Source organism: Accipiter gentilis, chromosome 19 (genome assembly GCF_929443795.1).
Source record: "Accipiter gentilis chromosome 19, bAccGen1.1, whole genome shotgun sequence".
Taxonomy (NCBI): domain Eukaryota; kingdom Metazoa; phylum Chordata; class Aves; order Accipitriformes; family Accipitridae; genus Astur; species Astur gentilis.
Genome location: NC_064898.1, coordinates 25,286,396 through 25,430,092, shown reverse-complemented (window position 1 = coordinate 25,430,092; position 143,697 = coordinate 25,286,396). Strand labels below are relative to the sequence as shown.

Sequence of the window (143,697 nt, the reverse complement as noted above, 5' to 3'; positions counted from 1 at the left end):
TCTGCAGCCTTCACATGTCCCATTCTGTCTGTAACAAAACCTGATTTATTTTCTAGCCCAGGCCTGCAAAAGCTCCAGGAAACAATTGAATTAGCTGCGATGCTGGCTATGATACACATTTGAACTTGTATGGAAAAGTCTAAACTTTAATTTGATTTATGCCTGTAACAACATTTGTGTTTATACTAATAAATGCAACACATATATGGTAATCCCATAAAGCGCAGTTATCCGCTCTGAGCTGAAAATGGCCCAACTAAACCCAGATAAGACCATGCGCACAGAGGCTGACAGCAGCATCTCCCCTTACTTGTCTATGTCTAAAGCACTAACAAAAGTGCCCAATGGAAATGGGGATCTCTGGTACCAGTCCTTTCAGAGTGCAAATGCCCTTTGGGGCTGGATCTCCTTCCAAGTCGCCCCGAGATCCGTGTGTCCACCAGTGCTCGCGTCTCCGTTACCTCGGATTAACAAAATTTCTGTCTTATTTTTATGGTGGGAGTATTGGCTTCTTTTCTGTGTAATTTATCGTTTCAGCCCAGGGCACAGTCTTCTATTGATGCAATCTTGTTAGCAGATGAAATATAGACTTGAATGACAACACAACTCACTTCCAGTCCGAGCGGTGTATCCCGAGCAATGGACTCACTAGTGCTCCAGCTCCTCCAGGGCATCAGGACTGGGGCAAATCCGGGTGGAAGAGAAGCTGCAAGAAATCATATGGGGGCAAAGAGTACCCCAGCAGGGAGAAATCTGGGAGAGGGGAGGACTCTACACAAGTCCCAGGGGCCCAACTTAAACGCCTCTACGCAAACACACGTAGCATGGGGAATAAACACGAGGTGTTAAAGACGTGCGCATGCCTGCAGGGCTGTGATCTTATTGGGATCATGGAGATGTGGTGGGATGGCTTCTGTGACTGGAGCGTTGGGATGGAAGGATACAGGCTCTTTAGGGAGGACAGGCAGAGGAGACAAGGGGGTGTCGTCCTCTATGTCAATGACCAGCTGGAGTGCATGGAGATCTGCTGGGGATGGATGGGGAGCTGACTGAGGGCTTATGGGTCAGAATTAACCAGGTGACATTATAGTGGGGGTCTGCTACAGGCCACCCAACGAGGAAGACCAAGGAGACAGATAGGAGCAGCCTCACATTCACAAGCCATGGTCCTCATGGGGGACTTCAACCACCCTGATATCTGTTGGAGGGACAACACAGCAGGGCACAAGGAATCCAGGAGGTTCCTGCAATGTGTTGATGATAACCTCCTTCTGCAAGTGATAGAGGAGCCAGTGAGAAGAGGTGCTATGCTGGACCTTGTTCTCACCAACAAGGAGAGGCTGGTGGGGGACTGTGAAGCCCAAGGGCAGCCTTGGCTGCAGTGGCCATGAAATGGTGGAGTTCAAGATCCTTGAGGTAGTGAGGAGGGCGCACAGCAAGCTCGCTACCCTGGACTTCAGGAGAGCAGACTTTGGCCTCTTCAGGGATCTGCTTGGTAGAGTATGATGGGATGAAGCCCTGGAGGGAAGAGGAGCCCAAGAAAGCTGGTTAATGTTCAGGGATCACCTCCTCCAAGCTCAGGAGCGATGCATCCCAACAAAGAGGAAGACAGGCAAAAACACCAGAAGACCTGCGTGGATGAACAAGGAGCTCCTGGACAAACTCAAACACAAAAAGGAAGCCTACGGAGGGTGGAAGTAAGAACAGGTAGCCTGGGAGGAATACAGAGACATTGTCTGAGCAGGCAGGGATAAGGTTAGGAAAGCTAAAGCCCTGATAGAATTAAACCTGGCCGGGGACATCAGAGGCAGCAATAAAAGCTTCTGTAGGTACATCAGTGATAAAAGGAAGACTAAGGAAAATGTAGGCCCTTTCTGGGAAGAAATGGATTACCTGGGACATGGAGAAGGCTGAGGTACTCAGTGACATTTTTGCCTGAGTCTTCACTGACAAGTGCTCCAGCCACACCACCCAAGTCACAGAAGGAAAAGGCAGGGACTGGGAAAATGAAGAACTGCCCACCATAGGAGAAGATCAGGAGAAGGCATCTGCATCTCTTTATACTTCCCCTCTGCTCCGCTCTTGTGAGACCCCCACCTGCAGTACTGTGTTCGGCTCTGAGGCCACCAGAATAAGAAAGACATGGACCTGTCGGAGCAAGTCCAGAGGAGGCCATGAAGATGATCAGAGGGCTGGAGAACCTCTGCTGTGAGGAAAGGCTGAGGAGTTGGGGTTGTTCAGCCTGGAGAAGAGAAGGCTCTGGGAAGCCCTTATAGCAGCCTGCCAGTAAACGGGGCTTATAAGGAAGACGGGGACAGACTTTTCACAAGGGCCAGTAGCAATAGGACAAGAGGTAATGGTTTTAAACTAAAAGAGGGGAGATTAGATTAGATGTAAGGAAGAAGTTCTTCCTGTGAGGGTGGTGAGACACTGGCCCAGTTTGCCCAGAGAGGCTGTGGCTGCCCCATCCCTGGCAGTGTTCAAGGCCAGGTTGGACGGGGCTTGGAGCAACCTGGTCTAGTAGAAGGTGTCCCTGTCCATGGCAGGGGGGTTGGAACTAGATGATCTTTAAGGTCCCTTCCAACCCAAACCATCCTGTGATTCTATGACCTCAGCCACATCTCTATGGGGTTTCCCTACCTCCTTCTAAAGAAAAATTCAGTTCACCAGAAATCCTGTCACAGGTCCGAAAGGTGGTTCCAGAAATGGAAATCTATTTTGTTGGTCCTTTTTTCCTTTTATCAGTGGTTCAGAGCTGGCAGTCAGGAAATCTGGTTTTTCTTCCCAAATCTGTTATGGGCTCCCAATATGGCTGGGAAGGCATCTCTGCAGAATGACCTGGGGATACCAGGTCTGTTAGGTGGCTGATGAGCTGGAATTTGGCTGGCTGCTGCATGAAGGCCCTGGTTCTTCTAGATGAAGTCCCTAAATATTTTTAATTTCTACATGGCCCATATTTTTCAAAATGTTCAGATACAGAGTTGCAGCGAATCGAGCCCCCACGTTGGGGTTACTGAGCTATGCACACTCCTCAAAATGCCAGAGATGCCTCATGGGCTTTTCAGAAGTGTCTAGGCACCTAAATCCCACTGGCTTAAGAAGTTGAAGCCTACTCTGTTCAGGAGCTTTTGAAAATCCCAGCAGCGTCACTCTGAATCCCTAAGGTTGCATTGCTTTCTCCAGGACAATGCCTGGTTTCTGCTACATTTTCTGATGGCTTGGGCTTATTTGTCATTACAGGAAGGTTACCCTGGTAGTTAGACTTTTCTTTCTGGGCTAAGGAGGAGATTGCTTTACACGACGCCTTTCATCTTCCCTAATATGCTCCATATTATCCTCTTGATTTCTTCCATCTGGGCAAATCTTTTGTTGACCTCACCTGAAATCTAAAACCTTTCAAAATAAGCCCTTCCACTTCTCTCCTCTGATCCAGTAACGGTGGATGTGACTGGGAGGTCAGAAGTCTGAGATTAGTCGTGACCTCACTCTTGGGCTTCGCATTGGCAGTAGGTTAGAGGCTTTGAACTTGGCATCCTGACAAATTGTTATTACTACATACCAAAAATCAGCTCACCCTCGTGTCTGTGGGAGGGTATGGGAGGAAAGACAGGGGAGATGGATTCCTTCAAAGAGCAAAGCTATTCCACACAGCACGACACCGAGACAGAAAGGTTTAACCCAAGAACCCCAAGGTAAAATCTTGACAGACACTAACTCCTAAAATACAGCCCAGAAATGCTCTTAATTGAATCCTAACTGGCTCAGATGATGTGGACAGTGAATACTACTTGAGCTTTTATTTTTAGAGGGTGAGCTGCCAACGTCTCATGAAAACTGAGTAGGGACCAGATTTCTGCACTGAATGACTCTCCCATTTTACAAATCCAAGAATAAATAAAGTCAGGCTGATGTGAATATTTAGTCTATAACCCCAAAAGACGTGACAAGATCTTCAGGGTCATCTGACTCTGCTATCAGAGGCACCCGCTTTGACCAAGGATGTTCTCAAAGGTATCAACCTCCATCTGAAGAGATAAATTTTCATTAACTTTAATGTGAACCTTCATTATTCTCTATTTTTAGCCTGGAGAAATGAAGCTATTGCAATCTTCTCTCCGTCAGACTCTGAGTATGTGCGCATACTCATGTCTGTCCATTCCCACTGTAACAGCATCCGACTCCGTTGGCCAAGCTCAACCACACTTGAAGGAGATTAGAAGCCAAAGAGGTTTTGCTTGGTATCCCCCTGAGAGCAAGGCTTTCTAGCCAGTCAAGCAGAGAGAGGCAGACCCATAACCACACCGAAGCCAGACAAATTCAACTTGGAAATAGAGTCTGCGTTTTTAACAGCACGGCTGTTAAATGAGAAAAGCTTCAATCGGATTTTGTGTCTTCTTAGGCAGCAGAGTCAGTCAGCCTCAAGACACAAATCCAGAGGAAACCTGGCTCCTTTCGATCCAGAACTACCTATTTCTTAGATTTTAAAGTCACAGTGGGCCATAAGATCATCTATTCTGAGCTCCATATAATATGGACCATAAAATTGCATACTCCAATAAGGAACCCAATAACTTGTGCTTGGCTGAAACCTCTGTTCCAGCAGGCATCTGCTCACAATTTGAAAATATCTGAAGAGGAAGAATCTACTACTTTCATTGGTATTTTGTCTCAACACTTAATCATTCCCACTGTTAAAGCACTGGGCCTCATTTTGAAATGAAATATGTCTGCTTTTAGGTTCCGGCCTTGGACCTCTGATAGACTACAAGGCTCTGTTGCCTCTGGGTGTTTTCTCCTGAGGACGAACTTCTACCCTTCTTGAGCCTTGGTAAGTGAAGCAGGTGGAGATCTAGCATGAGACTTGTTTTTCCTAGGCTTTTGAAACTATTTGTGACTTTTCACTTTTTGGGGGGGGCTTTCAAAATAGGTTGACATAGCAATAGCTTGGACAAACTAGATTTTTATTGGTGCAGTCAATGCACATGAGAGACATAAGCAGGGAGAAGGGTGAGGGGTGAAGAGGCAAGAATTCAAACAACCCAAGAGTCTCATTTCTCAGTCTGGTGTGGGCCTTTGATGGTGTTAAATTGTTCATGTTTCTTGATAACATCATCTCCTCTCCTAAAATTATTAAGGCAGAAACTAGCTTCTCAGAGGGAACCAGAGGAAGAAGCAGTGACATATTCAGGGCTCATGAGAGGCTTCCACTAAGGATGGGGAAGGGCTGGAGAAGGCGCAGAAATGATAATGTGATATCCTCATGGCTTGCTGAGCATGTCCAGAAATAGTGGCTCATACAGTTTTCTTTCTGGGGTTCTTCTGACACAGCCCAGCTAGGTCTCATCTCTTGCTCTAAAGAATGTCCAAATTTAAATGCAGTAGACAGGAGAGCACAGAGGCTATTCTTAGTCAATATCTGATGGAGTTCATGGAGGGTGAAAAGGAGAATTTGAATATTTGTGCAGATAGACTTCAGCTCTTAAGGCCCTCACTGCCTGGCCCAGTGGTAACACAGCCCATAAATCTCTCCTCGCATAGTTTTCATTTTTAAGTTCTGCTTTAAAACAGAAAACCTGCATCTGGTGGAAAAATAAGCCAAGTATAACAATGGCTCATGGGGTGTGGTGGTAAAGCAATTAAATATCTCACTGTGGATGAAGAACCACGTCTTGGAGCCTTCCTCTAGGTTCAGGACACTGACCACCTGCAACAGCTTCATCCATCACGGGTCACCGGCAGATGGGTCATGGGATGCACAAATTAGTAATGGTGCCTTCAGCTCAGGGCCAACCTCTGGCTGTCAGCAATGACCCCATCTACAGCCCAGCTCCATAGGAATGCAGCAGCTAAAGCCACAGAGACCGTCCACATACAGTTCTCCATCGCCATCACCAGCAGAAAGCAAACTGGGCCTTAAAAGGGAAAATGATGAGTCAGAAAAGGGAAATTAGTTAACGTAGGTTTGGGGAAGTCTAGGCTGCAAGGATGCAGCATGTCCTTCACTTCACACAATGTTTTTATTTCCTTGATTTTATTTTTTTTTGCAGAAGAGTTGGAGGGGAGCAAACGAGGTTGCTGACCTGTCAAATGCATGTCTATCTTCACAAGCACGCTGTTGAGCGGGCAACGTACCTTTGCATGGGCAAAGAAAACAGGGACCTACCCAGCACTTTGTGGCAGCCTGATGTTATTGCCTCACTGATATATGCCAGAGGAGATGGGAGCACTTGTGTTGTCCTGCAGATGCTTTTTTTTTTTTTTTTTTCCTGATCCTTCTCCACTGCATTGCACTGAAGACTTCTTCTTTGTGGGTCTGCTGAGAAGAGATACCCCTACATCTCCCAGACTTAAAGGATGGGACATCCAAAATGAAGAGAAAATTGGATTTTATAGGACCTTGGCCTACGAACTCTTCCCAGTGCAACGGCACTGATCTGTGTGAAACGTGTGAAACAGCACTAACAAGGAGAGGAAGAGGGTTTAACCTTTGTTCCAGAAGACATAAATCACCATCCAGAGGGTGAAAAATGAGTAGCAACTCTACGGCTGTAAAATCCACACACTATGCTAGGCTAAGAAAACAGCAACATTGGAAGCAGTAAATTTCCAGAGCCCAAAAGGAGCTCAGTGGCTTTCCAAAGGCATTAAATTGTCCCCAAAGCCTCTTTGGCAACTTTGGTAAGCTGCCTGACTTTCACCCCTCAGGGAAAGAAAGGGGCAGGTTTTCCCCATCATGTCCTTATTCCTGCCAGCTCAGAGGAAGGCAGAGGCTTCAGCCCAGCTCCTCTCCGTGTAGACAAAGTGAGGGTCCATGAGGGCACGTATTAGCTCCCATCCTGCACATGTCCAGCCCACCATCATCTGCGCAAAGAAATTTTTCTCCTGATCTCTTAGGCACAGGGCCACGCTGTCATCTTAGGTGTCCCTAGCCCTGCTACCTTTAATGGGGTCCATGATTTAATGCCATCAGCGGAAGCCACCATAAAGACTTTACCAACTTCGATGGAGGTTTTTAACAAGGGACAATGTGGTTCACACTGCAATTCCCAGTCCGTTGCTTGAAGCTTGTGGGAAAACACCGGATCAGCCTGTCCTGCAGCAGTGGAGGGCTCTGGTAGGTCTCCAGGTTTGGTTTTCCAAGGATGGTTTTGCTGGAGTTGCACTTCCATGTCATAGATGCTCAAGAGCGAAGACAGGACAAGAAAGGATAGAAAGTGCCTTAAACATTTCAGGAACGGTTTCACCGGGGTGACAACAAGGTCTTCACTTCATGAACCCTTGGGGGCTGGTGATGACAGTGCCGGAGAGGGAAAAGGGAGGAAGGAAGGGCTGCCGGCGGGATAGGGAAGGCTAACAGGGAGAGATATAAAAATAGAGCATCACACACAGGGGCACAGGTCTGGTTTCATGTTTTTTTCTGTCTCTGGCAGGCCACTCTTTAGCTGGTGGGTACTATACTTTATTAGGGTTGTTCCCTGAGACGTGAATGAGATAATGCAATGAATTATAAATCATTCCCTTCTGAGTCATCCTGAGTTCACAAAAGACACAAAGGCCTTCAGCTACTCCCAGGTCTATGTGCTGTAGAGACATCCAAACTGGGTGCAAAAGGAGCAGACATTCACATGCTACTACAGCACAAAAGTATTTAACCATTTAAGGTCTATGCCAAAATATAACGGCATAAACAGGGACCATCCCATTTTAACCAGCTGCGCTTAGCGAGCCAGTCCCCTGACAGCAGGTGACAGCAGAGCGTGGCTCTCTCCCCTGCAAGCTGTTTCGTGAGCCTGCCCACTGTGACACGAAAGCTTATCTCACTTTTGAGCTCTGGCATGGACATCTTGTCAACCACCACCTCCAACCCAGCTCATGCTCGTCTTCTTCCAGCAAGACGTGCTGGCACCTCCCCGCACATTTCACGGTATGTTTTTATTAGTCCGGGCACGTGCATACATTCTTCTTTTTTCTTTTTTTTTTTCTTAACTCCATGTCCTACATGTTTTTGAACCTGAAAGGGAAGGACTTCTTGATTTTACAGGTTTGGATTTGTTCCTTTGGATTTAGGGCCGTATCTCCTAACAAAAACAAAATGCTGGAGTCCAATCTGTCAAATTAAAGCAAAGATTTACCAAAGGAAAATATGCTTACAAAGTAAATATAAATTAATTTAATTGGTTCCTATTATCACTTCTATTGGAGCCTGCAAGTATAATCTGGTGCTGAAGTAATTAATTGGGTGTGAAGTAGCTACTGTGCCAAAACTCACTTGTAGGGAATGAAACTCACAGACTTCTTGGCCTGACTGTTACCTGCAGCGTCTTGGCTTTGTTATTTTGCAGAGCGGAGCAAATCACAGCGCCGAGCTGTGCAATCAAACGCTCAGATAAATGCCTCACTCTGTGTTTTCATGATGGGGTGGTTACGACTACAGGCATTTTCCCACCAGGGTCAGGTTGAGATTGGTTTCAGAGGGGAAGTCATCGGACAGGTTTAGCGCTGCTGGGATTGCAGGCACTTATTTTTGTGGTTTTCTGTGGCTTAATATAGTCTCGGCTTTAATGGCCCTGGTTTTTTCCCCTCCTTGCTCTGGCCTTGCAATAAAGGAGCTTTGTCTGGTGGTTTGCAGAACGGATGGGGAGCAGAGGATGCTGCGATCGCGCAGGTCCGTTCTCAGCAGTGGCAGCAATGAGAGACTCACCGCTCATGGTCTTTCACTCCATTTTGCCAGGACAGACGCTCGTGCAAGCTGGGAATTAGCTCAGGCGGCCCTTCTAGATAAAAAATAACCCAGGCTCAAGTGATGCAGAGATTTTGAGATCCTGACGTGTCCTGACATGATGCTCAGCCGCCGCAACTGGAGCAAACAGCAGGGATGGTTCTCCATGATGCTTCTTCCCAACTCCTGCACTTTTGGGGCCCCGGGTGCTTCTCTCCAGCCTCCCACGGCACTTTCCCACTACCGTTTTCTGCCATTTCGGTGAAGTCCCTCTTCCTCGGCAGCAGCATCCACAAGTGGAGCTGGGCACCACTCTCCCATTTATCACTCACCTCAGCCTGCAGCAACTCTAAACAAGAGGAGTCCCTCTTATTTTGTAATTATGTGATGTTCGGAACCCCAACTCTTCCCTGTACTGGGTAAAGATGGAGCTGAGCTTGGGAATTTACCCCACACTTACGCATTTGCTTTTTGTCCGCTGCATCCAAAGCAAGCAGGATTGTAGCTGCTAAACGCCCCCAGGAAAGCTGGTGTGAGGCTGGGGTGGTGCTTGGCGAGAGGTGCTGGATGGCTGTCACAGGGTCCAGGCTGTTCTTAAGGCACAGGAGCAAAAATTAACTCCAAACACATCTTCTTCAGACCCTTCCCCATGCACCTCCTGCCTACGGGGTCTCGCAGGCAGCTTGCCACCATGTGGCTTTTAGGGGCTGCTTGAAGACACACACAAAGATTTTAGAGTGACAAAAAAACATGAAAAAATATAAGGACTTTGGGGTGATTGCTGCCCACCCAAAGTCCTGACCAAGACTAGAAATGGGCTTCAGTGGGGACAAAACTTTACATGCTGGGACAGCAGCTCTGCTCCCTGGAGTCTTCAGTGAAAAGAGCCAAGACAAAAAAAGTGCTGCTATTATTACAGCTGACAAAAAATGGACCAAAAAAAAATTAAAAAAAAAGAAAAAAAAAGGCGCTTTCTGAGCAACAACTCAGCCTTAGCAGGAACGGTCTGATCACTATTTTCCAATCTGTTCCCTCAAGGGAAAGCAGAGACTGGCCCTTATCTTGTAGCCTTTTAAAGTAGCATCACTGTACTGGTTTTTATTAAAAGATTTGATTTGTTTAAAATTGTGCAGGTTTTGGTTTGTGGAATTTATTTATTTCCACCCCTTTCTCTCTCTCTGTATAAATATATATATATATATGTATTTAACCAAAGACTTATTCTTCAATACGGATTTCAACAAGGGCCAACAGCTTCTTTAAGGCATCTGAAGATTTTTGCTTTAATTCCCAGCCTTGCCAAGGCCTCCTTTGTGCATCCTCGAGTCCCTCCCTCAGTTTTCTTGTATCTATAGAATTGGCAAATACGATCCTGCATCACTGGTGGGACAGAGAATTAAAGCAATTCTTGCTCGCCAGCCACACAGATCCTCCTGGATGTTGGATGCCCAGGACCAAGGGGGTCCAAATCACAGGGTCCTGTTTTATTTTGGGAAGAAAGTCCTGGGGCACGGATGAGAGAGCAGGAACCAAGCTCTCTCAGGGCGGCGTGGGTGCACCCCAATACAAATGCACCCCGGACACAAGGGTCTGGTCCCCAGCCAAACCCCCCCCAGACCTCAGGGGCTCATGGGGGGCATTCGCCAAGGGTAGCGCTTCCCTGCAAAGCCCCAGTGGACATCAGGGGAGGAAAAAAAGCCCGGACCGCCCCGGGTAGCCTCACCGTGAACTGCCGGGGCTGGGAATGATCGCGGCTCACGGGCCAGCCCGGGCTGGGGAACCTCATAAATCATGTGGAAGTGCAGAGTTATGAGTTTCCTCAGACAAACACCGCTAATTGCAGTGTGCTCTGATTGCTGGTGCGAGGCCACGAAACTCGCTGGCGAGCCTGGGGAGGGGGGTGCTGGATGTGGTGGTGCAATTTTCATGAGGGGGGGGAAGATGGACTAACACCCCCCTGTGAGGTGCAGGGCTGGAGTACAGCTCAGATGAACATCATTCCCTGCCAGCTCCGTCCCGGAGTTAGCAACCTCAGTGTGCAACGCCTTAGCCCTGCAAATTGTCTGAATGTGCCCAATTTTGTTCTTTTTTTGAGGCCAGCACTTCCCAGTGAAGTAAAAAGCAGCTCATACTGGGAGGAAAGGCAGGCATCAATGGGAGCTCCATCTGTGAAGGGTGATTACTCGGTGGTGCAAACGCTCCAGGGCTGGGTCTTTGTAGTAAAGCAATCCTTGTGATCACTCCACGCCCGAGCCGAGTGACTCAGAGTAAAAATAATTAAATATGTTAATAATTATCAGGGGCCCCTTTGATTAAAACAAATAAAGCTTGCGGTGTTTAAGCAAGGAGGAATGCATAGGTTTGCAGGGCACGGCTCGCAACCGGGAGCTGATAGCGAAAGCCGATGCGATGCCTGGGTCAGGCATCAGAGGAGCGTGGGGGAAAGCTTGAGTGCAACCCAACTGGAGATGTCAAGGGTGGCCAGGTCGCTGCTTGTAGCAGTTGCCCCCATCCTTGATCCCAGCGTGCTGCCCCAAGGCTGGAGATGAAATGGGAGACTGGAGGCATCACATCTCCACATCTCAGCCCACCCAAGTGGGAGACCGTGAGGGTTTTGGGTAGCTGGTCCAGGAACCAGCAACGCACGAAGTGCCGGTGGAACGTGGGAGGCAATTTTGGAGGGTGAAGGAATCGTTAAATATAATTAATTACACCCTGAAGGGTGTTCATTCAGGAGCCCTGGGCACCTGATGGCTGGAGGAGGGCACTCCCAAAGGGAGATTTGGATCTCATGGGGGTTTGGTTGGACTTCTGAGGTGCCCAGAGGAAGGCCAGTCTCACGGCTTGGCCACTTCAGTGCAGTGCTTCTTAGGGTGAAGCTGTGCCACGAACGGGCTTTTCTGTGCCAAGCCTTGCCAAAACGCCGGTCTGGCTTGAGGCAGGATATGGTGGACACTGTACTGAGCTTGGAAGGCAAATGCAAAAGCATTCCAGAAGAGGTGGGTATGCCCAGACAAGCGGCCCCTCTGCTCCTTGCTTTTCATGGGGTGCTTGTCCCCTCTCTCCTTGGAGCCAAAGGCAGCATCTGTGCCCGTTGGGCTTTCTGACCAGCAGTGGTCTCCTTCGGATGCCAGAGATCTGCACTTTTAGCCAAGGGAGGAGATAGTGCCGGTGTGGCGCTTGCACAGGAGAGCACGGAGCTCCTGTCCTGGAATGTGGCCGGGGGCAGGCGGGCGCTCACAGCCGAGTCTGGAGAAGCCTTTCCACGGCTGTTTTGATCTCTCAAGTGTACAGGTGATAAGAATCAGGGCCTGACGCGCTGGGAGGACATATATAGACATAGCAAAACGCGCCTGTGGAGCAGGAGGGTGAGTTTGCACCGTATCACGCTCAGGATCAGTGACGCTCTAGGGAACAAATACCAAAACCTACTGACAGGGTGTGTTTCCCATACGGTGCTTATGCAGCACCACACTGCACCCGTGTGTGTAACACCGTGTGCATGTTATGGCCATGCTGAGTGCCAGGAGCTGAAGAAGATCCACCTACTTTAGTTTCACCATAGCTTTTGGGGGCAAACTCAAGGCTGAGTGAAGCTGCAGCCATTGCATGAGCAAACAGAGCATCCCAGGGAGGAAACGCTCTTTGTATCCCAAAGCATTCTTATTCCCAGGATAGAGCCCACGTGAAACATAGGACTCAGGTTGTCCTCTCTGCGTAGAGTTGAGTGTCCCAGTTCACGAGCAGAAGCAGATTTTCCACTGAAACCTCTGGGGCAATCTGTGAGCACACAGCAAGACGACCCAACCGGTGGGAAGGGGAAGCAGGAAAAAAAACCCAGATCCAGTTCAAACCGGTGGGGAACCTGAGGGAGATTCAACACAGCCCCCTCTCCCTGGAAATCAGCCAGGGCACTGGAGCTACCACCCCTTCACAAGCCCAAAAGGGACCCAAAGACAGACAGCAATGAGACTACCTCCGAACAGGACACAGCTCTCCGACTTTTTCTTCCCACTCCTGGCGATGGGGCATGTGGAGGGAGGGTAGCCACTGCCAACACCTTCTGCCATGTGGTCCGTGTCTGTTACTTTGCATCCCGCTGCCCCGGTAATAAAACAAGCGATGTCCTTGTAGTGCTTTCCAGGGGGGAAACATAAAATGCATTTGCCGTTAGTTTATTTTTTTAAAGCCCTATTTAAGAAAAGGAGAGGAAAGGGATCCTTGCAAGGGCCACACTTGCTAACAGGAGAGTGCAATACGCTTGATTGCTCTTTCTTGTCCCGCAGTACCTCACCGACTCCCTGGGAAGGCAAAAAAAAAAAAAGGGGGTTAGGTGATGTAGCTATACAGTATATAAAGCAGCAGCTCCTTAACACATGGTTGTAGTTATGCAGTTGGGGAGCGGACACGTATTTTGGGAAGATACCTGGCCAGTGTGCAGCCAGCTGTGATCTGATATCCAGGGTAACTGCGCCACCTCATGGTCCCCAGAGCCAGAGGGTTCAGAAGTGGCAATCGGATCCATGGTGTGACTCACGTTCACCGAAAAAGCATCTTCACAGCCTCCTCTGAGAAAAGCTGCAGCAGCTTTACTCACTGTAGTGAAGTCACCTCCTTTAGTAAGGCCAGGTGGGAATTTGCTCCATGGATTACTGCCTTACTTTGACAATAGTCCCAACAGTCTCCAGACGAACTACTATTCCTTCTAAAACAATGACGAAATAAGATCTGGAGACATTTTTCAATACAGATGTCCCCTGCCTGCTCTGGGACTCTTCCTTGGAGCACACGCGTTGCTTCTTCATCCAGTCCTGCTTTAAGAGACCCGGTCCCTGTGGTTCCTGCTGCTTCCCTGCAGATGTGAGCTTGCAGCCCAATGGATCCCATCCCGGAGAAGGGCTGTCCCAGATTATCATGTCCTGCTTCCCTTTCCTTTGATCCACTTGAATAATCTCTCCCGTTTGGCACCCCTGGCAGCCCTTCTTTTAGCCTCCTGTTCTCACCCTTCTCACACTTGCAGCTGATTGTTGGCTGTGTCTCTTACAAGCTGTCACTTGGGCATTCACGCCTGGATTTTCCTGGTTTTTCCCTCCATAAGAGGTGGGGGGGGAGTTTTCATCGACTTAAGACCAGCAGAAGATAGTCACCTAGTGTTCTCCCACAGTGAAAACGGAGAGCAGGGTATCATCGGGGTTAAGCAAGCCCACCCCAATTTGGCTATCTAACACAGTCCTACAACCGCCCTCTGGAAACGTCTCACTTTTCACCAGTCAGCTATGCTTATTTGAAGCCCTTAGATGGCTACAGTTGACCTGAACCCCTATGTACATGTGTTCTACCTGCCTCTTACTGCCCTCAGTGATGAGCACCTCCACCTTTTTCCACTCGCCTTCATCCTTCTGCTGCTTCTGCAACCAAATGCATTGCCGAGTCCTTGAGCTTAACTTCATCCTAACTGCACACGGAGAGACGGTCTGAAAAATCTCACTGGCTTCTTCCCCTCCTAATTTGTGGTGCACGGTCAACCTTGTCCAGCACTCCTGCTGTCTCCTCCTTATCCACATTCAGCCATGCAGATTGCATTTCCATGGATGAATTCCCTTTGCCTCATTGATCCAGCACCAGTCCTTGTCTGCAGTGAGATAATGATGAAGATCACCATTAATTTAGGACAATGTCACACAGACTGTGTGTCCACATATCACTGACCTTTGGCATGGGGAGTTCCTGGCACTGTAAAACACATGTAAAGTGCAAGCAGGATAAGAAATACTTTAGAGATCTGATGTATCCTAAATCTAAATACAGCTATTATTTTTTAAACTCTCCTCTCCAGCATCTGTTCAGAAAATAAGGCTTTTGGGAGAAGATGCAATTTGCAGCAATGGGCTTAGAGCCACTCTAATTATCGTTCTGCCTCGTCTTCCCCATCCCCTCTAACCATCGCCTCTCTTTCTCCTGGCACTTACCAGCTTTCAGCGAGCACTGCTGTTTGGTGGGAGCTGAATGCTGGGCTCTGATGTGGTGGTACAGTTGCCTGGGGGTGAAGGCTGCTCTTACAGAAAGAGGATTCGGCTTAGGGAAATGTTTTTTTTCCTGCTTTGTTTGGAAATGCTGACCCAGGAATCATCAGGTAAGAAGTTCTTCATATCAGGCCAGTTTATTAAAAGATGTGGATTACTTGCAGTTTGGAAATCTCATCTCCTGTTTGACCCAAAATGTGATATGGGATCAGAACAAAACATTTACGAAGTATAGATGTAGCTGTCCCTCTGTACAAACAGTTTACAAGGGGAAGGAAGGACGAGTTGGGAAAACAACTGAAATAATACAGCCAAGGGAACTTACTTCAAGCCATTTGAGAAGCTGCTTGTAAACTTTACTCAAAATCTTTTCTGCGTCCTTGCATTCAGCATCCACCCTGGATGTGATCTCCGACTTTGAATTCAGTGGTTCTTACTGGAACAAAGAATTAGGGAAAGTTTTAAAGCAGAGGAGTGACTGATTGCTCAATTGCTGCCAAACTCCTTCGCTTCAAGCAAAGCAGTGAGATGCAAGGTGTCCTTGGAAAGCTGGAGACATCAGCCCCAAGTAAAAGTGATCCAATAAAACCTGTTTTGCTCCTTCCCCACCTCTTCCCTGCCAGCTTTAGGATTAAGCCTCCAAAAGCAGTTCATACGCGGGAAAGGACAAAACCGAGCAAACCCATAAAAAGCTGAAACATTGTGATGTATGCAGCTCATCTTACCAGAACATCTTCTAGAGCAGGCACTTTAGGATCTCCGTTTATGCCAGCAGAATGAGCATTGCCACGGCCTGTTCCCTGGCCCGATGGCCAGATGAGATGGAAGGGTCTGTACCTTTATCGTTAATCTCTCTTGTTTCCCAGTACAGGTTGGTCACATCCATCCCCGTCACTGGGAAGACTATCTGGCCTGTGCAAATACAGGACTGTTTGGGACCGGCCAAAACTCTTCCAGTTAACCATGCATAAAATTTAGCTGTATGGCCAGCGGAGACCTGTGCTGGTTATTAGCGTGGATGTAGTCAGAGAGTTATATTTGCTTGCAAGAGCAACGGTGCCACAGCCTCACCAGTGAACACTGGCCAAGCGAGGTCCAACCTCACCCCATGAGCGAGGATCAAGGGTTCAGGAGGTCGCCTGGAAGCAAAGAGAGACCAAGATTGAACCCAAACCCTAATTGGCTATATTATTTATGAGGAGGAGAAGGAAGCTGTTAAAAAAAAAAACCAAACGAAAAACTCAGTCCTACCTCTTTTTTCCTTTACATTGTGTTTATGGCCTTATCTGTGCAACCGGTTCTGTCCATAAACCAGGCGTTCAGCTAGCCTGAACAAACCTTGTTCAACATCTGCCTGGAGTCAGTGGGAGAGACAGCAGCTACTGGATGGCTGAGCTGATAGGGACTAGAAAAAGAGAGCGTCACATCCCCATTTGGGTTCCAGCTCTTCCCTCTGCCCTAATTTAATGAAGGAATTAGCCAATTTGGTTTCTTCATACCTGTGGCTGTAACATCCCATCTCCGTGTATGATCAAAGTAGTCCAGGCACCACAGGTTTTGGAGCACGTTGTAAGAAACACTGAATGAAAGTCAATGAGCCGGATGATGAATTAGATCAAACTCGATAATCAAGCTAGACTCACCCAGAATTCAAATGGGGGGAAAAGGCCCCATGTAACTCCTCTTAAGTGCTAAGGTCATTATAGATTCTCTATGACAAATCACAGACAATGCCATTAATTTCCATGGATGCAACCACAAGTTTAAAGCAGGGGGTTTTGTATGATATTTGACTATTTGATTCCTGGAAATAGTCTCCATGCCGGAGCACAATTTGCACATATAACCGTACTAGTTTTCTTCTTCAGTGTGCCACAGGAGCTCATGGAGTTCAGCGGCACCTCTGTCCCCCAGGACTTGTCAAGCATTTAAATGTCACAACCTCTTTTGGTCAGTATTGCTATTCCCTGCTTTAAGATGGTCAAACTGAAAAATGAAGACGTTAAGTGTGTCACCTTACCCCCAGAGGGGGAAAGCATCCCTTCGCAGTTCAGAACAGCACTCAGTCCCATGCCCAGGTTTTCTGCTGACCTGAATCATAACAAAGCAAGCAGAGTAAATGAAGGAAGGAGAAAAGGGATTTGGATGCAAACACACATCAGTTTTAGGCACAGCTTTTCCAGGAGCAGGTAAAGAGAGGAGAGAGCCACATCTCCTCCAGTTCTCAGGTCTGTAATTTGGAGATGCCATATCAGACTCGAGGACCAGCCCGAGCTCTGGATCCCACCTTCTCTTCCTGCAGTTACTGGTTTTAAACTCAGACTGAGTGTGCTGCCATGTGAGTTCAGAAGATATTTTGACCATATTTGCCAGTCCCAGAATTTGTATCGTAGCGTTGTTTGTCAAAGCCCCACCTATCCCACGCAGCACTTCCTTTCTGATAATTGCTACTGAGATACAGAGCCAAATAATGGAAGGGGAGAAAACTCTCTAATTCTCACCATTATCTTGAGGGTAGCCTGTTAAAACATGAACTCCGTGATATTTTCTTCCAAGCTCCTCCCCTGAGATACGCCTCTGAACATCCCTGGAATTTCCTTGCGCTCGGACACTGCCCTGAACTGTCGTGGGAACACGGTGAAATTGGGAAGGTGTTATTTGGTGTTGAAAGCTTCTCGGTTTTGTCAGGAATGAATGGAAACACAGAGTGGAGAGCTGCAAAAAGGGGAAGTGCTGAAGACTTTTTGAAGTCTTGCTGAGTTTGTTTATTCATTGTAATGGTGAAGAGATTATAACCCTGAGACTTCATGTGCGCTCACAAACCTATCCAGGGCATGCTCATGTCCATCCAAGAGGGGAGAAGGTCTCCTAGGGCAGGAACTAGTCCCTGCAGTGACATCAATGGCAAAACACCATTTTGGACCGGGTTTCAAATCTCAGGCAAATGGCAGTGGCCTCCACTGCAGCCCTGGGATTGCTCAAGTCAAAGTGCAAACCACCACCGTGAATGCCAGGCTTGCTCTTGCTCGGGTTATCAGAAATCTCAGGCACAGCATTGCTGTAGCACCAAGGGCAATATGAGCATCCCGCTGGGACCACAGCTTCTACCTCAGGCACACATTGCTTCACCTCTGAGCTGGGTACCTTTTACATCTTAAGAGCTATAGTATCAAAGTTGCTGCGGTTTCCAGCACCTCCCATTTCGTGACTGTTCCACAACTCTCAATATAAGTTGCCAGTCACTGGGGGCAATCCTGCAGCCATGGCCAAAGGATGCACTAAGCCTGTCCACCTTGCTGTGAGCCAGCAGAAGACAACCAGCTCTCTTCCAGAAGACACACAGTCACTGCTGTAATAGTTTTATCCAGTCCTGGCTCCTGGACTGCACAGTTTAGGCACCATCTGACATGGTTTCCAACCTCGAGCCCCCTCAAATCTTGGAGTACAGGAGCTTGGAGTCAACATCTGCACCTGATGATACAGGTTGTCCCTATGACTTCCCTCCCACCTTTCTCACGTCTGTCATTAGCACCTATCGAAAAGGCGCCTTGCTCAGACACCCTGAGCTCTACACAACATCCCACAGCCCTTTCTGCTGGCCACAGGGTGCTTTCGAGGCAACGCTGCCTGCTCTTATTCCGCAGCACTCGTAGGTGTGTATGAGATCCAAGGAGAAGAACCCCCCTGGAAAGAAACAGCGAGACCATCAGGGAGATGGGAAGGGGATGGGAATCAAAATGTCAGAGTAGGCAACAAGTGCTCTGAAATAGGGGTAATGATGGATGACAGCAAGGGTCTTATTCCCATTCTGACACTTGAAAAAAGGGAGATAGCTGAGAAAGCTCTCAGACTCTTATCTCTGTGTTAAACAGACGATATTATTAATCAGAAACAACCCCCCAGGAAAGAAAGTCACAAGCAGGTTTTGTCCCAGCTTGATTTCCACCTTGGTGTCTCCTGTCGACCAGGGCGAGCGGCTCACCCAGCGCACTGTGAAGTCAGCAGAGACATCTAGTGGCAAAAATAACATAAAAATACGCAGGGGAATATACCGGAGTGCTTTGCTTCGTCTTTTGGACAGCTCGATTATCACCGGCTTCCTACTGCACATAAAAAGGACTGGTTGAAAGCTCGAGGCTGTATTTTTAACTGATCTGTTGAAAAATGTATTGGAATGATGCTTTCCTAAATCTCCCAAACCCCAGCTTTACGGAGATAAAACACCTCTATAACTACTGTGCTTCCTGCCTGTCCTCAGCTTCTCAGGACATTGTTCACCCTCTCTCTTGCTTTTTGAGGAGCTGGCGATATTGGTCTCGTGTCTGGTTCTGGTTATGTTTTTTGGTCATGTGTGAAGGTTTCTGTATGCCATTGCTGCTGGGCTGATTGATGTGATCCTGTTATACAGCTCAGAACAATTTTTTTTCCATCTGTTCTTTACAAATATGTTTTTTGTTAAGAGCTTTTCGGATTTTGGCTTTGATGGCACTGGGTTTTGTTTAAAGACTCGCATTACCTATTATGTTGAACATCTTTGTGCAGCTGTTCCATTTAGTCCAAGTCTGTTCTTCACTGGACACAAATCAGCCACTATTCAGCTTTGGCAGCTGTTTCAAAAAAAACAAACAAAACAACCTTTAAGAAAGTAACAAAGCAATGGCAAAATTCAATTTCTTAGTCGAGCAGGTAATGCTGCCGATTTACTTGCAGAGAAAATCTGGCTTATCTTCATTAAAGCCTGTAGTCCTTACTCTGGATTTATTCTACAGTCACAGACAATGGATTAAAATATTATGGTGAAAGTGAAAGATGTGAACACAGAACTGCCAGTCTAGGTAGAAATATTTACTTTTATGATGACTTTGCAGGATTCACGTACATCTCACGAAAGACATTTGGCCAATGACAGGAGATCATTGCTGCGAGAGCAAGGCAGTTGCTCAAGCAAGAGAAGACTGTGGCCCAGATTTTAATAGGTATTTAGCAATGTTCAGTATTGCAATGCCTAAAGGTCTTACAGGAACATTGGAGTGTGAGGTCGTGACCGTAAGCAATCAAGAGCTAAAGCAAGCGACGTAGCAGCCCAATTGCTTAGCAAATCTCTGTTCATCACCTGGGCTGTGGTACCCAGCTATGCATACGGTCCTACCCTGACCCACGTGCAGCATTAAATATTTTAGCTTATTGAAAGATAGAAAGCTGCAGGCTCTTATATGAGTAAGTCAGTTTGGAAAACCAAATTTAGGCTCTGAAGTCAATTAGGCATTGCAAAGTGAAATGCTGAAATACCTAATCACCCGCTGGTTGGGCCAAAGAGACAGTTAGGGATCTCTGAAGCAGTTGGGATCAGAAATTTGATGTGATTGCATACCAGCTGCGAAACATTAAAAGGTTTAGAGGATTTAGTGGAAAAAGAAGGCAATACGAGCCTTTTTTTGAGTTACCCTTTCAACTTTGTACTGATTTTTTGGTAGTGATTTTTTTTTTTTATTATTTTTTTTTTGGTAGTCATGGGTTTTTTGGCAGTGATTCCTGACTCATTTTGAGTTGCAAAGAAAAGCACCACTTTTACCGGTAGTGCCCACATCAAATCCATTAAGGAAACAACGAGGACCATTTTTAAATCGTTTGCAACCTTTCAGCTGTGCTTGAATACCTTGGTCCCCTCACCATCATTCCTCCCCCTCTCCTTTTGACTTGTCACATCCAGTACAGAAAGCCTCCTCCACCTCCGAGCACAACTGAAGAAGAGGAGACACACAAAAAGTCTGCCAAGCATTGGCTGCGCCAGCAAGAGAGGACCATTTCTCACGGGGACAAGGGAGTATCACCCAAAATGAACCCGGGGAGGATGTTCACCTCTGGAAGGGGCTGCCGTTGTCCCCTCTACAGCCTTCTTCCATCCTGAACGTTGCTGCCTTCCCTGTCAAGTCCTCGTCTCCCAGCTTGTGAACTCCACCAGCCCTTCTCTGTAGGCAGGCAGTAACCCAAGAACAAGAGGACAGCCAGTGCCTCTGCAGTTCAGAGCCCCTTTAACATTAGTGGCTACATCTCTTCTAGTAAATAAGAAACTTCAGGGACTGTTGTCTGGCCTGGAAGACAATTTGCACAGCCCAGCCCGCATCCATACACCCAAATACTCACCAAAACACAGTGGCCTCAACCATCCTGCCTGCGGAGAGCAACCCAAGGGCCATGCTCTCCCTGGAAATTGTCGGAGAGCGTGGCCAAGACCGTGCTGGGGAACGGGCTCAACTACACAGCCGGACTATTTCAGGACAGTAGATGGGTCCATGCCTCGGTCCTGGTTAGTTCCAGTACCCTTTAAAGGAAAGATTAGCTGTATAAGGATAAAAACACTATGCAGAGCTGTAATCAGTAATATTAAGCTTAAGGGAGGCTATAAATACCTATGGCTTAGTGTGTGGCTGAACCTCAAGCTACTAGGGAGAAGGAAGGGGCTGGGAGAAAGATTTTGCTTCAGGCATCTCAGCTTATAATACATCCTAAAGAGATTTTTTGCAGTTTTCCCTGTGGTTCTGGGTCTGGCCAGTGTCTGCAGCAAGATACTGAGCTGCGGTTTTAGAGAGAATGGCAATTTTGGTGATGCTGCGAACAAAGGACACGCATCATTTCCCAGAAGAAAAAAAAAAAAACAAAAGCAAAAGGAGGAGTTGTCCAGTGTGTCTTGTCTTTTGGGAATGGGGAAGATATAAACTAAAAGTAACTATTTAGCTCGCAGGACTGGAAAGATCTCCTTTTCTCTGTACTATTGCTGTAATGTAGAAAGCAGTGAATGTGAATTGTCACTTGATACTTCATTTCAGTGCAAGCCTGAAGAGCTCAAATCCACAACAGACCAAGCTCTAAATACTTCCTTAGGACAGACTTGGCTCCTGTTCCCAGAAACCTCTTCCTTCTCTTCTCTCATTATTGGGCTGGCTCTCTCAGTGTCAACCCATAAGGTAGGTGGAAACGCTTGGCCAGAGTGGAAGACTCATGGGTTTTACAAGGCTCCTTGGCATCTATTCCAGCTCCCAAATTATTGCTTTTCGTTGTTTAAATAATACAAAAAGTCAGTTCAAAAAGCCAGGCTACCTGCATGGGAGATTGAAGATAATCTCCGAAACTTCAAAATCAGGCCATTTGGCTAAGTATTTAGTCATGAGCACCAAAACATATAATCACTTACTGACAGGTGAGTGAGCAAGAATTTGATTCTAATTTCTAATCCAGTAAGCACAATTATTATAATCTTTAAGCCCCTTTGATGGTCTCTCAGTGCCACAATTTCTCAGAATGCCTGGAGCACTGAGAAATCTGAAATTATATGAAAGAAGACATTTGGATGATACCTGATTTCAAAGGCACTGGCCATGCACATACTGCTAGAAAGCCTTTTGGGCAGGGGCTGCAAATTAACCAGCTTAAACCCGAGGCATCCGTGATCACCAGTCTCATTAGAAAATCTGGACGCTCTTGCCAGGGACAGATGCTCTCCGTCTTGGCTTGCCTTGCACATCCCTACTGCTCCTGAGCACATTTAGGTTAATGCAAAGAAGGTGAATATATTTAAATGCAGGTGGCTCTCTGTGGTAGGCAGACGACTCCGCAGGGCCACGCTGAAGGCTGCCAAGCAGGAATTTAGCGTTGTCTCTGTTTGCACAGAAGGACCTCAGCGACTTGGAAAGCATAGTAGAAGGAAATGTTTTCTCCATGACATACTATGGGCTGCCTACAATCAGCATCCTTCCTCGGCAGCTGGGCTTGATAAATGCTGTCAGCAGCCTGGGAGTCCTTTTGGGCTCCCAGCGTCAAGAACGAATCTGAAGCGATCAGACAGGGACAAACACCCCTGCGCCAGAATCGCTCTGGTCACGCTAGAGCGAGTCCTTATGCGATTGGGCTGGAAGATTGAAACCTTCAGAATAAATTCAATTTGAGCTGTTTATTGGGAATAATCAAGTTTACTCATCTAGACTTTAGTGTGTTATCCAATTCTATTATATGTATTGCATTTAAAAACAAAAAGAATGCTAATATACCTGGCTTTTCAATAGAAAAAATTAAATTAATTACCCTGTTTGTTTGCTAGAATATACTATGTTGCCAGACAGAATGGTGTTAGCAGTTCTGCATGCTCCTACATATGCTATTTTTTGACTTGGTATTTTTAGTCCGGCTTCTGAAAGAAAAAGAATTTTTAAAACCCTGTAATGGTGCTGGGGTATTTGTGTGAGTTTATCAAGCCTTCCACTAGTACTTTTGAACCAACTGGCTGATTTCATACAAATACGGAGAAGGAAGACAGGTCCTGCAGAGCTACAAGACACAGACGCCCTTAAGTTCCCCTCACTACGGGAAATAGCTGGATGTGGGCTCAGCCTTTATCAGACAGCAGAGAATCCACACAGGCGAGCTTCCCTTGGAAACACAACTCAAGATGAAACGAAGCTGCTTTGGCTCTGCTCATCCCCAAACAACTACAATTCTTCTCTTCAACAGAGCGAGGCGATGCCATGCCTCGTGCTTGTATTTCTCCGAGAGACAGAAAAAAGGTCACATCACACATTTCCTCTGCAATCCTTCCCATAATACATTTTTAAAAAAAAAAAAAAAATATCTCCTCCACCACTATGTTTCCAGGTTGACATTTCCACTGTGCTGGTACATTTGGAACAAATTTACCTTTCAATATTACCGCATTCAGGCAACATAAAGTGGTAGCTTAGAGGTGCTGCAGGACACACAAGACTCTTTCCAGTATTCCCATCATTTACAAAGACCCATGTAAGGGGGGATCTGAGCCTTCCTTTTGAACCAAAGCTTTAAAGCAGTTTGTTTTGGCCTCCTTTAGAGCTGCAGGCCAAGTGAACTACAGCCATTTGTTCTGAAACCGTAAATCTCACAAGCTATAAAGTGGTTTCCTAATCCTTTTATTTTACAGGGCACACATTTTCTCAGCGAGCCATGCCCCTTCTTAGCTGTGATTTGGAGAAATCTGCACAAGGAAACCATTCCAGCCTTCGGAGCCGGATTTCTCCAGCTGTCGCATTTTCCTTATTTTCTGGGCTGTCTTCTCGCACAAATTAGGTGCTCCAACCTGTCACAACCACCCTGTAGAAGGAAAATAAAAGGATCAGCAGCACCACCACAATAAACTTGAACTTAGAGCCAAATAAAACCTGTTGTGGAAATTCACTTGACTAATCTTTCTCCTTAAAAAAAGACTGGCAAATGAAGGGTTTTGTGCAAAAAAAAAAAAAAAAAAGAACAAAAAAAAAAGAGGGACATACACCTGAGTAAACAGATTTTGATGTCTGTGGGCCATCTTTCCACTGGGCAGGATCAAAGCAACTCTGCTGGAGGGCATTATGGAAAAAGTCGCACATAAATTGGGATCCCGGCAGTTTAGGAGACAAAAAAAACCCCCAAAAACCAGGGAAGAGCTGGGTCTGCTCTCCCACGCTGAGATGGTGCAAGGCAGGCGATGGCGTCCTGCCCGGCTGAGGGAAACCACTTCCAGAAGACATCTCCTTCAGCGGCAGCTTAGCAGCGGTCACCCGTGTTTCGCCCAAGCCTGAGCGTGGTGGTCTCTGCCATATCCATCGCAGGATGCCATACCTTCACGAGGCGGCTGGGTACGCCGCTGAAAACGGGGGTTTCAATTATTTGTGAGACCTGGAGGACCTCCTACGAGGGACAGAGATCCAAGGAGGATGGGAGATGTCTCCACGGCCGTGCAAGGGAGGTAGTACCCTCCTGGCGAACCTCTCCTCCAGCGCCAGGCAGGGGTGGAGGACGTGGGAATAGATGTGAAGATCGTGGCCCATCTCCGCTCGCACAAGGAGAGGGAGCCAAGCTCTGCGAGTCCCATCAGCGGTCCCCATCCCCATTCCCATTTCCAACCCCAATCCTGCGTCATGAGAGTGACAGAGGGACACTTTGCAAAGCCGGTAATTTTTCATCCATAATGGGATAGGGGCACAGTTTATCCCTAAAAGTAAAAGCAAATAAACCCCAGAAAGAGCCAAAGCTGTCAAAAACCAGCTCTGCTCTCTTTCGCCTCCAGGTACCACACTTGTGCAGCGCCGGGCGTACTTCAGAGGTTGCTGCAAATTCGGTGTCCTTTTCAAACACTTGCAGGGACAGCTGTTCTTGAGCATTAAAATGTCCTTCATTACACAGCGAGGGTTTCATTTTAGTAATTCCCTACATCGCAGTGTGAGCTGGCATGCTCAGGAACAGTTAGCCAAACGCTTGAGCTGAATCACGTATTAAGAAGTGGCAACAAAATAATATCACACAATGAGCATATGAACATCGTTTTTATGTATTAAACACAAGTACAGTGAAGTGCTGAGAGCACAGAAAAAAACACAATTTCCCACTTAGTTCTGCTGAGCTTGTACTGAATGATAAACATGGCATAACTTTCCAGAACAACTTTTCAAGATTTAAGTGCAGCATCTGGAAAGTCTGTTCTGAAACACGCTGGTCTCAAGGTCTCCAGGAAATTTGCACATACACAATCATTTTGCATTTACCTCGGATCTCACCTGCGTGGAACTGAGGTTTATTTGCCCGCTTTGCTTTCCTAGTGAGAAATTGTTACTGCCATCTTTTTTCCTAGTGCACGGTTTTCCTTCTCGTTCTTTGCTTTTTTTTTTTTTTTTAATGCAGGAAGGAAACATAAGAATGTCAGGTCTAAGGTGACTGCTCTGTAACACAACACGTATTTTTATTCCACACAGAAAAGGAATGCTAAGTTGTTCAAATACCCCAAATGTTCCTCCCTTCACCCTGCTGCAGTAACACTTGTTACTTACCTATAAAAGTAAGCAAAAAACCCCAACCCTAGACAAAAGATTTGCTCACGGCCCAGCTGTGCACTCACTCTAATTAGATGAGCAACCTAATAAATTGAAAAGCAAAACAAAACAAAAGGAAGATTTAATTTGTCTTTATCTATTATGAAAATGAGTTGGATTGGGGTGGTACAGACATACGAGTTTATTCATCTGAGTTTTGTAATGCATTTATCCAAGTTTTTCAACTGAAACTTTCTGTAAACTGGAGAAATGATCTAGGAATTGCGCTGTTTTCCTGCATGGTTCATTCAGGATGAATGAAACTGGTTTTAAGATGAAATATTTTATTTTGATGATATCTGAACACACAAGTTTGTCTTAATTTGTCTTCAATTTAATGGCGAGAAGATCAAAAATTTATAAAATTACGTTTAACACCAGATGATGACTGTTTATCTAAAAGATACATTTTTTATTATTATTCAGGATGATTGTTGAATCAAAAATACCAATTATTTTATAGCTCTGTTCCCAAATTCTTTCCCGGCCCTGGGGAAGTGGTTACTCTGTAAAGGCTGTGATATATTCAAATATCCCTTAAAAAAAATTCTAAACCTGCATACTCATAACTCTTTATGCCTTTAGCACATTGAAACATCTACTGTGCAGCAGCTCTGGGACAAGCCAGGAATGCAAGACACATTTTTATCTGACCTAGCACAACTCGTACACGTAATAAGATATTACCAAATTGTCTGTAAATGAAAATCCTAGCGGAGCTCTGCTCAGCTCAGGGAAAGTATCACAATACTTCAGGAAATACTGATTTGCTGGAAATGAAGAAATGACGATATTAATTTTTTGTAATTAGATAAACACAGGAGGTAGGTTTCTGAGTCAGCTGTGGATATTTAATATTTCAAATGGATGTTACCCACCTACGCTCCGTCCCCACACCCGCACTCCCGTCTCCAACCTGTTCCCACCTTCTTTTCCGCAGAGATGCTCAGTCCCAGGGCGCGAGTGTCGGCGCGAGGAGGGACCCGTGAAGTGGAACTGTTCACAAACCGCTGTCACTGCCGGAGGAGACGGTGCCCTTATGGGAGAAGAGGATGCCGAAATAACCAAAACCACATGGAATGAGTTTCTAAGATTCTTCCCCTGCCGGTGACCCTTCCTTGTCCGCTGCCGACAGAGCATGAATCCAAACTGATACTGATGTTAGGAGGGGCTGTCTTCTTAGCTTTTATGAATACCATGGCCTGTACGTTCATTTACCCCAAATTAACTCACCCCTGCTACCCTTTCTCTTCAAGTCTGGTTTCTGCCGTCTCTCATCATGTCATTTCTCTAAGTCTTCTGGGCTAGAGACATTGTTTTATAGCACATATATAATACATGGCTTGCTATGTATTTAATTTAAACAAAGGGTAATGACCGTACCGACTACAGGCTGGCCAACCCAAGAAAAAGTAAATGGAATAAGCAGCTGGTCCAAGTGGATCCTGACTGTACTGGTTCCTACAGTCGGTGGGTAAATCATCCCTTGGGGGTTATGCTACCTGGGATCAAAGATTACTGATTAATACACAATACCGTAGTAAGAGCTGTGTCCTGCGCTCACACCTGAGGGGAGAATTAGGGGACACTCCAGCCTAGAAACTTTTTTCATCCATTTGAGCTCTTTTAAGATCACCTTTTCCCCAAAGACTAGAAGGGTAATTCCCTTGGCTGGACTTCCTACATAGCCAAGGTTACAGAAGGAAAGCACGAACCTGTATTTAATGTTGGAAGAATACTGGTATTCGAAGAAAAGTGAAGAGGAACTCGCTGCTTTTCTATAACTGTAATCCATAAAAGCAGCATTTTAGGATGGGGGGTGAAACAGGAGGCTAGGTGAGAAAATGAGCGAGTTGGTTTGTCTAAACAGTAAACCTAACCCGACACATCTTGTAAATATGTCCTGGTGAGAACAGAAAAGAGACTCAAAGGAGCAGGAGCAATGACTAATACGCACAAGGGAACTGAGGAGAGAATGCAACTTGGTAGACAAAAAAAGTGAAGGACTGTTGGGCTGAATTTGGGAAGGGGAAAGTAAATGGAGTAAAGTAGAAAAAAATTACAGCACGTGTAATATTTCATAGAAGAAATGGAATACAGTGGGGTTTTTCTATTCTCCAAACCACAATTAAAGTGAGGGGATGTATCAAAACCGGCAAATTTTAAAATTGTTTAGGAAGGTTTTGTTGTCACAGGATCTACTGAAAGCCACCTGGGGAATGCAATACAATACCAATGTAGCCAAACATACAGCCCCAGTGCTCTACTTAGATGCTGAATTTTGTTCCTAGACTGACATTTTCAAAACCTGTGCATTTTACTGCCTTTAACTGCGTATGCCCAGCTTTACACCACTTTAAAGCTCCTTTCCACAGAGAGGAGTAACGCTAAACACTTTCTAAAAATCACAGCCTTTCAATGCATCTCCAATTGATAAATACAAATTATAGGCATCCAAGAACACTGACCTTTGAAAAGCATGACTTTAGAGGACAGCTAGTTAGGCACAGAACTGTAAGGCCATAGAGGGGCACAAAACCAGCACCCAGCCCTGGAAAGAGACCTCTCCTCCTTGCAGCTCTTTGCCTATCAGTGCTGGGAGAAAAGAAGAGCGGTGAGACCTGAAGGACCATGTAGCAGCAAGGTGTGCAGTAGTTTATGCATACCTTGGAGAAGCAAAGAGCGCAAAAATGGCTGTGTCAGCATTTTCAGCTTCCCCCCCCTTGAAGAGTTTCCCAGGAGCAATGGTGCATTCTCAGATGGGAAACTGCATCCAGGCTCTAGCCATACTGTCCTGCTTGAAAGGTGCAAAGAATCAGGATTAGAGTTGCGAATCTGTTCCATTATCCCTGTTGTTACAATAAGAATGTGAAACAGTCTGGAAAATGCAGGAATACCTGATGTCAAATTGTATGTATTACAAGTAGTTTCCAAATCCAGCTTTTATAATAACACAGAAAGGTGCCTTTACATATGCCAAAACCCACACCCGAAGCCACACGTTTCTCAATAAACACATCTTCTGCAACGATGGTACACTTACGGGATTAAAGTTTATACGAAGAGCAAAACAGAGAGAGGTCTGCTCATCTGCCAAGCAGTAATTTCTTCAAGCTTTCTGCCGCCTCTGCAGACACTGAACAGGGTACCCTGCCTTACGCACGACATCGATTTGGAAGGTGTAGTTTTGCACCGTGAACCTGCAAAGTCTTAAAGTCAACGCTCAGTTGCATATTTCCACTAAAGCTTTTCAGAGCGGAGTGGAAACTATCTAATAATCAGCATGTGTTTAGGCTCACGTCTTTTCCTAATTTAACAGGTGAGGGCTTGGATCTTGGGGTACGGGGTTCAGGAGGAGCTGTGTACAGCGTGGGGAACAAGCCGTGTGCCTTTCACTGGAGGCGTGCTGCTTCCTAACCAAAGCATTGCTCAGCAAAGCTGACACCTGCAAGACAAACAAGGAACTTCATCTGGCTTTGTGTACTTTATATACATATATACACATGCACAAAATGAACCAAAAAGTGCCTTAGAAGTGCTTATTCATTAGGCAAAGAGAAGTCCTCCAGGGTGCAAAGACTCTTTTCTCAGTGAGGTTCCTGGCACTCACAGCTTTCCATTACTTTTTTATTATTAAAAAAGGAATTAAAACCATATTTTTCTCATTTCAGTAAGTACCTTTATGATGTCCAAACAACTCCAACAATGATATCATCTGTATCTTTCCTCCAGGGAGGAATTCAGGCCAGACCATGATATTCCTGCTTATTCTTGGAGCACAGAGCCTCACACCAAGGTGAAAACAGCAAACCTCACTCCTTGCGGGGGGGAACGTATGTCACAGCACCATCCACTTTATACTGTGCCTCCTACAGATCCCTTCCTCTTCTCGAGAGCTGTTCAACACTATAAATTAAGAGTTAAGGCCTGAATCCTGCTATGCCTGATCTCTGCAGGCAGATACCCAAGGCTGTTCTTCAGCGGGACACGCTCACCAGTACGGATCTGCCCATATGGATCCCATTTCTCCACAAATACTCTTTTCGGGATATGTCCAACATGTGGCATAATGGGGCTGCAGTCCTTGAAGCGGCCTCTGATTTAATGAAACAGATGATTCACCTTCAACTTAAGTCCCCCAGCTTAGGAAGGAGGTCAAGCGTGTCTTTAGCTGGCTGCCTGCGCGATGCTGGACCCGCAGGGAAGGACACGGGTCCAACCTCCCCAGCGCTGTCAACCTCCTTTGCAGCCACCTCTCCTCCACGCTTTGTGCGAGGTAACCCTTCTGTCAGCAGCACAAAAGACCAGGACCCCATCTGAGCTTAGCTCTGGGCTTATACAGTACGCAGGCTTGGAGCATCACCAACAAACTGGTACCCTTGACCAGCTCTCCCATGTATCTCCCCACGCTTCTCCCGCTTCCCTCACAACCCAAACCCATGACCCCTCCTTCCCCGTAGCTCAAAACCATCTTTCTTTCACCAAGTTAGCAGGTGCTAACTGTACAGAAGTGCCCTGCTGCTTTGCTAGGAAATAGCCATAGAGTTTGAAGGTCTTCTGCTCTGGGAATAAGAGGACAAAAAAGCAAGGTGCTGGTGGCAAGTTCTTCCCCTCAAACACCATGTCCTGCTGATGGCAGATGCTGAAGTCTCCTGGCTGCCGGAATCTACCTGCTAGAAAATCCCACCAAGGCTTGTGGGCCATGCTAGAGGTGGTGTCTTGCTGAGCAGACCTTCTAGAGGTTCTCCCGGGAGCAAGGAAAGACAGTCCTTTCCCCAGATCCTCAGACATTTGCTGGCTGAAGAGGCGACAGAAGCTGAATTTTCAGACTCTAGCAGTTGTGTGTAGTCCCAGCTCTGACTGTAGACCATCGCAGATGATCAGAGACTCAGTAGTCACCTCTCAGTGCAAGATGCCATGAGACACCTGAAACTACTGGCAGATGTCCTGGACTGCCTCCATCCCTGGCTTGCACAGGGATTTTGTTTTAAATGTAAATCCGTGCTGCTCAGTATCTTTTAGGTGGGGTTGTAACAGGCCCCTCTCCTCAAGCTGCTGCAAGGGAAGCCCGTGATCCAGTCTGGACTCCGCAGGGTATGCCTGCGGGCTCACAGCACGGCTTCCCTGCAAGAAGGATCCCTTGCTGCCCACACAAATATTTTGTGAGCGTTTCTGCCGATGGAGCGCGTGGTCACGGGTTTGTGGGAGGGCTGTAGACAGCACGGGTGGCTTTAGGGGATGGTAAAAGCCACCCTTTAGGCTGTAGCCCCAGTTCTACAACTAGGAAACTGATTTATTCCTAAAGAGCATTGATGTCAATTAACATGCACCGGGTGGGGGGGGGCATTGGGAGCCTTATGCAAAACACTTATGCAGTAGCCACTGCAACCCAAGAGCATCACCTACTGCAGGATCACAGGGGCAGTCACACAGTTACTCACCAACATATTTAATTAACTGTGGGACGCTATATTTACTACTACCTGCCTTGCCTTCAAGGACACTGCCAGGGATATCTGTTGCCAGCTAAAACAGAAGACACACAGGCACTTTTAAGAAAAAAAGCAAGCTTGCTACATGAAAATCAATAAATAGAAACATTGGACAGCTATGGCAATAATAAAATGAACAATTACTACATTAGGGAACACGCACATTCAATTCTATTTGATTAACAGTGTTATTTTGCAAAGTAAACTTACAATGAACATACACATATTTTGAAGCTGCTGTAGATCCAAACCTTCCAACTCTGTTTTTTTGGTGTTTTTTTTTGCTGATGCATCACTACTTATACCCAGGCAAACTGTTGAGGAGACTGCTATTCTTTCTAAGAACTGTTTTCCTTAGGGAAAGTAGGGAGCATTAGAGGTCTGGAAATTACTGAATGTTAAGCCTACTTTGGGATAACACCTATTGTTATTCTACGTTAGCAACTGTTTCTTGAAACAGATCCAGTAAAGAGATTTATTTTCATCTTCTTAGGGTAATTGGGATGTTTCTGGCAACAGATCTGCAGTGTTTCACAGAAACAGAGCACGGGGGGAACAGGATAGCTGCACCCTGAATCATTAAGTGGTTCTGGTCCTCGGCTTCTTTACAGCCGAACCTTGGCAGCCAAATAAGCAGTTACAGGATTTCTGCAGCCAGTGATAGAAATAAGACTACAGGAGATAGAAAGCTACATGCTACTTTTTGAAAAAGAAATAGCGGTTTCTAGCAGGAACTCTGTGCATGGGAAAGGGAAATAGAGTTTGTGTATTCACACAAGCATTTCTTTCACAAAACACAATCAGCTGAGCAGCTAAGGAAAATCCACTTTCACTAAAATTATTTATATCTCAGCCGTGACAATTAAAATAAATTAAATAGACCTATTGCTTCATTACATAGAATGCACCAGAAAGCCAGGTCAAAGCAAGGTAAATACCTCAGATACACCTTGGAAATCTTGCCCTGAATTGGCAAGATATTTGAGACGATAATTCCTTCCGTTTTATGGAGTTAAAGAAGGAAAAAAAAAAAAGAATCAAAATTTATCTTCAGTGATTATTTGTCCCAGTTTCAGACACTTCTCTGTCAGTCTCTGACCTGCTCTAGCAAGTGTTCTCTTTAAAGTTACATTACTGGGTTCCACTTCAGTCGTACCCTTTCTCCGCACCCCCAGAAAAAAGACGGGAGCCACTCTAGTTTCAGTGAATGGTTTTCCTCCACACAAAGCTCTTAAGTTAAAGTTAAAGCCTTGCAATCTGCTATTCCTTTGCTCCTCTGCATCCTGCCAAGCCATCGCTATTCAGACTACCTGCCACAGGTTCTTAAGTGATGCACTGACGTGCCTAGAAAATGAGACATTCCTCTCCAAGAGGACAATTCAAATAGGCTAAATAAGGAGCTTTTGATTGATTACAGACAATCTTACGCACCTCTGTGAAAGGCAGTGCAATGATCGAGCACACCAAGCAATCAAGGCTCTTGGAGCCAGCTAATTAGCAACGCTAGTCACAACTGTATGTCTCAGCTGAGCTCCAGAAGACACTTCAGTAGCTACAGGAATGTTTTACTGCATTTCCCTTCTTCAATTTGTCTCAGTACATTGGTCAAAAAGATCTCATTTACACAGTCAGAAAGTAGTCTGCAGCTATTTTGGCCAATTATATGGCGCTGGGTGTCAATTTTCCTTCTCCAATTACGCCTGTAAGCCTGGGCTCATCCAACCCGACTATTGATATGGGGCTCACAATCTCAGAGGTCATGACCACCCCACATTGCTGTCTTTAGCAGGGGAACTCACAGGCATTCCCAGGATGGGAAAGATCCATTTATTTATTTATTTAAAATTGTAATTGAGATCTTTCTTTAAAAAAAAGGCAATTTTCTGTATGATTTCTAATTTTAAAATGCCCCCCCTGCCCCCCCTTTTTTTTTTAAATAGCATTACTATAGATTTAGGCTATTTTCATGTATTCAGAGGAATAGAGCAAGCTATTAACCAAAACACTTTTTACTGATTGAGGCAACAATTGCATTAACATGAAAGCACGCCAGAAAGCATACACAAATAGCAATGGAAAGAAAAGACAATACTTTTTACGAGTAATTTTTACTACTCCAGTGCAAATAAAAGCTCCTGAAAGCATTTCTTAAGATGTATATCACCACTTTAATATCTAAGCTTACTTAGTAAAGGTGGATTTTTTTTCAAATTTATTCTTATTGTTTGACTGCATTAAAACATTAAGAACTGTATTTGTCACAGTCTCTACAATCATTCAATTTTCTGTTGCTGGGGGCCTTTCCCACTGCAACTGGAAAGTACATAAAAGGAACACTGTAAATAAGTTATAAAATTGGCATGCATCAGGATAGCTGCAAAACTTAACTTTTGCACCATTTCAAATTTAATCGCTTTCTACCTGTTTCAGTTAGAGAGAACTTCCACAATTAAAAGCACTGTATTTAGTGCTATCTCAAAATACTTCAAAAAACCTTCAGCAGAACATACAGATCAGAAGCACTATTACACAAAGTTTCCTGTGTCTTAAGACAATACCACTCACTAGAATTCCAAAAACAATGGAGAAAAAATTGCCAAAACTAAAAGGTACCTTACAAAAGAATACACATTCTCAGAGGCACAGCTTTACTAAGAAATTCAATACTACGTAAAAAGCAATTCACATTTTATTTTAAATTGCAATAAACTGTACAAAAATGTTTTATTCTTGCCAAAAATAACAGCAATATTTTCAATCTTACTTCTAGACAAACAACAAACTCTTATTTTAATCTCTCCTGGGTGAGTTTACGAATAAAGAGACAATAAGATGCATGGGTTTGTGTCAGAGTCAGGATAGAATGAACAGATTTAAACATTTGTGGAATAAATTTTAAGTTTTTAGTGTCTTTTCAGAATTTACTCCTGCCATGCCTGTTAAAAGCCTAAAGAAAAAAAACAGGTTTGTGTCTCACACAAAGGAATGTAAACAATCATCAAGAGATTAAAGAGGTTGACTCTTCCAATGAAACCGTAAACGTACCTCTATATCACTAACATTCACTTTACACCAAGAACAGTCCACAGCACGAGGATTGTGCAATAGCTGAATCCACTCTCCAAAATGCCAATTAAATATACACCAAAGACTTTTTTTTAAGTTTTCAAAAAGAATAAAATCTTAAGTAACAGAACTGAAATGGTTTATACTCTTTTTAACATTGAGGTTTTCTTCTTATCCTAATTGAGTGAATATGTAACAGCCCCATCAGATCTACAATCACAATGTACTTTTTCCAAGATGCAATAAAATAAACGAGCACCTAGTGAAGTCAATCAAAGGTAGAAAGCACCTCTGCCAAGAGCATGGGCTTATTTTCAGGCTTGGTTTTGTTCGCATAACACATTTAATGCAGACTAACAAAACATAATTTGGGTCACTGACACAGCTTCTTCAGTCTGAGACCTAAAATGGAAATACAATTGCAGTGATTTTTTTAGATTTCACAGGTTTTTTCCTCGGTGTTGAAACTTAGCTAAGAAAAAGCTGTTTCAACAGATTGGTTAGAGCTTAAAAAATTAAGCATCTTCTGCTACTTCAGAGTTGTTTGAGGGAATAAAGTCTTCTTGAAATTCCACTTTATCTGGGTAGAGTTTAATGTAGGTGTCCACCATTAAATCTAAGTCATGTTTTATATCAAAGTTTATGTTCAGCAAAGCTAGGTTGCTTGACCTTTGCTCTGTCAAGGTGTTTTTCAGGTAAGCCTTTAAGCGCTTTCGTCCTATTTCATATTTTTCATTCTCCACCTTCATCACTGGAAGTATGCACAAGACTTTAAGCAATGCGTAAACGTTAGGGAAAAACTTTATGTCAGGCAAGTGAAGTGCTTCATAAATAGTAGCTGGAAGTTCAATATCTTTTCCTCTGTGCTTCCACTTGATTCTCCAACAATGAAGCTCAGCAGAAAGTGTGTCTGGATTAGGCAAGTCCTTTTTGTACATGTCAGCGTGATGCTCCTCGGACGTATTGAATTTGAGCTGCCCCATGACTGAGGGCACTAATGATAAGCACTTCAGAGCTTTTAAATGTTGTTCTGAGAACATATCTTTTAATTCTTGAATAATATGCTCCACTGTGGGGACACTAAGGATTTCTTTGTAGTAATTTTCTGACGTTACCTCAGAGTCCAAGTTCCCCTGTTGTGCCCTGCGAAATTTACCTGGGAGTTTAATTTGTACATCCAGTTTTGCAGCCAAATTTGTTGCTTCCTCAAACCAAAATTCATGGTAAACTTCAATATTCTCCATCACTTCATTCAGAGAATGCAACACTGCTGTTAAGCTGCTAGCTGCAAAAAATACATCTGATGTTTGTCCTTGGAGATTTTTTCCGAATGCTCTTGTAAAAGACAGAACGTTTTTCAGAATTACAATAGTGACAATGAAGTCAAAATCTGTTAGTGCACTTGAAAGTACAAATGCTCGACCTGCAATAAAGTTGTTCCACCTAATAGACGAGTCGCTGCTTACCGCATCCAAGCACAGTACCAACGCTTGCATGAGGTCCACTAAAACCTCAAAAATATCATGTCTGCCTGTCCACTGAGAACGGCAGATCTCCTTCAGCTCATTACCCTTCTCCTCATTGTTCTGAAAAAGAACAGAAATTGTGTTGTCCAGTTCTACTAGTAATTGTGGAGACTGATTAAAAAGACAGCAAACTTCTTCAATTGTTCCCATTGCGTTGGAAACACCAACAACAGGAACAGATTTTGCCAGCCAAACATTTAAGGCACAAGAGGAACACAGTGTATACACAGCTTGTGGATACTTTTCCAAAAGTCTTGTAGCCACAATCTTCATTTTAGAAGCAAACCCACTGGAGACGATGTAGGCTTGACCTCGACAGTACTCCATGTTTAGACCCCACTTTTCAGTAATAGTTGTGTGGAACTTAACAGCTAAAATTTCAGGATCAGCCTCATATGGTAAAAACCCTATGAATTCTTCTCTCAGATTATGAGAATCATCAACAAATCTCACTAACACTGGCAAATGTTCCTCTCCTGCTATGTCTACTACTTCATCAGTGACGACAGAAAAGAAGTGTGCGTCTCTTACTTCCCTCAGTGTCTCTTCTCTAACACAGTTTTCACAGATCTCAAGCATTTGCTTCTGCTGAGTTTTTGAACAATACTCAAGATTGACTGCAGTCATCTCAAATCGTTTCCTCAGAACTTCATCTCCAGCATTTATTCTATATTCCAGTAGAGCTTGAAAGTTATCTGAAGTAAAAATACCTTCTGGAAGCTCATCAACATTATGGCCATCCAAAGGAATATTTTGTTTACCCATTAGGATCAAAATTTCAAACAAAGATTTAAGGTAATCTTTGTTTTCTCTTTCTTCCAGTGTTAAGGGGACAGCTTCTTCCTCTTGTTCTTCCCCTCCTTCCTCAGAGACAGTATTTTGTTCATTGCTTTCGTTCAATTCTTGAGTTGCCTGTTCCCGTTCAAAAGCTTCATCAACTACAAAATGTAAAATACTGTAAGTGTCAAGATAACATGAATAAAACATAACATTTGCTTTCCCTTACTATCCCCATTACTTTTAAGTTACTGGAGTCTAGAGAAGAATGAGTATTTGGAAAGAGTTTAGACTGGCTGTTTGAATCAAGCAGGAACTCATACTCCTGATACATATAAACTTAGTTACATGTCCTGCATTACCTTGCAGCCTTAGTAAACAAAGTTTTTATGAACTCAATTATTTTGCCCACTTACTCTTTTGCTGCTTCAGTGTTCTTATTTCATCTTCACTCTTTAAAAAAAAAACACAAAAAAAAAACAACCACCAACTTATATTGATGATAATGTCTAGCACAAGACCTTGAAACATTAAAACACAACAAGATCAGATACAAATATTGTAGATGAGACCATTTTTAAGTGTGTCAGTATTCACCAAAAAGTGTTAGAAGGTCCAAGAGAAGGAGATTTCTTCAGGTTGTTTATTGCTGCCACAACACATATCTCCTAACTACATGAGAATAGTTTGCTACTACTGCTGATGTTCCCATACTTATATTAGGAATTTGTTCAACATGTATTTTATAATTCTTAGTAAGTAAATTCCATTAAAGAATTCTGTTTCAATATGAACATGCACTGTCAGTAGACAGAACTGTCTTTAATTTCAGTCAATAAACAGACTCAATCAAACTCATGAAGAAATACTTAGAAATTGTGTGTAATTTTCCAACACATAAGCAGAGTTTAGGAGCTGAATTCCTCTTAATTGTCAGTATACTTATAACCACAGAGACCTAAAGACACTTTTTCTGTAAATGACCCAAAAGAGGTATCGACAAGACACAATTCTACAAAAAACTTCTTGATCTTGGTTTTATACATGGATCATCTTTACAGAACAATAAATAAAACAAGCATGGCTGAATTGGTGCAGACTTCAAAAATTAAACAGGTGAACTGAAGATCACAGTCCATATGTAGCACGAATTTCAGGGTACCACACATAAGTTTCATTAAGTTAGCACTGTAATAACAAGCAAAAGAAAGTTATGTGCTTTCTTTGGAAGGCAGAATCAGCTCTGGATCAACACATTTCATTTCCCAGATTACTTCATTAAACCTTCCTTAGTAGATAAAATTTATATCAGCATAATATTTGGGCATTTGACTTATAATCAACAAAAAGATACTGGAATAGGCAGTACAGAAAATGCAAACACTCAAGTACTAAATATTATTATTTGACACTTTCATACAAAAGTTTAACATGAACTTACTTGCCTTTATTGGTTTAATATTAATTAAAAAAAACTTACATGAAAAACTTACCAGCTCTTTTATCCTTTTCCTATGTCTGCTGTGGGGATTGTTCAAGTGACTTGTAAGGTCAAATATAGTTGGCACAGCATTATCCCGTAAAACCGTTCTGTAAGGGCTCTGTAAGAAGACGGATACCTAGATTGGGGATTTCTTTGGAAAATTCTCACTATGGGTGCACAAAACCACCCCAGAATTTCAGACCCCAAGCCCCCCCCTTTTTTTTTTTTATTTTTAAAGTATTTTCACTTTCTGACGTTTCAAAACAAACAGAAAGCTATGCTATGCAATTCACATTTCAGGGATATCAAGAGAACACTGAAAAAGAAAAGAGAGATACTAAAGAAAACCCAAACCCAAACCACAAATACTTTTTCCTCCCCATTATCTTCATATCAAAGACCCCAAATGCAGCAATTTTAATTTACTGCAATATTATGATTTTTAAAAATAAACATTCTGGATAAAAAGACATTTACGAATCAGAAAGGAAACATTTTGTCACTATTGTGCTTTCATTTTTATAACTTATTTCACAATTCTAGAAACAATCACATAAACATTTTCATTGTGAAAATGTTCAACTGCTTCTTTATGGAGACTTATAAATTTCATAAAACACTACCCTGAGAGATCATATTGAAGGAAAAATTATCTGTCAAATGAGCAGGAGGAAGAAAAGACTTCTAGATGGTCATGTAAATGCTTCTAGCAGTTAAATAAAAATTTTTTAAATAAAATTTTGTATTTGGATATACCATAAGCTTACATTGTCTAAACTAATTTCCAGTTAAGTACAAAATTTTATCTGATGAGATTTATACCTGTCCTTAGACTGAAATACATTTTAAACAAACCAAGTTTCATAAACCTTCATTTCAGATTCAGAATTACTCCCAATATTCATCTGTTTGTTTCTGGGATGCTGGCTAATCAGAGACCCTGTCACGTGTAATACCACCAGGAGCTCAGAGTCTGACCTGCGTATTTTAATTATCCTCCGTAACTAAAGGACTGATTTTGCCTATGTATCACAGCCTAGAAATTAAAACTTGATACAGAGTCCCAAGTCCACCAACTCCTACTGTTACATAAGCTGTTAAAATCAACATTATCTTGTTAACAAGAAAAATTGAAAGCTATTATTTCATTAACAGGCAACAGTGCCATGATTTTAGCTGGATAAAATATAACGGGAATCAAAAGCTTGACAGACGTAAAGACTGTTTAAATCTCTTGGCCACAACAGAATGTAATATAACCAAATCACACTATGTACACACTTCAGTAACAGCACATTAATGATTTTAAATAATTAGAGCTATGTAAACTTACATACTTACACCCAATAAATTTAAATAATGTTGTAACTTCTAGTGACAATAAACAAAATAAGCATTGCTTTGCATGAGGAACGAACTGCAGTGAAGACCAGTGCTCCACAAACATATTAAACCAGCAGGAGCAGCTCTGCTTTTCTCTTCCCCAACTGCTCATTTCCACCTCATCCTTTGTGCCAACATCTGCGAGTCTGTGTGGTGCCCTGGATCGTGACAATGATCTCAATTAAGAGCAAGAGATTAATTTTCCCAGGGACCAGTTACCCAGGCAATCAAAAGATTAAAATGCAGCATTTCGATGAAAAATGTTACTCACATTTTGCAAGATGCAGTAAACAAATGCTTGGTTTTACTTACACTTCTACATATCATAGAAGTCTCAAAATGTTTAGCGCACAATCTGTAATGCTTGTTGAGTTGATCTGGAGTTTTATCTTCTAAATCTGCCCTTCGACAGTTCTCTACCCATCTTTGACATCTGCATGTAAGCAAAAGAATTAGCTAGTTTTAAGATGAAACAAAATCCCCTACAATTTCAAACAGTACTCAAAATTGGAGTGCAGTGAGCCCTGCACTTTATGCAAGGCTAAGGAAAGTTCTGTACAGCTTCCGTTGTAACATACCACCAAATTTTTTGAAAAATTTGTTTTTCTCCTTTTGTTCACCACTTACCACTGCCCCAGGAAATTCAGGAATCTTTTCCCTTAATTTATATACTCTTGCCTTTGTCTCACACACACAACAGATTGTAATGCAGGTGCTCACGAAACCTGACCATTTAATTCTTAAGAATTTAATCTTAAAAGTTAAAAAAGAAACAGATGTGCTTGTAGACTAAAGTCATAAAGTTTTTGAAGGCAGCTATGAAAACAGCTGTCTTCTCCACCTCCCTCCAAAACACAGCATTTTTTGTATTTATTGTGGTCACTGGGGAGTTTAAAGTACATTTCTGAAAAGTGAAATAAAAATAATAATGCAATCATTCTACAGACACTGCTCACATGCCTGAAGTAAGTTTTTGTTAGATGCGTATTTTTACATTTACTTCTGCTTTGGATTAGTTCTCTGAGATATAACACAAAGCTAAAGAAACATAACCACTTGCAGTAATTGATGCAAATGCATTAGTCAGCTTCTATTTCCCCCAATGGGGTCTATGCAATCACTTCCTTGCTATGGATTTTTGAGTAACAGCATGCATAGACCAATTCTGCACAGCTACTCCAGTAAAACTCATCTGCTATTTTATTTGTGCAGTAAAAATATAAATATAAATTAACAAGACTCCAGCAGCTATTGATATCTCTGTATTTAAAAGCTTAAACAAAAAAGCCATTTCCTTCCTGCAAAAATAATCCTTGGCAGCAGCGTCATTTTAATGCACTTGCTTACAACTTATGGGATCACAGAGCCACCAGTTCACAATGGCACATAAGTAAACAGAAAGTTGAAAACATACAATACAAATTACTAAAAACCTTCACATGAACATGACCAATGATTTCTCCATTATTCTAACTGTACAGAGTGGTTACACTCTGTTATTAACCACCCAGTATTCCTCTCCCATTCCTCCTAGGGTAAATCCTTCCCCAGACAAACTCAAGAATACCAGAGACAACTACATTATAAAGAATTACAGTAATATCACAGTAATTCTACAGCAAAAAGGAGAAGGAACTTTCACTACAGTCTCAGTGGCTTATTTTACCTTACAATCCATTACTTTGCTACATACTTTTCAACATGTTACATACTTTTCAACGTGGACTCATATTTTAAAGTGTTGTGTTGTTTGTTTTCTTTAACTGGTATGTGCTGGCAATGTCCACACGCAGAGAAGTTACACGAAGAGTCTAGTACTTCAGTAGGGCAAAGTGGGGGAGATCTCCCCACAACCCAATCATTGCTGAAATTCATGAAAGTGAAAAAATTACTTGGTCCACTGAAACCCAAAAGGTTTTAAATAGTCTTTTTTCATTCCTAAATTAAAAAGAAGATGGGTTCTGACTCAAGAAACAGCTAGAAGTTACGAGAAAGCAGTTTTGCTATGATTTTTGACTGCAAACGTGGAATTATTGCTCACAGGAGCAAGGAGGAAGAAAAATAATTGGTGATTATTCAACAATTTAAGAATGAAGGCTGTCTCGTCAGATGTTTTGGTGGGCAGCCCAAATGAGGAAATCCACAGCTCTGAGTGGATTCACCATCTCCTCTACTTTAACTGAATGCAATAAAGGGCAGCTGTGAAGATGAAAGGGTAGAATCTTGGATTCTGATCTCTGCTGGCTGAACTGTTTGTGCATCTCAACTTTTCATTCATGCAAAGTATCAAAATAACAGTGGCTGCAAGTGCCATAAAACCGGAATAATTTCTAACATTGCTCTCATAGATCTACACATAGTATTCTTAATAATGACTTGAAATAAGAAGAAGAACAAAAATAAAATATCATTTCTTTGCTCAGTCTTTTGGCACCACAGAACTTGCACTCTTGCTTGGACAGTGCAACCACCCAATAAGGGAGCGTTCTCCATTTAACCAAACAGTATAAACACAGCCTTTTTCCATGGGGGGCCTTTAGCATGCAGATTATATTGAATCTGGCTCTCATACTTTCTGAGTGGGTGCCAATTACTAGGTAACTCAATAAAGGGGATCACATCGGGCTGTCACAAAGGCTGATGAGCCTCCCTATAGTTAGTGGGGAGGGTTTCAGTCCAGAGGGGTATCCAGAGGAAGAGCCGGACCCTAGTGGTCTTACCTGCCTCTCAGTGACTCAGGGAACCTGAGGAAGACTGCCAGGAAGCAAAGTCAGAGCTCCTCACATAAGTCCTCTGAATCACCTCCTGGCAACCACACAGGGACAAATCGGTGGCAGCGGTGGTGCATCTAGAACTGGCACACAGTTGTCAAGGACAGAGAAAAATGAGCCTGAATCCCTTCACCTCCAATGTTGCTGCCAACCAGAGAACAAGTTCTGTCGGTATTAGTAATAGCTAGGGACCAGATCAGACTAATGAGTAATGGCAAAAGATAACATGAGCTCTTCAGAGGGGTCTTACTCAGGAAATGAGTCTCACAAATATTAAACTAACCACCCAATATTCCTCTCCCTTCCCACCTTCTCCTACAGTTACATAAAAGCAGCAGCCTTTTGTGCTGAAGTCAACGCTGTCTGAGCATGCGATCCAAAAGCCGCCCTTGGCACACAGACACCCGGTTTGTGGATCCTGATGAGGCACGGGCACCAAGCTCCTCGCCCCATCGGAGCAGCGGATCGGTAACTGGAGCTCTGGACATCTAGGAAACTCTACTGACAAAGGCTGGAGTGATGACGTTCTCTCAGGCAGCTACAGGAGTAGAGGGAGATAGTGGACGTTATGCAACTGGAGTCAAACACGCAAACTCCACCTGAGTCTGAATTCGGCCCTTCAGTCTGGCTACAAGTTTGGTTTCAAATCGAATGCTCTCTGAGGAACAAGGAGTGGAAGAACAGAGAAAAAGGAGGTCAGACCCCTGAAGTCACCCAGCACAGCTCTGCATGGTATTATCCAAGCAGCAATTAAAAAGATTTTAGAATAAAATTATATATAAAATTTTCACCAGTTTTTAGTATTCAACAAAGGCACACTGTATACTGTTGTACAAGTGCTTTAGTTGCAAAATATTCGGCACAAATTAAAAGCCATTTCAATGCAATGTGTTACACCACTGCTTAGGTATCACCCATTAGCTTTTAAGGTTTTCTTCAGTCACAAAGTTTACATTTTCAGAGATTTGCTGACATCTCATGGAAGCTGAAGTGGCGTTTTATTGAGGTGTGGATAGAGTGTAAACCATTTACATTATCTCAGTATTGGTCAACTGCAGTAAAACAGCATCTCTTTGCTTAAGAAATATTTTGTTCTAAGTACTCACACTTCACCTTAACTTAAACCACCATGACGAACAGTCAGAAACACAAATGAGGGTTAAACAGACAGATCTTACTGTAGGGATCACTGCCTAGACTGTATAAAACTATAAAATATGCATCCTTACTGGGGTAACAAACTATTTACATTAATATTTGATATGAAAAGACTACATACCATCCATTAAATGCAGCTGGTTCTTTTCCAAAGCCTAATCTGTACACCCCTTCTCGTTTTCTCAGGTAGCAACGATAAATGAAGGCAGTCTTAAATAACTGGTTAGCTCTCACAGAGTTGCTAACACTCAAAAGATCAGATTTGGGATATCTAACTGGAAATGCTTAGTACTCATCTGGGAAAACATAAAGGCAATTATTCAGTTATTGTGGAAAAACTGAAAGCAGTAAGGTAGTAGAGACAATTTATCGGGCTCTACGTATTTCTTATCAATGATTTTTTTTAAAATCAAAATTTATTTTTAAAGATGTATTCTAAAGCCTTTATACTCAACTTTCTCACTGTAAGCTGCCAAGTGCAACCACAACATTTTTGGCATAAAGTATTTTGCTCACCAGACCAGTCTGACCTATAACAGTAAGAGGTTTCTATGACAGCAAGCAGTGCAAGCAACACATTGTCATTTACAACTGCAGATGACTTCTGTAGTTCAAACAGGAGAATAAACCACTAACAACCTCCAGTGTACAAAGCCAGAAGGTTGCACAGATTATCAGTCATTAAATGCTGTTGCTAAAATAGAATATATGATCAACTTTGGACATTTTAACACAGGTTTAAATGAGAAAGGTGTAAGACATTAGTGGAGGAAAAGACTTGCAGAGAACTTAGAGCGAAGGGAGCGTCATCTTTGTCACAGCATATTTTTAAGAGTATGACAGATGCTACAAACAGTTTAGGTATAGCTTATCCTTCCTTTGGACAGTGGAAAGGTCTGGATGATCTTTCAGGGTCAATTTTAACTCTATTTTGTATTATTTTGTTACAGGAACATTAATCATATTAGCTTGAACTACTTCAAGGGGATTATGAAGTAGTCATGCACTCAGAAAGCATGCTTTCTCACACACTGTAGAAACGTAAGCCAGTACATGCTTCCGAAAACCATGTCTGCGATCCACTTCAATGCTTGCAAAAGAAACATCCATAAATCTATACTGTTCCAACTCATCGTAGCTGACATGCATTGTTCTTTCAAAAGGGTTTTCATTTCTAAACTTTCACAAATGGTAGTTAAAAGTAGTAGTATTCCAATTCTGAAATACAGTTTAAAAAAAAAAATCTTTAAAATTGTGCATCATTTAATTAACTGCACATATCTTTGAGTTCCTACCATGGAAAACATTCGTTCAAAATGTATTTCAGTAGAAAAATTATAAACTGAAGGGGGTATTTTCTTCATACAATAAACTGTCACATATTGACGAATTTTGCACAACTTGACATGACTCAGATTTTACAGCACGGACTCCTTAAAAATTAAGACTGAAGTTCAGACCACACCAAATCTCTTCAATTCCACACACACTACAGTTATTCCTTTGACTATGTAAGAACCTCTGGCTGTCACAGGACGGAGGGTGGAAAGAAACACTAGGAACGAATCATACAAATGAAAGGTTAAGAGTAGGAAATCCACTATTTTGATTTTAGTTTTCATCAAAAGCATAAACATATGTAATACAGATTGTACTACAAAATCTGGCATGTATCGGCATCAGAAAGAGGCCTGGTTATCCTGGCTTTAACGCAAGGTATTGCATTCGCCCAGGAGAGCTTGACGACATATCTGAAGACACAGCTTTAAGCAGCAGCTACTACCTATATGAGATTTTTATATCTTCATTTGACATCCTTACAGGGGACTGTTTTCTTAGAAAAAACTAGGTACCCACAATTCCCATGAGTTTTGCAATTTTCCAAAAATCAGGTCAAGCAGCTTCAAGGAAGGAAGCAAGCCACTATCATGTATAAATCATCAAGAATTTCAGCCTTAATTACCTACTGTTAGGAAAGAGATAACTGGCATTGCTCTAGTGCCCATGCACCTTCCAAAACTGTGAGGAGCAAGTAAAACGATTTTAAGAGCAGTCTAGATTTAAAGGTGAGCTTCTTTCCACATGGGGGTTTCTACCTCTAAGTGCGTGATTTATTTTTCATGGTATTGCTCTACCAGTGCACCACCCCTGCTTTTTGCCTGTTGGGAACTTGAATATCCCATCACTTCTGCTGTTGCTCATGATGCTTCGACATAAACCATCATCCTTGGAATCCTGTGACAGCTGCCTGCCACGCCAGTGTCCTATTTGTCACGCACACACTTTTGTCATCCAGCACCACATCACCTCAGTACACGCAGGAGGACTGACAGACGTCCACCACCCGAGCCAGTGCTGGCCCTGTTGTGGGCTCCCCACGATGCGTGGGCTCCCTTGCCTCATCCCATTGCTCCTGCACCCTTCCAGCAGCCCCACACCTCTAACAGCCACCCAACCCATCGCTCCCCAAACCCCTAACAGATGTACATCCCCTCACGCCCTCCCACTCCCCTCACAGCCAGGCAGCCCCTCAGACACCCCCACTCCCCTCACAGCCAGGCAGCCCCTCACTCCATCAGCCCCCCCAGTCCCCTCACAGCCAGCCATTCCTTCACTCCATCAGCCCCCCACTCCCCTCACAGCCAGGCATTCAGTCCCTCAGCCCCCCACTCCCCTCACAGCCAGGCATTCCTTCAGCACCCCCCACTCCCCTCACATCCAGGCATTCAGACCCTCAGCCCCCCACTCCCCTCACAGTCAGCCATTCCCTCAGCCCCCTCACAGCCAGCCACTCCCTCAGCACCCCCCACTCCCCTCACAGCCAGCCATTCCTTCAGCACCCCCCACTCCCGTCACAGCCAGCCATTCCCTCAGCCCCCTCACAGCCAGGCACTCCCTCAGCACCCCTCACTCCCCTCACAGCCAGGCATTCAGCCCCTCAGCCCCCCACTCCCCTCACAGGCAGCCATTCCCTCAGCCCCCTCACAGCCAGGCACTCCCCCAGCACCCCCCACTCCCCTCACAGCCAGCCATTCAGTCCCTCAGCCCCCCACTCCCCTCACAACCAGGCATTCCCTCAGCCCCCCCTCCCCTCACAGGCAACCATTCCCTCAGCCCCCCCCTCCCCTCACAGGCAACCATTCCCTCAGCCCCCCCCTCCCCTCACAGGCAACCATTCCCTCAGCCCCCTCACAGCCAGCCATCCCCTCAGCACCCCCCCACTCCCCTCACAGCCAGGCATTCAGCCCCTCAGCCCCCCACTCCCCTCACCCCCAGCCATTCAGCCATTCCCTCACACCCTCAGACACCCTCACTTCCCCCCCCCCCCGGGGAGGAAGGGGCGGCCGCGCCGACGCATGCGCAGCCGCTCGCCCTCCTCCCCGCCGCAGGCCGGAGGGTCCCGCGGAGCCCCGCCCCCCTCCCGGCGCCACAGCGCGCGCGCGGCCTCCGCCAGGAGAGCCGGCAGCTCCGGGCGGCCGCCGGTCCCTCACAGCCCCCCCCCCCCCGCCTCCTCCTCTTCTTCCTCCTCCTTCCGACCCGGCCTTCCGCCGACCCGCCCCGTCCCGTAACGGCGGCGGGTCCCCGCCTAGGTGAGGAGGCGCGGAGAGGGAAGAAGGGGGAAGGGGAGGGAGGCGCCTCCCCGCCGCGCCGGTGTCTCCTCAGGCGGAGGGCTGCGGGGCCTGAGGGGAGGGGAGAGGCGAGCGCGGTCCCGTCCCCCCCGTCCCACACCACCCCCACCACCCCCCCCCAACCCGCCGTTCATGCCTTCCTGAGGCGGCGCCGGCGGTTCCCGGTTGGGGGTCTCACCTGACCGGGTCCCGGGGGAAGCGGAAGAAAGCCAGGTCGGACTGCGTGCTCTTGCGGGTGCAGTTGGGAGCCGCACAGAAGTTCGGCATGGTCTCCCCCTCCCCCCGGATTGGCGCCGCTGCCCCTTTAAATCCGCGGGCCGGAGGGAGGGAGGGGGGGGGGGCGGGTGTGTGTGTGTATGTGGGGTGGAGGAGGAGGAGGACGGGGGGAGGAAGGGAGGGGGGTAAGGGGGAGGGGGGGGGGGGGAAGCGGCTCTACACTGCTGTGAGCGGCCGGGAGGATTCACCGCCACCCTCCGCCGGGACAAGAGCCGCCTCCGTCCCACAATGCACCGCGACCGGCCACTCGGCGGGAGAGTGCCCATGCGCCGCGGCGGCGGGACCCGGATGAGCGGCCCCGCCCAGCCCAGGGCGCGCCTGCGCAGAGGGGAGAGGCCGACGGCGGCGCCGCGCATGCGTAGTGGCGCCGGGGCTGCGCGGGGCCGGCCTGTCTTCCGGCGTGTCGCGGCGGGTGGAAGAGGACCTGTATGTGCGGGGTATATGCAGTATGTTGAGCTTAAAAACGAACTGAGGGTGGAGGACGAGGTCATTGTCTTTCTTTTCCTCTTGTCTAGTCTCTTCTGTTTTGTTTTTTTTAGGACGATGTCGTCGCTCTGCAGCTCGGATGGGTAATGAGAGAAACCAGGAGCGTTTTCAGCAGTAATCAAACAGGGAGCATGCCTAGTCAGGGCTGTCACAGGTAAAAATGAAGCAAGGCTTAGGAAAAAGAAACAGAAAACTGGATATTGGGAAGAAGGAGACTCATTCACCAGATGTGGCCTGCTAGCAGTTTGGGGAAGTGGATACTGTAGCTGTGAAATGTATAAACGCTGATGGCAAAAGTTAATTGTTTCAGCTGTAATAGTGCTATGGTGTAAGAATTCAGCTGCGGTACATGTTTTATATACCTTTAAAATCTTACTAAAGGAATCCCGACATAGAGGTTGGTTGGGCTCTAGGAAGCATAATCCAAATATATGAAATAGCCAATGTACATCTCTTTTCGAAAAAGTGCATAAAGGAAAAAATGAAATTTCTGTTGGCTGACTTCAAAACTTGTAAGCTTTTTTTGTTTGAGTGGGACAAAAGCCATCTTTTCCGTGAGGAAGCCTCGTCATCAAGTGCCCTTCAAGCTAGGAGTCTCAAAGCATATTTCATTGGACTAATTTTAGTAACATCAATTTATTTGGTGTTAATTCTTTGCCAGAATTCTAACTTGGGCATGTAGCTGAGTTCATTCCTTTTAAGTAGTTTAGAGTAGTCACTTAAGCCAATGCTAAAGATAACTTTATCTGCACCTGACTGCTTTCACTTTACTGGGCAATTGCCAGCGTTTGTGTACAGTGAACTGTATAAGGGAGTTAATCAGTTAAGTAACCTTTTTTTAAATACACTCATTCACCTTGAGGTTAGATTTCAGGTGACTGCCATCTGATTTGCTGTGCAGATTGCGTAAGTGTTCATGCTGACACAAGGGAACGCAAGAAGAGCAGGGTCATTTTCAGTTGCAGTAATAGTTTAGGAGCATGACTGCATAATGTTAGTGTGAATTTTAAAACACTCAAAACCTGTTTCCTTAGGAAAAATATACTTAGTCACCTTGAAATAATAAGAAAATTTTGAGCATCTTCTGCCCAAGGTTGAAGGGCCTTTTCTCCCCCAAATGGATTCACCAAACAAAAGTGCATGCTTGCTGAAACTCCTTCTTAGGGTTCCGAACAAGCAAAACCAGAATGTTATAATGGCACTATTAAAAAGAAATTAACCATGGCACATATTTCTGAACCGTTGCTTCTGACCAAAGCTGCTGTTGATACTGCATCATTTGAATCACTATACAAGCACGTTACGGCTGTTATCTCCTAAATGTGTATATATGAGCTTTCCTAATAAAATGAATGCAATGACTTGTACATAAAGTTAACTTACTGAAGTCTGCTGGATGATGTTTTTTATGGGCAGACTAATTAATGATTCCTATATAATGGAAAGAAAACTTAATTATTTTCAAAAACCAACAATATTACTCAAAAGCCATTATTTTTAAAGGAAATTAGTATTACTGCTTAGTTGGAAATGCTAAAAATTAGCTTCTGTTGTAGAATACAGAAACCACTGACACCCTTTTTTTCCCTGCAGAGCAGCCTTTGAAGTGTGCATATGTAATATGTACGCTGGTGATTTTGTGTCTTAAGTAATCCTCCAGGTTATGCAAGTATTGTTCACAGTATATTTCCAAGTGTGTCTGTCGATTGACATTGAATGGGGATTAAATACTGTTAGTAGTAGTGTTGTACATACAATCTGTATTCTCTGGATAAATTAGTAAAGGAATTTTGTGTGTTTGTGTGGGTTTTTTAATTGTTTTTTTCCCCCACTGTGTCTTTTAAGGTCAGATGTATCTTAATTCCAAGATTCTCTATCGCTTAATTATGGTTGTAAAATAACCTCTTTAACATACTTCTGGAAAAGAACTGCATGTCTCTTTCTCAGGGTGAAAGTCAGTATGCCTTTATTTTCTGATTGTACTGTTTGAGCACGACTGTGTACTCCTGCAGGTTTCCTGCCATTAAAAGTTTGTTTGCAAGAGAAGATTTGAAGTCTGAAATGCTTTCATGACTTTTACTACTGTTACATTCTCTTGCAAGTTTTACAGCTGCATTGTTGTTGGGATAACCTGTCTGTAAGAACTGAAAGGACATCGGGTTAATTCCATAGAGGTATTTTTGTGTATCTGTATCCATGCTCCCTTTGAGATGTGCTGAAATTCACAATGACAGGATGAAAAACAAGTTGCTTATGTGCAGGGTTTCCCTACAGTTCTGGGGAATGGAAAGGCAAAGGTGGGGAATAACTTAAGTCTTGCACACTGTATGAGAGAGGACCTCTGAGACTGTGCGAGTGCATGCCGAGTATGCAATATTAGTGACCAATGTGCAACTTAACTCCAACCCTAAATTGGAGTAATGCAGCATCCTGGCTCCTGCCTCAAGGTTAGTTTTTTGCAAATGAAAGTTAGGAATGTCTGTGATGATAGTCAAGGGTTATCAGAACCAATTCCCATTGCATTTTCCCTATTTTACTGGGATCTTTTTTGCTTTTTTTTTTTATGATTCTGATTGAAAGAATGCTGATTATCACAAGTTTTGTATGAAGTCTTCAGTAGGAGGAAATCCAGAGGGCTGTTGGCTTTGCCACACTGTACTTCTACACGAGGGTGGTGTTTGTGTCAGGGTCTGCCCAAATGACGTGGTTTTGTGGACAGGCATAGCGTTCCAAATGACCTGTACTAAGCAATTTACTCACAGCTGTCTGTATTCTGGCCTGCAGCTACTTCCTTCCCTGCCTAGGAAAGCAGCCTTCTAAATTACAAGCAACTGCTCTGAGTCCGGTCCTGGCTTCCACCAGAGCTGCTGCAGTTTCTGAAGCGTTCAGCCAGCCCAAGCAGATGATTACAGCCTACCGTGCTGCTCTGCGGGCAGCACACGCTAACGGAAAGTCAGACATATATATCACCATGAAGGAGTTAAAGCGAGGGAAACTGAGTCATCTTTTATTTTCTGTTCGCTTGTCCCAACCCAGGAGTGACAGGTTGTCTTTATTTCTCTGCGCAAGCCTTGCTAACTGCCAGCGTTAACACCAACCTCTTAAAAAGCACGTGAACTTTTCCCAAAGTTTCAGTGAAGGCTGCGAAGTGACAAAAATGTTACTCCTTCTGGTTTGCAAACTGAGTGCCGGCTTGCTTTCCTTTTCCATTGCTGTTTTCACCCTGCAACAATACTGTATGTTTGAGTAAACTTTCATTTGCTAGGTGTTCTGGGATCGATACCATTTCCTGAATTCAGAGCACAGCAAATGAATGGGATCCTTCAAAAATAGTTGGGGATAAAGAGTTTATAAATTACCATATTGCTAGGGAAAAAAAAGGCTGTTGATGTCTAGATAAGCAAATGCCTAGTTTCATTGGCTATTAGGTAATTATGATTGTTAACTGTTTATCCTGTTGTCTGTGGAGCTGCCTTTGTTGTCCGGACTCTGTAGAGTGATCGAACACATCCTTCACAGTTGATAAGTTCACTTGCTTCCCCAGCATTTATGTAGCCCATCCAGCCTTGTAAAAATATTTAGTCAAAATAAGGAGCGAGTAATTCACTGATGAGTTTGTCTTGAACTTCAAAGCAGTACATGGTGTGTTCATGGGCTAAAAGTGTTAACTCGAGGGAGAGCATGCAATCTCCCCTAAAAATGCAACACAAATCAGGTCCTAGTGTGGCTGAATACTGCGAAATGCTAATCTGGGTGGGATGTGTTCCCCTGAATTGCAGAAGTATGCTAGAGTTACCAATGGTTTGTAATACATGTATGTGACCATAGATAAGGACCGAAGTTGCACCATGGAGCAATAACTTTAATACTTTGCCTTATTCCCACGCTTTCTATTCTGAGATGCGCCTTTGCTTTCTTCCCAGCAAGTTTATATGTTCTTCACCAATACAGCACACTACAAAGAGGCTGGAGGTTTGCATCTGCCTCCCTAGATTGCAGAGTGTACTGACTTTAATTCGCCTTTTAATATGCTGCAAAATGACATAATGAAGGGTGGGTTGTTTTTTTTTTTTCATTATCTGAGGTTATATAATCAGTTTTTGCCTCAGTGTAGCAAAGTGTTTAAATAGGTGCTCAACTCGATGCACAGTGGTGTTTTGATGGATTTAAGCCTTGCTCAATTTTGGTACTTTCAGCACTGAAGCTCTTACTATTTGTAAAATAAATACATATGTAGAATAAGTATGTATTACTTATAATAGGGGGGGGAAAAATCTCTATTAACTGGCAACACAAAGCTATCTTCAGTGAAAGTAGTTGAAATATCTTTGTGGATTTAAATACAAATAGTCCTGGGTGACAATCCCTGCATCTGATAAGGCTGTATATAAAAGGCTTCTCTGGCAAGCTGCCAGTGCCTAAATGTTGCTGAGGCTTCTGCTCTTATCTTAGCCAGGAGAAAAAATGTGATGGGAAAGTGTTTGAGAAGGAAGAGAGAGAGTTTAGGAGTGGTCTGAGGGTGATAGAATAAAATTTAAATAGCAATGCTTGTGTCAGGAAAGCATATCAAGCCACTGAATCATCTTTTAAGAGAAGTGGAAACTCCATTGGTTAGGCCATTTGACTAAAAAAAAAAAAAAATCAGGAAATAATTTAACTTTTGTCAGAATCTGGGGTATTTCTCTCTTATGCAAGACACAGGGGATACTTAAAACGGTTTTTAAATTTCCTAAAAAGCTAAATTACCTACAACATTGCGTTCATCTTAGTGTAAAAGCGTAGCGAGTTTCTTACTTCTTTTCTCAATTGCTGGCAGGCTGATACAAATAATATTTTTTTTCCTTGATTTTCCAATTTTACTTTTGAAATTACCAACCTAAGACTCTTGGAAGCTCAAAACTTAACTGTTGACAGCAGACAAGAAGCAGCTGCAGTAGCTGTGTTTCTCATATAGTACCAAGCTGATGTGCCTCTCTTCTACCCGGGAAAGGCTGCTCTGAAGAAAAAGGATATTTTGGAGTCTCTATCAATCAGGTTGTAGCGATGCAAGTGGAGCTGCAGTTAATAATCTAGCGAGAACCACTGCTTGTTTCCTACGAGCCCCCAAAGAGCTGGGAAGCGCAGCTTTGTCCTGGTGACCTGGGCTGCATACAAATCACCTCCACGTGAAAATCACTGCTCTTCCCTTGGGCTATCTCACTGCTGATGCTTCCAAGCTCCAGCTCATTGTCTTCTCCCTTTCATTGTCTTAGGGGATAGAAGGAAGTGTGGTGAGACATAGATTATTCTTTAAGTGCCCAGAAAGTTTAATTAATCAGTCCAGTGCCTGTAATTGATGAGAATCGTATTATTTAAGCGGATGGGGATCGGAGGATGTCAGGTCGTAGAGAACTTAATATAAAGTAGGAGTGCTTGATGGTCACTATATTTCTTGCCCTTACTGGAAGGAGGAAGAAATTTTGCTCAAACGCATATAATTGAGCAAATTCTTAAAAAGAATATGCGGCAGTATGCTGTTATAAGTAATAATGTGTGGCTTTTGTATATCACCGTCTGTCATTAATTTTTAAATTGCTTTATAAAAGTGGGAAACGGAGGCACAAGAGAGGTGATACCGCTTGCGCAGGGTTGCTCACTAGGTCACCATCAGATGAAGGATAGTGCAGGTCTTGTTTCATCTCCGCTGGCTGTAACAGGAAAGCTAACGGTGAGCTGCTGTTAACACATGTAGAGCTAAGGTATCGGCCTAATATGACCAAGCTACAAAAATTCAGTGATTTACTGCTTGAAGCTGTTACAATTAGTTGAGTTCTTAGCTTGCCTCAACTGCAAAATAAAATGGATTATTACAGGCTACTTCTACCTTGTGGTTTTTTACACTGTTGAGCCTTGCCTCCTTAGGAAACAATGAAACGTTGGTGCTGTCAACAAGTTTCTCTGTTGTTTTACTTTCTGAACAGTCAAAAAGTGCTCTGTAACTTTGGGCCTCCTTAGCTGATGACTCAGTCAGAGACCAAGGATGTAGGTAATGAGAACTAAGAAAGTGATTAACATCTGGCAGGCAACTAGGGCTAGAAAAAACGCTGGCATTTTCACAATGAATCCATTTATTTTAAATGAATTTACTGAGAAAAGCTCGCCTGCAGGACATTTAGCCACATTTCTGTATTAATGAAGTAAGCCTAAACCATGTTGTCTTTATCTTCATTTTTTTTAGTATATAACTGGAACACTCTAGACATTTTGTTCACCAGACATAAAGAAATGCTGTCAAGTCTCAACCTCCTTTGGGTAACCTCTCTAGCTTAGGCTAGAAGGCTGCGTGCAGTCATTCTGAGTCCAGATAACCTTAATTTAGTCTTACGGAAAGATCCATTCTGCTCCTGGGACCGCTTAGGGCTCTACAGCAGGTGAGTGATTTTTGTGTGATGGGGGACTTGACTCAAGAAGACCCTGCCGACCAGAGCCTGCTGGGCTCTGGGATAGCTCTGGTGCATCTGACCTTGTCTCAGGTTGCTTATGCTTTTCATGACCCGTTATTTATGTGTTTGGGTTTGTTTGGGTTTTTTTTCCTTTGTCCGTGGTATCTCAGCCCTCCCAGTTTTATGGGTAATGGAGAATTGATCGTAGGTTAGTCTGAAGTAAACGGCAATGTTGCTGCTGTAACTACAAGCAGAATTTGGCCTTCGGACTTTCTGGACCTCTTTCGCATATTTCCAAGTCTGGGTCTTTGTCCTTAATAAAAATAAGTATTCTTGGAAATCATTTTATGACATCTGTGGAGACACAGTAATCACAGCTTCAGACACTTCATACATAACTGGCTCATTTTTTACATCTCTTTTCTGTTCTGTGTGCCGAAGGAAGTGAAGCGTGCAGCGTTTTCTTGAGTACATACATATGTACGTACGTGAGTGTCAGTGTGTGTCTGTCCCCCTTGCCCATAATAACTTTCGGTCCTCCTGGCTAGTTTCATCCACCTTTGAAAAAAAAATTAAAGATCTAAAAAAAAATACCAAATTGATCTAATTAGGTTTAATGAATATAGCTGCTGAGCAGGGCTGAGAAAACATATTTGTGCTTTCTCTGAGCTGCATTGTTAGCAGAGATTTCACTGGAGAGCGTGTATGAGGACAGAGTGCATTAATAAACACACAAACTCGAAGCAAATAGTCAGCTAAGATTCACAACTTAGTAATTTTGTGTAAAAAAAAAAAAAGAGATTTTGGTAGTTTTCTTCCTCATAGAATGATTTATTCTGTTAAACACCTTGGATGCAATAAAAACGATACTCTGCTAGAGCATCACAGTTACGACCGATGAAAAAACCTCAAAAAAAGTTATTTTATTCTAGTAAGAGGCAAGGCTGTCCTGCCTGTTCCTATTGACCAGAGTGATCCAACTAAAAGACACGTTTCCAGATGAGTTTGCAGTGGAGTCTCTGTCCTGCAAAGGAAAACTTCAACTCCTGGCACTAACGTGGTCTGCATTTTCCTCGGTTTTGTGCAAAGCTTAGGACATTTATTCTTATTAGCTAATATTACGCAAAGATGATGCTACTTGCCTTCAGCTGGTTCTTGTTTAGGAAGGCACGAAAAAAAGAAGGAAAATCGTTCTAGCTCTCATGTACTGCTCAGCATAATTGTTTTCAAGTACTTGAGATTTATGCCGCTGTGAAGAACAATAGGAAATCACAAGTGAGAAAATGTTCATCAATGATCACCGGGAGGAAAAATTTTTATCTCTACTTGGGTGGAAATAACAGCACTTGCAGATCTGGAAATAGGTGTTGCGGTTCAACGCACACCATCCGTCCGCCTTGTCTTCACCTCGGCAAACTTCCAGCTGCTTCTGAAAAGCAAACTATAAAAATACGATTTTCTGGGGGAGAGCGGAATAAGGAGGAGCCCTTCCCTCCTCTTCATCAAACTGTCTGTCCCCAGGGTGCCAGTCTGCTTTGCAAAATCAGAAAGCGTGCAAGATGAAGCGTGGAAAACAAGTGCCTGCGGCAAAAATGAAGCGCTGCGAGATGGAGAGCCGGGAGCAAAGCTCATCCTGAAGGGGCTTTGGTGCGATTCGCCAGCGGTCGCCTTGCAGACAGTTTTACCGATCGGATTTGTTTTATTTTTTTTCCCTATTTTCTCGCTGCAACACGCAGCCACAATCGTACACATCGCTTTTAAGCTCCAGCTGCGCCCCAGAGATGCTTTCTTTTCTACTTCTAATCCAACCTAAGGACTTCTAAAGAGATACAATTTACCTCTTTGCTTGGAAGTCTGCAGGGGGGGGGTGAAAAAAAGTTATAATCGCCGTTACGTACGAAATAGCTGCCCAGGCCCAAGCTGCCGAAATCGGCGCTGGCGGCTTGCGGGAGGAGGTGGTTGCTCTGCTCGGCGGCGAATTAACGGCGGGGAGCCAAAACCACCCCGAAGTGGGTTCGCGACCGTGTTTTTAGGGCGTGGATTTTATGATCTTATTGTTTGCACAGAAGCGTGGTTGACTCCGGCCTTACGCCGCCCCGCGCGTAACCGGCGCCGCTTTTAAGTCAGAAAGCTGGAAACGGCCAAATGACGTCAAGGCCTGATGTCAACCCTGCCAGATTTCTTCCCAGAAGCCGCGGCCGGCCGTTAATGCCTAAAGTTGAGGGGAACGTGGGATGCGCCCCGGCCCAGGCGGAAAGAACGCGCGAGGGGCTTTTGTCCCTTCTCGCCGCCCGTACCCGGGCCCGCCGGGCCATGGCGGGACGGCCGGCGCCGCTTCCCACCGCGTCGACGAAAGCCGAGAGGACTACAACTCCCAGGTGCGCCCTGCGCCGCCGCGCATGCGCGACGCGACATCTCCCCCTCCCACCCATTCCCGCGCCATCTTGGCAGCCGCTTCTTCCATCTCCTCACTCTCAGAGGGTAGTGGGCTGGGGACTACAACTCCCGGCGTGCTCCGCGGCGCCCGCGCATGGGCACTGTGTCCCGCCGCCATCTTGGCCCGGGGAAACGCTGCTGCCGCCGCCGCCGCCGCCACCGCCGCCACTAAACAAACCCGAGAGCGGCGGCACCGGAGGGCGGGTGGAGGGGGGTGTGTGGGGAAAGGAGGGGCTCTGCCGCCGAGGAGCCTTTCGATGTGCCAGGCACGGCCGGGCAGGTGGGTCCCGTTCAGCCGGCAGCGTTCCCCCCCGCGTCTCCCCGCTTTAGCCCGGGGCGCTCTCCCCTCAGGGAGAGGGGCAGTTCCCCTTCCCCGGACGGCGGGGACCCGCCGCCCGCCTCACGGGCCCGGGCCCTCGGGCAGCGCTCCGGTCACCGCCTAGCAGGCCGCCGAGCGCTGCTCCTCCGCCCGGCGTGAGGAAACAGCGGCAGCCGCCCGCTCCTTCCTTCCCTCCCCGCCGACGGGGACCCCGGGGGCGGCCGCCCCCGAGCCCGGCGGGGAACCAAACACCGCCAGAAGCTGCCGCCGCTTCCCCCCCCCCTCCCTGAGGCGAGGACCCCGGGAAGGTCGGACGGAGAGTCCCCGGGTGGCGGCTGCCTCCGGGCGCCCTTGTAGGAGATCCTCCCTCCATTCCCTTCCCTTTCCTTCCCTCCGGCCCCGCGCTGGAAGGTGAGACGGCGCCGGGGCTTTTGTTCCCGGTGCCCCCCCCCCCCCAAAAAAAAAAAAACACACGTTCCCTGCCCGGGCAACGCGGCGCGGCCGCGGGCTGGCCCAAGCCGGCTCGCCCCGGTCACCTCCTCTTCCCCCCCCTCCCCCCCATTTTTTCCCTTCCCCCCCCCCTTCCTTTATTATCCTCGTTGCAACGGAGAGATGAGCCCTCCTTCTCCGCCCGCCACCCCCGGCATCTCGCCGCGATGCGATCGGGCGAGGGGGTGTTCCCGTGTTTGGGTGTTTTTGGGGTTTTTTTGTGTGTGTTTTTTTTGGGGGGTGGGGTGGTGTTGGTACGTGGAAAGCAAATTTTCAGGGTGTTTGTGCCGTTCTGTCATATAATAGGCTGGTGCTAAATGCATTCCCCGGGGGGAAGGGGGAGCGTGCGGTTAGCTGGAAGAGTTCTTATAATAGGTGCCCTGTGCATAAAGAGAGGGAGGAGACTTGAACATCAATTCGGAGAGCGTTTCAGCATGAAAAAGGGCTTGAGAAGGAGACGGGAAACTCGGTAAAAAGGCTTGGGTGATGGATCTGAGCAAGAGAGTATAGGAAGTCCGTGCCCTTGTGAAACTGCTGAATTCCTGCATGGCAAAGCATGCCATTACAAAGGTTGGAGCGGGGATGGGAGCGACTGTGTCGGTGGAGTTGTGAGCAGGCTGAGGAGAGTTTACGTTAATCGGTTTGGGAAATCAATAAATGATGGACTTGCACTTACTGCATTTATATTCCTTTTTCAGCGAGGCTGAGCTCTGTGGGAGCGCAGACGCAAGGGAAAGATGCCTGTGGTGTGGCCAACTCTTCTGGACCTCAGCAGAGATGAATGCAAGAGGATCCTTCGCAAACTGGGTACAGTAAGATACAATTTGTGGGTCTGTATGTTTGCCCTTTTAAGATTTGCCTGCCTGCTGCTTCCATGAAATACTTTCATATGTCTACAGGCAACTTACAAGTCATTTCCTGCATTTTGCATGTGTCATTGGTTTGACAGCCCTGGCTTAAAATGATGTTTGGCAGATGCTCTCTGCCTGAGCAAAATGAATAGAGCAGAATTGTTTTGGTTTGGTCGAATCTCTCATGGATGTCCTAGACCATCTCTGCCTCGATGTTGCAGTGTTGCATTGCTGTTCTTTTTACGACTATTAACATGCAATGGGATGCTCTGTGAGAGAAGGGTCGTCATTTGTTTTCCAATTCTGTATTAGACAGCTTTTTGTACCAAAAAAAACCAGTCATGGAGCCCTGATTTAATTGGCACTCTGGGACTGGGTTCAAGTAGTAAAGGTACTATCGTAAAGACCTGAAACAGGAGAAAAAAATAATTGTGATGGTTTGTGGTTTGCAGTTACACAGATTATCAAGGAAGTGTGAAAACAGTGTTCTCGCTTAACTGTCATAACAACAGCAGCAGCATTGTTTCAAATGTAGTTCAATATATGAGACCCCTGTCCAGTAGTTATATATTGGGAGATTTTTTTGTGCTCTGTCCTTGTAAATAGATGTGTACAAGGAGACATGCTTTTGTATTTTGGAAGGTAATAAAAATATTTGCTCTTTCCTCAGGCATCCACTTTTGGCTACCACAGGAGAGAGAATCCTTTGTTAGACCATTGATCTGATCTTGCACAGTAATTTTGAGTTCTTAGAGCTGAATTTCTTTAGTTAAGAGTTTTTTTGCCAGTTAAATGATGCGTAATAGTAGAAGGGAAGAAGAAACCCTTAGCTTTCTTTTCAGACTGTCTTCTGAGGAGCATAATCCAGGAGATGATGTCAGGAAGAGAGTTCCTCAAACTTCCTGTGACCATCAAGTCACAGCTTTTCTTGTTCTCATTTTACTTGAATGTTAAAAGATGATGTGCTGTACTTAACTTTGTCAAGGTTCTCATACGTTATGCAGCCATCCACTTTATTTTCTGACAGTTTATTTTCCCTCGCTTTGTCCGTTTTATTTCATTTCTTGGGAATCTGGGATTTGCATTCTGTTGAAGCAGACAGTGACACAGATGTTGCACACAACATTGCAACTAAGCCGTACGTCCATTAAGGTGGCAGCCCCAGGTCTTAAGCAAGGCTCAAGAAGTATGAAAACTAGGAGAAAGTGCAGGATGCCAGAAGATTTGGACCGGATCTGTGCTGCTAAATTTTGTTAACGTAGCTCTGCTGGCTAGGAGTGTGGAAAAAAAACTTCCACTCCAGCTGGTGGCGATGTGCTGGCAGAACCTTGCTGGTGCAGCTGAGCCAAACAGAACTGCAGCTACACCTCCTTCAATGACATAACCTAGGCTGACAGGAAAAAAAAAAAAAAATTTAAAAAAATAAATCTTTTTTTGCTGGCATGAGCTGTGTCCCCACAAGGGGGCCCTGCCAGCGTAACAGAGGATCAGAGCCTGTAGCAGCCTTCTTTCTTCTAGGGTAGAGAAGCTCTCAGTTTAAATAGATACACCACAAGACTGGAGTCTGAAGGAGCACTGGCAGTGGGAGCGAATAACTGCAATATTCATCTGCTTTATGGAGTCCCACTTTTCCAGCTCTCAGCCCAACATCTTACTTGGTTGACCGTTCAGGAGTAGCAGGGTACTCTGTCACGAGTGAAATGCAGTGGTGTAGGTGAGGCTGAAGTGCATCCTGAGGTGTGCAATACTTAGGGTTGTTCTGCGGTGTTCGTGCTTTATAACTGCATAAGGGGATGGTGGTAGCACCTTGCACTTGAAATAATGATATTTATTTGTGAAACCTGTTTTGGCCGTTTGATGTGTTTTGTGTTGGAAAGAGTGCGCACCAGTTAGTGATTGCTACATAGACGTAAGGGTGAAGAAGCTAGTTACAGCTGTTCTGTAATCTTTACTAGCTTCCAAAAGGCCAGAATGTGCATTTTTAAAACCCTAGTGTAGAGGATCTCTATTAAAAATGCGGAAAAAAAATATCTGTACTTGCTAAATAATTATATGGTTGTATCTGAAGAATTACTTTATGTTGTTAACAGAGGAAAATAATTAGTATCTTAAATATTGTAACATGGTTGTCTAAATAAATGTTGATATTAGTAATAACCATTGCATTAATTAGCTAATGTTTTATAACTGAAGCTGTAAATGCTTCTGTAGGTCACTCAGCATCCCTGTGCAGGCTGCATAGTTAACCAAAGCGACTCTGCTTTGGGTTTTGTCTGCTTAATCAGGACAGGAGAGCAGAACTTCTTTTCAGCCAATTCCTTGATTTGATTTGTAAATTAGCTCTTTGGAATCCTAAACTGAAAGCTTTTCAGAATAGCATCAGCCTTTCTTTTGCAGCAAACTTCAGAGGTGTTATGTTTTGGCCTGCCCCTTTTATTCTTGCTTTTAGTTAACTGGGATCTGTTGTGGGCTTGGTTTGGGTTGGCTGCTGACATGGGGGTGCTGAATGAAAGGCACCTATGTAAGTATCGAAAGAATTTGTATTTCTGGTTTAAAGCAGGAGTTTCAGTAACATTTCCTTAAATTCTGCTAAGCTTAGAATAGCAAGTCATTCTTTGGCAAATTAGCAGACTCCATTATTTGCATTAGGTATATTTTCACCCTGCTTAGTAGGACAAAATTCAGAAGTTTCAGTAGCCTTTAACTAGTAGGGTTTTTTTTGTGTTGTTGTTTGGTTTTTTTTCATAAAACACCGATGGCATGACATTTACATAGGTCACCTGGAATTATAAATCTGCGTTAAATCAGAGTTGTATTTTTGTGAGTTAATTTTCGTGATATGTCTACAGTTAAGAATAGCTGGATTGTTTCTTTTGTGTTGAGCAGGTTTAACTCAGTGTGTTGCATTCTTTTCAGATTCAAGCAGTTGTACTGATCAAGTAAATGGGCATAAAAGATTATGATGATCATATTTAACAAACTAGAGCTGATGTTCTCCATGCTAATTAAGGAAAGGAATTACGGAAAAATCAGTTGCACTTTTGATAGTGTGTTTCTTTTTCAAACCAAGCTTTTCCATGGAACTTTCAGTAATGATACATGTTAAAGATTTTCTCCTGCTTCTAGAGAGTTCTGAGGTACTCTTCAAATTTGGGGGCTGTTTCTTCAAGCATTCTGGCTGAACAGTCAGTTCAGAGAGAGCTTGAAATATTTGGTTGGGTTTATAAACTAGATAATCCTCTGTGATGATACAATTGTTTCATAGAAAAGCTGTACGCTGCAGAGTAATTGACTGAGAGAGTTCTAAATCATCAGTCTCTTTCGAAAAGCACTAAATAATTGAAAGACATGTTCCTCAATGATTTTGAAAATTAATAGAATATTGTCAGTAATACTGAAAATAAATTGTTTTTTCTTTTCCTTCACTGTGAGCATTAAATAGAAATACTATTTGCTCTAATTCTTCAGAACTGGAAGCATATGCAGGTGTCATCAGTGCCTTACGTGCACAGGGAGACCTTACGAAAGAGAAGAAGGATCTTCTTGGAGAACTCTCTAAAGTGCTTAGGTAACTCAGACCTTTTTAAAATAAGAACCGATGACCTGTTTTCTTTTAAGGTACTATGTGTTTTTTCTATCACGAGTATCACAAAGCAAATCTTAATTTAGAGAAGTAATTCTCCGTCTTGTGGAGGTTTAATTCCTGTTCTGCTTTGAGTTTTTAATAAGGAAAACAACTGTGCTTCTGTGGCTGAAGCCTTACTGTTTTGGTGGTGTTTTGTGGGATACTGAATGTTAAAAGGATTACAGCTAGCTCATGAGTGTGCGCTAGCTTGGAGTTCCATCAAGGTAGGACTTCAAGGTCTTTGGGCCCAAGTTACATCCAGAAAGAACACTGCATGTTCTGTGCAAATTTTTCTACCATATGCTTTAAATTTATTGCTCTCACTGGGAGGCTGCATTCTAGCTGTTTTGCAGGGGTATCCTATGAACAGTAATGTTCTTTTTATTCTTCGGTAATATTTTTGAACAATAATACATTCATTCTTTCTCACTGTGATAGCAAAAGTTAAGTGACAATCTCTTAAATGTAAATGCCTGCTCCCTTTCATCTCTTCAGTAGATTATTCATAAGTTTAATTTTAGCTGGAAGTTTTAGATAAATGTTCATGTCTCCCTCTGACTAAAATGTATTGCTGTTTTTTTTAATAGTATTTCAACAGAGCGACATCGTGCTGAAGTTCGGAGAGCAGTAAATGATGAACGACTAACGACTATTGCACACAAGTAAGTTACAGGTCGTTTTCTATGTGATTTCCAAGGGTACCCTTTGGAAAATCCATTATGCCTTAACTGAATGATAGAACTTTGAAGATTGATGGTGGTTTAAAGAACAGTAGTTAAAACAGTGTATGGATGAAGGAATTACTGTGTCAGATTTACATCAGAGAGCTAGAAATGGTTATTTAGTCCTGTTGCATTTTGTATCTGAAGGCATCCTATTCGCTGTACAAGTACAATATATAATAAACAGTCTTTCATCATGAAGAGCTGTCTGTAAGACAGACCAGAAGAAACAAAGTGGAGAAAATGGAGAAATCCATAAGTAGGATGAACATGTTTGCTTTATTATTTTTTATTTTACCTTTAATTTTATTTAAATCTATTTGGAAAGGTTGTATTAAGAGGGACTTAACTACATAGAAAGACAAAGGGAGGGAAAGAGAGGTGGCAGACATTAGTGGAAAACAGTGTATCAGCACAGAGGGGGGGAAAAATGGTCAGGGTAAAAAAAAAAAAACTGCAGCAAGCTAACTGATGACATCAGTGTCCACTGTTCTCTGCTTGATGCAGCTGCTGTGCTGGCATCAACTGGGCTGGTTCCTCCTTGCATTTGCTTTCTCAAGCTCCACATGATTTTGAGAGGTGGAGGAGAGGAGCAAGAGGGCAAGTGCTTACGTATCTTTGATAGTTACTTAACAGTCTTACGATTAAGAACTGTCTTTAAACAGAGCTGGATTGTAAGTGGCTGTATTTTTTTTTTCTGTGTTACAACCACTGATTTTTAAGTTTGACTATTGTAGCTGAGGTGTTACGGGGAGGAAAAAAAGGAAATCGTACAAATAGCAGACCACTCGGAGCTAGTAATTGTCTGATCCAAGACTCACCAAAATCAGCATACTGTTTTAGTGCTGCAGAAGGGCATTTAACATTTTAGTGTTTTAATGTTCAAGTTTAAAGAGTTAGAAATACGCTGTTTACCAAAGAAAAACCACCAACTTCCATACACGCCTTAAAAGAAAGGAGGGGGGAAATAATGAAAAATAATTTAACATTTAATTGTCAAATCAGGATTCTTTTCTTGAATCAAGTTTCCTTTTTTAAGTAGTAGTTCTGGTTTTAGCATTTTACAGAACAACCATAAAGTTTGTCCTGAAGCGTTGAACTTCAGCTCGATGAGATATTATAATCCAGACAAGGTGCAATTGTGAAGTGCTGCATCTCTTTATTTTTTCTGTGGTAATTCTTTGTGAGTGATGGTTGGTAATACAGTATTTGACTTAAATAATTCTCTTAACTCTTTAAGAAAACCAACTTTGCTAGCTTTGCTATATGCAACATTTGTAGTCTTGTTTTTTATTTTAAAAATGTTTTTGCCTCAGCTGATGTAGCTCTGCTTATATTATATGAATATGTATGAAGAATGCTGAAGCGTATCAGGATTTAACAACAGAGCAGATCCTCTGTATTTTACAAACTAATTTGTGGTAGCTTTTACTGCAACTTGCTTGCAATAGTTCACGTGAAGTTGTTTTTCAGAATATATTAATACATTAAATAGGTTGATTTGCTTAAGAACATAACAGGTTTGAAAAATAATTTGCCATTTTGGTTTTGCTGATTTGACAAATGACTCATGTAAAACAATCAAACAGAAACACTTCTCCATCTAGATAAGCACAGCATTTTTTGGAAACATTCCAGTTTGTGTGTAAGTACTAAAGTTAAGAGAAAATTAGAGCAGCAGGCTGTTTTCTGTTGAGGAAGATGCTCAGGGTCTATTTAAATCATTTCAAGTTCTGTTACCTTGTTTGGGACTACTTTAATAAGTCTGAGAAGCACTTCTGTTCAGGTAAAACAAGATTTGCGTTGGTAGCTGAGGGTTTTTCCCTGTAACGTAATCAATTTCAGTAGTCTTGGGTAGGTACTTCTGTCATCCGGAAGTAGAGAGTGTACCAATTCTACCTGAATAGTAGCTAATCTAATATGGGAGTTTTGAGTATGACATCCACACACCTCTGGCCCTTTAAGGGCTCCGTAAAACAAAATGGTAAAAGAAGCAGCAGCTTTTAAATTTTCTATGGGAGGATTTCTACATCAGGTGGGAAAAATGGAAGGGCTTTCATGAAATGAAGAAAGTTGAACATCATTGCTCTAATATGACTTTAGAAACTGCCTCTTAGACTTTCACTGTTGAAAAAAAGACACTTAATGAGTACTGAGTATTTTGGAAACTCAGTAGAATACTTACAGAATGTGCATTTCTGTTTAGTATGTCTGGACCAAATAGCTCTTCCGAATGGTCTATAGAAGGTCGTCGACTGGTGCCACTGATGCCACGACTTGTTCCACAAACAGCTTTTACTGTTACCGCTAATGCTGTTGCCAATGCAGCTGTTCAGCACAACGCATCTCTTCCAGTTCCTGCAGAAACTGGAAACAAAGAAGGTGAGAGAAAGCCAGGATTCTTCTGCAATCTGTGGGAATATAAAAATAATGTCATAGTATAAATTATTATCTTAGATGTCAAGTGTTAGATACTTAGAAAAAAAAAACAACAAACTGAATCTTTCTTACTGAACAGTATTCATAGAAACATTTTTTAATTTTTTTTTTAAAGATGCCTTTGCAGTATCCACAGCATAAATCTGACAGCTTTGTGTTAGTCAGCACACTAGCAACTGAAATTTAAAAAAAACCCACAAAAAACCAAGCTGCCAGGAAATGAGAGGGAAATTCACTGGTTAACTTGTTAAGCTCTGTAAACTATAAAAACTTGGACTGAAGGCTTAAGATTGTGTAAAGTTCTGTAAGTGATGAAAGATGTTTCAGAACACTTTATTTTAAGAATGTAAGTAGGTTTTGGTGAAAGTTAAGAAAATTCTGTTGGTTTTCTTTTTTTTTTTTTTTTTTTTTTTTTTTTTTTTTAAACTTCAGATTAAACATACCAAGTTAACAAGTTAAACAATTGCTTTCTGCTTTCCCTATGCCTTTTAAATAATACTAGTACACATTCCATCTAGCTTGGCCGGATAGGCTCAAATTATGCTTCATGCAGGTGGAGAATGTGTAACACTTCTTGAAACAGGCTGTTTTATTCGGGTTTTGTGAGAAATACTGGATCATTGTACTATTATTTATAAACGACAGTTTAAAAAGCTGATTAGCAAAACCAGTTGTTTGTTACTGTAGGAATAGTTTGGTTTCTTTGACCGATGTACTGTTGAGGAGAGGCATTAACTATTTTCTCTTGGTTACCAGTCTAGATATGGTCATTTACAGAAAAGCAAAAAGATTGAAATACTGAATTAATGCTAAAATGGAAAACAACAAGTTGTAAAGTAAAACATCAGATTAATACGAATAAAAAATCTAGAATTGGCAGCACAGATTTCTGGGCACGGGAGGAGGGGAGGTTAGATTTCTATGTTGTCTTTGAAGGCCGTTAATTCCATGGCCATGCTTAGGTCAAGCCTGGGGAGTATTCAACAGTAACTGGATTGCAGAGGCAAAGATGTGGATAATGACCCAATAAGTCTTTGGCTTCCATTTCAATTGTTAAAATAGTGATAGAATAATGGGATTCTGCACTTCAGTTATACGGAAGGTGTCTTTTCTCCTCTTCAGTGGTGGTTTGCTATTCCTACACAAGTACCACTTCAACCCCAACATCTACCCCTGTTCCAAGTGGCAGTGTAGCAACAGTGAAGTCCCCCAGACCCGCCAGTCCAGCCTCCAATGTAGTCGTCTTGCCAAGTGGAAGTACTGTTTACGTCAAAAGTAAGTGATACTAGCAACTGATTAACAAAAGGGAAAGAAAGGGACAGTCTTGTGGCTGAAGCATGGGCTGAGTTAAACACTCTGACCTTGGGCAAGTCATTTAATGCCTTTATGCCTTTGTTTAGTCTAAAGAATGAATTTACTGCTTCCCTTTTTCAGAGAAATTGTGTTCAGGATAAATCCACTCACTGTAAAATGCTGCAGGGAGCAGTGATGGCAAGGACAACAAGAATGAAAAGTATTTTGAAAATAAAATATAGGAATTGCTGTCTATCAGTGGATTTCTAATCTCACTTGTTCAGAATTTGTCTTCAGGGTGGCTCTGCTGGTTGCTTCTGCAGAGGACTTCCCTCTTCCTTCTGCTTAAATAATGCAAAGTGCTCACTTATTTGAGTTAGAAAAGGTCCCTCCTTTCCACTTTCACAGTTGACCTAGACTTTTTTAGGATGCAGTACTTTGGCAAGCATTTATATGCTTACATTAACTATGTCTGGCCATTTTGTGATTTATTTGGAAGCAAATCTTAGTGAGGCTTGCATTCCAGGGCAACTGTGAAAACTCTATACAGACTCCCACCAGATACCCTTCTTCATGTATTTAAGTTTGGAAATCCAGGGCATAATGTCTAGAAACAGTCTTTTTTTCTTGTCCCCCCACACCCACCTTCTTTCTTTGGCTAATAAATCAGCTAGTTCTAAAAGCAGGATACGTCCTTATACATATGCCTAGCTCATCAAAGGTAATTTTATTTAACTAATAATTAAAAATGGTTCCTTCTGAAATGCAGGTGACAAAGATTAATAGTGAGCTGATAAGTGCTATTTTGATGCTTGCTGTGGATACCTTTAATATTTAAAAAAATATTTTAAACTTGGTGCTATATATGCATGTTTGTATAAACTTCTAGCTAGCCAGAAATGTCACATTGTACATATATATAATGTTACTTGCAAACCACCATTTTCAATGGCTATATCAACCCACAGAACCCATTACATTAAGATTTTTTCATTTTTCTCATTTAATGCACTGATCACTCAGCTTTAGTTTAAAGATTCAGGGGGAAAATGTTCTTAACCTCTTAAAAATTTAATTTAGACCTCTATTGAATTATTACATGGTAATGAGTGTAAAAGCAGTCTAGACACATGATAGAGGGATGAAAGGTCCTCATTTTTATTCCGTCCATCCCTAGATTTCATTTTTTTCCCCACTTCGCATGCTTCATTTGGGGTTTTAGGGTTTTTTGTTTTTGGTTTTTGGTTTTGTTGTTTTGGTTTTTTTTAAGGAATCATGTGTTTTTCAGAATGTGTTAATGAGTCACATTAGTTTTAACAAACTTGGTTAAGAGCAAACTCAGGAGGCCTGAGATACAGTCATGACTACGCCACTGATTTGTTGTGTGACCTCATCCAAGTCACAGTCTGATTGAGCCATTAACCTCTCCGTGCCTCTGCTTCCTTGCTTGTCAAGTGTGAGTTATAGTCGAGCTGTATTACCTTTTAGCTTAATGCTTGTGGAAAACTTTGTGCAAATGCAGTTTCTAACATGAAATTGTACGAATAATGTTCTTAAAGAACCCCAGCAGTGAAAACAGGAGATGACATGAGCAGTACTTGACATAAAATAATGTTCTGCTAGTTCAGTTTTACTTTCTTCCGTGTTGTGGTTGGGTTTTTTTTGCGTGGATGAGGACCATGAACAAATAGCTTTACCTTCAGTATTTCTTGGTGACCCACCAAAATAACAGCTGTATTCTAACATCCTAGCTGCATGTGGATTTTTGATTCAGATGGATTCTGAGATTCTGACATTCCTGCACGTTTTCAGTGTGATTAGTGGCCTCACAGTTGTAAGTTTATGTAGCACACTCACAGTAATACTTAAAAGCCTGTTCATAAGAGACTTTAAAGTCATGTAACCAAATCTCTTCTTTATAGATGGAAATCACTGCTGGGCTCGCTCAGGACCATAAAGTAAATAGTTGATTAGAGCTTTGAAATCTGGACTCATAGATCCATGCCTCATCTGTACTGCTACAGCCAGCTAAAACTATTTTTTGGAGTTCAAAGCAAACTTAAAATAGAACCTTTGCTTCTCTTCTCTAGTTCAGTTTCCCATCATTGTGTGGATACAACTGTCAGCCTTCTGAAGCGTACCTGCAAATGAGCTGGTACTCATACTAAGAGAGAATCCCGTTTTTCAGAAATCACTTGCTGTGCTACTGGGCACTTTCTTGTCCATGTTAATTCCTGTGTCTTCACTTTTCAAATGCCAGAATATTTAGTTATTTTAATTAGAGATTGACCATAATTAGATCTTGACCCTAATTAGAGATTGACTGCCAACCAAGTTTGCTTGGGTTACCAGCAAGACCGCTTTTTACCGTGGCAGCATTTTTTGTCTATAAGCCCCAGGCATACAGAACAACATCTTCAGTCTTGTTCTGTGTAGAGCGATTGTGTATTTTCTGCATATCTCTGTTTTTCAGTTGTTTAATACTGGTTAATTTGGGAAACCTAAATGCTACCCAGTAGCTGTAAGAGATTTTCAAGGTAATCAAACTATGTCTTTCTGTAGTGTATACCAAGTTATGAACCTTTTGCCTACTTACGAGAGTTTCATGTGGATTTAAGATCTGTTGATCACACTGCAGAAAGGGTTATCCATTGCTCAGCTGAATATTGCAGCAGACTTTTTTCCTCGTGCAGTAGGTGATTGTGAGCAAAATGAACACATTTGAGCCCAGATTTCTGTTGTTTTTCACGATTGAGTGTTAGGTGCCATTTTATATCTGTTGCACAAAATGCACCAAACAAGGCAGAAGCTCATAAAGTGAGGTGTGACCTTCATACTTAAACTATGTAATTAAAAAAAAAAAAAAAGGGGATCTCAAGATGCTGTTTTGAGGTGAAAGGGAGAAGGGTACTGTAATGATAAGTCTGGGATGAAAGTAGGTACAGAGGTTGAAATTGGAGAAGACTGCAGGCAGGTAAACTTCAGTAGTCCAGTTGCTGTAAACAAAACCAGCAACAACAACAGTAGTGTAGTGTAAAGTTTTAAACTGAAATGTGCATGATGCTATCCCAAACCCTTTGTGTGCATAGTCTCATTAGTCAAACTTCTGGAGACCAAATGAAATCCCTGTGCTGGCTCTTATGTTCTTTTAACCTCTTAAACTGAATGAAATAACGGAGTAACTGAGTAGCTTGGGTTTTGGGGGGTTTCTTTGCTTTATGGCACTTTAAGTGTGGTCTATATCAAGGACTAAGACCATCTGTGGTGTGATACAGGTTATTTGTGACCACAAGGTGTAATTTATCCTCTATTTTCTTTCTGTCTTCTTTGAAAGTGGGTATAAGACTCAGCAAGTCTGTAGTGTTTTAGAAAGCACTGAGAGCTGCAGATGGGGAAAATACAATTGAGAAAAAGTACTTCTTTTCCAGGTGTCAGCTGCTCAGATGATGATGAAAAGCCCCGCAAAAGACGGCGAACAAATTCTTCTAGTTCTTCCCCTGTTCTCCTGAAAGAAGTCCCGAAGGCAGTGACTCCTGTCACTAAAACTATCACAGTGCCTGTAAGTGGCAGCCCCAAGATGAGTAATATAATGCAGAGCATTGCCAACTCCTTACCACCACACATGTCGCCTGTGAAAATAACCTTCACTAAGCCCTCAACACAGACAACAAACACGACAACACAGAAGGTATGTGGGGGAAGCTGCCAAATGTTACTTTATTGTGGTTTTATCAATGAATAAGATGTGATGTTTGACTCTTCCTTTCTATGAACTGTCTAGCTGTTTTTTAAGGATTGCATTGGGATACAGTAATCCCTCTTTAAAACGAACAAAGAGAAAACCAAACTCTTGTATGAATTTAGTTCACCTGTGTGTGAAAGGACCTGGATTGACAGCCGTGGAGACTGAAGCCCTCTTTTTATCCACAGAACAGGTACAGCACAGGCAGCGGGAGTGCAAGCTTCCCCCAGACTGCCCCACCAATGTGCCTCAACCCTGACCTGAAGGGACCACTTCTAGGGATGAGAGGGGATTCAGTCTCCATGCTCATTCAATTCTTGGCCTCTCTGGTGAGACTGCCAACAAGGTTGCCAGTTAGTACCATTTGTGGTGTTGGGTTTTGTGATATGGACACTAGTCCACTGAGAACTGGATCACATAGGCCACTGAACAGCCTTCAGATGGTAACAACTATTGGCCAAAGGTAATCTTTCTTATTTCTATTTTCCTTATTTATAATTATTCTTTGCAGTAGTCAAATTCCAGGAGAGGTGGCATGGGCTTTCCCTTGCCAAGCCTTTTGTCTAGAGACTAGTTTTTTGGGGTCTATAAAGCTTATTCTTGGAGCTGATCAAAGACTTGGGGGGCTTTATTTTCCTTTCAGTACTAGTGTGCCATTTCTCATTCCACATTAACAGTGTTATAGTGGTCAAAATCAGTTGTGTTATTTCAGCTCAGTGTGGCCACCAGAATGCAGTGTGTGGGAAGAGGTTTTCTGTGTTGAAATTTTGTATTGGACTCAGGATTTTTACATGCCTAATCTGTGGCATGACTATTTTCCCGTGCTTTAGGAAGCATTTCAGATGTGTCCACTTTTAAGATTTAAAAAAAGATTAATGTCTCAGACCAAATTTGTTCTTGGTACGGTTATTAATTGAGGCGGACTTGGGGGGGGTGTCTCTGGAATTAATTTGGCCTTGATACCAACAAACTGATGGTAGGCTGGCCACTAACAAGCATTTTTTTTCCAACTGTGAGAGCTTGACTATTGAGCTCAAACCTTCACATGATGTTTGTTCTATTAGTCTTCTTAATTGTTTTATGACTCTATTTGGATTAGCAGAGTTCCCATGTCCCGATTTTTGGAAACTTTAAAACCAAGGAAGATTAACTGAAGTAATGTGCAATAAAGATCTTGCTTTCTGGCCTTTTCCCACTTCAGAGCTCTGATGCTTTCATTTGATTCACTGTTCTTTAACAGTATCCTTAATCAAATTTCAGATCTGAATATATGTGTAGAAGTTCGTGAGTGAGCATAAACCATCAAATGAAATGTCCTGCATTCTATGCTGCAAATCCACAGCTAGTATAGGGCTTAACCTACCCATTCTGTTGCTCTTGTTAGGCTCATCTTTTGTGCAGGAAGAATTTTTTGCCTTGAATGTCTGTAGTGTTGTATTGAGTGTTATGTATCATGGTAGTTAAATCTCCAAAAGGGAGAGAATGGACTGTTGATAGGGTCTTTTCTGCAGTTGTGCCTCTGCTTGTTCTGACATGGGGAATTTTAGGGTTTGCTTTGCATAGTGTTGTTTGACACTCTTACTAATCTGCAATGATAGGAAAATCATCACTTGTGTCATTAGGGAGCCATAATAGGGTTTGCGTCTGAGCTTGTCACACTGCCCTCTTCTGTTGGATTTAGATATGCCAAAATATGTAACTGGATCATTTTGGTGGGAGAAACCCTTTATAATACTTTTAATTTAAATGTCAGCTTTGTTACACTCAGATTGGAAATGTACTATTTTAAACAAGTGCTGTTGGATAGGAGTGAAGTTGTTGGATATGAACGAAATTCTTCGTTTCTGCATGCCAGCTTTCTGAATTGTTTTGACATTTTAGTAGGTTGGAGGAAGATTTGTCGTAACAACTAATAATGTCACAGCTCCAGTTTCTGGATTCTCTTATAATAAAGTCCTCTGTCTAGGGCACAGAAGGAATCTAGCTAGTGAAGCTTCTAGCAGTTAATGCCTTTATTTCTTCAGGGACTAGGTTTTGATGTCTCTCAAAATAGAGCTGACAGGACTAATTTCAGTGTACGTTAGGAATTAGTTTTTACCATAACAATTAAAATCAACAACAACAACAAAAAGCAACTTACCTTTTTTATTTTTTTAAATCACACAGTCTTTCTGCTGTAACTGATGTAATGCAGTTTTGGTACCCATGATGAGGTTACTTTGATCATTTTGACATGTGAGAAAATAGTATCTCAAAAATATAATTGTTGTGATTTGAGCTTTATACTTTTAAATTTTTACCTGAAAAATCTGGTTTTTGGATATACTTCATATATGAAGATCACTAAACTTTGTTCTGCTGTGTTAATTTTGAAAGAAGAAATAAAGAGACACAAACCTGCTTAGTCACAGGACAGCCATCATCATTGAACTATAATGCTTTACAAGTTTTTTATCCTTGCATGATTAAATTAAGTGTTCTTAAGTGATAATCTTGGACTGATGGTTTTAACTCTGTCTTTGAATGAAGAACAATGGTCTTCAGGAGTTGTGATTACGCCCGGATTCATCCTACATACTTAGTTGAGATGCTGAACTTGCACTGTTGCACTATGGATTATACAGGAAGTTTAATGTGATAATCTGCCTTTTTTAACTGCAAGTTGTTCTTTGACTGTATTCCTAAATTAGTTATCTTGGGTAGAATGGAGCTGGCCCTAAAATTCAAACACTTGGGAAGTATTTCTAGTGCTAACTGACTATTTAAGAAACAGCTTAAAACTCCACAGGCATATTGTAGGATCTTTTCACCTGCAAGGCTCGTACCAGAATCAAGTTGTGTCGTGTTCAACTTGTCTGCATGGTTGTAGCCTAAGAGCAATTTCAGAAGGGTGTTTTGATTAAATCAAGTTTAGGCAGAAGGCAAAAGTAAGAGTGATGCAGAGAAAACGTTCTCGAGCAGCAGACATGGACACCTTGTTCTTCAGGCATTAGTCAGTTATGGTCAGCCTGCTGTAGCTTGTGGAGGTAGTGAGGTTTTGGTTTTCCTCAGATCAAGATATTAAAGGCTTAGCTAAGTGCCAGGGACCATAAAACTGGGGCACAAGGAGAGGCAGAGGCAGCCATGGTGGTGAAATTTGCTGCTTTTATTCCATCCATATAGTTATCTGCTTTTTTTTTATTTATTTAAAAAAAACCAAACAAACCCAAAAAACCCAAACAAATTATAAACTCTTAATCTTCTACTGCTTGATCTGTCCCTCAAGTTTATTTCTGGTGCCATTATCATACTATTTCTTTTCTCTATCAGGCAAGGTTTCAGTATTCCTTGGGTAGTAGCGTAAGACTTTTAGTTTGAGCTGACCCAGGTTTTCTTTGCTCCTTCTGTACCTTTTTTTTCTATTTGCTTTTGTTACATCAAATCATTAATAAGTTTTACTTTTAAAGGTTTTAGTAAATTAAATTTTTATTGGGACAGTTGCATTATTAAAACCCAATATTCTTGCATGGTAAACTGAAAATATGTTGTATTTCTGTGCTGTGTGTTTCTATTTTAACTGTGTGTAAGTACAAGGAGATACATATAAGCAGAATAAAAGGAATCTCTTTATGTAAACAGTCCCATACTCGATATTGAAGAAATGCTTAGTTTTCTAGGTCAGTTGCATAAGAACAGACCTCTTCCAATGTTCTAATGAAGTCTATGTTTTTCTATGTCAGATCAGATTCATGGCGTTGTAATTGTAACTCGCAGTAGGGGTAATGTTTATTGTCTTTAGACAAATGGTTTTCAGACAGATAAGAGAGAATTTCTTGTTATTGAGAGCACTAATTAAAGCAGAAATTGTTTCAAAGGTAAACCAGTTTTTTTCACTGATGAAATATTGATTGTTTACAGCCTTGTGGATCAAAAATATTTCCTATTACTGACTCAGTAACTGCTTGTTAATTGTTAAAGAGAAAAAAAAAATCATCTGTTCTCTCATTGACCTTTCTTGATGTACGTGCAAGGTTTGGGAGAATAGTGTTTAAAACCTGCTGGAAATCCCTTCAGTTCCGTTTCAAATGGGCTTCAGACTTTCTGGCCCAGTTTAATGAAGCCAAACAGCTCATTCCTGTCTGTTTGCCTTCAGACATGAGATAATTCTACTTTAATTAGAGAGTAATTGTTTTCCTCAAAAAAAATCCCTTCTAATTTTAAGGAAATGTTTATCACCACTTCTTCAAACTAATAGAATTTTTTTGTTGCCAGCAAATGTAATTATGATACTCTTAAAAGGTCTTAATAAACACGTATCCCTAAAACTAAATACACATAGGCAGATATATTGCTGAAATATTATGCTTTTAAATAAATGCAAAGAACAAATGAATTTCTTGTTGTTCTTTTTCTTCTTTCAGGTGATAATAGTAACCACCTCTCCAAGCTCAACTTTTGTACCCAACATCCTTTCAAAGTCCCACAACTATGCAGCAGTTACGAAACTTGTCCCAACGTCAGTCATTGCCTCAACTACTCAGAAGCAACCAGTGGTTATAACTGCTTCTCAGTCCTCTTTGGTCAGTAGCAGCAGCAGCAGCAGTAGCTGTTCTACTCCCTCCTGTACTGCAAATACTATTGCTGTGACTGCTGTAGTATCATCAACACCATCAGTGGTTATGTCAACAGTAGCACAAGGTATGGCAATAATATATTTATAAAAGCTCTTTCACTGATGAATTGGCCTTTGTTTTGAGAACAACATAGGGGAGATGCACTTTGTGTTTACATATGATGAATAAAGCACAGGAGGCGTGGAAGAAATCTACCGAGGAAACTAATCCAAGATATTCCACAAAAGTTCTTGTTGAACTCTTTCCCTCTTCAGCAATTAATATGCAGATCCTCTTTTTAAAGAGAATGTGGTGAGATGGTGTGGCATAGCTTTTTTTATTTTGAAAAGATTCTACTTGCAGCATTAAAACACTATAGCCTCAAAGTGGCTGGCTTTAAGAACTCTTATCTGATGCATGGAAAATGGATGTTTCCAATATTTGAAGGTGATTGCTTCTTTTAAAGCCTGATTTACAGAAACATGCAAAGTTAACATCAAGTAAATACAATCTATGCTTGACATGCCCAGTCTTTAGAATATTTCTTGTGGTAACTATCTTACTGACAATTCTGAAAGGTAGAGAAGTGTTTATACCTTTTTATCTGTGTACCTTATCAGCATGTCAGCTTTCAAGTCCATAAAAATTAAGACCTGAGTGGGCCTGGATTAAAATTCCTAGGTTTCTGATTTCTAATTCCACCTATGTGTGCTAGCTGGACTGTTTCAGCTCCATGGCCCCTAGCTAACATTTGGAAGGGAAGCTGTGGATGAATGAAAGGGCCTCAGTGACCAGCAGTTGAAAAATACTCTGCCTGACAATTGTCACATTTCAATTTTTCCTGGTCCATATTTTCGATTCTTGTTCCATTCCACAAAAAGTTGAGCAACCAAATCAAGGCTGAGGAGGTATTTTGCCTGCCATATTGCTTCTGTTAATCAGGTCCTGAAGATAGTAATACACAGAGCACAAGGGCTTACAGCAGAATTTCATATCGTTTGAACTGTGGACTTCTGGTTGGGTCTGATCATGGAAGAGGCTATAATTCTAAAATACGTTAGGTGGAATATCTCTAATAGTTTTTTTTCAATGCTGTAACTGTCATTGCAGAAGATGCTGGTGAAACGTTTTGTGACATAAACTGATAATCACTCCAAATGTGAAGAAAGTTAAATTCATGAATGCAAACAGCTGACCAAGAAAACAGAGAAACCATCTTAGATGATGCAGTGAGAAAAGCGTTGCTTATTTAGTTTGCCAGGCTGGTAGTTTATTCTGATTTCTATCATTATCACTGCCATCTGTAAATGTAGAGAAATGAGAGGAGATTTTCTTTCTATTTTCCACTACAACTGGGACTTGGTTAAAAACTGCCTTCATAAGACATGGACTTTCTGTTTGGGTTTTTGGTGCTTATGGATATGCAGTTTAGAATTACAGATGAAGCCAAATTTCACTGGAAATGCTGTGACAACTATGTGAGGGAATGACAGAAATAAGTACTTAAGACTTATTTGGGAACTTTCCATCTTACTGCAAACTTATATTTTAATCACTTTTACTTGTAAGATCACCTAACCTATCAGCACACAGAAAAAAAGCGTGTTCCACAGTTTTCTAAATTACATACCATTACTTGATTCATTCTTTTAAAATAATGTTGCGCTCACTGATACTCTGTCCTAATGTTGATGGGTTTGATATTTGTCGTTCTCATACCCCTAACTTTTTTTGTAGTCATTATTTTCACTATAAATATTTTGCTTTCTTGCAGCTTAAAGATCAGACTTTGAAAATATTTGTAAATTATTTGTACTACAAGAGGTACAGAAAGTGGACTGGGATTGTGGTCTTCTTTCCATTAGCTGCTGTTCTTCTGCCACATAGAAAATCTGTTATAAGGTCCTTCGCCTCTGAACAGAGCACTTCTGCTCTGTGGGAGCTTTTTTCCTCATGTATATCTATGCATTTTTCAGTAGTAAAAATAGTTTAAATATAAAATTATTTTAGCAATTGTAATATTTTTCTTTTCTGTTGTACTGTTCAACTTTAAACCATTTACTCTTTCACAGGTGTGTCTACATCGGCAATTAAAGTTGCTTCTACCAGACTACCTTCCCCAAAAGGTTTGGTTGGGAACCCAACTCAGATCTTAGCACAGTTTCCCAAACAGCATCAGCAGTCCCCTAAACAGCAGCTGCACCAAATACAACAGGCCCAGCCACAGCAACCGCAACAACAGCAGCAGCAGCAACAGCAGCAGCAGCAACAACAGCTGGTGCAGTCTTCTGTAGCTCAACAGCAGCCACAGCAATCTCAGTTGCCACCTGGCATCAAGCCCACCATTCAGATCAAACAGGAATCAGGTAGTTGGAGTTAATCTTGGGTCATATTGCTGATTGGTGAGGTCTAACCACAACTCAAGAAAGTAGGGCAGAATGCTGTCCCAAAATGTGCATGGGGAGCTATCATTAAGGCGTAATTACTTGAGTACAGGATTTGGCATTAAACCTGGCTATAAGTAGATAGTGAAGGCTGTCTTAATGTTTTCAGCTAAAATTAATTGAAGAATTTGGTTCTGTCACTCTTCTTGTTTGGTTCAGGTATTGCAGACCATGCATTAGGAGTAAATGTTTTATCTTTAGAGATTGAAAGGTATGTAAATATCTTCAAATGTAACGTGACTGGCAACCTGGAAGACACCAGTTTTCTGAAGATCCAAGAGCTGTTCAACTGTATCAACTGCAAAAAGAAGTTAATCCATGTTCTAATTCTTTTCTTGCGTCCAGAAATCAAAACCTACTTTTGAGGTACTTGTCAAAACAAATACAATTAGGTCTGAGACTGGAAGTTGGACTCGATTCTTTTTGGAACACTGACTCATTCAGTTGACTTTGGGCAAGTCATGTAATCTTTCTATCTTGGCTTTACTCTGCAGTAGAATATAGTCCTTATCTCCGTAAGGTGCAGTAAGAAGTACTGCTTGCAAAGTTATCTAATTTTAAACGAAGAAGTGCTATAAAAGTGCAAAGTATTTTTATGTCCATATTTCATATTAATCATGTCAGTAAAATTATTATTTTAAATTCATACTATTTAGATCAAAGCATTAAAATAGTCCATAGAATTAAAAAATAAACAGCTCTACTCCTGTCTGTTGATAAACTTCCTTCTGGATTATAGGACCATTGCCTGAGAAAAAATTACTAACGAAGACACATAAGAGGCCTCCATCCTCCAGTCATTGAACAATATTTGGTCAATAAGAGCTTCACTCCTTGCCTTCTACCATGGGTTTAGGCTCAGTGTGCTTTCTAGTTGAAATTTCTTTGGAAATACCATCTGATACCTATTCTTTCTGGAAGATGTGAATCAATTTTCAAAGAGACTTTGCTTTTTATCTGTTTTTGTGTCTGGATGATGCAAAGGCTTCAATTTCTCTTTCCTAACTTAGTTATTTAAGTTTGGAGCTTACTTGCTCTGTATGGCTTTTATAGTCAAAGTAGAAAGAAGAAAACATCTCCAGAGGATGTTTCACATCCCAAGTGGACAAAATTGTTCATTTAGAAATATTTCTGTACAAATGTAAGTGCCTACATTTAGATGGGATTAATTCAGGCTGGGTGTTTCATGGCATTTGACCTACACAATGCAATACACTTACCTCGTCATGGAACAGAACATAAGATGCAAGCGCCCTGGATATACTTTTGAACAGATGACATGAATCTCCTGGTTTGCAACTGAGAAGTGAAGCTTGCAGAAGTCCCATACCACTACACAGTTGAGAGAGAGGGAGCAGAATCCTTGCTATACTAAGGTGTCCTCATCCTTTGTTCTTGCTGATTCGGCTCAGAGCTTGTTTCAGCCCAGTTTGTTTGTGGCTTCAAGATAACCAATAAATCAAGAGGAGAGCAAGCAGTTTACTTAAAGCAACCTTCCCTAGCCAGTGTCACAGTTGCTTCCCTACGGCCACTAATGCTTTTTGTGCAGAAAGCTTTTTTTAATTTATCCAGAGGGATGAAATTCAACCAGGCTAATTAAGACACATTAGAATTTACAGACTAAATTGATGAAGAGCTATTTCACTTTTAGATGGTTCATTGTATATGAACCAATTCAGTATTGGTTGTAACCTGTTGGTTCCTGGGAAATGTTCTACTTTTTCAATCATGGACCAGAAAAGGTTAAAAATCACTACAGCAAATCAATGATGGAATGGAATCCCATGCCTCAGTGGGAGTAGCTAGGAACTGAAACAGGCACATGAAAGGCAAAGATGATGACTGTCTTGTTATTTGCAAAACAAACAAAAAAACCCCAAGCAAAAAAAACAAACCAAAGAAGAAAAAAAAATATTTTTCAGGATCAGGAATACATGGGCTCAGAATAGAAGCCTTGTGAGGCTACTTGCCCACTAGGGCTTGGTCTGAGAAAGCATTTCAGAAAGTAACTTTTCGTGCCTGTATTTTAACAGTGACCTTTCTCCTTTCCTAGGTGTTAAAATAATCACTCAACAGGTGCAGCCCAGTAAAATCCTTCCCAAACCAGTTACAGCGACCTTGCCCAGCAGTAGCAATTCACCTATTATGGTGGTTAGCAGTAATGGGACTATCATGACAACTAAACTGGTCACTACTCCCACTGGTAAGTTATGGCTCTGAGAAGGGAAGGGAGGGTAAACCCAGACATACAGGTGATCAAATGTGGTTTATTAGGATTAAAAAAAAACAAAAACAAACACTTCTCCCTTGTGAACAGTGAGCACAACAGCACATTCACAGTCCTGTTGATACTTATTCTAGATTAGGATTTTTGCACTGAGTGCTCTTTTATTCCTGTTATGGTCTTTTTGAATTGGTACACAAAAATATGATCGTTCCTTGCCCACTGGGTATATTTTAAAGGAAATTTTCTTGCAACTTACACTGATACTTTGCACTTTTGTAGCACCTTACATTAGACAATTTACATTAATTAACTTTTTAGGTACCTCAAGCAGATAGGTCAGCATCATTTCTATTTTACATATATGGACTTTAAAAGATAGGTGACTTGCTCATAGTCCTGCAGTGAATTTATAAAAAAGCCAGTAAATTGAATTTTAAACTCCCAGTGTTTTTCTGGGGATCTAGTTGTATTTGTGTTTTCTTATTGGTTAAAGATCATAAATAATGCAGACTGCTCAGATTGTAAACTTGCATGAGGAAAACTTGAAAGGCGACTTTATTCTAGTTTTCAGAAAACTCTATAATTAACTAACTTCCTGAATTTTTAGCGTGGGTTAGGAGTGCTTCATAAAAACATTCTTAAAAACATTTAAAAAAACCCCCAAACTAGCAGTTTTGCAGTTCATTTAATTGGTAAAACCTGTATTGTGCTTTCTTGGATTTGAACACATGGCTTTCTTGTTGTAACAAACTGTTTTGCTCTGTGATCTTTACCAATTAAGGCCTGTAGTACACTAGTGCAGCAGTACAAGCAGAATGGAATTACAATGTTCGTGTAGCTGTTGACTCATTATTATTTTGGGCAAGTTTCTTTTGTGGACTCAGTTCTGTTTCCATTCTGAGAAAGGAGTAGGTCTGAAAAAAACAGCATTTATACCTTGTTGGGAGGTTTCTTTTGTACTGCTAAATGCTAAATCTGTAAAATCGCATTTTCATTATAAATTATATTTTTTCTCTTAGAGTGATATTTAGACCAGTCGTTCGTGGTGTTCTTGATAAACAATTTGTCATATAGAAGAAGTGAGAGTATAGGTGTCTTTCAGGAGAGGAAGGGGATCAGTTCTGGTAGTGTCATCAGATGCCTAACTCTTGGGCATCTGAGGGAGCAAGTGGCAAACGTGCAGGCAGAGTCTAAACACGTATTGAAAATTACAATCTTAGATACAAGGACATGAGTTAAAATATGGCAGTCATGGAATATTTGGTAAAAGAAGACTCTTACATCAATTTAAAGTTGATACATACTTGAATATTGCTGTCTGGGTTTAACAAGTACTAGGAGCACTGTAAAGGGTGGTAAAAATTGCAATGTTGGGTCTCTTTGAATAAAATCTAATGCTTTTTTCCTAAACTAACTTATTTTTCCACAAATACTAGTAGAGGATCATGTTCTAACAGTGAACTTTCTTGTTCTTTCTTTAAAACAGGAACTCAAGCAACATATACACGGCCAACGGTTAGCCCCTCTATAGGGGCTCGGATGGCTGGAACTCCAGGGGCTGCTACTTATGTGAAAACTACGAGTGGTAGCATCATTACTGTAGTACCAAAATCACTGGCTACGCTGGGAGGGAAGATTATCAGCAGTAATATTGTTTCTGGTAGGCATGAGTACTTTGGTATTAAGACTTATTTCAAAAGTGACTTTAGACTTGCTGTAATTGTTCAGGGCTTTTCTGTGGGTTACATGCTCAAATAATTATGAGGACCTTTATTGGAGAAGTTGTTAATTCAGAAGAAAAATAGCTGAAGATGAAGTAATGGGTAGAAGTTATGGAGGTGGTGTTCTTAAGGATTGCAGTAGTTCTTGTGTTTAAGAAGGAAACATCTAATGTGAGGGATGCCTGGGAGGAAAAGAGAAATGTGGGGGAGGAGAACTACTGTATTGGCCTCTGTTAGAGGGCAGAAAGATCAGAAAACTGTATTGGCTCCAATTTAAAGCATTTTATAATCTGGATGCTGCCCCTTTCTATTCCACTGCACATCCAAAGAACCAGAATGAAAATGAACTGTGTATGTTAAATTCAGCTGTGCAGTCTCCGCCTTATCCTGTTCTTTTATCAGTGTCAGCCTGTCTTTCCCTTACTGCATGTTCTTAAGTTTTTCCTCTTAGCCTCATGCAGACCCTGCTGCTTATCTTTGTTAGTCTGCTGACCAGCCTTGGTGCTCTCTGTCTGTATAACCTCTAAACCTAGGGTCTCTTTAGGACCAGGACCAAGCACACTCACACCAGTGACAATTTCTTAGTATCTGTTTTGGACTTAAACAGTGCTAATGCAGAGAAGGTCTGCTGCATTTCCTAGCTAGGTGCACATGTGCAGCAAGATCTGCTGGGTCTGTTTATCCTGTCTAGTAATATCTTTAAATTGCCTAGTAATATCTTTAAATTACTCAGAGGTCCCATTTCTGGTGCTTAGCAAAGACGTGACATGGCACCAGCCAGCTCCTGTCACTGGAAGGTGCTGCACAATCTATCCTGTAAACCCACTCTGGGGTGTAGTCTGTGGTAAGAGGTACCTCAGTTTTTCAGATCCTGATTTCTACAAAATGGTATTTAGGGCTGATACAGTAGCTTTTTTGGGAACAAGTAACTTTTTTAGCCTGTTATGGGTATGATGAGTTGTTAAGAAGATTTCTAGATCTACTAGTGAGTTTATACACAAACCCAAGTAGTATTCTCCTGAGCACTAGCTAATGCAGGGGGACCCTTGGCTGGTCCTGATAAGGATAATAATGATTGTCCTGAAACAACACAAGTTTGGAAAGGATGCCTGCTTTTTGTTGTTGTTGTTGGTTTGTGGTGGTTTTTTGTGGGGGTTGGGTGTTTTAGGGGGTTGGTTTGGCCTTTTGTTTGTTTGTTTGTTTTTGCTAAGGGAGCTGTCGTTAGATGCATCTGAAGTCACCAGAGTTAAGTAATTCATGATCTTGTCTCAGCATGTCTTCCCTTTCCCAGAATTAGTAGAATTATTAATCAAATACATAGTGAAGTATCTACAGGCATGCCTAATAGGTAGAAGTTAGTAAGGGGAATCCTTGGGTTTGTAGCTCTACTGTGACTGAGGGGGACTTTCTTCAAGGAGAAAGTGGAAGGTGTTGATAAAAAGCTGTCTGAGTAGATATTGAAATGGCAGTGTGATAACACTGATGGCATACATATCAGTATATGTACTCTTGTAGACTGCGGAGGGCTGACCAGAATTACCTGTCACTGCAGGTGAATAAAAACCTGATACAGGGAATGGAACTAATTAAATACTGGAAGAGGAACAGAAATAGCCAACACAGCTCTTAAAAAAAACAAAACCCCAAACAACCCACATTTCTCAACTTTTAAGAACTGATTGTAAAACAATAGCATATTTTTCTTTTTTCCTTCCTTCTTTCAATACACTACTCGTCACTTGTATTACAACAGTTCAGTGCCAGAAAGAGCTGGTATTTCTCTTGACTGGAGATACGTTCTTGGTACGTAGATTCTTCTACAGAAGTTATCTGTAGAAGAATATTTGTCTGTGCAAATAGGACCTTGAGTTGAGTATTAGTGGTGTCTTTATTCCCCCCTAATTTTAGCCTTTGAAAAGTTAGACATAGCCTGAGAAAGCTGTATTAGTCTGCTCTGTAATTTGTGAGAAGGGGCTGACTGTCCTAATATAGAATAAATTACTCTGTCCTGGGCATGCCTATTTTTACCGTAGGTGAAAGGTTTGTAGAGTGGGTGTCTAATCTTTGTATGTTGAGTTGGGTGATGTAAATTGCCATTCCACATGCTGCCCTTTTTTTTTTTTGTTGTTGTGCTGTCAGATTTAAATATAATGATTGCTATATAGGTCACCAACTTCTACAGTGGAAGGAAATGTGCATGTGATAAACTGCACCTTATTTCTTTTCCCACAAAAATTTAGGAACTACAACCAAAATCACTACAATTCCAATGACATCCAAACCCAATGTGATTGTTGTGCAAAAGACTACTGGAAAAGGAACTACAATTCAAGGGCTTCCAGGCAAAAATGTTGTCACAACGCTGTTGAATGCTGGGGTAAGTAAGAGTCTCAAATAGATAGCCAAGTGACAGGCTATGTGGTGGCTGCTGCGTTCATTCTGCTAAAGTCCCTATTAAAAGGAAACTGTGCATGAGCTCCTTAACAGATACAGCATGCCTTCATGTCAGGTATGTTTGAAAAGCAAGTATGTTTTGCAGAGTATGAAAGATGCTTAAAACAAGCTGGAAATGTTCTCAAAGTTAAAGGAAAATAAAAACTTTTGAGCTTGCCTTTTTTCCATGGGTAATGATTTTGTAATCCTGAAGGGATTAAGTAGAAGAAAATTGCTATAATCGTACATTATTTGTGCTCTAGTGAGAGCCACGGTCCTATGTTACAAACTTGCATGTCCAACCATTTTATCTTTTGGGATGTAAAGGGCAGAAATAAATTGTCCTTTCACAGTAAGGGTACCACCTTTCAATTTATGTGACGTGTAACACTAACATCCTGTACGTGAGTATTGTATAGTGTTGAATTATGTTTTGGATAACCTGATGTGTAGTAAGAACAAAATCAAGATTTCACTTTCAACTGGGTTTATCTGTAAGCGCTAGTAAAAAAAAAATTATGGACGTGCTTTATGTTCCTAGATAGAACTGTGAGATTTAATGCATGAATCATGTAATCTTTAAAAGTCTACCTGAGTAGCAGAGCTGAGTAGAGAGGGGTTTTTTAAAACATTTTAGGAATTATTTTTTTTTAAGATTTTGAACTTTCCAAGTTTCCAAAACTTACAGCTGTATTTTCACAGAAGTGGAAGTCTCGTTATGTTACACAGCAGAAATCACCAGAATGTGATGATATTTCTGAAACAAGTATGGTTCTTGGGATTTCCAGCTACTTGATGGGAATTGGTAGGAATACTGGGAAAACTGGCAACTAATGTTTGCCATCTGGTTCATCTGGATTGTTACTGTGCAGAGCTAAAAAAAAAAGCATGCTCAATGTCTTTGCCCTTCTTAAGCTATCAGGAGTCTAGTCATATGTCAGCACTATTCCAAAGTCAAATGTTTCCTGTGAAACAGCTGTGAATCTGCATTTTTTAAGCAAATTTTTAGTTTAAAAAAGAAAAAAAAGGTCCATACATAATTAATGTCTTGGTCATGAGGATAATACAAAGGTCTATATTTAAATAATTTCTTTTTAGAATCTCAATTCAAGTTTTGTAGACATCTTGCGAAAGTTAGTGTTAATAGAAATAAGAGGTTTTAGAAAATATTTGCGAAGGATTTGGGGAAAGTTCCAACTTACGTGAATTCTTTGAAGCAACTTTAAAAAAATGTGTCAGTGTCTTTTAGTTACTCCTTTTTATTCACCCCTTTAAAGTTGCTCAAAAGGTAAAGTAATGGAAAAGGGGATTTTGGTAGCTTTTCCATTTGAAGTCATAGGGTTTTTTGTTCTTGGTCTTTGAATGTTTTTTGTATCATATAAGTCTAGTTGCAGCAGCAGCAGGTTGATTTCATGGTATACACACTCATTTATAACTGTGTATTTTTTTTTTTTTTAGAGAAGTGGGTGTCTCTGAAGAATTTCACTAAGCTAACCTGTAAACTTTGACTTCTCTACAGGGGGAGAAAACGATTCAGGCAGTGCCAGCAGGAGCAAAACCTGCTATCATCACTGCCACAAGACCCATCACAAAAATGATTGTTACGCAGCCAAAAGGAATAGGGTCCACGGTCCAGCCAGCCACCAAAATCATCCCAACTAAAATTGTTTATGGTCAGCAAGGGAAAACGCAGGTACAGTGAGGGCCCATTTCTGTCTTGAAATGTACCCCTAAATTTTAATGGGAAGTAAATAATTTTTCACTGTGTTGCCTCATTTGTTGCAGGATTAATGTATGTCTACGGGGAAGGAGACTTAGGGGTGTAATGAGGTGGTCTTGGTTCTGATTCCTTGAGCACAGTGTTTGCATTTGTTAGATGTTTCTGGAGGCCTAGAGCAAGCCAAAAGGATTTACTAAGTCTTTTACATAGCTGAAACTGTCCGGTCATGGCTCTAGAGGCCTATTTAAGTCTTACGGCTAATGGCTAGATCATGAGAAATAAAGATGCAGAGTCTGGACATAGGCCATCCTTCAAATCACGTTTTATTGAAGTTATTTTCTGGTTATTGTGTATTGTCCTTGCAACCTTGTGTAGTTGATGGGGCTGTATGCAGAGAATCTGGCTTATTTCTGGGTACTTTCAGTTTCAGCTTTTTTTTTTGTTGCACTTATTATTTAAAAGAACTAAACTTTTACCAGATATAATATTTTGCGTGTCTTGATTGTTCAAGACTGTATTTATTGTGGGCTGTGGAAGAGAGGTGCTTGTCCTTATCGGTGCAGTGCACGTTGCAGCTCACTTGCATAGCTTTCTCTTGTCACACCATAGTTGTATCCAGTCCTGAAAAATGACTGTTTAGTGGTTTATTAAGTACTCCAAATTACTGAGAAGTACATTCTTGTGCATTGCCATTTAATTGGGCTTTGTGGTTTAATAATCAGAGCTGCTGAATTTACAGATAAACTTTTTCAGGAAATTATTAGTATTATGTAGGTCTTGTACATTGATCTATTTGAGTGGTACCCTGTACTCTGCTCAGATATGTTTTCTTGAGTGCTCTTACCATACACAAAATTTTTCTTTCTAATTAGGTTCTCATAAAACCAAAGCCAGTGACATTTCAAGCAACAGTTGTGAGTGAACAAACTAGGCAGTTGGTGACTGAAACGTTACAGCAGGCATCAAGGGTAGCAGAGACAGGAAACTCGTCTCTCCCAGAAGTGAAAGAAGAACCACAAACCTACACCGATAGCAGCTCCTCTTCTACAGAGTCCTCCCAGAGCTCCCAAGGTGTGTATTAGTGTTGCATAAAGTACGAAGGGACTGTCTCCCAAGTGTGCTAGCTAGTTTCATATAACTCGCTGTGTCTCCTTTTAGCACAGGTTGTCACCCATTCTGCTAGCAGTGAGTGTCGTTGTTCGCTTCTCTTTTGGCTTTATTTCTCTTTTATGAGCTATTTACTATATGCCTCCATTTCCTGTGCAAAAAGTGGAGATAATGGTTTCTTGCTGGGCTCTGAATTACTGTTACAATGCTTGTGGCCTGGAACCTTGTTCCCTCTTTCTGGGGAATCTGCCAGAGGTAGGCAGTGTAGCAGGTTGGGGTTTTGTTTGTTTGGTTTTGGTTTGGTTTTGGTTTGGTTTTTGGCAGCCCATGCTCTGTCACCCTCTTTCCTGAGTGTATTGAAGCATCTCTCCACTGCATGACTGAAAGCTGTCATGTAACCAACATAAATTTTGGTCCTTTTAAAGGCACATATATGTGCATGAGGACATATCTGACACGCAGTACTGATGGGGACGCTTTGAGCCATGATACAGATGCAGCAATCTGTGTGGTAGAGGGAGATAAATAATAGGGCATAAATAACCCCCAGCCTTTGGTCAGGAGTGACCATAGGGTGTATCACTATCAGATAAAAAAAAATGTCTGTCAGTGAAACATATGTACTTACATGCCTTTCAGTCACCTTTTCTATATAATTCTGTAACCGTTGGTCTATACTGCCATTTTAAGTAAATTAAAAAAAAGTTTTGGAGATTCAACAAACTTATCAAAATTTAGGAGCTGTTAATTCAGAATGCTGAGTATGTGTGGATCACATGAACTGCTAAAACCTCCTGAAAAAGAGTTCAATCCAAGGCATATTCAACGTACAAAGAAACCTGCTGGACTTTGTTCAAACCAAAGCTTTTAGAAACAACTAAGACACATGATCTTTTTTTTTGGTGGAGGCTGTTCGTAACATCAGCAGTGTTTTACTTTAAGAGTCAATTGTAATAAAAACTAAAGTGTTGTAGAATGAGAGTATGCATCCTTGGCAGCATTCAAAATGCTAATGGATAATGAATAACCCTTTCTAATTTTGACCTGTAGCCATGCTTTAAAGCAAGAAGTTGGATGAGAGACCTCCAACCCAAAATGGTTCTATGATGACTTGATGTGCTTTTGTTCTTTTGCAGATTCTCAGCCTGTAGTCCATGTGATTGCTTCAAGAAGTCAAGATTGGTCAGAACATGAAATTGCTGTGGACACAAGCCCTACAATAATTTACCAGGATGTATCCAGTGAATCTCAGTCAGCTACTTCCACGATAAAAGCTTTGCTGGAACTTCAGCAGACAACAGGTGTGAAAATATGTGTGGTTGTTTAGGATAACTTCAAAGCTTATTACTTGCTTAAGCAGCAGGTTGTAATAAGTTTTGTAATTGAAAAGCACCTATCTTGAATCAGCTTGATTCCTTTCTTGTTATCCTGTAACAGTTTGTTTGAATCTATTATATAAAGTTCACTATCTACTTAATTAAACTGGCATTTATATTGGAGGTTTAGTTTATTATGGGGGTTTATATATTAGAGGTTTATTTTATGTTTTGCTTTTCTTCTAAAGCAGTGAAGGAAAAGTTAGAATCGAAGCCAAGGCAGCCTACCATTGACTTGAGCCAAATGGCTGTCCCAATCCAGATGACCCAAGAAAAGAGGCATTCTCCAGAAAGTCCTTCAATCGCTGTAGTAGAGTCGGAATTAGTTGCTGAATATATCACAACTGGTAAGTGACTAAGGTAGTGTGATGGTGGGTTTGCAGTTGAAGTCTGGGGACTTAATGTTGGAGTTTTCTTACAATGGGTTTCATTTTTGTGTTTTCACTATAATTTGCTGTAGAAGAGTCTTTTCTTCTGCTCTTGAGACCCTGTGCAGGGGACAGAGATTGCATCTGCTTTTGTGGGGCATAGTGGATAATGTTTCTAACTGAAACAAAGGGTTGTTGCTTCAAGACATTCTAGTTGAACAGATTTTCTGTTCCCTGATCTGATGGAGAGGACAGGCTGTCCCACCTGTCTTAAAGGAAAATGTCTAGTAAGGAAAAAGTAGAAAATGAAGTTACAGGAACTGTATACTATTTTTTGTACCTATCGAGAGGAGTCAGACTTTGAGTTAGTTTAACCCATATTTGCAAAATGTTACTTGCTTACCAGGACTAAGTGGGTTTTTAAGCCAGGTGTGCATTTAGCATACAAATGTAGTCCCCGGTTTCTTCATTTGCTAGAAAGCTTTGAACTGATAAACTTGCACTTTTTAAACAAATAAACTATTCAAATTGAAAGTATGGTTGGGATTTGACTCAACTTTTTAAACTCTTGACTTCTCCTGTCTGGTTGTCCATTTTGTGTAAGTCCTTGAGTCCCTTGTCTTTCTGATGCATCCTACTACCCCAGAACAGTAGTTGTGAGCCACTTCCCATACATGTGTGAGAGGATCAAATTACCTGTTTTCCATTTTAATTTCTAAGTCCACATTATTGGTCTCCCTACTTTATTTGGAAAATGAAAGCAGAAGTGTGTTGAAAATCTGCATTGGAAAAAAGGAATAAAACTTGATTATATTAAATTTTATAAGAACATATCTGAAACTCCAGTGTTTTTAGTGTTAAGTGTCCAACCTGATATTCTTGGTTTTTGTTTGCCTGCTCTGTACCTCCTCCCCTCACTTGCATCCCTTCTATGGTCTAAATTTAAGTTGTGTGAAATTGGAACTGGGGGGGGGGGGGGGGGATGTTATTGTTACTCTTTTAAATAACACTTACTGTATCTGGTTTCAGTTTTGAATGTTTGAGTCATGTTCCCTGGATCTCTTCTAAAACAAACTCAAAAGTACAATAAATAGTGTTCAAGTGATCTCCAATTAGCACATCAGTTATTTTCACTGACACAGATACTGTGCATTGAGCTTGTGTTCAGGGTTCCAGTTTTTGATGGGTCTCGCCGTAAAAGTTGGTGTAAAATAGGGCTCTTTGCAGGGAGGATGGGAAATTACAGTCTACAGTATCTTTGCGCAGCTTAGAAGCCATACAAAGCACAAAAGTTGAAAATTTCCCTGAGCTGTGATTACTATTTGAAATACTGGGATTTTTGCAAACTCTGAGTTGATATACAGGAATCTACCAGAGAAATGCAGGCCGTTGTGGGTTGACTGGCAGCACTTTCTGCTATAGCACAAAACTGGTCATTTTGCTCTTACATTTTTGTGCCTTCCCCCAGTTTCTGTGAACACTGCCAGGGAATACAGGTAATAGAGTGTTTCTTTTTGGTTTAATTTGTGCTTCTCAGGATTAATCGGTAATCCACGTAGCTATATTTTCTGCTAAAAATTCAGTAGTAAGATAGTAAACAGTCTGTAAACTGTTGTGAAATCTCCTGCATGCGCCTAGACCAAAGGATTAGGCACACTTTTATCTATATGGGAGCTGGGATTCAGCATGTGCTTCCTCGTGAGATGAAGGGAGCGGTTCACACATCTTAGTGTCACCATTTTTTGTCTGTCTGCAGACTCAGGAAGACAACACTGTATTGGTTCACATTCGGAAGAATATCTACACAACCATATAGGTTAGAAACTTTATTTTTAAATGAAGTTTTCAATTGTGCAGGAACTGTTGGGGGATATCCACGATGGATCTGGCACGGCATGCAGGCCGGTATTGATATAATCCAACTCCTTTCTTGGAGTGGAAAAATAAAATTATTTGAATTCAAAATATGACCTTTCTTTTAACTTTCAGGAAGGTCACTAGAAACTTTTTAACTTTAAGTTATGTTACAACTGAATTTAAACTTTGCTTGTTCTCCTTCAGTTATTATTTTGTAACTAAAAAGTTAATGAAAGCAAATATTTACATATTAGTGTGGACGGGCATAAAGTAATTTGGATTCATGTCTTACCAGTGACTGCAATATAGAATGGTTTGTGTTTTTTTTTTCTCAGCAGAAGATCATTTCTCTGTCAGTCCACTGTTTAATTAGGGAGCCATCACCATAGCTCCATAACTCATGCTGGATCTGTTCTAAAAAGTGACATAGATCCATAACAAGGTCTTCATTTTTTGGTCTGTGATTTCTGATCCGACCTCAGTTGCTTTCATAATACCCAAACATTTTCTAATTGCTAGTCTTTCCAATTTAGCCTGTGCTCTGGAGAGTATTTCTTGCAGTTTATCAGTGGTAGAAATTCAGTGAGCAAGGCTTGCTGTTCTTAATTGCAGTCAATTGTGCAAGTGCTTTTAACAGTGTAAAAACCACAGAATAACTTGTGCTCTACAGTGTTGTGCTGGTGCTGTATAAAGAACCCAGCTGAAACTCGAGTATAAATTCTGCTTGCAAAGTTGGTGTGTTGGGAGAGGGAGGCCAGAGAAGGTTTGGACCAAGCATGATTACTTAGGAAACAGACAAAAGCAAAACCCCTGAGTTGCTACTTGAAGAGGCTTCTCAGAATAGATCTACCCTTTAAGGTGGAAGCTAGCATGCAGTAGAAGATGTTTTTCATACTCAGATCTTTATTTCACTCATAGATGCTTTCAGTTGAAGCTTAAGTGGAAAGCAAATAGTTGAAGTTACTGCAGTTAGTTCTGGAGAAGTGCCACTGACCTCTTTACTTGCAGTCAGTCATCGGTCCCAGCCCCACCAGCAGTCATCTCAGCCCCAGAGGACTCTGCTGCAGCATGTGGCTCAGTCGCAGACAGCAACGCAGACTTCTGTTGTGGTGAAATCTATCCCCGCATCCTCTACAGGAGCAATTACCCATATCATGCAGCAGGTTGTACCCTTTCTTTTCCCAACAGTCTATAAACAGCAGTAGGCTATATGAATTGTATAGGACCAGGGCTTGTTCTGAATGAATGTGTCGTGTTGCTGCCACTGAAAATGCTAAGTGTAAGGGCAAAGGAGTAACTTGATTTTGATGGGGAGGGTGGTGGGATAAAAAGGAAGCAGTTAATGAGATTACTTGAGATTGTTAAGTAAGAGCTATTAACAGCCACTGTGGAAAAGATAGTGCTTCCTAGATGAGTTCTTGCTGTCTGTGTGTCATCTCTTCAGCAGCAACAAGCTGCTTTTTTCTGTATGTTGTATTGCAAGGGCTTAAGCTCTTTAGATTATGTTGGCGTTAGCGTAGGGGGAAGAGGGATGAAGCAGAATCTGGTCAGTACACAGAGCACACAGTGTCTTTTTCATTTGAGGGCTTTAGTTCGTGAATAGGCAAACTTCTCTGAATCAAGAAGTAAGATCATTATTTAGACCAGTACCATGAGGATCCCAAACACTTCTGACAGCGTAGATTGTGGCGAAATCTTACTGAAGCCACTCCAATGCGTTTGTTCAAGACCTGCTCAACTCTGCAGTGCTTTAACTTCTGGGAACTTCAGCTGTGGACCAGGACAGTACTATGTTAGGGTTATAAACCTACTTCAGAGAGTGTATTTTCACGGGTGTTTGAGTAGGCTGCTTCATCTTGCTAAGGCCATTTATTAATATGTTTATACCATGGTATACAAAGCATAGTAACGTTGATCTCTTCCTCCCTCAAATCCCTAAAAAAAAATAATCAAACACTGTTTGTGCAATGCCCAAGAAAAATTGCAATACAATTTTGAGGAAGGAAGAAGAGAGGATCTCTGCTGAAATAGGGTAGACTGTAGGTCTATGGGGAGCTGCAGAAGAAATCATGGAGAAGATGACTAGGTACTCAAGAGGCAGAATAAGAATTTGTGCAGAGAGACTCTGGCTTTAACGAGGAGCTACTGGATCAATCGCCTGCTAATCCCTGCTACTTCAAATCCAGCTGCCATGCAGCCTTAGGGTCTTTGAACCTTAGTATGACACATGCAAGGGCTACATCATCTCCAGTGAGGATTAGTTATACAGTTGATGTTGTCGCATAGAGACATACCACATTTTAACATGATAAATATAGCTATTGATTGCTTACATATTGTGGAATCTCTATGTAAGGGTATCTTTTTATACATTAATTGAGAGTCTGTAATGGTAAAATAAAGTAGTGCAGTTGAAACATTAAAAATTATTTTTAGATTTTGTATGCTTAAAATTTATGTTTCTCTTGACTAATTTGCTCTAACTTCTTCTCATTAAGGCCTTAAGCAGTCACACTGCATTTACCAAACACAGTGAACAACTTGGAACCGAGGAAGGAGAAGTGGAAGAGATGGACACCTTAGATCCTCAGACTGGCCTGTTTTACAGATCTGCCCTGACACAATCGCAGGCACAAAAACAGCAAAAACTGAGTCAGCCACAGCTGGAACAGACTCAACTGCAAGTGAAAACTCTTCAGTGTTTCCAGACTAAGCAGAAGCAGACAATCCACCTGCAGGCCGATCAAATCCAGCACAAACTCCCACAAATGCCCCAACTTTCTATAAGGCATCAAAAGCTAACCCCCCTGCAGCAAGAGCAAGCACAGACCAAACCAGATGCACAGCACCCCCCACACCACATGATGGCCAAAGAAAGGCAACTCCCTACCTTAGTGGCACAGCCACAGCAAACTGTAGTACAGGTGCTTGCAGTAAAAACCACGCAGCAGCTGCCCAAACTGCAACAGGCACCAACGGCACAAAAAATCTACGTGCAACCCCAGCCCCCCCAGAGTCAAATGCAGCTACCTGCCTCTTCAGAGAAACAGCCAGCAAGCCAGGTAACGGAATATTGATAGCATGCAAAATACACGTCGCTGTTCAAGGAAAAAAAATAATCAAAACACCAACCCTGTCGCTGTAGCAGTGTTTTGTCCTGGCAAGAGAGAACTCCTCATTCCGCTGGTATTAATTACCCCATCAGAAGGTTGACACTAGGAAAGAGAAGCACATGTTATAGGGGAAAATCCATAGAGCTCACAAACGTGTTTTGTTGGACAGTTTTTATGAATTTCTGCCACCACTGGTGCATGGAATTTGTCCCTAATTATTTTCTTTTAATTTTTAGATATGACACGTTACTAATTTCCGTTCCCGTAGCACTTTTTATTTCTGTGGAAATAAAGATGAATACACTGCAGTCTCCTAAGGCTCTCCATTGTACGTCTTCCTTTGTAGTTTACATCTTCCTGAAGTTATATGGCTTTCCTGTACAGGAGTAATTTGATTTTCTTTGGGAGGGGAAAGTGTAAAGACTGAGGAATGTGGGGGGGGGGGGGAAAGTATTTAACTCCAGAAAAGTACAATTTTTTTTTCTTCTTCTTTTTTTTTTTTTTTTTTTTGGCCCTTTCAGGAATACATGTGAAAACAAGAGGGTTAACAAACATCACATGGGGATGTAAATCCCAAAGGAAAACGAGGCTGCTGTGGTATTATACTGCTACAATCCTTATCTAGCAGCCTAAAAAGCTGCTTTTCCCCAGGCTTCAATTAACTGTTACCATATCATTGCTAATTCCTTTGTTAAAACACTGAGTTTCAACTGTCTTCCTAATAGCAAGTATGTTGTTTGTGCCATACTGTCCTTGGAAATATTGATTAGATTTTCAATTTAAAAAAGAAAAAAAATTAGCTGTAACATGCACAACAAAAATTTGATTTTCAGGTGCAGCATCCAATTATAACGCAAGGATCCACTGTTACAAAGATAACTTTTGAGGGGCGTCAGCCTCCTTCTGTTTCAAAGGTAGCAGGTGGCAGTTCTGTGTCCAAACTGGCATTGCCGGTTACCAGCCTATTTCCCATGCAGGCATCCGCGAAGACAGCAGTAGCAGATATTTTGAGAGTGTCTATGGTGGAAGCTCAGATTGATACAAACCTAGAACATACGATAGCGGATCCCCCAAACAAGGCCATGTCCACTAGTAAACTCGCTAGCGAAGCCGCATCGTCACCTTGTACCCAGGTGCCGAGGGTGACTGCAGTAGGGATGACGGCAACTTCCATCCCCCAGCAACAGACATGTACAGAATCCAGTTCAAGTCCTCCTGCTGTTGGTCCTACTTTAACAGAGAGGAAACTCGATGCACAAGGAATACCTACAACAAACCAGTTTATACACATTCAGAATATATCACAAAAGAAAGCTGAAGAGAGTTCATCAGAAATTGTTATCCAGGTAAGAGAAGATCAGAGCAAATAAGGCAAAGGTTGAGCAGAGCAAACTCGTGTCTAATGTGGTGATAGCAACTGAACGGTGTTCGAGTATTTTTGTTTTCCTTCCCCAGTTTTTTTATTCTTACCCTTGTAATGGATTACTACTTCAAAGTGTGTAACTATTCTTAAATTGAGCTCAAGTTTCTCTAGCACTGTATAATTCACTGTGTCCTCGGTGTGTTCCTTTCTATTCTGTTAAGAAAACAAACAAAACTCATTTAATTTTAGAGTACTTTTATTTAAAATGCTTAAAAATGTGACCTTTAACACTTACTGTGGAAATATGATCTAGAATTTTTTATAGTATCAATGTTATTTCCAAGTATAAAATCAGCACAAGAAATGAAGTAGTGGGGTTCTACTTACTGGGAAAGTTCCGTAAATAAGGTTTGTATTCAGAAGAAAACTTGTTAACTTCACTTATAATCAGTCTTGCCACCTTTGAGATTAAATGACTGTTGATCTTTAGCCTAAATGCTTTTGAGTCATTGCCTAACTGATGATTGGTATTTTCATTGATTCTGCTGTCTTAAATATGATGGTTTATGATGTAATATGTGGTCAGAACGTCAACTGAGGAAGGATTTAAGTCATCTGAGGACTCATAGGGGTATAGTACAAATCTTTGTAGATGAATTGGCATGGTATATGTTCACACGAATGACAGTGTGGATTGAAATGGTTTTATTGTGTATCGTATTTGTCTTATAGTGAAAATGCTTCTAATGTGGGAAATAACTTGTGTACAGAGCTTTCAAATTTTTCATGTTACTTTGTAAAATCTTCATTGCAGCTAACTTTGCTTTTGTAGAAATGATGATTTTTGTACTCATTTTTAGTCCTTATTTCCCCTAAATTGACAAAGGTAGACTTCTATTTTACTTCAATTATGTGTATTTTGAGAGTCTGTATTGTTTATTGTTGTGGCGTGCTACGAGCTGTTTCAAAAGTAAAATACTGCCCAGAATTTCAGTTGTATGAAGTTATAGATTTAGTTTCTAGAACCTATGAAAGTATAAGCAGAAATAAATAGCTTAAATCTGTTGTATTTCCTCAGCCTCTATGCTCCTGCAGCTCTGAGCAGGGCCGGAGCTTGTATTGGATTGTATACAAAAAATATAGCTAGCCCTTATATCTGAATGTCTTGTCTGAAAAAGATAAGAAAAAGATACGGCTGAAGAAAGTATTATCTCTGCTTTGCGTTTGAGAAATGATGGATGGTGGGCATTGGCATTGGTGGTTTAGCTGTTGGTTATGCTGTCGCAGACCTGTAGTGAAGATCCAAGGCCAAGATCAGTGCCTTAAGAGCAAGACTATTCAATGTTTATCTTTCGCAACCTCATCTGGTGAAAGCGTGCCTTGAAGCTTTACTGATGTAACATGCAGTGGGCCTTAGCTAGGGAAAGTTGCACTTGGAAACCAAATATCCCTTTTCCATGAGTACCTGTGCTTGCGCAGATGCCTTTAGCTGTGAACACTGTGCGTGTTAAAACTTAAATCTTTTTTTCTTTTTTTCAGACTATCCCTCACTATTCCATCCCTTGTCACTCCAGCTCCAATGTGGTAGTGGAACCCAGCGGGCTCCTGGAGCTCAACAACTTCACCAGTCAGCGCCTCGACGATGAGGAGACGGCAGTGGAGCAAGATGTGGACAGTAGCACTGAGGACGGCACGGAGCCCAGCCCCTCTCGAAGTTCTGCTGAACAATCCTAAGAAATTGGGACACTGGAGTGCACTTTAAAATATCTTGGGATTTTGAATATCCAAGATGCCCTTGTATTGTGATGTCTTAGAGCACTTTGCCTATTAGAGTTGTTCATTGGACCCTTGAAGCATCAGTGTGTTTTAACAAGACGGTATTGCAAAAGCTGCATCTTAAAAATTGTTTAAAAAAAAAAAACAAAACCAACAACCAAACCAAGATTTAGTAAACCTGTGACAGTGGAATGTACTCCTGTTAAAAAGCAAATCTGCAGCGAATTCTACAGCTCATGCTATTGAAGCCCTTGCCCAGATACTGAAACAGCTTTCAGTGAAAAGGGATCGTTACTTTGCTGTGTCTTTTTGTTAGCTGTTGAGCAAAACACCATCAAAAAAAGAATGTTTAATAAAAATTTGTATTTTTAAATAGCATGTGAGAGAAAAAAGTGTCTCTGACAGTGCTGGAAAAGCCCCAGGAATTTTGGAATTGGTTAGCTTTCTTGCACTTGTGCTCACTTAGAGTTAAGATTTTTTTCATAAGCCTAAAAATATAGTTTATTTTTTTTAAATTCTTGTTGGTGAATCTTTGGAAATAAGCAAAATCACTAACTGGTAGCAAAGTGGATTTGCTAGTGGATTTTTGTTTTCATGCTTTACAAGAAGTAGGGTAATGGTGTATGAAGCATTTCTTTGTGCCATAAGCACATGAAATGCTCATCTACTCTAGTTAATATTTGATTATTTATTTAAATATAAAATTTAAAGTGAGGCCAAGTTGTTTAAAAAGTTCCTGTGAAACAGGCAGGTGTGTTAATTCTAATACAAACGGGTTGGGGCATGTATTTTGCTATAAATCAGTTTTTCAAAATTGGGGATAAGTGGTTCAGCATCTTTCAAAGTTGAACCTTCGAATTTAGAAGTGAGCTAAGGCTTTTAAAAATCTGTATTTTACTCTTACATGCTGTTTTTAAAGTGACCATTTTGAGAGTTTAAAAGCTTAAATCGATATACAGTGGTAGGTTTCAGAAATTAGCCTTATGACTCGGCTTGTTGAAGCAATACATTGGGTTTTTGTGATAGTTACAAGCCACAGAGAGAGGTTTGGGTTCAGATGGGATAAGAGAACCAGTTTTAATACATTCTGCTAATGAAGACAATACTTTTTTTTTTTTCCAAATGTATATAAAAACACGTTTTTAACTGTTTTGTATAGATTTCATTATAAATAACTAAGCATTTTAAGACTTTGACATATCATTTAATTGTATATACATCTATCAGCCTAACTGCCCACTTTTTGGTGCTGAAGTACTACTGTAAGTAGATTTCATCCAAAGTCTAATACAGCTTTTTGCGTCAGTCTTTTTTTAAGCTGTGATTTTACTGTTGATATTGTAGTTAAGATTAAATTCCAACTAGAGTAACTCGAACTAAAAATACAAAACCTAAAAAAACATTTATCTTGTCCTGACTATCCACCTATGTAAGAACATGCAGTAACCCCTAGATGGTGCTGTTGTTTTTTCAGCTCAGTTACTTTAAAAATGAAGTCCCTATGACTTTCATACACTTTTTTTTCCCCTTTTGTTTTCTTTTCCATCAGCATTAGTTCCAAAATAATGTAGTTAATTATGGTGGAGAAGTCTCCTGATAAAGTCAACGTGCAGTTGCTGGAATAGTGGGTTAGGACACTCATTATTTTTGTGTTACCTTTATGTTGGAATAGGTATTGGTTTGGTTTCTGCTGTACTTAGTGTTCAGGACGGAAGAGAATAATACATATGAAATGAAACATACCATATTTCTTTCTCTAGTAAAAAAACCCAAAACAATAATAATCCTACCAGTATGCCATTCTACATGGTTCAGGTTTTCATAGTTTGGGAGCTTTTGCTCTTAGTGAAATAACGGTGACCAACAAGAGGGACCAAGTTATGATTTAAGTCCTGCAAGTTCCACGTTACTACAGAATGACAAAAAGCAATTTAATACAGATTTCACTGCCAGTGGGATTGGACAGTCTGTTGTGTTTTGCAGATGCCAGCGCATTGACGGTCCGTGGTTTTCCATACACAGTTATGAAAAGCCCAAAGCAGATGATACACAGTTCTTCTGGCTTGTATCAAATTTTCATTGTCACCTGGGGTCTTGCAGTATTTTGAGTGTCCCTGGCGTATCTAGGACTGAAAAGCCATGAGAATATAAAGTAGAGCAAGATTTTTCTTAAGTGCTTTTGCCCAAGAACTTTGCCTTAAATTATGGTTTCAGGTTTAGGTGAATGTACGTGCTCTCTCCAGCCAAAAAGGGATACTAAGCAACGGCAGAAGGTGAATTCGACACTCCTGATGCATTAAGTATATTGTTGAGTTGTGGTCCAATTTATTCCGATCTTTTATGTAAGACTTTTGTTTGCGTCTTTAGTGATGACTTTACAGCAAAGGTATGAACAACTACAGTGAACTATTTGACAGTTCCTTGAAGATAGCAAATCTCTTTTAGAAACACGAAAGCTTTTGGTGTTGCTATGAGAAGTAATTGTTTTCAGATTGGCAAATTGAAGCAGATGGTGGGGGTATGTAGGGGTCATGTAAGAAATTTAGAAAAAGGACTTTTTTAATCGATGCATTCATTCTTGAAACTTCTGTCTTGGTGCTTTCCCAAATTAAGCTGAAATTTCTGAGATTCTCTTATTTGATTTGTCTGTTCCAGCACTTCACCATATAAATACCTTTAATAATACGGAATACACAAGATGAGCTAAAATTTAGGGTCAAGATGTTAATTTGTTTCCTAGTTACTTGATTTTTAAGAACAACTGCAAGAAGACACGCTCGGAGCATTTGGCCTTCTCCCCCTTTTTATGAACTCCAGGCAGCACTGCCTGTTCCTTTTTCCTGCCCTGCAGATATGCAGATTTTTCATACCTGCCCCTGAGATACTTACTTCATCCTACCGCAGCCACATATCCACTCCTCACAGCCTTATAAATATCACTGAGCTGCTAAAAATAAAACATCAGTGTGTAAGATAATATTTGCATATCCCTTCTCCCTCATAAGCTGCCTCTTTCTTTCTGGAATGAATTTGATGTCCCTCCTTGGAATAGAAGAAAGGCGAGCTATGGTGATGATGATAACCTTTGGTACGAGGAATTGGCAGGTAATAGGCTTGTAACTTAGGAGGAAGCTGTGGAAGAATTGGAGAGCAAGTAAAACAACATCAAAGGGTCGCTTTGAATTCAGTGTTTTAACAAATGTGCTCTGGCACTGCAATGGTACGGACATTAATTTTCAGAAAAGAATGCTAAGAAAGTGAAGTTAGAGAAAGTACTGAAACAAGGGAGAACTTATGTGCGCTTCAAAGATGTGTGCGATCACAGAGGATTACATGTTTGGAAGGATTTAACCATTAGGGTAAAAATCTTTTCAGTCTCTTTCTCCCACAGACAAAATGAACTTTTGAAATTTTGGGGCAAAATCAAAACCAAGAAGCTACTTGCAGTTGTGTCATCTTACACGTGGAGGACCCTTTGAACAGAATGCGTGACTAAATAGATGGGATTTAAAAAAACACCAACCCACCTAAGACCTTTAAAAAAACCAAAGTCAGGGAAACTTAAGACTATATGCGTTTGTCTCTAGTGCATAAATAGTTCCTGAAGTCTAAGAGTTTCACCACAGAAAGTGGTTATGCATCCCCATAGGTACCCTGTAAGGGCAAGTGGTTTCAACTTAGCAGAAAGAGAGCCAGAGAGGACTCTGATCATAATTTAAGGAACTAGAAAAATCGGACAATTTATAGAGGTTTGCCTGTATTGGAAAAATACTATGTTTAGCACCTGCATGTCTGTGCTGGACTGAGGGCTTTGTCCTTTCCCTAGGTTTGATGTAAAGCATGAGGAATGGTTACTAACAGCCTGTGCAAAGTTTCCTTGCATGCTATGGGGTTGTGTCCTGAAAATCTGTGAATCTGGTTTCTTCAGTAGAAATGCAACACATGGCTTATGATAAATTTAGCGCTTAACATCATTTGTCGGAGAGAAAGTTGGGGAAGAAGTGCCTTAAGATGTATTTGTGGGTTCCTGTGCAAGACGAAGTTGTCATTAGGGGCATTTTAGTCTGGTATAGAGGCATAGAAATGGAAACTTGAAAAAAATCAATACCGAGATTGAGGATAATTAATTAGGGTTACCAGGGAGCTCATGTTTTCTGTCATTTGGAGTCTTTTTCCTCCCCAGCAAGCACAGGGGCTGCAGGTTGAAATCCGGTAACCTCGTCTCTCATACGATGGTAATGAACTAGACAGTTGCATTGGTGTCTTGAGGCTTTAAACTATTAATAAAATAGCATTTGGTGATACCTTGAGGCAGCTAGAGCTGTGGCTGGCAAGTGGAGGTAACTGGTCATCTTGGGTTGGGGGGGTGGTGGGTTATTTTCTCTTTCACCGTACTTGGGTGAAAAGTTACTGAAGTGTTGTAAACAGGATACTGAGTACCTGGGGACTTGTTCATCACTTCTAGAGAAAAGGGTCTTTGAATTATTTGGGGCAGGAAAGATATTAAGAGGTTTTTAAGCATTGGGCAACATGGCCTTGAATCATTTTTGGAGTCCAGGACTGTTAGAATTGTCCAATAAATACTACTCCAAATCAGGTCCTACTCAAAACGTCGTATGATTTTGGTTTGGCCCCGTACTTGGCTGCTTTTGAAAAACAGATTTTTTTTTGTGATGCTATCTTGATGTTTTTCTCAGCTTTCCATCTCTCAGTAAGTTCTTAGCAGTTTTGAAATTTTCTTGGATCCCATTTTCTGTAGCTGCCTTTACTAAATGAATTTTGTCATAAAGAGAAGATACTCATATCACCTAATTGGAGGTGGGTAGTAGGACCTTGGGCTGTCTGGCATATCACTGAACCCTTCAGAGGGTGGTAGGCATGTCAGCCAGTCTCTCGTGGACTACGTGTGGGATTTAGACTCCGTAGAATGGTTTGGATTGGAAGGGAACTTTAAAGATCCTCTAATCACATCAATTGAACACCCAAACTACTTAGCACGAATCCTCTGTGATGGAGCTTTTGCTAAAACTTTGGAAATTTTTTGTGTGAGAGCCTGTCTGATTTATTACTCATTGGAGCAAACGCTGTTCAGGAATTGCCGTCTTTTATGATGAGAAATCCAGCTTTTAGCAGCTGTCAGCCAGAACTGTCGCACAGGCTCGAGGACTCCAGTACTTTGGGACGTCCTTCATGTCAGTCTCTACTAGAGGCCAACTAAAGACTCTGGAAGTCTCTTTGCTCAGGCTTTTATTGCTGATAAGGATGCTGGGGGTTTTATATAGATGTACATATGGAGTGCATAACAGGCTGGTTGTCTCTAGAGATGACGGTGAGTCTGTCGCTGCTGCCCTGTAGCTGTCACCGTGGCCACTGACTGTCTCCAAACCCTTTGAGCTGGATGTTTGCTCAGGCCAGACTTTGCTGCAGATTAGTTAAGGATTAACTGCCAATTTGCTTTTTGATGTCGCAGCCTTTTTTAAAGGCAAACCAAGCTGATGCGCAGGGTATCTTTGGCTTGGTATCTGTTTCAGGTCTCTGTTTTCCTAATTCTCTTTGTTCTTAGGAAGCTGCTTTCCCCATAAGTTTAGTCCAGACCCGTAATCTGCTCTGCTATCTCCCGTTCTTCTTGCAAGAAGATAAAGCTGTGGATAACTTCCATAATTTCCATGGAGAGAATGGGAATGCTTGACATCCCTTCCTTGCAAGAAACTTCTCGGTGCCTGAGACCTGAATACAGCAAAGGGCTGGGCACGGTTCTTCGTGCGCTCACGTGGTCGGTGAAGTTGGCAGGAACCTCTGGAGATCGTCTAGTCCAACCCCACTGCTCAGAGCAGGGTCAGCTGGGGAAGGCTGCTCAGGACCATCTCCGGTTGGGTTTTTGGAAATCTCCTGTGATGGAAACTCAACAACCTGTTCCAGCGTTTGACCACCCACACATTAATTATGGGGGTTTTTTCCTAGTATTCAAGTGGAATTTATAATGATTTTGAGTTTATACTCATTATCTCTTGTCCTTTCCTTGGTTACCACTGAGAAAAGTCTGGCTCCGTCTTCCTCACACCCCCGGCAGGTATTTATACAGATGGAGGGCATCCCCTTTCAGCCTTACGCCCAGAAACCTGAACGGTTGCAAAACCAGAGATATAAAATACTTTGAGAAATCACTTGTGGTTTAAGATTCAATAACCTGGCCCAAGGCATGACGCTTGTCTTGGGATGTTTGGGTTCTGTCTGGAGTCTCTGCTGGTGGGAGGATTTCAACTGCAAGCAATGCAAAATCTGCTGCTTTCAGGGCTTTGGGAAATAAATGCAGTTACAACTATTGTCAAGGCAGCTTGGAGGGATGATAGCCATGGGCTTTGGGGAGCGTGAAAATAATACCAGGAAATAGTTTGAAATTATACCCAGAGAGGCTGGAATAAGATTTTCCTGTTGTGTATCACATGGAGAAGATGCTGCCTCCTCCAGAGTCAGGATCAGACACTTTGTGTAGAAAGACTGGAAAACAGGACTTTGTTCAAGGTTATGAATTTATCCAGAAATTAGTTTCTCACAGAGATACAAGAACTTATTATCCTGTGTTTTTTTTTTTTTTTTAATTTTATTTTATTCTTTGTGTCTTTTTTTGTTTGTTTGTTTCCTGTCAAGATTTTTTTCTCTGTTTGAACTAAATGTCACAGTGAGATGTCATAGCAAGCCTGGGCTATTTATAGTGGAAAGCAGCAGTATCTTGACTTTCAAAGTCTCTAGCACAGAATTAAAAGTGCAACTTTTCTGGTCAGGAAATGGCAAAGGTTTGTTTTGAAATAAGCAGTAAAAGCAGAGCCTGTAGTATAAACAGCTACTTTGGGGTCCTGTGAAAGAGGGGGAGTGCCTTTTTGGACACCGGGACTACGTAAAACTTTACTGATCCTGGGCCAAAAGTGAGATATTTTTTTTTTCTGTTGTGATTGCCTTTCTCCTTGTCCTGACAGGTGGTTGAGGAAGACTGTTCCCTCTGTAGTTACACCTTTGGGACCTTTTCTCCTTTCATCAATTTTCAGCCCTTCTCCTGCTAGCATCCGCTGAGAAGGGTGGTCACGGGAAGCAAAAAATGCAAGTTACTGCCCCGTATCGTCAGGGTGAAGACTGGCTGTGTCGTCCTGCTGCAGCTGGGAACGTGGCCGGTTCACGTTCACTTCATCATGTTGCTTTTAGATCAAAATGTAGAAGCTATTCAGGGGCTATGTGAATAATTAGAAGTTATGTCAATAGCCCACGATGGTAGGAAGTACTGTCCTACATTGCCGTCTCTCTTCTGATGCTTGGAAAATTCTGCGGTCTCCTGCAAGCGGTCCGCGCTCGGGAATTAAAGGGAATTCTTAAGGGCCATCCCAGCCTCGCAAGGACTGAGCGTGAAGGGTATCTGGAGTGTGCGTGGTACAGGATCCCAGTGCGGTTGAAGTGAAAATCCAATGTAAAGGATCAGGAAAAAGAAACACTGCTTCAATAGCTCTTGAAAAATATTTATACCTTGGTATCACATGTTCTCAAAGCATGTGGGGGACATCCCCTTCTCATCCCGTCTGGCCATTGTACTTAATATAAGGATGTAGTAATGTGATAAGAAAAATCACCTTTAAAGCAGGCTGTCTAGCTAGAAATTTATCTGTTGGGTTTGTTTTGGTTTGGTTTTTTTTCCAAACCCCAATTTTGTTATTTAATTGGAAAATAGAGCATACTCTTTATTTAGAGGCACTACGGTGCTGCTTTTTGTAATAAGTTAAAATAGGAACATGTGAACTCATTAGGAAAAAAAAAAAAAAAAAGAAAATAATTGACCTAAATTGTGGGTAAAATCCTTTTGGGAATGAAAAGGTTTCTGTTCAATTGTTTTTCGTATGTGTTGGGTTTTCTGTTTTTTCCTTGGTTTGTTTTGGACATGAAATAGAAATACTATATTGGTTTGAGAAGAGGTTAAAAACAGCATGAGAACAAACCACAAGAAGTAGGAAGTAGCACAAGTTTAGTGAGAACAAAGTTTTGTAGCTGCAGTGTTCCCAGAAATAGGGATATTTGTTTTCCTCTCCGGACTTTTACTCGTACAGTCTCCCTGCAGCCACATTTGGACTGCGGTGATGCAAGGCACGAACAAAGCACTGTAGTGAGCTCCCACTTTCTAGTATTTCTTAATATTGAAAAAGTGTCCAGAGAAGGATTTCGGGGCTCAGAAATGATTTTTTTCAACTGCATCAATCCATGGTTGGATGCAATGCCTGTTAGTGAGCACTGTGCAGCCTCCTCTTTTTGCATGAAAATATATGATATAGATCCATGGGTGACTGCGGCACAGTTTTAGCTCTGATTTATGGCTTTTGCTCAAACCTACCACGTAAATGTGCAACCTGCAAGCCCAGAAGGACTAATTTGAGAACTGAAGGGCTGCCTTCCCTGTAAGGCAGTGATTTTGGTCAGGATGGACCCTGGCTAGCTTTGCCTTGAGGACACACAAACTCATTTCGTTGCTGATACTGCTTCAGTGCCTCCCTCTGAGTTTCTCCTGAGGGATGGAAGAGTTCTCCTGCGATAGACGGGATTGAGGAGACCAAAATAATAAAAAAGATCTGCCAAAGCAGCTTAAGACAAAGAACCCGGGAAGATGCTGCAAACCAGAGCTGGCTGAGTACAGAGGGCACCGGACAGGGCTTTATTACAAATAATTGTTATCAAGTGGCTTTATTACAAATAATTGTTATGAAGTTAGACTGATATTAGTGCATGGACTCAGCGAGCAATTCCCTGGTCTGATAAGCCGCTGTGAATGTACCATGGGGCTCGGAGTTACCATTGGGTTCAGGTTAGCACAGGTGCTTTATGGAAGATTATTCTGGCCATGTTTGGAAATAAAATAGGAACCGTAAGCTGAAATAAACTGGGGTTGGGGAATGGGGGTTGCAGACTTTGAACTTCAGGGTAAATGTAACCTGGACCATTTCGATTCTCTCGGTCAAGGTGGAGGAAGTCACAAGGACAACTCTGACCCCGGAGCTTTAGTCCCCTTGCAAGAATTGATCAGGAAAAAGTGATCTGGGAAAATTGCTTGCCTTGGATGTATGTGTTATCTACAGATGGTGAGTGGGACGTGGGAAACGATGGCACGTAGAGGAGAGGAACTACCAAAATCCCCTACCGAGAGCTGCAGCTCCTGTTACGGTGAGACACGGTTAGCCCTGGTTTGTACCCAGATGGTTGATTTGGCGGTGGCACACTTGTTTGCAAAGCTTACAAAGGCTCTCAAAGTAAAATGAAGTTATCAGGGTCCCAACTAAGGTGGACTAAGCACGCCATTACCTCATTCCTCCTCACCTTCCACCCCTAGAAAATAAATTCCCCAACTTCGTTCTTAAAGCTACTGAAAATCACTTTTCCTGTCAAACAACTTTCTTATGAGAGTGAGGTTTGTTTTCATCACAAATCACACCCTTGTTCTTGGTTCTGGCAGAAGGGATGTCATTTCTGTGGTTGCCAAAGGACTTCATGGTTTTCCTTTCCCTTCTTCTCTGTTCTTTTCTTCCCAGACTTTGTGGTCGTGCTACAGTCATCTCTACAGCAAAGAGATTAGCAGGATGGCTGTGATGTAATGAGGTTGAATGGAGGTTTTCAGGTCAAATCTAAGTGAAATTTCCCTCGGAAATCACCAAGAAATTCCTTAGTTGGTCAGGATGGCTGTGGAAAAGCATGAGGCCCCTTCCTCACCATAGGTCTAGAAGCTCTGGATTCCCATGCCTTGGAGACTGCCACGCGGAAGAGAGGCCTGCCGTGGGACGGACATTCGGGAGGAGCGTGCGTGGCACACTGCCTGCGTGGCACAAAGCAAGGTGATGACGGTGTGTCGCACGTGTGCGTTGTCTTCGGAGAGATGCATGAGTTACCCCACAGGCAGATGAAGCCCATGGAACCACTGAGAAGAAGGCAGGAGGAAAGTGGACCTCTTCTGTAGCCTGGGACTGGTGAGTTCAGCAGGTGAATTGACACATGAGCTTGCAAACTTTGGGTTGTCAATCATGCCATCGAGAGGTATCATCAACCGCGCAATCACTACTGCTGTCCCTTGGGATGTGCAAAGAGCCCTGGATGTGATGAAGTTTTACAGTACAATAGGAAGGGTAGAAATGATACTAACCCCCAGGGACCTGTGGACTGTCCTGTGAGGAATCTAACATGCCTCCATCCTTCGCCTTTTTTTTTTTTGCCTGTGTGCTCTTTGGTGATATTGTACTGTTCTCTACAAATAAGCGAGTCTGCACTGCAAAGACTTTCACCCTTCCTGCGCACCCTACAACATCCTATGGCAACGTTCCTTAAAGTAATGACAGCTCCTTCATTGGTTTTTGAGATCATTCATGAACCCTGGGAGATAACAGGCAGTGGGAACGCCAGGATGCACCTGGATAGCCTGGATTTTGTTCCTGTGGAAAACGGTGATTGTTTCTCCTACAGACTTAAGAATCCTTTGTTCTGTTCCTAACTTTTTGTTTTGTTGATTTATCAATATTCAAATGCTTGTGATTTGAGCCCTCCATTTACTATATTCCACCCATCCTGGTCATCATACTCTTCGTTGTAGAGCATGCATTCCTTGCTGCCACCAAACCTCTGCGAGAAGCCCAGTGAAACCAAGCAGTCTTGCTCCTGCAGTTCACGCCGTCCGGTGTGACTGGTCCAGCAAACTTGTCTTCTGCTTCCCTTGGCCAGACGTGTTGTATATTGCAGCGTAGTAAATAGTAACTTATGTTAACATAACACTCACTGTTGCTGCTGTTGGAGTCTTGCCAAAAATATTGTTAAGTTTATTTGTCAGATTTTAATACCAAAAAATAAATAATCCAACCCAAGAGAGCTTAGTGTAGATACCTTCTGGTTGGCTTGGCAGGGACCCAGCCTAGCTGTGTGTTGACTCAACACGCTCCATGCTGAGCAGAGTGTCTTGGCTACGGTCTCGTTCTTCTGACTTTGTGGCAGTGACGTTCCCACTTTGCTGCCCTGGTGTGTTCAAATTCGTCCTGTTCTTCCACAAACCATCCGTTTTTGAAAAGTTTCCTCTTAATGCTAGTGCCTTGTGCTGATCCATCTTCTCCTGACGGGAGAGGAATCACCACGGAGGCTGCTTGTGAAAGAAACTCCGGGACTCGCTCCTGCTTCCTCTCCCCTACGGTCTTATATTAGCAATTTTAGTTTTCCATTACTATTTAGGTGGTACCACTCTCTTCTGAACGATGTAGGATGCTGCTGGTTTGTCGTAATAAAAAAGCAAGGAGTCCCTGAGATTTCTAATGCACTAAGGACAATGAGGACATCAGGGCCACGTGTAGCATGAATGGGTTAAACCAAGAAAATAAAGGCCACCATTACTTTGGATTTCCATGGGTTTCTGTGCCACAGCTTCAACTTCTGTTTGCTTTTAGGTTCAGCTACTGAGAATTTATTGTTTCATAAAAAAAAAATAAAATGTTTTGTCAAAATAATAGAGCTTGATTATAATGGAAGCGGAAAAAGACGGCTGTTTGGGAAAGACTGACTCGTTTAATTGGATGCTTCATTTCTGAAACATGAGCCCGTAATGTCGTATATTTGTGTTTTTCTTTTATGGATGCTGAAGGACTGAGCTGGCAGAAAACGTACGTGAGTTTTTAATTAAACATATGATTTCCGCCCCCACCCCCTGGAAAACATGTACTTATTGACGTAAAAGACAAATCAAAGGGTCAGGTGTCTTTATCGGATGCCACCTGCGTGAAGCTCTCTAGGAATGAAGCCAGGCTTCTGCAGGCATGCTTCAAGCTTGCTCTTGTTTTTGCAGGAGCATAAACAATCCTCTGCAGATGTTTCACAGCGAACCCAAGCCCGAACAACCCAAACTGCATCCCGCTGTAAGCAGAGCTTCCTGCGAAGAACAATAGTACTTAATCACTTTTTTATGTTGCAGTTTGAGCTTGGTGGCAGGCTGGTCTCCTTCGTGGTCGTTTGACAAAGCCCAATGCACTTTCTGAGATGTTCTAATGGTCTCTGAGGGCAGGTGGTGGAAACCGTAATAAAAACTTCTGGGCAGAGCAAAACCATGGGGCATCCTGCAAGGAACCAAACACAAACTTGCTGTGAGTCACGGACGTGCCCTGGTGTTTATTACATTTCCAGGGTTGTGATCTAGCTTACATTTCAGAGGGTGAGGTAAAACGCTGGTGGAAGAGGAAAATTAAAAGCTCCTGTTTCTGCAGGAGCGGGGATGAGCAAGCATGGTGGAGGAGGACAAATCCTGAGTCTTGCATAGATGATGCATCTCCATACTCTGCTTTTTCAGGTGGACTTTCATAACAGAGCTTCTGAGCACAAAAACCTTTCACTGAAGCAAGGAAGACCTCACTGGATCCAAGTGACTAGGAGATCATCCAGCAATGCTTGATTTTGTATCAGTACGAAGCAGCCGGTCTGAAAACCCCAAGGGAGCGCTTCTGGGTTGGGGAAAACGCGTTACCCTCACCAAACTGTTCAGACGGTGCGAAGCACAGCTGGGAAATCTGTGACTTCCAGGTCAGGAAGGATGCAGAAGTCATTTTCATGCAGCTTATGGAAAAAAAAACCACGGATGGCCGTAGTGGCCCAATGTCTCCCGTCCCACCAGGACCCATCCCACTACCGTCTCTCATGAGCTGACCCAACAGAGCTGCTGTGCACTGTGAGCTTTGCCCCAGCGTGTGGACATATGTAATAATGTATGGTTTTTTCCAGTGAAAAACTTTTCTAATAACAACGTGATCTTTGTGTGCGTGCGTGTGAAATTTCTCCTCTATTAGTGGTTTTCTTATCCTCAGGCCTTTCTTCTTAAATAAATACCAGCAGGTTCCTGACCAGCTTCCCTCCTTGGGGGAAAGCATGCCTTTGTGGTGAAGACGCTAAACTAGGGCTCACATCATCTGGGTTAGACAGTCTCTATGACCCCAGGCAAATAAATCACTTGCTCTGCTCTTCGCCTTGGCTCCCCGAGCATTTGGCCATCTCTCTACTCCACAGGGTAGCGTAAGGATAAAATCCATTTGTGATTCTGAGTTGCTTGGATACTGTGTGGACTTAGGGCTAAATAAAAAATAAGTAAATAGAAAAATGCATCTTCTAGAGTCTTCCCTCTGGTCTCCAGCCCTCCTCATGTAATTAACCAACCGCTGTGTCTTTCCTCAGGCCACTTTCCCACCCCGAGCTTCTGCTTATCTGGTGTCCGTGCTCAGCAGCTCCCCACAGGGCCCTGCAACTTCTTTCCCTAATTGGCAGCCTTTAATTGGCGAATCATTGCCCTCTTCCAGCATGATTCCTCCCTTCCCTGCAATATGCCTGAACAATAAAACACGACTGATGTCCTCTCCCAGGGCTTTCCCTGCACTGTCTGCTCCTCAGTGCCTATGCCGTTGATAATGAGCAGTGCTCAGTTTTAGCCTTATCTTGCTATTAGATTATAGGTTTTTGAGAGATAGATAGATATGTATATATAAATAAACTTTATTACCTAATTCCAGGCCAAGATTATGAGTTAGACTGAAGAATCCTTAAAAGTCATAGCTGCAACTATACAAATATTACCATGCAGTGATGTCTGAGGGCTGGACAGGGTCTTTGTCGTGCTGATATCAAGTGTTTTGCAGGGCTTGATTAAGAACATTTGGCTGGGTTCAAAGAGGGTGTATATCAGTCAGCCCATGCTGATGGCCATAGAGCTACACTAGTTCAAACCTGCTCATGAGCCTCAATGCCAATTAATTATATGCTGAGATTTGTTTTTCAAATTAGAAGAAAATTACTTGTTTCACCTTAAATTGTATTGTGTGCATGTGTACGCTATAGGAAAATATGGACTTTTCAATGCTGTTAGCTAGAAGCCAGGTTTGCAGAACTTCTGGCAACTTTTATATATATATATATATAAAAAAAATGCATATATATACCTTGAATGGTGTACATCAGATTGGTTAAGTGTACTGCTTTTTGAAAGCGCATGACAGCAATTCCTTGCTTCTCCCCTGGAACCACCATAGATTGCATGGTTCACAACCGATGATGCTGAGATGCTCTGGGGAGCATTTGCAGCAATTGGGCTTTATTAGCTTCTGGTAACATTCATTTTCCTTCCTCCTGGCCCCAGCATCAAGGCTACGCTTGCAAAGGCAGCAGGTCAGCCAGAATCATTCTTCCCTTTGGTGGAATATAGGGATGTTGGGAACAGATGCACGTTGTAACTTGAATTTACAGGGAAAAGCAATCTAGGTGCTGGCTTTGTATGCAAGATATGGCAGCTGCTGCCATATGTTCTGCTAAACCATCTGCTGAGGGTGGCTGGGCAAACGCCGAGTATGTTTGCAGTGGGTGTAGTTTTTAGAGCTGGAGCGTGCTTCGGTGGGGGTCTAATACTATAAGCTGCCTTTCTCTCTATTCCCAAATTATCTTTCCACTACGGAGAAAGTCAGGAGGTACCGTTTCAGTGACTATAACAGGTCTGAAGGCCATCGTGGATCCTTCTTAGTTTTCAAAAGCCACTTTTATCTTTTCTATCTGATTCCCTACTGTCCTGACTTACAGCAGTACACGTGCTCCTGGTAGCCTGACTTCATGGGCTACCAGTCTCCCAATAAGCCAAACAGGGTCAGAGCATGGTGCTGAGCTTGGTGCTGCGGTTGTCAAGACGTTAACTGTTATCACAGCAATTGCTATTAGTGCAAAGCAATGTAAGATGCTTATTCACAAATCTGAGCACGTACTTCAGAGTAAATTCCTCCTAGATGAAAGCAATGAAGCAAAACTCAGCTGTTTGCTCAAATGTAGCTGCAAATAATGATTTCTTTTTAGCACAAAGCAAAACCTCACTTCAAAATCAATCTCTTCATGTTGCTGGGTTCTTTGGTTTAGGCTTTAAATGGTTAACTTCACATTTTAGCTGGTCCTCCCCATCCTTTTGTAGCTGATCATAAATACGCTGCAGTGAATTCCATTTATTAGATAACATTTGTGGAGTAGCATAGATGTGAACAGTATTTTGTAGATTACAGATAAGACATACTCCCTGTCTAGGAGACTTTGAAATCTAAAGTAGTCAAGTTAAACACATGGCAGAACATGAGAAAATATTTCATCGCAAGGATTATCTGGGGTTACCAATGATTGAAAAGAGGAATTCTGCTTGGAGAGCTGAATTTTAAGCAGCGCTTTGAAGAAAAGAGAACGTTTGACAGATGAACACAAGGAAGGGGCAAAGGCACAAGGCCAAGAATGTGAAGAGACAAAAAAAGAAATTAGATGAGAAGACAGAGATAAGCCAGTGCACTGTAAAATAATGGTCTAGATCTTGGTCCTGGCAGGAAAAACTCAAGTTGTGAAGGTTGGGGGGCAGTGCAGGTAGAAAAGGAGAGGTCTTAGGACAGCTGTGTTTATAACTTCAAGTGTGTGATTGCATACTGTGTGAGGTCGTGGTCTCCGAGAGGGAAGTGTGGACTTGGGAACAAAAAAAAAGAGCAAGTGATGTGCTGCAGCAAAGACAGAAAAAGAGGAAAAAAGAGTCAAAGTTCTGGGAGTCAACGGAAGGTGGGGAGGTGGGATCTGGAGGGAAAATGTGTTCATTTCTGGAAAAAAGTGTGTTTGAAGTGGAGGTCCTGGTGGGGGAGGTCCCCATGGGTAGTGTCAGGATAGAGCGGGGAGGAGAGGTCGGAGCCCAGTACCGAGGTTCAGCATCATGGCCGTATGGCAGGAGAAGCACAGACAAAATACATCAGGAGAGGAGGTGAATAGACGAAAACACAGAGGACCAAAATCAGGATCCAGTCCAACACCAATACACTGAATAAGACTAGAGAAAGGGGAGCCCTTGCAGGAAGGTCTGTAGGAAAATACTCAGGGACTCCTACTCCATAGGAAAATATTCAGGGACACCTACTCCATAGGAAAATACTCAGGGACACCTACTCCATAGGAAAATATTCAGGGACACCTACTCCATCTCTGTTCTGTCGCAGATCTTGTTCCCTCAGTCTTCTCACACCCAACGTGGAGAGACCAAATGCTTCTGCCTGGACATGGCTATCATTGCTTATCTATTGGACTTCCAAAAAACACAAGTCTGTGCTTTTCCATTCTTGGCTTATCCTTGATAAAGTTCCCCCATAGACACCTGCAGATAGACCTACATCATCAATGCATGCAGAAGCCTTGATGACTTCTGTTGGGCATGACTGTTGCTGTCTTGTGCTCTTCTGTCTGCGTTCATCTGTCTGCCCCTTGCTCTATACTTTGACTGTGAGTCGAGCGGACACTTGAGTAGACCTTCAGGCTGCTGCAGTGGTACTGGAAAGTCATGTCCTGGTCTAGATTTTCCTCCCTGATAGCTGATGCAGGGTGGGTTGTCACCCTTCTCCTGGCAGGACTGGTGGAGTTCTCTCCCTTGGATATAGCTGTGTGTGTCAAAAAGCACACTCCATCTTTACGTTGCTGTAATTTACTCAAGAACCTAAGAAAAAATTAGCATCGTGATATGGATTTGGGAACTGGTTTGGGGCACCTACCTGGACACAGGACCTGGGAAAACCCCTGGTTTAGCAATATAAATGCAGACACAATGAGTTACCTCCAGCAGCACAAAAGTAACAGAGGAGAGCTATCAGCAATCAACAGGGGAGTAGGTGGGTGGATTAAAGACAAAAATAAAGAAACCCATCAAAAAAAGAAAAAAGTTAGGAAGACAGGTTTTTTTCTGTCTCTGCTTGGTGCAACAGTTCCCAGAAAAAGAATGAGGGTAGAAAAATAATACCCTTCCACAAGCCAAAATTTGATTATGAGTGGAAAAACAAACTCCTCTAACAGCAGCTGCTGTTTTATATGTTGGCCATAAAGCACATAGTATTATGAAACTTGTAATAATATTTAGCAACTGCAGTAATCTAGTTAATTTTTTAATAGATGTTCACTTACATCCTGTTTATAAGATGTCCCTGAGCATCTGCAGTATTACAAAGATGTATTATCATGACAAGGTGATTAGAGGAGATTGTTTGCTTGGGGTGGCAGTGATTAATTCACGTTTGATTTACAAGCTAGAAAATAAGTGGAACAGGACAAAGCTTTAGTTGCTATTAAGACAGGTCTTCAGCTAGTCCAAGTTGGCCTGGGTCATTTGAAGACTAAATGCTGGTCTGCCTCTTGGTTTTAATCAAAATCAAGTCATTTTACAATACCATGTAATTTGTTTGCCTATCTGCTTTAAGGTTTTCGTCATTATTTATACTGTGTTTTATTTTTATGATGTTACCTAAACCATGTAGATCAAGTTTGGAATTGAACTCGAGTGATTCTAAAAAAACAGGTACTTGCCCTCAGAGGTTTTGACCCAAGAAGTCTGAAGGAAATAGGTAGTCAGGAGAGAGCTGCATAAAGATCCCAAGTTCAACGCAATTTTACCAAGTTATAAGGTTTTCATCAGCAAACATTCCCGTGCAGGGATGTCCTAGGAAATATCTGTGCATGATTGAGGAATCTCATGCTGCTTGTGGGATTTGGGGTGACTGGGGCACGGCCAAGTGCTTACACAACTACTTGAAGGATTCCAGACTTACCATGTCAGCAGGAGGAGAAAGACTCCATTTCTTACTGACCTGAGCCCCGAGCAGCTCATTGACCTGTTGGAGATGGCAAGGCGTAAGTCATCAACAAATTTAGCAGAGTGGGCAAAGCTCGTAGCCAGTTTCCATGCTGATACAGCTGATCTCATCGCTATTTGCAGCGAAAGAAGCAAATGCAGAGCAAGAGCAGAGGCTCACTCCGTGTCTCACTTGAACATTTTGGTGGCTGCATTTTGCCAGTGTAGAGTAGGGAGAACATGCGTGGCCATAGTCTCTCCTCCACTTATCCTGCAGACAAGAGGCTTCTTTCCCAAGACATATTTGGCAGCTTCGAACAGCTCCAAATTTTTTAGCAAAGAACCAGGGGGTGAAAAACCCTCACCCCCATCAGTTTGTACAGTAGTAGCAGCGAGTCTTTATGATAGCAGCTAAACAACTTATTCTCCTCTTCTGGCGCGTGGGGGTGTGCAGGAGCCAGTCCAAAATCAATAATACCCAGAAACATAACAACAATTAGCACACATACATAATTAAACTCCCCTGCCTAAAATATCAGCTCAGAGCACATATTTACCTACTCATGCTTCCCACTAAAAATAAACAGATTAAAGTCACAAACCTACTGTGTGAGTAGGTGGGGGGAAAAACACCACATGTGAAGCATAGCATGTGATAGAAATTCCTCTGTGCAACATGTTCAGGCTCCCCTCCCATCTCACCCTCCCTTCAGCAGTTTGGATTGAGTTGCTGGACAATTCTTGCCAACAAATACTGGGACAGCGTTGTCTGCTTTGTGTCTATATTGTTATCAAGTATCCACAGCCACTGCAGCCACATTTCCAGGGAGAAGTTATCAGAAATTCTTCCTTTTTTGGATTTTTGTTTGTTTGTTTGTTTTCTTTTTCATTGTTTTGTTTGTTTGCTGCAGACACCGGGGTGCCAGGTTAGGACTCAAATCTTAAAGTTTGTTTTCTGGCTTTGCCACTGACTCACTGGCGTTATCCAGAACAGGTTGCACTCATGATGTGTGGGGTAGTATCAGTCTGTACCCGTGCAAGGTTTTCTTCATTGAAAACAAAATTATTTGACATGTGTCAGCGCTGCTCCTTCAGCTCCTTCACTGTTGGCAGCCGGGCCAAATCTCTGAAGTGGCAAAAAGGGGTGTTTTCACAGCAAAACCAGGGAAGAATTAGGATGCTGATTGGGCCTTGTCATGTTTATTGTGTTTGATTTAAGAAGCAGTAAGCAACAGCTCACTGTCTTTTGATCGTGACCTACTGAATATGAATGACATATTCAACCCAAATAGCTAAACATGTTGGCATTTCTGCAAGTCCTTTCCCTGACGGCACAAGTATTGTTTCTGTTAGGCTCAGGAAATGAATTTGGATCCTCCCTTTCTTTTGGGTTGAAGTTGCACAAGAACAGTCCCATTGAAGAGCCCCTCCCTGTTATTTCTGTCTCTTGACCGTGCCTCGAGTAATTCATTCTCCAAGGCTATGTCTACTCTAACAAGTTGAACTTGCCCATGATTGCTTTCCAGCGCTGAGGTCGACTGGCATGGGATGGCCCATGTCCACACTATTAAAGTCTGTTTGTCACCAAAACATGGTGTCTGAACATCTTGTGCTTTTTCCCAGACTGTGCTTAGTGTGATTTTAGGAGAGGACTGGTTCATCCAGGACAGAGCTGAACCAGGGATAGCTTAGCAGCACTGTCACCGATACACACAGTCCAAGTCCTCAGTGTTTAGTTTACTAGAGTAGATTATGCTTGAAAGACTATTCTGGGTTGGATATTAATTTTCACAAGGAATTTGCTTATCTTCTAGAGTCTTCTTGATACTCTACAGTTTCTTCAGAAGCTGGACATTCCTCACCCATTTCTTACTGTCTAGAGAAGAGGCTCCCAGTTATTTTGAACCACAAACCTTCAAAGTCCTTGAAACTTCATGAAGACCAAGTTGCACCTTTCTATTCAACTTTCAACTGAAAATATTATGAAGGTGCTATCATTCCTGATCTTTTATGCATCACTAGATGTGGCTTTGCACACCATGTCTTGAGAAAGTCTGATGCAGGGCACATTTTCATGTAGGAACATAAGAATATGCTTTCCATCTTTGATTTTTTCTAATGAACTGTATTTTTGGTAAGGCTAAGGCAAAGAACATGTCTCATTGCTTTTTCTGTGCAGGTGTCTCTGTGTACGTACAGTGCCAACAACTGCAGCAAAAGGCTGACAGGCAAACTTGTGCGGTGCTCCAGAAGCCACAAACTTTCGGTGGTAGCATCTCTGCTGAGAGAAATTGGACCCATAGTCAACCATTTCTTAGGCTCCCAGCCTCTTTTGCAAGATCTGATAAACTACCAGGCCATTTTTCTTTCCAGTATCAACCATTGCATCATCTAGCCACAGTATTTTGATTAATTTCTCAATACCTTGTTCTCACTCAGTGGGCAATTGCCCTTGTTAACAGTTCCCTTACTAACAAACACATGTCCTGAAAGAGTTGCTTACTCTCAAATATGTATTTTTTAAGTCCTAGAAGACTAGGAAGGAAGAAACCACCTATGCATTATTTTCTTTGGTGAACTCTATAACTATTCAGGGAAGCTAAAGGAACTCACATGCTTGCTTTCTTCTGTCCTTGAATACGCCCACGCGCTGCTCTGCGTTGGTCAGACCAGAGGGACTGACGAGAGCCCACTGCCTTTTTCTTCTTTCAGCAGACCCAGGTCAGAAATCCATCCCTACTGCACTGTCTTCCTACAAAAAAATGTGTGATAACAACTTTGTTATCAAAGCAGAGTCTGTGCAGTCATCTGTGATCCTGGGTCGCTGTTCGCCCCTCTAACAGATGAATGTTTCTGCCAACAACCACAAATTATCAACAGCAGTTTTGCAGATTGCTTGCCTACCATACCAGAACAGCCAAGCCCCCTTGACTTGTAAAAGTCTTAGTAATGCACCATTTCTCTCAGTGAATACCCGTATTTTTTCCAAAGTATTTTCTCCTTGCGATCAATTTTACCTTGTTTGGGTGATGGTCAATTCCAGTGATACTATTTTCCTGCAGCCTCCCAGAACTCAGACAGCAAAACCCATTGGTTTTACAGCTTTGCAATGTAAGAATTATCATTCAAAATAATACAAAACAAAACAAGAACCACAATTGGATACAGTGAGAGCGATAGTAATTTGGCTGAAGAGATTCATATTCTAGGTTTTATTTTTTCCTATGTAGACAAAGTAAACACACAGATATTAATTTCAAACACATTTTTTACGAGTAAAGAGCACAAAATCATGTTTAAGAGACATCCAGCCTAACTGACAAAGGCCTAAGATTTCTTGTAGGATTCACAGCATCTTATGTGTGTTCCTCTGCCTGGTCACCTCGTGCTCATCTTCTCCTAGGTTATTTGTCGTTTTGGGAAAGTGTGAGCTTAAGCTAGCCGAAGAGCCTCCGAGAGCAGGTGAGCACCGTTCCTGCCTCTGATGCTTTTCCCCTGAGTTGATCATACACTGGATGAAGAGCTTTGCCATGCCTCTCGTGTAAGGAGGCTGGGGGAAGGGAAGGTCTGTGTTGTGGTAGCGGACAGCTGAAGGGAATCCAGATGAAGGAACATTTCATCAAGAGAATAGCAAAACATGCATGGAGGGACCAGGATCTTGGAGAACTCCTTCCCTTCCTCCCAGCTGAATCTTCCACCCCAGGACTGGAGCCAGACCCCATCCCCAGCTCTCCTTTTTGGCCTCGTTTGACCTACCCATGGGCAGCTTGGGTGTCCAGAGGGGCATTACGAGGTCCTTCCAAGCTGTCTGACTGAGAGCCATATCGCAACACCTCTTGTATCATCCAAGTGCCCCTCTGGTAGAACCGGGGTCTGATTTCTCTTGGTCTTTGTAGAAACAGGAGACAAAACTCCTAGTAAGACTCAGGCGTGTTGGGTGCTGCCCAGGTAGAAGGTGGGTACCCAAGTTCAGGAGAGAAAACAAAAACCTCTTGCAAATTCTTCTGACATTCTTAAAAAGCCTAAGACATAAGTTTATTTCAGAAACTTAGTAGGGACCTGAAGTTACATTAAATGCAGAGGATCCCTTACTTCACCTGAGTTGATTGTCTACGGAAGTACCTAAACTTGGGGCCAACCACCTCAACCAAAAGACCTGCTGGAACGTGCCTTGGCTCCCTCCCCATACACGCACCCAGGTTTTCTTCCTGGGGAAACCAGCACAGGGAAGAGTGGGAGGAAGGGTGCAGCTGGGTTTCTTTCCAACACACACTCAGGAGCTGAAAAGTGCTGCCCGTTCCTACTATTTTTCTGTTCCCCTGATGCCCATCTCTGTTCTGACACTATTTTTCTGTTCCCCTGATGCTCATCTCACACTCCAACCATTTCAAGACGCACATAATAAGTGACCTTCTGACAAAATCCCTGTTCCTCCCATGCTGTTTTCCAAGTGTGGGTTTGGGGACCAAGCTTGGGCATCCAATGATTAAGTCAGTTTGATCTTCTGTTGGATCCCCATTTCATTCAGGATGTAAATTCTGCGCTTTGTCCCCAAGGAGATTATTCGAACTACGACCGTGGTGTACCTGTACAACCTGCACAGAGCAGCCGCTGGATGAAAGCCCAAGTTGTGGAGCACAAATTGCTGCTGTCGGTGTCTCCTGGATGAGGGTTATGGAGCTCTCCACTTGCCTTGAATATTTTGCAGTTGTTATGTGCTCTTTTCATAAGAGTCCCATACAGGACCACTGTTACAGTCTTTTTTTTCCTTTTTTTTTAATGAGAAGAGAAATTCTTTGTGGTTTATTTCACTAACAGCAAGAAAATAGGTAACAGATCTCTTAGTTAAAAACTAAAATGAAAAATCCTTCATGCAGCAAAAAAAAGCTTTGAATGATATTTTCCAGACTAACTCTGAGAAAGGCAAACAGGTCCCCTATTAGTGATCCACAGCCCTGAACATCTGTCCCAAAATATTCAGGCTTCAGGCTGCCAGCAAAAGAAGGACTGGAGGTTAAGGGCTTGACCCTCCTAAAGAAACTATACTTGGCCAATAAAGACTTTGGCTAAAAGGTTTACTGGGGGATGGAGGAAGAGTCATCTCAGAGCAGAAAGTGATGCCAGTAGTTTGCTCAGATGTAACATTTTAACTAGAGATTTATTGAGTTTTTTTTGTTTTGTTTTGCTATTGCTTCTCTTTGCAAAGTTGAAACTTGTCCAGTAACACTCTGTTTCAGTCTTTTATATGGGTTATCAGACACTTAAGGAAAACAACCAAACAAAAACATAACACAATTTGCCAGTCACATCTGCAGTTTCTTTTAACAAAAAAAAAAAAAAAGAAAAAGAAAAAAGAAATTGAGAGTCAGCTAGTTTGTAATGAAAGGAAGTGGACTGGGAGATCTCTTAACAAACTTTTAGCTGAGATCTTGGCAGAACAAAAAATAAAGAGCTGTTTTCCTTAGTTGCTGCCAGCACTTTTAATGTTTCCACCAGCTTCTTTGGGCATCAAATGGACACTAAATTTGGATAATATAATTTCCAGCACAATGCATGATGCATGACTCCTTTGACAAGGCTGTATTTGTGGGAAGTATTGTACCTCGTGGTTTTTAACTAAACACAGGTGAAACTCTGAGTTTATTCATACAGGCTGGGATTACTTCAGCCGTCATCATGGAACAGAAAGATAAACAGAACTAATAATGTAACAAAGATTTTAAAAAATCCTCCTGAGACTTCAGCCCATCTGTAAACTGCTCAGTGATTTAACAGAAAATGCACATGTAGAGGAAGATGAATACGGGGCTTTAAAACCAGTTGTTGGGGCTTCGTAATGGTTTTGTTGAGTAGGCAGAACTCTCTCCATATGTCTAAGTTGATGTCTATCTAAAGGCATCCCTGAATCTGTCTTACAGCAAAAGGGGTGTCACTGAGTTCAGGGTCAGGACCAACGACCTCAGAGTTGCAATGACTGACTCTCTCCATAGATTTAAGCTGTTTATTTATACCCAAGCTTTGTTTCCTGGACCAGCCCAGATGTAACCAAGTGGAGCCCACACCTCTGACCTTGTGAAATTTCCACTATTTATATCTCATGGGATTAACTTCACTAGGGACCCAAACCTAGATGTCTTCTACACTAAATTTAATAAACTCCATACTTTCATTTATGTCTAATCCACACCCATCTCTCACACCACCCTTGAATCCCACCCTGATGGAGGGAATGTGTTTCCTTATCCAAAATCCATAAAGTCCCCAGGAGGACTCATAATACCTGTGATGATACCTCCACGTGATTATACCAAGTTTATGCTCATTCTTGCTTTACAACAGCAGAGGGAACTTGCTCAGGGGCTTCAGTGTATAAAACACCCCAGGTGGCATCTCTTGTCCACATTAAAATCCAGAGTGAAGACAAAGGTGTTGAAAAATAATAGCGAGATGATTGTTCCCTTAGCACGATGCTTTTACCCTCTTGCAGCAATACTGAGAAGGACGAAAGCTGCTTTTCCAGGGAAGTTGCCAATCAGTGGTTCACAGCTGGAGGGGATTGACTCACAGATATAAATTGAAGGGCATTTAGAGTCTGAAACAAAACAATAATAAAAGCCATTGGCCTTTTTTTTGAGAGGGAAGTGAATTTCTGCTCAGGCTGAGTGGAATAAGTGGGTTGGAATAATCATAAGATATGACCATTAATTATATTTATCAGTGTATTGGTGCAGTCAGGAAAGACCTGGCTATGCTTCGATGACATAAATGGGGGAAAAAAATTGCTTCAGGCTTCTCGTTAAGCAGCAGAGAGATATAGTCAGTGATGTATCGTACCTCCATCCCTGCACACCAGTGAAACTTGCTCGAAGGGTAAGTAACCACGTAATATTATTAATTCATGTCCAGTCTTGGTGCTTTATGCTTTTGTTCCCAAACTGGTGGTTTCTCTTTCCCTTGTTGCCCAGATTCACACTAGTACAACTCCATGGGAAAGAAAGTTTTTGCTGGAGTAAACGTGGTGAAGCATCAAGGAAAATTAGTGCACTGATCACTCCTCCCAATCAAGTCTGTAAGAAATGCAATCAATACAGCACTTTCCCATGCCATGTGGACTGAAATAACTGCTGTACTAATGACTAAGCAGATTGATTTCTTCCTCTACTGCACCAGGAACCCAGCACAACACAAGATTCGATAGTTACTGAAATCATGGTAACCCTGGAGTTTTCCTTCCCGGAGCAATCCCAGCGTATCCTGGAACTGCCCAGAGCAGACTATTAAAAGCCAGGTTTCAGATATTTGCTCAATTCCATACCTAATTGCCTCCCATTGCACAATGCAGACCAAAGCTACAGATTACCTTTGCACAAAGGATTAATCTTGACCGTTGCTACCTGTCTCTTTTCTTGGCACCATTTCATTGACTTTCTACCTTATAAACGCTGCATGCATCTCACAGTAAATGACATTGATGTCTGTGTGCCCAATTACGCTGGTGCATTGACTGACTTCTTCTCTCCAGCCCTTTAGTCCTATCTCATCACTGTAAAGTCTCACGAGTCTCTTTTTCTCTCTCTCTTTGAGTGTTTACTTTTGACCTGGAATAGCTGAGGAATTGCCATTGAATAATTATTTATCAGGAAGCCTACACTGTATGGTGGTTTGTAAATGTCACAGTCTTAATCTGAAAGACAAATCTTATCTGGTGTGTGGGAATAATGTGTAGGAGTTGTTGGTCAACACTTTTTTTTTTTTGTCCTTTCTCAAAGTAGCTTCAGGCTCCATGGCTCTGTGTAAATTGTTGGATTTCACCATATAAGCTCCCCTTCATTTACCTGTGAGAACAAGAAGGAGGCTTAAGGAGGGGGCAGAGGGATAGGATTTCAGTTTCTTCTGCCCCAAAATATATCAAAACAACATTGCTTCTGCTGTGCTTGGGTCCTGTGGGGTAAAAGGGCTTGGCACCATTTCTTAGCTTTCCCTATACAGCCGCTGTCAGCGCTTGGATGTGCCCTCGCGCTGCACCGCGGTTGAGTTTTACTGCCTTGGCAGGCTGCTGCTGGCCACCTCCTCGGTGCTTTCACCTCTCGTGGTGGTTTCCAGGCTGTTAATCAGCATGCACACAAGAACCAGCCCTCAAGGCAGCCCCTGCGGATGTCCCCACCTTGCACATATTGAAGCCACAAGGTGTCTGTCGAGAGGTTTTGGGTTCTGCACGGGTCCTTGCAGCGACATCGGGAGCCGAGCCCACGGCTGGTGCAAACCCCATCCCATCCTCTTCTTTTGCAGACCAGCAGAGCCGTGCTGGGATGGAGGAGTGTCAGCGTAACTCAGCCCAGCGCTGTCCCCAAGACGTGATACTTAGGTGTCACTTCACCCATCACTGGCGTGCCGCTTGCGGGTTTTGCTTTTGGACGATGGGCGAGCAGCGCTGCCCTGCAGCCTGGGAGGAGGGATGGAGTGGCAGAGCAGAGATTTGGCAAAGACTGGGCTTATAACGAGCAAAAGTCGTCAACGCTGTGGATTTATGTCTCTATCTGTAAGACGATGAAAGCCTGCTGATCTGCTTTTCTAGTGGATTTGTTCGGGACAGCTGCTAAACTCAGTTCTGCACAATACCATTAAAAAAAGATAGAGGTTCTTTGTAGCTTAAATTGCCCCTGAACTCAGTCATCTGAGTCTCATGTTGGGCCAAATTTTCTAACGCAAATTCAGCACCTATTGTGTGACAGTCACGGCTTTTGATAGCCCAGATGTTTTCAGGGTTGTCTCAGCTATAATTAGCTGTGAGGACTTGCAGCCTGAGAAGGTTTAGCAGAATTTCAAACTATCTTCCCCTAATTTGTGATAGCCGCTTCTTCTAAGAAGGGCAAGACGTACTTGCAAACCCGTTGCCACCTTCGTGCGCGGGTAGAGCTCAGTGTGAGTCTAAGCTGGTCTCAGTTGCTGTGACACCCCCCCCCGCCGCTGCCAGCAGATCTGGAGTGGAAAACCTCCCCCAAAACTGCTGCCGCCGTTGCGGCTCTGCTCCGAGATGAATGATGCCAGTCCGAGGTATGATGAGATGTTTCCTCCAGCAGCAAGTTTTCCATTGCAGAGGCTGCTTCCATTTCTTCATTTCCTCTGCTCTAGCCTGATGCTGTCTTCTGCTTTCACTCCTACCTAGTGACCTTTGCATCCTCAAAGCAGCTTTCGTTTTAATTGCTTTTATCAGCGCTCGCTTTCAAACCCGGTCTGAGGATGTCTCACGTCTGTGTCTGGTGGAGGCTGGGTCCTTGCTCACAAAAAAAGGGGCTAAAGTGTAATATTGCAGCATCACACCCAATTAACTGCTTTTGAAGCTCACAGAGTTACAGGTCTGGAGGCAACGAACACTTAAACTCTTCACTTCTAAGACCTCTAAGGGATGTTTGCAGCCTCCAACATGGGATGGATTCATATCAAGCTTTGCTGAGAGGTCAAGTTGCTTAAGCTGCTGTTCCGAATTTGACTGAAACTGAATATAAAGTGAGAGAGCTGCTGTCTAGGAGTTGTCTGATGGTCAATAGTAAGCAGAGCCTAACAGATGGGAGCCTACAAAGCATTAAAAAACATTAAATGAATAACACTGTGATGTCCTGAGCTGTGTGCTTCTCCCTAGGTAGAGGTCTCCTGCTATCCCCCTTCAAACTGTGAGGAGGCTGGACACCTGGGATGTGTCCACAGTGAGCAGTAGTTTCTTCCTAAGAAATGGTTGCTGCCAAGAGAAATCATCTTGTGCAAGTCTTTGCTTTCTCAAAATTGTTCCTTCGTACCATGTTTCCCTGGGCTGCTCTCCCACTGCAAGGCCAGATGAGAGCGTGTCACCTAAGCAAACCATTGACTCACACACACTTTCACCTCAAATTGGCAAAGATTGCTTCAAGCCAGGCCAGACACATTTGTTGCACAAACTCAAACAACTTGCAGCTAGATTTTTTTCCTGCTTTTCCTGGTTTTATAGGAATTTTTTTCATACTTCAGATTCAGCTGGTTACAGCTCATTTTGTTGCGTGCCCTTCTGATGCCGCTATAACTCCTTGGAAGCACGTGTTATTTGTATGGCCGTTGGTGCAAAGACACTTGTATCTGCAGGACTTGATGCAACGCTTGGTTTGATCCCAACTCTGTCTTCCTACTGGAGCCACACCACATGTCCATCCCCACCTCTGGGCAATGGATAAGGGATCTCAACAGCGTTTTGGGACAGTATCTGTGTGCAGGTCCTTCTAGAGGGGAAGGGATGGGAAGCAGCCTCAGGACACATCATCTGGCCCAATGACATGTTCAATCCCAGCAGATCACGCTGCCCATGTCTGCGGTTGATACACAACCCCAGAGCTCTGGTAGGGTTTGTTCTGAGGAGCAGGGGGATTTCGGATACCCCAGGGAAGGCCACCAGATGCCTTGGAGATGATGACCAGCAATTGTCACTCAGCTGGCTGCTGGCAAGAAGAGCAGACGTGGGATCTGCCGTCTCCTCGGGAGCCCTTGGGAGTGAGAAGGTGCTCCGCAATGTGCTTTGCATCTTGGGATGACTTGGAGCCAAGCACAGATTTTCCATCACCTCCAGCCTGCTCTGGATCGGGCCCAGGATGCATCATCGTGGCCGTGATGTGTGCTGTGATCCTTTTGTATACATGACGCCGTTACCAAGTACGGTTTCTTTTAAGGATGTAACTGGTTGTGCGGCAAGATTGTGGGCTTACAGGGAGGGGACAATATAAGCTGGTTAACTTTTTAAAACCACACATTCCCCTCCCTCCCCCTTTTCTTTTGAGTTTAATTTTTAATATGGTCTGTCAGGTTTATTGCCATATACCGGTTCGTCACTTTTTTTGTGAAACCTTCACAGCTGGGGACTTTCCATGGGACGGGTTGTTTGGAAAAAGTGATGTAAATTGTAAATCGTGTCTTAATTTGTCTTAAAATATGTAAGCCTGAGAAAACATGTCATCTTACCGGAGATAATACACATGCTCAGAAACTCAGCAGGTATCCATTGAAAAATCACACCAGCAATAAAAGTCATGGTTATTTTAAAAAACAATTGCTAAAATATATAGCTGATCCTAAAATGACATAATTAAATTTATCCATCAGATAAATCTTTTTTTCCTCCTTAACTTCCTACTGATAATGAGACCATATAAGAGAATAATTGGGTAGAAACAAATGGGTAGAAATGGGGCATTGGGAAGAAATGACAGCTGAAACATTTTTAATGAGATCTCAGTAAGCAACTGGTAAGTTAGCTGCATTTCTTTCAGTTTGTTGCTCCAATACAGAAAAAAAGCATGGCCTGGAATTCAGAACCGTCTTGACTAAACATTCTCTTGTGTGATATGTTGCTGTTTGGGAGAGGGGCAAAGTTTAAGAGATTCTGGGGTTTTTTTTGTCCCAGATGATCCCATTGCTCTTCTGAGTATTTCCCAACAAAAATACAGGACAGGATGTTAAACTAAATTCAGAACGCAAATTCATGTCATACAGTGAAAGTTCATCAGATGTCTAGGTTAAATGACATCTTACCAAAATAATGTTCTCTGGTTTTGAATACTGGCATAAGGGTTGTGTATATATTTGTACGTATTTGTTTACTCTAGCTTATTACACAAGAAAAGTAAAAACATAGGTCTTCATGCTTTGCATCTTGAAGGAGTTCATAAGACTTAACTCAGATACCTAAAATAGTGATTTAAAAAAAATTATTTAGAACAAGATTCCCTCCCCCTCCCCCCCCCAAATGCAGTGGGACAACATATACGTGACATTAAACCTAGTTGGAACAAATGCTTCAACCCTACTGAAATGCAACTGCTTGGTAGGTGAGATAGTCAAAATCACAAGTATTTGAAAGTTCATTGCACTAGACCTTTTACATTGTGCAGATATGCAAGGGGAAGAAAACTTAAAGCACAGAATTTTCTAGACCAACATTTTTAAACCATGTTCTTAAATTAGGCTTTAAAACCTATATTTAGATGCTTCAAGTCTGAAAATATTTCAAAGGTACTGAGCACTCTGCTTTCCATTGACACAGAAAACTTCTTGACACTTCTCTGAATGAGATCACATTTCTCAGAAAGCCTCAATATAGTTGTAGGTACCCAGTTTTGACTCATTTGCCTGATAATTTCACAGTAAAACTGAGTCTCCAAACTAAGGACTGTTAATAATTACTGAAGAAAACCCCAATGCTCCAGGGGCTTGTGAAAGACATGCATGGTAGTTGTGATCCCTTACAGGGGAATGTAGGTTTACCAAGGAATTTGACCACAAAAGTTGTGGCAAAGACCCCTTCAGGAAAGGTAACCGACGGTAATAAAAGAGATTTATGTTCACTGACTCTCTTGTGTGCCCACAATGTAGGGGCTGGTATAGAGTCCTTAGAAATCGTAGCATAAGACATCAAGCAGCGCTTGAACATCACTGGTCCGAACCCAGCCAGGGCCATCACAGCAAAGAGCAGAGCTCCCACCAGGGTGAGGGAAAAATCTCCTTGTTGGGTCTTTTCCACCTTCTTATTTCAGTTGAAGGCACCACTCTGCCATTTCAAGCTTTCTGGTGGTTTCAATCCAGAGACATTGCGAATTCCCTTGTCTCTTACAGCTCTCATGCTGTGTCTGCTGGGGCCATCCCCATGACAACAAAAAGGCGGTCTCTGAGCGAAGGGAACTGGTACAGCTCCCAGAAGTCTTTTGCAAGTGCAAGCTGCCCCAGATGAGCATCAGCTGGGGTCACGATTTTTCTCATAGGCTCCTGACCGCTGTTGAAATGTCCTGAGACCACCCAACGCAGGCCAATGAACCACGTCCAGATGACAATACCATTTTCTTACCACTGGCTTTCTCCTAAAACCCACAGCTCGTAGCACTGGTAGAGCTGGGTGTTGCTTGGGTTCAGTCTCTGGAGTTGATACCATTTGTCCCAAGTCTCGAATCCATGGGGTTTTGTCAAATTCCCATTTCTCCTGCCAGGAGCAGTCCAGCTGCTCCACCGCTGATTTGAACTCAGAAGTGCAGCCGTAACTGTGGGAAGGAAAAGTAACACAAAAGATGAATGGCAGGATATTTTGGGTCAGGTTTTCCACTCACGGCGTTTCAAGCTTCCATGCTTTGTGCAACATATTGTAGGATGTGAAGGCACTTGCATCACCTGTATGCCTCGTACACAAAGCATGAGCCTGATCCCCCCCAGATCCCCCAGAGTTTTCATTGTGGCTGGCAATCCTATTGCAGCAGAAAGTTGCTACATATCCTGTAGTCCACAATGTATTGACTTCCTGTTGCTACAGAGGTTTAAAAATGACAAATAACGGGGTCTGAGTCAGATAAAGTGGTCAGACCTCAGACCAGAGTGCCATGTATATATTATTTCATTTTATTTTATTTTGTTTTGGGTTGGGTTGGGGTTTTTTTGTTTTGTTTTTATTTTATTTTGTTTTAGTTTGTGTTAATTAAAGACATGCCATTTTGAAACGAGCTTCAGACTTTGCTGCAATAGCTAAATGACTGTCAGGTCTTGCACAAGCCATAGAAGATGTGAGTCCTCACACACGGCTTCAGTTGCATGTTGTGTCGATGTCTATACAGGGTCGAGTCAACCGTGACTCCCTTTACAGTCAGTAGAGAGAAGTGGGCACTTTTAGGTTGCGATTCATCTGACTTGTTCTAGACATCTGCTTTCCAAGAAGGTGAATCGCACCCTGGGAGTTACAAGGAGAGACCAGGGCGACTCAAACCTTAGGATGCTTTTGGTCAGACTGATCCCAGCCTTGTTTCTGCCTCTATTTCCCATCTTTAAAATGGGTCCACCTTCCCCCCAAGGTCAATGCGGTCAGCTGGTTGATGTCCATAGTCCTTGAATGCAAGGAGTGACTTACAAGTGACAGCTGCTGTTTTTCACTAACAAGGACCTGGGGTGTTCAGAAGTGGTATGTAATGTGTGAGGTATGGTTATTTATTAGTTAATTTGTGGTAGTGCTTCAGAAGCCAGAAGGATGAACTATGAAACCATAGGAGCGTACATCTAAGAGGTTCCAGTGGTATTTGAACTCTGATATCCACCTTAATCATTTCAAAAGGGGATGGAGAGAGATTTAGGGAGCCCCATTTTTCATGTTTCTTTCAATAAACATGCCCTCAGGTTTCTCCAGAGGGCCTGTCTTGCTGTACTTACACTTGTTGAGCTGCAGATACAGAAATGAAGACCAAAGATCGGGCATTAGACTATCTGCAGTTCACTATTGATAACTTATTTTCTGCAGTGTTTCCCAGGACAATTTGCTGGGATTTATTTAAACCGTATAAAGCCTTTCTTCCTATGGAGTAAGACATGTCGAGGCTCGATAGCACTACACTGGCAAAATTTCTCTCTCAGGCTGATAGAAGTGTGGGTTAATCATGGGTAAATCCAATGCCCACCTGAATTGGGAACGTGTCTAGCTGAAAGGCGATCACTACATCAGGAGGTTTTGAACCGTGACCTACCAATACTGACACAGGGTGGAGTGGTGGTGGGGGGGAAATCTTGTCCTTTTTCTGCTCCCTGCAAAAATATACCTCGTCATGACACTGGAAAGGTAAAGTCGATACAGGCTAACTCTGTGCAGAGGAGAATCACTGCATGTGAAGTGCTGACTTCAGACTAAAACGATGACAAATCATTAAAAAAAGGTTTAGCAGGCGTTTACTTGTAGAGCGCTCAGAAAAAAAAAAAAAAAGAAGAAGACATTGAGATATTGCTGTGCTCATTCACTCCCCAGGAATTTCCCTTCATGTGGTGTTAGATTCATGACTAAGACTTCTTTTCCGACTCGTCTGTGCTGTAATGGAGTAAATGAAAACAATCTTGACTGTGTGGGGCAATAAGTGTTTGCACCAAGGCTTTTTTTTTTTTTTCCCAGAACATGAAGATGATCAGATTATGAGTGGAAAAAAAAATTATGTAAGTAAAAAAAAGTGCAAATACACATACTCCCAAAATATCCCCAGGCTCAGAATTACTAACTGTTCCTGTTGAATAGTTGGAGAGGATATGAAAAACACTTACACATCTGCAGTGTGTCCAGACTGCTATTGGCAATACCTTTTTCTGTTGCTCAGGGGATCTTGATCCCTTCCCGTGAACTTCAGAGCAAAGGACCTCAGGAGTCTGATGTCCTCTGCTCCAGACCCATACAACAACAAGAAGAGGCCTCCACTATTTCCTATAGTTTACCTACCATAACCTACAAACTTTCAGTATTTCTGAAGATATTTTTGCACTCAAATAGCTCGCATCATTGGGAATTCATCATTGATAATGTAGAATTTATTTATTTTCCCTAAAATGTCATTTTTGTTTAGGTCCTGCTAGTGTCTGAAGACTTCATTTATGATCAGGGCTTTGCTATGTGAGATGTTCTACAAACACGGACTAAACAGGCATAACTGACATAAGTGGTTAAAAATAGCGGGCAAAAAGGATTATTCTTCTGTATACGGTGTGGGAACCAAAGTACAGAGCAAAATCTCACAAGAAGGACATAGCCAGGAACTGAACCATGTCTTCCAGGTCCATGTATATTGATTTGCTTAGAGGTCTAGGTCATAACAAATACATCAGTTGTAGGTAGGGTCTGAACTTTTAGACCCAAACCAAAAAGACAGGGCAAGCATAACTTAAAAAGAAACCTGAGGTAAGAAAACCAGCTTGGTTTTGATTATAAGCCAAAAAAGAGAAGCCAATGTTAGTGTATAAAGTTGGGAGAGATGGTTAAAATGATTTTAAATGATTAAGTGAGTGGCAAGAAATCTTTGTTTTGTATTTGTCAGAGTGAGAGTAAAGGAAGTTGCAGTAACTAAAGCACCAAGATGTTGAGAACATGGTACCTGTAAGGATGGTTAGGAGGGGCATGAACGTGTGTAACAGAAAGAATGTGCAAAATGACCTATAGCCTAGATGGAAAAACTCAGAGAAAGTTTGAAACTGAAGAAGACACTAGAGGAAGATGATATCTTCCAGCCTTTCAGGTCATCCTGACCTCATCCTTTTTACAGCCTTAAAAATCTCTTTTGCTTTTAATGGAATTTAGGCGTTTTATGCCTTTTGGCCACAGTCCTGGGCTGGTGGGTAGATGGATGATCTCGCTTATTTGGTTGCAGAACCTCAGAGCAAGGTAGGCAGGTGGGTTGTGCTCCCCGTCCTGCATTGGGTGCCCCACTCTGTGCTGGCAGGTGCCCTCAGGACGTCTCTTTGTGTGTTTGTTCGTGACCTGCTTATTTGTAAAGGATGGATGATAAGGATTTTTTTTTTGCTTTTTTCCCCCAGGTTTTTGGAGATTTGCTGATGCAAAATACAGGTTCCACGTTTGTGCGTTTTCTTGTTGCTCCTGCTCTTGTGATGCTGCTGCCTCAGGAGGCTTCAGAGCAGGTTGTAGGCATCTCCCTTCTTCCTTGCAGGCTCCAGCAAGTGGTATCAGACCACACAATGAGCAGCCTCTTCCATGGGCCTCGGCCCCTTAACTAAAGTAAATAGCATCTGAATATGTGGAAATTAACAACATGTGTGTCCCATGCTAATGCTTACTTAGCCATTCCCAATATGTTTTTCTAATCTGGGTTCACTAAAGGGACAAATATTTCTTGGTTTATTCTCACAGCCTATACTCTGAATTATGTACCTATCCGATGACTTAGGTCAGCAGTGGCACAAACCACCATAATCAAGAAGAGAAAGCGCAAAGTCTGAGCTGTGACCCGCTCCACAGAACGTGCAACCAGCTGGAAATACACCATCTGTCATTCTCCAACGTGGGTACGATGAGGAGGCCTCCAATCTGCTGCTACAATAAATGCCAGTCCTGAGCCAGGGCTACAATATAAGGTTTTTCTCCAGTAGCAGGCTTCCTCCAATGCTCACACCAATCCTTTTAACCGAACTGTTGCGAAGAAAAAAGTTTTGCCATTAGGCAGAAGTTGCCAACTCCTCCTCTTTTGCTGCCACTTCACTCCTGGACGTCTGAATAATAGATCACCCGTTTGGCATCTGCTTCTGTGGTAAAGCATGATACCCACGCCTAGTTAAGTGATCAGATTTGTGTGTGGTTTTCTATCGTTGATGAATTTATTTAATTGTCTGCTCCTATGAAAGTAAAAACATTAACCATGAGATGGTGATAAATGTTGTGACAAGAGAAATACTGCTGATAAATACAGATCCTGCACTACCCGGAGCTCTTGTTCCCTCAAACAGACACTGTTGCTGGAGCAAAGGCTAGAAAATCAAGCACTTGGTTACTGTCCTAATATCTCACCTTTTTTTCTGACTCAAACAAATTTGTTGCATGATACTAAATATCAAATTTTTCATGAATCAATGAGATAAATCTGTGGTGGTGCTATGTTCAGACAATAAACTTTGAAGTCTTAATTAATATTCTGAGTACTTCATAGACCCCAGTTGGTCCATTAGTAAAAGAAAAGGAAATAGAGCCAGCAGCAAGAAATATGACAGTCACATTTGGCTCGAAACCACAGGAATAAGCATCTGGATTGGTATGTCTGAAATTAATTAGTCACCACTTGAGCAGACCCCCAGAAGTTTTTTCTCATTAAAGTCACCAAAACACTTAGTATGTACTCAGTGTTTCAGATTTAGCAAAGCAGGGAGGCACATGTTAAATCCCCTGCACTTCGAATGGAAGTTAAGCTCTTTGCTTGCTAAAAATGGGCTCTTCAGACAGGATGTGCTCTACAAGCCCTGGAGCAGATGATCAGAAAGCATATAAAATATTCCCTCCTGGCTTGAGCTTCTCCTTGAAGATCCCAGCACCCTTTTCCTAATGAGGGCATCAACCACAGCCCACATTGCGTGGTCACATTTCTAACTGCGCTAGAGAAAAGCCATTTCCTCCGCGGCATCCTCTGGGGACCATCCAGTACATCCAATGCACAATGGCAAAGCTCTTCCAAGAAGTTATTTCTCTGGTTATAAGACCCTTTGGAGCGAGGCGGTGCCCTCTCACCCTGGCCAAGTATTCATGTCTTTGCACAGCTCGCAGCTGCATTCCAGAAGCTGCCCACAGCATAAGCCAAATATTTATCCAGTGGTCTGAAATTTGAAATACAGAGGATCATAAAGGCATGATGTTGTACTGGCCTTTCCAAATTCCCAGCAAACCGTCTTCATAGACTACAGAGATGGTGTACATTTGCTCCGTAACACATTCAGTTACCGGTCTGAACACAAGAAAAAGTACGGGGTGTGAGTGAATAAGCATATATGGTAATATTCTAGGAAGGAGATGTGCAACTCTCAGAAGGGTTCCATGTCCACAGTGAGACCAGATGCTGAAGGATGTAATTTCTCAGTCCAAATGTTCAGACAAATTAGGGATATTCTCAGTTCTTTTGCCAAGATGGGCAAACCAGCCAGGCTGTGAGCTGCTGGATCCTGGAAATTTTAGCAATCTTAGATGCTGGATATCCAGCCTGGGGTTGAAAAGGGGCAGTAATAAAGGATTTGGGTGGGCTTTTGGCATGCAAGGCTTCTGGGAGATACAACTAGATGTCGACACACTTTCAAAATTCTAGTCTACCTTGTGCCATACCTTTCTCTCTGACTGCAAGGAGACAGGGGGATTGTCAATATAATTGCATAATTTAGTTCCCTGAATCATTCCCAGTCCTGCCTCCCTGATCATCCAGACTAAAGAAAAGCTAATTTATCCTTAGGAATGAGCCAACTCTATAGCTTTGCACCCTTCACTCCACACGGTCCTCCAGCACTGCCCGAGAAACCTTGGACCCATGGTCACCTCCAGCACACCCCACGTGCGCCCAAAAACGGACACATCTCCGTGCCACCACAGTGTAAAACACCATTCTGGGGCTGCAACACAGAGCTGGTGAATTCAAACACTTTGTATGAGAAGACACAAACACAAAATACATATATACGGTGCCAAAAGCTATGCATTCGAAATACAGAAATAAGATGCACCGTGCCCTGCCCCGGGGCCTTTCTGCTTGGGGTAAACGCCTTTAGTAAAGTAGTTGTGGCTTTTGATGCCTGCTAAGGGCTTTAGTGGTCAGGCAAATGGCCTTCTTGATCCTGAGACCCACGTTCAAAGACAACTCGATGGCACGATCATGTTCGTGGAGTTTGTGTCTTGCTTCTCAAGTTTCTGTAGAAGAAAGCTAAAAATGTGGGTAGTTCTTATCCCCAGAACGGAACATAGATTTAATGCAATGGGAATGTGTGTATTTGAGAATGAAAACACATAATATCAGCCACCAGGGGTTCATCAGGATCGGTGGTGGAAAAGGCAGCTGGACTGTGGTCCACCGAACAGCAACTGCCACAAGTTTAATAAAATGCTGACATTTGAGCGTTTGATTCAAACCATGTATTTCTAACTGGATAATGGCAGCAGGAGGAAGATCAGGGTAGGAATGTCTCTCTAGGAACACAAAGCATTTCCTTGGCTGCTTGCACGTTGCACACTCTTTCAAGATCTGTGTATTATTTGATACTGCCAGGGAATCTTTCTGCACACAAGATGCTTGAGATAAGCTCATCCCAAGACCTATGTGTCACAGCAGCTGCGAAGTGGAGAATTTTTTGTCTCGGGAGGACATGGTGAAAAAAACCTTTGCAATGAATTACGTTCTTCCCCGGGAGAGAAAGGAATGCATGGAATGATTTAGCTGAGCTGTGTATAGCCCAAGGCTGTGTGCCAAGAGACGAGGGAAGATAGTCAGATCCCTTTTATAGCTTAGCCCCACCCGGCTGGAAAGACACAGAGCAGAGTGGCTGAAATAGCACAGACAGAAAATGCCGAGTGGGACAGCAAGAACGGGGAGAGCATCTGAAACAGTGTTTGTGAGGAGGTTTGCTCCCCACAGAAGGCAAAAGGTGCTCTGAGTTCCCGCAGCAAACAGGTTTGGAGAAGTGGGAGTACAGGCTGGGGGTCCCCGAGACAGGAGCCTGCAAGGGCATGAAGAAGCAGCAGCGTGCACGCCTTGTGCTTCAAAGTCTCTCTTTCTGCAAAGGCACGAAGGCTTGGGAGATACGAAGAATATCAGCTGTCCCTGCTGGTTGCTGATCTTTGTCTGTAGTTAATTTAACTCTTGGGGGAAGGAGGGATTTGAAGAGGGCCTGGTGGGAAGTCATAGAAAAGGTTATCACGATGCTTGTTCCTCATGGAGGGGCAGCAAATGCAACGGTGAACGCGATGACAGTCGCCAGGGCAGTGACAAAAAGTTGTGTTGCTATCGGTAGGACCGACAGAAGGTGTTTAGATTAAACACTAAGTAACAAAGCCTGTGGCTCTTTGTAAGGATGCAATACCTAAGGGCTTGGGGTAGTGAAAAGCATGTAAAGCGCAGATTCCAGTGTGGAACCCCCACCAAGACAGAGATGGCCATTTCACTGGCCATAACTTTCAGGTTCTTCATATCTCTGTGGTGCTTCCTGTTTTGCTCGAGCTTCTTTCTACCTACCAACATCCCATGGCCAACCCTGCTTAATTTAGGGGATCTGTTGGTCCCTAGCCAGGAACAACAACTCCCCAGCCATCCCGCAATCCTTTGGTGCTCAGGTTGCGGTGTTTCTGGAACGCTTACCTCTTCTGCAGACAGCGGAGACACATTGTGTGAGGGACCAGCACGTTTGTGGCCTTATCGCTGAAACCCCTGAAGTATTGACTTGTTCCTCATGTCTCGGAGAACTTTTGCTGTAATCTAATGGCATAAAACCCTACTTGGATGAAATCCCCAGTACCATGGTTTAACTGAATAGATTTATTACTGTACTTAAAATTCCCATCTCACAATCTTTGTAATTAATGAACACCCATAGAACATATTTTACAGAGACTTAGATCAGGAGAGGCTTTAAGGACCATGAATCTGCTTTTTGTTCACTGCAGTATGCTTTTGAAAGGGGTTATTTTTTTTCCTTATGACCAGCAACAAATTAGGTATGAAAAATACAGTAGAGTTCATGAAAAGGGGGAGTAGATAACACAACAAAACATATTGATGTGGTTAAAGCACTAGACTGAACCTCAAAGGGTCAGATTTTGATTCCAGCTCTGTCACAGAGTCGTCTGTGATCTTGGCTAAGATGCTTTGCCAGATCTGGACTAGATACATTAGTAATTGTCTGTCACTGTTGTGGTGGACATGGCAGACAAAACTGCTACTCAACCACTGTCTAGACCTGAGGATGCGACATTTCTGCTGGCTGGCACCAACATGTTAATATCTCCTGCAGCCAACAATTTGATTAGACTTTATGCCAAAGCCCTAAAGAGGAGCCTGATGTTGGTCCCTTCTGCCACCTGATCCTACAGAAGAGCTCTGAGCCTGAGCTGAATACATCCTGCACAAGACACAGCCAGGTGACAATGTGGATGTTTGCAGAGGTCCTTCTTCATGCAGGTGACCCAGGACCTCATTCTTGCTCCACTGGATATGAAGAAGACACTTGAATTCAATTCCCCACATATCCAAGGCTTCTGTCACTCTTCCCTAGAACACAAGCTGCCAAGCTCCTTACTACCATGGGATGGGAAATGTTCTCTGAACAGAAATATTGGGCAATTGAATCTAGCAGCAAGGATACAAAGACTAGTGCTGAAGTAGAAGGAGGGTCATGTCTTGGCTAGATGTGCTTAAGCCATGTTGCCTTTTTCCAACCTGGCTAGCGGAGGAAGGCCTCTGTTCCCCTGCATTTGGAGATCTCTTCTCTGCGTACACTATCTCTAGAAAGGAGGCACCTTGCACCCTGCAGACCTGAGGATTTCATCATCTGGCAAGGGGTAAAAAAGGCCGTAGTCTACAACAGTCACCAAATTCTTTTGCAAGCAGAGCATGAAGTCCTCAGAAGTACATAGCTAACCAGGTCCCATTAATTTCCATACAATTTGGGTGCCCTTATGCCACATTAAACTTGCTCAGCTCTTCAACTGTAAGGCGGAGGTGACAACACATGCCTCCTTTGGCTGGCGTATATGGGACGCTCTTTGGGAAAGGTGAATCTCTTACCAAATGTTTACTCAGTGTTTGGAGCAGGCTACTGTAGTACCACCTCACATCTCTTGGTAATGCAGCTGATGATGTTGCCAGGAGTCTGTGCGAGTGCCACAAGGCCTTAGAGAGATGCCAGAGCAACCAGAGGTGCTTTGTGAAGGGCTTGTTTGGGTGACTCCCATATCATTGTCATCTTTCCCCTTATTGTCATCTCTTTCCTTCAGATTTTTAAGGAGTATGCTTGTCCTGAGAGCTATCTGGATGTAAATTTGGGGTCCTCACTTGCCTTGAAGCTTTCACTATGTGTGAGGGTCTGCAGGGTCAGTGGCAGGAGGAGGGGTTTTTCCCTAACAGCAACTTTCACACACACCATGATGAGTATTTCTGGGGAGCCGTCACAAACATTCCCGGACCACAGAAAAATATGATCATTTGGCAGCTCCAGAGATGACTGTAGGATATAAAAGGAGAAAGGGTGGGGCTGGGGGAGATCCCAGAGGACAGACAGTAGCCTGTTCCCACACAAGGACTGGAGGGTGTGATGCCAATCCCAGCCATTAGCTCAGGGTAAACCAAGGGCATGTTAACAGAAGTCAATGACATGAATTAAACTGGGTGGTTGGGAGGAGAGCCATTTCCAGAGATGGCATCAGTCGCAGATGAAGTCCTAATGGGACCAATATGCTGAGAACTTTGTAGACAGCAAATCCCATACCAGTGATCCAAGTGCTGGGGTAGAGTACAAAAATCCACCAAAATCAGAAGCTGAAGCATTAGTCATCATCTGTAGAAATGAAAGCTGACAAGGCAGCAGCTGCCTTGGTCAGAGCTGTTTCCTATTTGAATGGCCCCATGTAGAGAAAGTTTGAATCAGAAATCCAGTGAAGCCAAGAGGGAATGAGACATTAAGCCACCACAAGGGATAAAAGGGAGAATATTTCAATATGTAAATAATCAGAAATCTCCCGGGTAGCAGAGATGAATATTAACTTCGAGCAAGAGGGCAATGGCCAGCGATGACACAGAGTCAGAGGGGTCGAAGCAGAATTAGTTGCACTGTCTGCTCTAGGTTTTACATGCAAGTGGATTGGAAGGTCAATGAATAGGCATTTCCTGGCTGAATCCTCATTGTTCGGCCACTCCTGGTTTTAGTTTAGTGTAGAAACGGCATTAATTACTTGCAGAGCATACAGATGTATCACAGAGCTGCAGACAGCAAGGCATGGGATCAAAAGTTGCGAAACTGGCACCAAACTCCTTCCTGTACTGTTCCACCTTGAAAGGCTTCTGGCCAGACTGCTCAGCTGGGTCTGGGACTTTGCTCCTCTACAACAGAGATGAAAATCTGCCCCGACCTGGCTTGTTTGCTAAGATATCGGCGCTTTGTGCCAACATTATTGAAGGAGTGCCTTGGGTTCCCCCAGCTTTCCAACCTTCCTGGGAAGCAGTTGAGTTTGCAAGGTGCAGAAAGAAAGCAGAGGTTTGCGTCCCTGAGCAGATGATTCTGCTGGCTTGGAGTTGGCCAGAGACCTTTCCAAGCTGTTTTACAAGCATGTAAGGGCATAAAAGTGACTGTGCTGCGTCAGACCAGGTCTATAGCCTTTCCCCATCCCTCCTGGGGTGGAAGCTTAGGAAAGGAGCATACAAACAACATCAGAGGGAAGCGATACTGCCCGGATACCTCCTCTGTGCCTACAAAGTTACGGCTTAGGGACTTGCCAAGGCACAGGTTGTACATTTGTGTTAAAGAGCCTCTGATGAACATTTCTTCCCTTAGCTACACAATTGCCTTTGGGATCTGTATAAGTGTTTGGTATTCATAATACCTGCTGACAAGGAGGTCCATAACTGAACCGCAGACTTTGTGAAAAGGAAGAATCTTGCAGTTTTTTTCTAAGCCTACTGCCCAATAACATCATTTGATGGCCCTAATTCTGCTATTATTAGAAAAAAACCCGAATAATTATTTTCTAAGCCATTGTGTGCCTGTAGAGGTATTTATCGTGTCTCTCCTGTATAATCTCTTATGAGGCTGAACAGTCATATTTTATACACTTCTTGTGAAAAACATTTTACACCTCCAATCCTTTTAAAACTTTTCTAATTCTGCTATATCCTTGTTGAGAAGCAAAGCTCAGAGAGCAAAAGAGCTTACAAGACTTGGGTACTCTGTGGTTTCTTAAGTGACGTCATCCTGTAGTTTTCTATCCCTTCCCAAGTAATGACTTCCCTATAATAGCTTTTCCTAAATGTCTTTTAGCCACAACTGAGTGTGCAGTTAACATTTTCATAGAATTCACTCTTATGACATCAACATTTCTTCACTGAGTGCTGAAGGGTGGTTCACAGACCTTCTCTTTGTAGGAAAATAAAAGTTGTTTATGTTAATCTGCGAAACGTAGCATTTGCTGCCTTTGACTTTTATCCCTCAACCACTCTTTCCACAACTTTTCACAGTTACTTTCCTCTTTGGGATTCCTAATAACTGAGTGTCCTTCACACACAATGTCCCCTCACTTTTCACTCCCTTTTTAAGATGATTTATGGATGTACCGCATGGTGCAGACTGTATCCTAGATCCTGTGGATGTCCCCTGGTGATATACCTCCATTATGGAAACAAGTCATTTATTTCTACTACTCAAGAGATATCAAACCCTTAGACTTGTCTTGTTTCATAAACTTCTTCATCCAAAACTAGTATCAAGCTAAAGGTTTGTATGAATTAAAATCTTCTATTATTTCCCCCCTTCCCACCTTCTCAAGAAAAGACACCAGAAAAAATATTATACGGTCTTTCTGATCCAGCCTGAAATCCTATTAGACCCAGTGTAGCCATCATGGGAGTTATGTACAATTTAGATACACCTGAGCAAACACTCCATTGAGCACAATCTTCAAGTCTTTGTAGATGCCATGAGGGGTCTTTTCAGGTCTTCTGTTGATGCAGCTGTGTTTGGCCATCTCCGTGGTCAAGTGCCTGTTGATGGGAAGTGACATTTTGATACCAGTCTAATCATGGAATTCTACATGTATGCAGTACCAGACAACACTAGATTTTTTTAGGCTTGGTATGGCTGCTGTATGAGCAAACCACATTGGTCTTGCGACCCTTTCTAAGTAATCATCAGCACACTGGCCAAAACTTGCTGTTCTTCCAGGCTTTCCTATGCCTCTGTCTTGCTACCTCGTCCAAAACTGGGGAGCTAATACTTGCCTAGCTCTCTTTCCAGCAGAAGGGAGAAAGAGGGTCCAGAGATGGGGCTGTGGTCCTTCTCGCAGCCTCTGCTTGGCAATGCCTCAGCTCTGGCAACGCTGCTCCCTCTGCCCAGCAGCCTCAGAGCCGAGCAGAGCTGACCCGCCTCTGGAGATACTTCTCCTGGAAGGGAGAATCCAACAGTGTTTCCCATCTCTTCCCTGTTCTCCTGGGATTGGCAGACCTCTGGTTTAGTCCTAGCTCTTGCCTTGTGCCCTCTTTCTTATTGGGCCATAAAGACTCTTTCTTCCATGATCCAGGTTGGGCACCAGGGGCCAGACTCCATACACACCTGCAGCGCTGCAAACCTTCAGTCTTTCCACCGAAACATCATCAAAATCGTTCTACATTTTCACCAACAAGAACATGGGTGACTTCACTCCACTGGTACCAGCACTAAGACCAGTTCATCTTCCTCCACTGCCACAGTATATTGGCACCCAGATGAAAAAAACTAAAGAGTGCCTGAATTGCTTGACCTGTACATTATCTCTCCTACAGTATGTAAAAGTGGAGGTTCATTACAAACTTTCTATCTGCTCCTGTTGTAGTGAGCAGTCTTCTAGGTCTCTACGATTCACTTCTTTTACTTCTTTTAGGATATTTTTCATCAAGGACCAGTCATCTGCCTTTGAAGTCTCCTACTGACTTCAAGTTTTCTCTTCTGTGTTAGAGGAAAATTAATCCCAGACTGTAAAATCAGTTTTATTCCTCATGGACTATGAGAACACAATTTCAAGCTCTTTGTACAGCGATGAACAAAACGTTGATGAGGAATGCACATTGTGCTGTATTTTTCTCACTGAACTTACTGTCCCCTTTACATGTCAGTCTGTAAAGTATCCCTCTGGAGTTTTCATTTCTAGTCATCTTTGTGCAATGCAAAATGAAACATGCATTGGAATTATTTATACCATAAGGCGACTCAAAATTTTTCTACAAGAGACACTAGATTTTGAAGTAGCAGATGATGAATACAGTAAATTAAGGGCATATTGAAGGATATTGTATCAGAGCCAAGGGCAGCAGGCAAGATGTTGGAAGGCCCCTAATTTGCATTAATAGATCTGCAGCCTTCAAATATGAAATTAACCCAAGGTTAGATTCAGTCATCCTGCCTGGAAAAAAACCCTGTGTTACAGGGATTTTATACGGCTACTGTGAGCTTCGATTTGGAGGCGCTGTAAAAAGGGCACAATATCTCTGTAGTCATCAGTGTTTATGGGTCTATAGTTTAAAGAAAGAAAAGGTGGTGAATTTTGTTGGTAACTGGATAGATCCAATCCAGGTTTGTGGCCGAATCCTTTAGTTGGTAGAAATCCCATTTTATGTGATACCTGACAGTCCCCCTATTGCATTTTCCTGCCTCTGGCAGTGGTCAGCAGTGATTGCTTAGAGAAGGGCAGTGTAAGGGGTTTCTTCCCCAGCAAACTCTTCTCTGCTAGCAACAGCTGGCTTGGCAGGTGGATGAGCAGGTACTGGGACTAGGGCAATTCCACAATTGTAATGAAGTGAGGCAGAGGCACAGCACTTTTTAATCATGCTTTTCTGTCCTGCCCAGGACTTAGTCCGCCTTTTCTTAGCATGCATCAGAAGAAATCTCATCCCCTTTATGACTACTATGAACCATGGCCCTCCAGGTGAATCACAAAGAAAGCTCTTACCAGCAGGTGAGGAGCCTGATCATTTCTTAACTGCGTCTCTGGGAAGAGTTCAATTATAACCATTTCCTAAGTGTGGAAATAAACACTTTGCGTGGGTTGCTCCAGCGGTGAAGAACCTCCTACCATGTCCTGACTTACAGACCAAGAAAATTGTCTTCCTGCTAGGTAGGATTAAACCAAAAAAAAGTATCTTGTTTTAGCCCTCCTAAACCTGAAAGCTTCTTAAAAGTCTCAGTAAAAACAAGAAAAAAAAAACCAACAACAAAACAGCCATCCAAAAGTATTCCTCTGTCTCCTCTCATCCATGCTCCTATGTAGAACATCTGGGAGCAGCTTGTTAGGAGACACCAACTTATGGTCAGCCCATCCTCATTCGCAGAGAGTGAATAACAGCTGAAAACAAGAGTGCTTCTGATGACAGCCGCCATATAAACAGACAGCTAACAAGGGCAACACTGGATAAGAAAGCTGCTTCCCTCTCTGTTCTTCATAGAAACCCTCATTACCTAAATGGAGCTGGTAAACCTCATTCTAGGTATCTTGACAGGTTAATTTATGACTGTTCTTTTTCTACCACAAGGGCCTAAAGTGGAAAAAAAAAATATATATTTGGGGGGTTTGGCTTGAAGCATATATCCAGGGATCCAGGGCTATTTATCATTCCCATCCTCTCTCCAGTGTGTATGATGTGGGTATCTCACTTCCAGTTGAATTTTGGAGCAATAAGCTCTATTCGCCATAGTCACAGGAACTGCTTCATCAACATGAAGCTTGACTTGAGTTGCCTTAAGCCACATAATTCAAGTCACGTCAAGGGCCTGATAATATTTTCCTGCACCAGGGCTACTCTTTGAACTTCGTGGGATGCCAGTCACCCCAGAGCAGTGGGGTGGGCTGTGTTAGGACACGGGGAGAACTGACCCCCCCATCCCTTCGGAGGCATGGGCTTTCTCATGAACCCCAGCAGATACCAGGGCCTGACTGCCCCCATCCTGATACAAAGTCTGACAGGCGGCTGGATTTTGTGGGATGTACAACCCAAGGGAGGCAAAGCTCTGGCTGCGGGAGGGCTGTCTCGGAGTAGCTGGAAGCGATATCAGAGGTGAAGAACGTAAACCAGCCCCAAATCTGCCTCCTGAATGACTAATCGGGCTGAGTCTTGACTGAACATCAGATGGTGTCTCATCTACAGCCAGACTCTGCTATCATGCTCCACCGATGCTAAAAATGAATAGTGTGATAATCCCCTCTCTGGGGGAGAAATGGTTTGCAGTGTAAAAGGTGCGTCTCAAACTTTTTGAAACCCCAGGAGTTCTGCAAACACTAGAAATGATAAAGCCCAGTTTCCTACTGAGCTGTGGCTCTTGACTGATTGCCTTCAGTGCCTGAAAAGCCCATGAGGTCTAACTTATATTTTTCTTGCTGTGGGGTCATTTATAATCTTTCTCTCTCTCTCATTCTCTCCCCCCATGTGAGTTCTCACATGAGCATTTGTAGGATCTCTCTCCTGCCCAGCTGATGGGAACGCGACACAGCTGGGACATGGGATAGACACAAGCACCCACTCATGACCCACAAAAGCCTTCTATTGGGGGATTATACATAGACAAAATGGCTTACACCCAAATACAAAGGAATTAGAGAAAGTTAATAATTTCCAAGGCTTTGGGGCTAGACAGGACCTTTGAGATAATCTTATCTGGTTTGTACAACTCAGGCCAAACAACTGCACTAAATGGCTTCTGCGTAAAGCCCTTATCTTTTTTTTTTTAGCTGACAGGCATCATCTTTCTTATAGAAGAAACAGTGAACTAGGATTCGAGAGATCAGCATTCAGTATCTAATCTCCTGTTTCACTTTGTGTTGCTTAATTAATTCTGTACTTCAATTCCCTCTGGGCAAAATATAAACAACAATACTTCACTGTTTCACAAAATTATTGTAGCTGTTAAATGTTTGTAAAGTCATTCAGATACCACAGTGGTGAGAGCCATGGAAAAATCTATACATAAATCAGAGCTGTTTATATTTCTGCTGATAGCAGAGATATCACAGAGTTTTTCTCGTATGGGTTTTTTTTTTTTTTAATCCCCAAGTGTGGAGAAGATGTCATATTACACACTGAAAAAAATTAAGCTCATCAACATCATAGTACAAAAAAGGGGAATAAATACTTCTTAGCAGCAGCGTTGTACTTCACATCTTCAAAGCACTTTGCAAATATCTGCCAGGAAGCTGACTTTCCACTCTGATGTTCAGATTCCCAGGGTATTGTTTCTATTTTAGTGAAATGTTTGTTATGACAGCATGACCTTCCTGAAAGAATAGCTTCAACATTTGAGAACCCATCCTTGGCAGAACTACATGTCACACTGCATTTTTAAGTGGCTCTTCTAAAATATATCTAAAAGCATGTATCAATAATCCCATTCTTTCTTACGAATTGGTGAGGAGTTGTCCATACAGGGGACAATGAACCAAGCCTTTCTCCTGCAATGTGTAATAAGGAGGTTGGAGGGCTGCCTTCATGGGAGGAGTTGGGATTTAACATCATAAACATAGTTTTGGGGGAAAAAAGCTGAAAATTGAAATGGCATGTGCTAGGGAGACCATCATCCTGCCATTCCCCTCTTCAGAGGTGAGGAAGGGCACAGAGAGCTGTGGGGCTGCTCCTGGGACGGTGAATTGCAAGCAGAGAGCAGAGTTTTGGATGAGGTGCTCCGGAGAACCTGGCCCCAATCCTGGGTAATTAAGATCAGTGGTCGTAGGAAGGACTCCTCTGTACATCATTGGTCCCGGAGAGCTCAGAAACGGAGTTGCCTGAGCAACTGAGACCCCAGAATTCATGGTAAGGACCTCACAGAATGGCCCCTCCAAGCTCAGGGGTGGGAATGCCCTCTCTTTGCTGTAAGGCAGCGACGCAGCATGGTCACCCTTGGGTTTTGGGCTGTTTTCTAGGGCAGCGTGGCTCTGTGAGTTGGCACCTATGTGCGGTAGGA

The 143,697-nt window shown here is 42.6% G+C and overlaps 2 protein-coding genes and 2 long non-coding RNA genes across 26 annotated transcripts; 2 read left to right on the top strand and 2 right to left on the bottom strand.

The window, feature by feature from the left end:
* Positions 1-12,939: 12,939 nt before the first annotated feature.
* Positions 12,940-17,087, bottom strand: LOC126048338 (uncharacterized). Of its 2 annotated transcripts, XR_007508847.1 has the most exons (6): positions 16,242-17,087; positions 15,468-16,147; positions 15,068-15,178; positions 14,689-14,923; positions 13,146-14,351; positions 12,940-13,020 (listed from the first exon to the last, which is right to left on the bottom strand). It is a non-coding gene; the product is annotated as an uncharacterized LOC126048338 (long non-coding RNA). The 2 variants fall into 2 exon arrangements; XR_007508846.1 differs by having other exon boundaries at positions 15,468-17,087.
* A 16,977-nt stretch (positions 17,088-34,064) lies between these two features.
* Positions 34,065-47,243, bottom strand: THAP12 (THAP domain containing 12). Of its 10 annotated transcripts, none has more exons than XM_049823066.1 (8): positions 47,077-47,163; positions 43,391-43,565; positions 42,061-42,769; positions 41,053-41,204; positions 39,653-39,773; positions 37,968-38,075; positions 36,891-36,927; positions 34,065-36,635 (listed from the first exon to the last, which is right to left on the bottom strand). In XM_049823066.1, exons 5-8 carry the CDS (start codon positions 39,665-39,667, stop codon positions 34,687-34,689), a joined length of 2,109 nt encoding a protein of 702 aa, XP_049679023.1. In that variant the 5' UTR covers positions 39,668-39,773; positions 41,053-41,204; positions 42,061-42,769; positions 43,391-43,565; positions 47,077-47,163; the 3' UTR covers positions 34,065-34,686. The 10 variants fall into 10 exon arrangements, with proteins under 10 accessions (XP_049679023.1, XP_049679021.1, XP_049679026.1 ...); XM_049823064.1 differs by lacking the exon at positions 47,077-47,163 and having other exon boundaries at positions 42,061-42,255; positions 42,421-42,769; positions 43,391-45,707; XM_049823069.1 differs by lacking the exon at positions 43,391-43,565 and having other exon boundaries at positions 47,077-47,151.
* An 84-nt stretch (positions 47,244-47,327) lies between these two features.
* Positions 47,328-49,706, top strand: LOC126048276 (uncharacterized). Its single transcript, XR_007508829.1, has 2 exons — positions 47,328-47,620; positions 47,714-49,706. It is a non-coding gene; the product is annotated as an uncharacterized LOC126048276 (long non-coding RNA).
* Positions 49,707-56,643: 6,937 nt separating this feature from the next.
* On the top strand, positions 56,644-96,164 carry EMSY (EMSY transcriptional repressor, BRCA2 interacting). Of its 13 annotated transcripts, none has more exons than XM_049823045.1 (21): positions 56,644-56,798; positions 58,025-58,133; positions 61,646-61,745; positions 62,390-62,464; positions 64,731-64,906; positions 66,086-66,238; positions 69,685-69,944; positions 74,399-74,675; positions 76,663-76,956; positions 79,088-79,237; positions 80,748-80,921; positions 83,223-83,359; positions 84,935-85,108; positions 86,008-86,206; positions 87,379-87,543; positions 87,810-87,965; positions 89,743-89,802; positions 90,852-91,006; positions 92,342-92,905; positions 93,790-94,302; positions 95,859-96,164. In XM_049823045.1, exons 2-21 carry the CDS (start codon positions 58,064-58,066, stop codon positions 96,051-96,053), a joined length of 4,047 nt encoding a protein of 1,348 aa, XP_049679002.1. In that variant the 5' UTR covers positions 56,644-56,798; positions 58,025-58,063; the 3' UTR covers positions 96,054-96,164. The 13 variants fall into 13 exon arrangements, with proteins under 13 accessions (XP_049679002.1, XP_049679000.1, XP_049679004.1 ...); XM_049823043.1 differs by having other exon boundaries at positions 87,807-87,965; XM_049823047.1 differs by having other exon boundaries at positions 58,025-58,138; positions 87,807-87,965.
* The last annotated feature ends 47,533 nt before the right edge of the window (positions 96,165-143,697 follow it).

Excerpts from the sequence above, each read along its gene's own strand:
- THAP12 (XM_049823063.1), bottom strand. The coding sequence starts at position 47,165 with ATGCCGAACTTCTGTGCGGCTCCCAACTGCACCCGCAAGAGCACGCAG. Across the intron at positions 38,076-39,652 it reads CTTCTATGATATGTAGAAGT|AGCCCTTACAGAACGGTTTT; the intron begins GTAAGTAAAACC and ends GTCTTCTTACAG. Across the intron at positions 36,928-37,967 it reads GGAAAAGGATAAAAGAGCTG|AGTGAAGATGAAATAAGAAC; the intron begins GTAAGTTTTTCA and ends TTTTTTTTAAAG.
- EMSY (XM_049823043.1), top strand. The coding sequence starts at position 58,064 with ATGCCTGTGGTGTGGCCAACTCTTCTGGACCTCAGCAGAGATGAATGC. Across the intron at positions 58,134-61,645 it reads GAGGATCCTTCGCAAACTGG|AACTGGAAGCATATGCAGGT; the intron begins GTACAGTAAGAT and ends CTAATTCTTCAG. Across the intron at positions 87,544-87,806 it reads GGAACTTCAGCAGACAACAG|CAGTGAAGGAAAAGTTAGAA; the intron begins GTGTGAAAATAT and ends TTTCTTCTAAAG.